The following is a 144,179-nucleotide window of genomic DNA, read 5'->3' on the forward strand; positions in this document are numbered from 1 at the left end:
GCAAGGGTCAAACGTCAACCCTTTTGGATGAGAGATTATGTGGATAATTAGCTGGTTAATAACTAGTAAATAGTAGTGATTGATCATTTCCATTTAGCTCTATTTGTCAACACGTGATTGGTTGTAAAGGCATATGTCAGCTGTAACAAACTGGTAGTGATTGGCTCTTATAAACAGGGCATACTACCAGAAGAGATCAACGAATGATATAATTCATTTCTTGTATCTCTCTCTCTCTATTTTCCCACCCAAAACTCTTCTTCTTCTTCTTTGTCTCTTGAATTTTCCCATCTCAGATCTATACTTCAGAGATTATCAGATCTCTAACAGACAACCATTGGTAGCCCCCAGGAGTAAATTTCTTCCACCACCTATGCATAAGATAAAGGATTAAAAAAACATTAATACTTTAGCTTTCCTTGGCAAACACAAAACGTGGCAGTAAAGTAGGCAAAAGTAGGGCCCGATATGTCTGGTTTGAGAATGTATGGAAATTAGGGCTGCAACAGGGTCGGGTAGGGTCGGGTTTTTCAAAACCCTAGCCCAACCCTGGATCCCATTATCTCGGCCCTGACCCTGAGTCAGGGCCGAAAAACCTCAACCCATGGCCCGCCCTGATTCGCCCTGATTGGGCCCTAGTGCAAATACCTGTTAAGAGTGCCAAAAATAAAGCAACCACTTATCATATAGAACAAAATGATCAATAAATAGAGAAAGGGAACAAAATAAGACAATATGAATTCAACAACATGACGGGCAACAGAGACAATTAATAACAATAATCTAAAGAAACACCAATCCAAGATAATAGAAAACATTAGCAAAAGAAACATGTATAGATGGTTCAATTCTATAATAGAAAACTTAGGGTCGGGCTGGGTCAGAGTACCTGAGGCATTAACCCAGAACCCGATCCGACCTGAGTCAGGGTCTAAAAAAATGAACCCTGACCCGCCCTCAGGGTTGGAAAATCCAGCCCTGGTCCTGTTCGGGCTCAGGGCGGGACAGGGCTGACAGGGCCAAACTTGCACCCCTAATGGAAATGCATAATTACAAGAAAGTCACTTTTATGCTCGTTAAATAATTTGAAAGACTACTGTTCGGCCATGTAAATGGCATTGAGACCATCTTGATTGGATGATTCTAGGCACTTGATCCATCAATCCTCATTCGATTCAACAAAGAAAAGCCGAGTTGTTGATATTTGAAATCCTTTTTCTTATGAAGTGAGCAGCTATTACTCCTTTTTTTGTGAATTGACGTCAAAAAGCGTTAAAGTCTGACACTTTTTTGACGTTTTTTTACCCCTTTCGATGTCAATTCACGTTCAAGTTCAAGGGGGTGCGAATCATCCTACAAGGGGTGCGAATTTATCATCTCCCTAAGTTAAAACTCTTGTTTTAGTACAATTCTCGGTAAATATATCAATTCCCAATACACCTTGTCTTTATTTCAAAATTTTTATATGTTGTCACATTCCCAATGGGCCACTAAGTTGGAGCCACCATAGCCATAGGAGTCTTAAATCAAGGGACCCACCTCTCGTACCTTACCCTAGCCCTAACCTTTTGAGGCTCCCCAAACACATGGCACATTGGTAATTATTGCCGGTGGTGGGCCAGAGTGAATGGAGATCCAAGTGCTTCATTGAATCATTATGCCTTACAACTGCCAATGGCCAACACGAAGAAAGTCACTTTTATCATCAATGGCAAAAGGATAATTTTTTAGACCTACATTGGCATAAGGTGCATGTATGGAAAATCTAGACCGTTGATCTTGATCTAGGACTTAAGATAATCTCATCACGGTGTAATCAACGACATGTAGCCAAAGTTATAGTTTTCGATTAAGATCAACGGATGTGATCAAAAGTCGTCAATTATGGTGGGCCCAAAATATCAAAAGATAAAGGCCGGGCTGCGCCTTCTGGAGTAAACCGTAAACTTGAGGCTTTGAAGTCAATGAGCAGGACGTTGCCAAGAAGAAAATCAAAAGAATTGGTCCCACCATTTAAAATTCGAAATTACTAAAATCTCCCCAATCTTCAATGAATTATCGAAAAGGGTCATGCCTCTTAATTTCTGTGCGTATTGACCAATTAATAAACTTCAGACTGTGTGTGACTGTTGACGAAGAGTTGAATGATTATCAGCACTACTGTATTATGATGAGGGCACTCTCACTTTATTAAAAGTACGGTATGACCTGCACCATAGGATGATCCAAACCGTCCATTAGATGGGCAGCCCTCAAAAATCATTTCCATAGGTTGATCCTAACCCTCCAATTTGAATGTTAGAGAATTGATCCTAACCCCCATAGATCGGACGGCTAGGATCAACCTATGGAAATGATTTTTGGGGCACAACCTATTTAGGCTGTGGCTCATCTAATGGACGGTTTGGATCATCCTATGGTGGGGGCCATACCTTACTTTTAATAAAGTGAGGAGTGCCCTCATCAAAATAAGGTAGTGCTGATAACATTTGCCTTGAATTATTGGGTAAGCATAAAAACAAAACAGGGTTATTAGACGAAAAACTAAGGGCAATACCGTCATTTTAAAATGCAATCGACGGATTTTCTATTTGACGTAGTCCTCATATCTAAAGTAAAGCTATCAGTCAAATCTCACTAAAAATGAAATGATGACTGAAAGTAGAAACCCTAAACCTAGTTTACTCTCTGCTTCAAGGCGCAAGATAGAAGAAAGGCAAAACAAAACCCTAACCCTAACCCTAACTCTCTCTCTCTCTCTATGGATCCACGGCCTCTCCGACTCCTTTCTCACCAGACCTTCTTCTCCGCCGTCCGATCAGGTGATCTCGCCGCTGTTAAGAGCATCCTTGAAGGATCTAAGGAAGAAAGCGAAGACCGATCTTCTCTCTCTTCTTTGATGTCTTTGCAGAACGATGCAGGAGAGACTGCGATCTATGTGGCTGCCGATAACAATTTGGAGGAGGTATTTAGCTACTTGATCAAGTTCTGTGATCTTGAGATTGTGGAAATCAAGTCGAATCTCGGAATCAATGCGTTACAGGCCGCCGCGAAGCGTGGGAATTCCGGTGAGATTTTTCAGCTCATCCGATGCACAAATCCTTAATTTCTTTGAAATTTCAATCCCTAACTTGTTTTCGCCTTTATTAGTTACTGGTTGATGATTTATGATGCAATAGATAAAATCTCCATTCATCTGAGATTTGATGTGTAAGATTTTGTTTGATTTATTGAAGTTTAGAGAATTAGGGTTATAGTTCAAAAAATTTCAGCTCCTCTGATGAGGAAATCCTTAATTTCTTTGAAATTTCAATCCCTAAGTTGTTTTCCCCTTTATCAGTTACTGGTTGATGATTTACGATGCAATAGATAAAATCTCCATTCCTCTGTGATTTGATTTGTAAGATTTGGTTTGATTTATTGAAGTTTAGAGAATTAGGGTTCTAGTTACCATTCAAAAAAAAAAAAAAAATTAGGGTTCTAGTTCAAAATTTTCAGCTTCTCTGATGAGGAAATCCTTGATTTCTTTGAAATTTTATCCAAAATTTGTTTCTGCTTTGAGAGTAGTATAGATTGGTTGCAGATTTACAATGCAATAGATAAAATCTCATAATGATAGAGATTGCATCCCTGATCTAAGGAATCGAAAATTCTTTCATTTTCGCTTTTATTAGTAATTTTTTTTTGAAATGGAACTTTTATTAGTAATTATTGGTTTTAGATTTACAATGCAGCAGCTAACATCTCCATTCCTGTGCTATTTGATGTGTGAATTTCAGTTTGGTTTGTTGAAGTTTAGAGAATTAGGGTTCTAGTTCAAATTTTATTAGAAAAGTCTGTTTGAGACGAGAACTGGAATAGTATCTATTATATAAGTATTGATTGATTTTTCAATATGATAAAGATTGCATCCCTAGTCTAAGGAATCGAAAAGTCTGTCTATATTTCTTTGTATTGTTTGTTTCAGAAATTTGATTTTGAAACTTGGGAATGATTTTTGTGTTTTGTAGCCTTCGACACTCATTGATTTCATCTCGCTACAAAAATTTCGGGATACTAGTCAATTTCCAACAGTAATGATGATAGACTTGTCAAATTTTCTAAGGTAATGAGTCTAAGTAGAAATTTGAAACATGTACAAGTTAGAGTAGAGCTACAGCCATAATCATGTTCAACTGTGCGATTGTAAGGAAATGTCAAGAAACATGCTACATGTATCATTAGCAAGAGCTCCTCTAATCGAGTGAACATGGTCTGCATGGAGTGCTCTATTTCTCTTACATTAGCTGATAGTTAGTCTGGACACCAGAGTCCTTGTCTTACAATTTGCTGGTGTATATATGCTTTTTTTTGGTTACATTCAGCATTGGTTCTTCTGTTGTTCTTTGAGAGAGCTTGGGCATTTTCTCTTTAGGACCATTTGAGGGGGCAGTCTGTCTGATTTCTTCTTTTGTTGTCTCAAACGTCAATAAAAGGGTTAAGCTTGGAGGTTTGAGTAGGAATATTTTTCTCGTACAAGGAAGAACATATCTAATTTTCCTCATTTTCTTCAGTTCTATCATGGTTCCACATGAACCTAAGATTTTTACAAGTGGACGGGGCAGCAAACCCAGCAACATTCTTCTAAGGTTCTCACATAGGCAACCGCCTATTTGTTTCTTCATTGACTCAAAACCTATATAGGGACCTTTTTTTTAATGGTAACCTTTATAGGGATCTTAAGCCATTCAGTCAAGCATTATTTGATTTCTCAGCTCTAATCTTGCTATATAGTCTTTTCATTGTTACCAAATGTTGAACAATATGCAAGTGGCTAATGGATTCTTTGACCCACCACCCAAAAGCTTGTTTAAGATAGATCAACCCTTGTGACAGAATGAAACCAAATTATCACGTATTTAGGCTGAAGCTCTTGCACCTGGGTGAGGGATCAAGTTGTGTTAGCCCAAGGTTTCTGCCTTGGTAACTTTCTCAAGTCACGTTTTGACGACTCCAAACTCAATATGATCTTTAATAATATTTATGATACTACTTGCAATGCATTTAAGAATGTTTGTTTTAGGTTAATTTCAAGCAAGCAAGGCACGGACCAAATTGGAAATCATTGGAGCCAAAAGTGACGCTTGGACAAAGGCACTGATTGATTTGAAGATCAAATGGGCCAAAGGAAGGAGATGAAGAGAAGATTTGAAGACTTGGAGAAGATCAAATTGAAGACTCGAGTGAAGATTTGAAGTGTCCAAGTCTTAGTTAGAGTTATGAACTAGTCCATCAATAGTATTTGTGGTTAATGATGCCATTAAAAAAAAAAAGTATTTGTGGTTAATGACACCAGGGCTTATCTAAAATAAGGATAATTGATTTTTGGAGGCTTCAAAACATTTTGAAATTATTTTTAACAGAAAGTAGACTCTCTTAGATTTCTGGAATGCACAAGAACGTCGAAATCCAATAAGAAACAAGGGAGATATGAATTTTTGAAGTTAACTAAGCAAAACAGAAAAATCCAGAATCCTTGCACGGAACTCTGTCCACAGAGCTCTGTCTGGCTGATCAGTCCAAAAAAGGACCTCTGCGGAAGCCTTCGTTCTAGTCATTGGAAGCCCATAACGGCCAAACCTCTATAAGAGGGGTTCTATGGTTCCCAAACTAATATGCAACACTCATTGGCTATCTTTGACCGTTATGCAATGTGTTTAACACCCTTGTGCCATTATTTGTTAGATCATTTGAGGGATTAGGCTAGGATTTCGGTTGTATATCATTTTGAGAGATTGTTTGAGCTTCAATTGTGTACCATCCTTGTGAGTGGATTGCTTTGGTTTTTCTTTTAATGTAATTGGTGGAGAGGCACTGTATTAACCTCTAGAAGACGAAGCTTGGGGATAAAGCTTCGGGACTTGGTGGAGAGGCACCGGATCAACCTCGGCAAACTTGTGGATAAAACTTGGATTGTAAACAGTTTGGTCTTCACCCGTACGAAGACCAGGATAGTGAAGCCATGGAAGGAGACATCTCGTGCGAGTGGATATAGGCCGGGATTTGGTCGAATCACTATAAATTTGGCGCACTTCTTCTTAGTCCATCTCTTTACTTTTATTTGTGTGCATTTAATTTTATCTTCATAGTACTCAAGTTCTAAATTTGTTTGAAGTTTTAATTGAATCATTTTTTTAATGGTTTAATTGAATTATTTCTAAGAGAACAAAAGTTTTTAAATCCCAATTCTCATCCCCTCTCTTGGGCTGCCTTACCTAGGGCCAACATTCTATCAAGTTGCTCGACATGGTTCATTTATTAAATATGTACTCCGTTTAGGGTATTTCACTCAACAAATATGTTGGTTGAGTAGGAACACCCTGCTTCTTTGCGGATGACGTCTAAATATCTAGATTTTAGAAGATGTAATGCATCTTAACAGAAATTTGGATTTTACTTAATAAAAGGAGTGAGTGGGGCAAATTTACAGTTGGTGGTTTGGAGGGGACTTGAGCACGAGTAGGTAGGGGGAGAAGGTTATTGGCCTGATTTGGGGACCCAGGGTATTAGGTCCCAAATCCTTAATTTTCTAAGATATAATGGAGGTGTCCTTGGATGTAAAATGCTAAAGCAAACTTCTTAAAAGCCAAAACCATTGTTAGAATCTATAAAGTTGCATTTTCAAAAAAGAAAAAAAGACAGAAAGAAAAAGAATCTATAAAGTTAAGTTAAGTTTTTTTTTTTACCATTCAAAAAAAAGAAGAAGGTAAGTTTTCATTTTTGGGTCATTTACCGGTTTGAAAGTGTCTAGCAAGTTTGGAATCATTCCCCCTTTCGTTTATTTTTTATTTTTCTTTTCTGTAAATCAAGTCTTTAATGTGTCTCAGATCACCTCTTACCTGTACTGAACCAAGTTGAATAATATTCATGTTCTTGTGTACATATTTTAAGTTGCTTTAGTCATAAGTCATAACATCCTACAGGAAATATGATAACAGGGCAGGGCTGAGCCATTGTCCTAGTGTGATGACCCCAAGTGTGCAATGTTAGTGTCCAGGATTCAATCCTTGCATTCATAAGAAAATATTTAAAATTAAAATAATTTCATAGCTAGATTCTTTCAGGACTGCCATTGGCCCGGAGAGGCATTTGCCAGCTCTTACAATGAATTTCTTAAAGCTTAATACAGCTACTTTAATTGCCGTGCTAATGTTTTCAAAATAACTTTATAGGATGCGTCATGTGAACTGCTGATCAATATTTACATGCAGGTATTGTGAAAGAACTTTTGAGGCTCTGGCCCACACTTTCTAAGTCGTGTGATGACAAATCAAACACTAGTGCCCTTTATTCAGCTGCTATCCAGGATCATTTGGATGTAGTTAATGCCATATTAGACGCAGATGAAAGTGCAGCAAGGATAGTAAGAAAAAATGGGAAAACCGCACTTCACGTAGTTGCTAGAAATGATAACCATCGAATGGTAAAAGCACTTTTAGACAGAGATCCTGAAATGGTTTCCATCAAAGATAAGAAGGGCCAGACAGCACTTCATATGGCTGTAAAAGGTAAGAATCCAGATGTAGTAGAGGAGTTATTACTTACTGATCTTTCCATACTCAATGCACGAGACAAGAAAGGAAACACAGCTTTGCATATGGCCACAAGAAAATGGCGTTCACAGGTATTTTTTTTCTATTGCTAGATGTCAAAGTTAGTTGACATTGCATGTTTCTACGGAAATTTCATTTATTTATTTGCATGCTCTTGTTTGTTCCCTTATTATTTCTTTTTAACTATCTCTATAACTAAACCTGTGGAGTGAAAATTGGAAGTGGGAAGCAATTTATCTCATTCATTTTCTGAGTTTTTTTGGGGGGTCTTTTACTTATCTAAATTCTAATATTTGAATGTTCCATGCAAATGGAATAATTGAATTCTAGATTGTGGTATCACAAGTCTGAAACACTTAAATATGGCTCATCTGCCATGACTAATAGGCATTGAATTTGAGATCTAAGACCGAGAGGTATTTATGTTTTTAACCAGCTAACTGATTAAGTGGCCATTTAGGCCATTTTTAGATTGCAAGAAAACCATTTCTAACGGAAACAGTTTTCCCATGATTTTTTTTTTCTTTCCACAATTTAGAGGTGAATAATATGATCATGGTTAATTTAGAGGGATATAATGAGAAATTGGAAGCCCCTCTAAATAAAAATTAAATAGGGTTGGTTCAAGTTAACTTTATTGGTGTGTAAAAAAAAGTTGGACATTTTTTATATTTTTTTCCTTTCGTTTCTTTTCCAAAAAATTCCTGCAATCCAAACCAGGCCTCAGTGTAAAGTTGGGACATGCATGCTTTATTCGCATCTTTTTTGAATGGCCATGCTTTATTCACTTATTAGTGTAGCAATACTCTCCTCTTTTCAACATTTTAGGCAACTTTGTAAGACCAGAGCTGTTTTATTTTTTAACCAGCTAACTGATTCAGTGGCCATTTAGTGTGGAGTTATGACATTCATGATTTATTCACATATTCGTGTAGCAATAGTCTTTCTTTTCAATATTTTCTTTGTAGTTTGTGAGAATTTTTACTTATTTACCCAAGGCCTAAAAAATCTCAAATCAACTTGATCAAATACTTGGTTGAGTATCAACTGGACATTTCGAGCACCAATTGAGTCAAGTTACAGCTTAGTTTTGAGTGTTAAACCTTGGTTTTCTTACATCCAATATCTTTTGTTTGTTGATCATTTACTTCATTAGTTACTTGTAAGAATAGCTGTTGTGGAAATAAATAGGGTTCATAATCTGCGTCTGTGCCGACTTTTATTTTGATTTTTTTTTTCGAATTTTTGTGATGCCATTTACTATTTTATTCTTATTGTATCAGAGGTTACTAAATCTATTCTTTTCTTTCAGATGGTAATACTTCTGTTAAGCTATAAATCTGTTGAAGTCAACGCTGTGAATAATCAGAATCAAACGGCAATGGATTTGGCAGAAAAAATCCCATATGGAGACTCTGCATTCGAAATTAAGGAAGCTCTAGAAGAAGCTGGTGCTATGAATGCCAGAAATGTGGGTCGAGCAGATGAATCAATGGAGCTAACAAGAACCGTGAGCGATATAAAGCACGAGGTCCGAACCCAAGTCCTACAGAACGAAAAGACCAACAAACGGGTAACAGGGATCGCCAAAGACCTACGGAAATTACACAGAGAAGCCGTTCAAAATACCACCAACTCAGTAACTGTTGTGGCCGTTTTGATCGCCTCGGTTGCTTTCATGGCTATATTCAATTTACCAGGTCAATATGTTCAAGATAAAAGAGATTCCGGCAAAGCCTATATAGCCGATAAGATGGGGTTTCGTGTGTTTTGCCTCTTGAATGCCACTGCATTGTTTATATCCCTTGCTGTTGTTGTGGTTCAGATCACTTTGGTTGCGTGGGACACCAATGCTCAGAAACAAGTGGTTTCAGTTGTGAATAAGCTCTTGTGGACCGCGTGTCTTTGTATTTGTGGGGCCTTTCTTTCATTGGCTTTTGTGGTTGTGGGACATCAGGCCTCATGGATGGCAATTACGATCACGGCCGTTGGTGGGCCCATCATGGTTGGGACCATGGCTTGCATGTGTTACTTTGTTTTTCGGCAATATTTCAAGCTAGGTGATGATTCTCAGAGACGTATTAGAAGGACGAATGGTAGCAAATCTTTTTCATGGGCATATTCTGGATTTTCAGATCCTGATGATTATAACTCTGACCATGAGAAGATATATGCTCTGTAATTATATAGTAACAAATATAAAGCATGCAAAAGGCTGGTTGTAGCTATTGTAAATATAATGAGTCTTTGGTTTGAGCCAGTAATAATAGGTGGGTTTGTTGTTCCTATTTGAGAGTTCTTAATCATTAGGACAATGGTTAAGAATTGGAATTCAATGTAGCTTTATGTATATGCAAGTAATGTGCAATAAAAAAAATGTAGTTTGAACTATTGCCTCTTTCAGACTTACTTTCCCTGATTCTAGGTCTCAAAGAACGTCAACTGCATTCATATTGGACCCTTTTTTTTTCTTTAGTTGCAGGGATATTGTGCCCAATGCTTCTATACTTGAATCTCTTATTTTTAGCAACCTATGATCTATATTTTTTTATTGGATTATGGATTGTGAATAGGGTAGACGAGCTTTAATTCGTTTTACAAAGGCTTTCTACAATTCAAGCTAGTCTAGCATTTCAGCAGCTATATTAGTTTCTGTTGCTCTAAACTGAACTGTTTAATCTCAGACTCGACGGATTCCATAGAAAAGATTTATTGCAGAACATATATGGAGGGTAATATTTTATGAAATTGTCGGTTTTTCCTCCAGAGATGGTAATAATCTGATTGTGTTGTAATCCATTTTCCATTTGAACTAAATGATCGGAGGATCAGGATGGATTTACAGAGTGAAGCATGGGATCAGCAAAGACCCAGTTGCACTTTCTTTTATGTGATCACAGGGATCATATTTCTAGATTTAGATTGCTTTTTATTTGCATTTTGGTCTTTGATTTTTTAAATAACCAATTTTTTCCGTCTTCCAAATTTGCAGACACTTTCAAATCCTTTTAATCGCCCCCCCGGGAGCTTCCAGCATGGAACTGGGATGGTTCTAGCACAGAACAAGCTGCAACAATGACTGAAATCTTCATCTCGGCCCTTTAAGTGAATTTTTATTACCTCTCAAAAAAAGAAAAAAAAAAATAACAATGATAGTGAAATCTTACTCTCTTAATCACACAGTTATCTTCTCTTGTTATCAAGGAACTCAGATAAGTATGTTTCCAATACTGCTGCTTTTGAATTTGTAGCAGCCCTCAAACTACTTTTACCAATCCATTCTGCCGGAGGAAAGAATATCCTTGTAAGGTAAATGCATCTTTACTTTTTCTCATAATGAGTTGCATTCAGTTCATTAGGAAACAATTCAGTTCTAACAACCAATATAATGTGACAGGTGATATCTGATCCATATTCTCCAAATGGAACTCCAATTCCAACATGAGAGCTGAGACAAGTAGAAAGAATGCCATGTATTTCTCTCAAGCAAGAATGCTTACTACACTTGAAGGTTTCAGAGATTTGGAGGTGCTTTGAAAATAGGAGGCCTCATGCTCTTGATTTTGTCATTTGAAAATCATCCAACAACCTAGGACCCTTCTAGAAGCTTCTAGGATCTCTATACATGTCTCTACTAAGATACTACAAGAATCTTTTATAAACTCCTACAGTCTCGATGAATATTTGGAATGTTGCCCACTCTTTAGGCATTTTCTTGAGCCTCTGTTAGGCCTATAATAGACGTTTGTGTGTGTGTGTGTGTGAAATGGAGACCTATACATGCAGCTGATAAGATCATCAGTAATCCCCGAGGTGTAGAAGGTTTTTTTATAGGTCCATTTCTTTTAACGTAAAAATGGATGTTAAATTAATTTTCAAAAAAAAATAAAAATAAGGGATGTTAAATTTGTTTTACATTGTAAAAATGAACATAAAACAAATTTTACATCGAAAGAAACGGAGCTTAATTAACATTTTTTACCAACTTCATAAAATATTAAGGTTTAAAAGTAGGAAATGAGAGTAAACAAAATCCTTTCTAAAGAATGTATTAAAAATAATACTTAAATCTTAACTTATTAGGCAGTATGTAATGTTTTTTAGCTAAGCTAGAATTGAACCTCAACCGCGTAGTTGAAGAACAAAGCCTTGACCAATTGAGCTGGGGACGAAATCCAATAATATGTAGCTCTTAATGACTAATTAGAAGATATTTTATGGATTATAGATTTATTGAAAAAAATCCCTTTGTTTAAAGGGATGCGGCATGCATTAGTCATGGGCGGTTGTGGGCTCTCTAAGGCCTGATGGGTCTTTTGGGCCGGCCTGAAGATAGACCCTCTGGTGGGATTCTTGGCCAGCGATGCGGCTTAATGGGTGAACGGCAAAATCATCAGTGCAATGGTGCCTATTTTTAATCTCTTCTTATTATAATCACATCAGTAGTAAATAATAGAGATTATTGATAACGTAAGCTGTTAATAATGTAAATTACATAAGCCCAAAATTTTCCATCTCGTCACCCTTCTTCTCTGTCTAGATATTACCAAGCGTCACCTCGATAAGATATTCCTTTCACTCTTTTACTATGTTGTTTATGGAATCTGGTTCTTTTCAAGTTATACTTGATGGTAAAACCTGGCATGAGAATTTCATCACTCAGAGTTTCATAAAAAGTTCTTAAAAATGTGAATGAAAGATCCCACTGAATCAAAACTTGGTCTATGAATCTTAGAAATAGTAAGAATTTTGATCTCAATAAGATTTGAATTGATTCCGTTTCATTGATTTGTTTCATTAACAAGAAAGCGCAATATCACCCTTTAACAGATATACCTTGGGCTACAAACAGCGCGGAAAGTTGGAAACAGTATGCAAAGAAAATTTCAAAGATTACAATATTACAATGTAAACCTTATCTGAATGCTTTAGTGAGATTGTAGGAACAGCTGAACAACAATACAACCAAACTGAATCCCCTCATCCAAATTCCCCTTTTGCCCATATGGTTTCCAGGAAAAAATACGAAAACCACATGAGCAGACCTTGATTGTGAAAGAAAAGAATAGCCCAGCAATTGCTCAAGCTTATCTAATTCAACTCCAATTCCCACGATCCTAAACCTCCAGAATTCAAAACCAACCAACCAATATGAAATACAATTTTACAGTCACTGAATCTCTTCCTTTGTGCACGAAAACATCATATTCGCACCCCCTTTGGAGATGCTGTGATCAGTGTGATTTGGGGCCCAACTAAGAGCCAAGAATATGCAAACAAGGTCAATGTCTTGATTGTCACGGGCTTCCCCGTGACGATGTTGAAGAGGAACAGCTAATGTCTGGCACAGTTGAAGGCCAACGGGGTCCTTCTGACCTTTGCGCCTCCTGCACATTAACATGTCAACCCCTCCACTTTCATTAAAGTCCCAAACAAGCATTTACGGCCATGAAGAAATTATTACATCAGAAATATCAGATGTTTAGACAAGCAAGTGAAGGAAACAACCAGGATTTAGATGGATGAATCTGTGAAAAAAAAGAGCCCATGGATCAATAAAAAGTGGAATTTGTGATTGTGGGGGTTATTGAGTAATTGGAGACATTGGCCGCAACACACAATGTTAATCATAAACTATGGAATTTGTGGTTGGGAATATTATAGAGTGATTGAAGATATTGGCAACACAAAAAACATTAAAACATAAACTATGAACATAAAATATGATTGGCTGGTGACTAACAGAGAAATTTAGTAAACCTGTGAGAAGTTTGATGATGTAGAGCTACGGGTCTGCAACAATGACTCTGATTTTGAATGCATTCGGTGTTGGCGCTGCATCTGCTCAAACTGTTGCAGTCTCAACGCAAAGTTGATGCCATTCTGCGCTTTCCCCCGAACCCGACTCCCGTCTCCATCCTCAGTGATGGGTACAATCTGTGAGTATGGGTTCTCTGAAGATGTTTGTCTTAATTGCTCACCGTTGAAAGTATACGAAGGTACGGTTTTCAAACGTGTTTGTAATATCATGAAGGCTTCACTTCGCTGCATAATGAACACATCAAATAAGAACATATGTAAAATAAGGGGCATAATGGAACAAATGTAAACAAGAATGACGACCAGTGTTTCAGGTAGTTCATCTTCCCTCTACTGTACAGTGATCGTAAGCATACATCAGTGGGACCCAATGTGGGAAGAGCCCCAGCCTTAAAAAGTCACACCAAATAGACAGCCCTAACTGTCCGATCAGTAGGGTGACGGTTCAAGCTAAAAATAGCCAAGGTTAAGAATCAAGTATTCTATTCAACGAGCAACAATCAATTGATCATACTTTTTCTGTTAGAAGTAGATGTATTAGCCTTAAGGGCATAGTAGTATTTTTGTATTTTCTCCTTTCATATAAATACATTAGTGAGGGGGAGCTCCCACTCACAACTCTTTTCCCCTATCTTCTTCTTCTCCACTCTTCAACATGGTATCAGAGCCATAGGGTTACCCTAGGGACCCATTGAGGACCACCATCCTCCTCCCCTCCCTTCAACCCCAAAATCCTAACCTAAACCTAAACCCCTCAAACCCTAACCTAACCTAACCTAAACCTTAAAATCCTAAACTCCCCTCTTCTACCTCCAGCCACCACCTCCCTCTTCTACTTCCAGCCACCATCTCCTTCTTCTTTTTTTGGAGATCACGTCCTTTGTCTCTGCCGATGTTACATTCCTCGAGTCAGAGTCTTATTTGGTCACTCCTCATGCGGATCGTCACGCCGTTCTTGATTTGGATATATCTCTTCCTCGTGTCGTCCTCCCATATCCTACTCCTTCATTGCAGGTCCCTGAGCTCACCCCTCTGTGTGAGCCCCCTTCATCCTTACAGGACCCTGTGATTAACCCTCCAGTTACTCGGAAGACCTATCAGTGCCGGCCGAAGTTTGGAGCCCATCCTCAGCCTGCGCCATCTCTCACTCAGCAGGAGATCACGTCCTCCTCCTCTCAGGTACATATTCTTCCCTCTCCTACAGTTACTCCTGATTCTCTCATTGCTTCTCGTACTCGCTCTCACAATACTGCTCATCACATTTCATCTGTTATTTCTTGTGACTCTCTCACCCCTATGTTTCAAGGTTTTGTGTCTTCCTTGTCGTTTGTTTCTTTGCCGTAGTCCTTGCCAGCTGCTCTTGATCATCAGGGTTGGCGTGCGGCTATGGATCTTGAGATGGAGGCCCATCAGGCCAATCATAAATGGAATTTGGTTCCCCTTCCTCCTGGGGCTCGGCCAGTGGGATGCCGCTGGGTTTATGTAGTGAAACACTTACCTGACAGCACGGCTGAGCGCCTTAAGGCGCGGTTGGTTGCCAAAGGTTATACACAGACTTTTGGAGTTGATTATAAAGAGACCTTCTCTCCTGTTGCCAAGATCCCCGCAGTTCGGGTTCTTATTTCTCTTGCCGTCAACCAAAGGTGGCATCTACACCAGTTAGATGTCAAGAATGTCTTTTACATGGTGAGCTTACTGATGAGGTGTATATGGAGCAACTTCCTAGGTATGTTGCTTAGGGGGAAATGTCATCCTCAGTATGTCGGTTGAGGAGATCTATATATGGCCTCAAGCAGTCCCCTAGAGCTTGGTTTGGACGGTTTAGTGATGTTATCATGCGCTTTGGCATGAAGCAATGTGCTGTGGATCACTCCGTCTTCAGTTATCACTCCGTCTTCAGTTATCACTCCGCTGCTGGTTGTGCGCTATTGATAGTATATGTTGATGACATTATCATTACAAGCAGTGATTCAGTGGGGATACAAAAGCTGAAGACCTTCTTGCAGAAAGAATTTTCAACCAAAGACCTGGGTCGTCTTAGGTATTTTCTTGGCATTGAGGTTGCCTATTCTACTAGAGGCATCTCCCTTTCACAGAGGAAATATGTGCTGGACCTTCTTGAGGAGACATGTCATCTTGGAGTGAAACCTGCTTCCTTTCCCATGGACCCAAATGGGAAACTTCTTCCAGAAGAAGGAGATTTATTAGAGGACCCTAGCAGATACAAGAGACTGGTGGGCAAGCTCATATATCTCACAGTCACTCGTCCAGATATATCATTTGTTGTTGTTGTTGTCAGCCAACATATGAGCTCTCCACGTATTTCACACTGGGCAGCGATGATTTAGATTCTTCGCTACTTGAAAGGAGCGCCAGGTAAAGGTCTCCTATTCAAGAAGCAAGGGCTTATCAAGGTGGAAGGCTTCTGTGATGCAGATTGGGTAGGATCCCCTCGAGATAGGAGATCCACCACTGGATATTGTACCTTTGTGGGAGACAATTAGTACCATGGAGGAGTAAGAAACAAGACATAGTTTCCAAGTCCAGTGTCGAAGCAGAGTATCGAGCCATGTCTTATACCATTGGTGAGCTTATTTGGTTACGTTCTCTACTATCAGAGATTGGTTTTCCTTCATCCTCTCCAGCTCGGCTTTATTGTGATAATAAAGCTGCGAGTTATATAGCCACCAATCCTGTCTTTCATGAGAGAACCAAGCACGTAGATGTTGACTGTCACTTCATTCGCCAGAGAATACATAGAGGCAAGATTCATGTTTCCTTCACTCGATCCATGGACCAGCTTGCAGATGTGTTCACTAAGCCCTTAAGTAATGCTAAATTGAATGACAATTGTAACAAGCTTGGAATGTATAATATATACATTCCAGCTTGAGGGGGAGTGTTAGAAGTAGGTGTATTAGCCTTATGGGCATAGTAGTGTTTTTTGTATTTTCTCCTTTCATATAAATACATTAGTGAGGGGGAGCTCCCACTCACAACTCTTTTCTCCTATCTTCTTCTCTTCACTCTTCAACATTTTCAATGGTAAAGAAGTCTATTAATAGATTCATTGATCAGATGGTTAACACTTATTGTTGTCCAATAGGTGGAAGTTCAGCCCATCTACTGTGGAGCCTACTCAATTGGGGCAGACACCTGATGTTATATATATATATATAGCAGACACCTAATGTTATATATATATATATATATATATATATATATATATATGAGGAAAGTGTTTCTACTCGGTCCCCTAGATAAGCTTATCTACTCCTCCCTTTAAAAAAATACAGTGGGCCCACGCTGTTTGGATGATCCAAAGCATTCATTTGATAGGTCTTAACATAGATAGGGTGTGCCCAAAAAATCAGCACCAAAGGGTCATCCTAGCCCTTCGTTTTGTTGGGCACACCGTGTCCCAAATAGACGCATATAAACGTGGACGTTTATATGTGTCCATTCTGGGCACCACAAGGCACTACAAAACGAAGGGCTAGGATGACCCTTTGGTGCTGATTTTTTGGGCACACCCTATCTATGTTAAGACCTATCAAATGAATGCTTTGGATCATCCAAACAGCGTGGGCCCACTGTATTTTTTTAAAGGGAGGAGTAGATAAGCTTATCTAGGGGACCGAGTAGAAACACTTTCCTCATATATATATATATATATATATATATATATATATATATATATATATATATATATAGAGGAAAGTGTTGGTGAGCTTAAGCTCACCAAACTTATGGTGAGCTAGCTTGCCCAATCACATGGGTCCCATATTTTGGGGAGTGATCCAAACCATTCATTTGCAAGGCCTTATCATAGATAGGGGGTGTACCAAAAATCAGCTCCATAGGATCATCCTAACCCCTCCATTTGTGATGCCTTTTGGCTTGACCTATATATATATATATATATATATGGGCGAGGGGGGAGTGAGTATGAGCGACCCCTCATATAAGCTTATATAAGGTGACGAGCTAGAAACACGGTGGGCCCACATTTTTGGGGTGATCGAAACCATTCATTTGATAGGCCCTGACATAGATAGGGTGTGCCCAAAAAATCAGCTCCATAGGACCATCCCAACCCTTCGAACTGTGGAGGATCATCACATTTATATTAGCCATGGTTTCCATGGACATGGTGGTCAAGTGAGCAACCAACACAGTCCTCAACAAGAATTGTGCTAACCAACACGATCCACTTAAATATAAAGAAACATTGTTAATACACACAATATATTAGATGTGGGTTACTAATATCTGCACTCCCTTATTTTCATAATAGCATTCACTTTATTTTACACTTCTAATTGGTTGCTCATAGGGAATTATAGCAGTCTCAATAACTAGTTAGAGAAGTGTAAAATAGAGTGAGGTATACACAAACATATACACAAAAGACAAACCATTGCAAGCTGGTCACTGACACAGTCATGCTGACTGAAGTAATTTCCCATGATACATGTGCTACACATTTTGGCTGTAAAGACTGTTGATCTGATGGGAATCCACCAGGCAACAGTGGGACCATGGTCCCACAGAACAAATCCCATTTGCTAGATCAGGGCCTATGGAATATGATCAAGGCCTACAGACAATCAACGGTTAAAATTTTCTTGGTACAACTCTAAAAAATGTTTCTTTATCATCAACCTTGATCGAGGAGCTAAGATTTCCAATCACAGTGGGACTGGCAGAAATATAGATGGAGATATACAAGCAACTTTCCAAACATACCTGGGGCAACAACATCAGAAGACCATACAATGACTTCAGCAACCATGTATACTTTCCCGGTTCAAGAAGCTACAATATCCACAACCACAAATTAGATAATCAAAACCAATTTTGTTTATAAAAATGGACAGGAGAGCGCAATTTTTCTTTCTAGCTCAACATACAGTGACAAAGTTATCTACTAAATACAGAGACGGAGTAATCTACTAACTGATTGGAACTTATAATGAAGTCTAACTTGTTAAAGCAAGTTCCCTAGATGGAAGCAAGTCCAAATCATGAGTTTTAAAAGTACATATGAACCAGCTTAGAATCATTCAAAAAAAAAGAAAAGAACCAGCTTAGCATATGCACCTGCAATCTTAGGTAAGCAAAGATAGGAGTCTCCAGCAAGTGGATCAACTTGTCCAGCTGGACGAAGAATTTCACATTCATGTCTTCCTCCTCCAGTGATTGAATCACATAACTTACATGTTGGTATTCCTTTCAGGAAAAATAGTAGAAATCATATAAATGAATTAAAATTAAATTCATGCAATATGCCATACATGGCAATGACAATACACCCACCTGAGCTAGTAAACAAAGACTTATCGTAGCAATTGGTGAATGGCACCAAGAAGCATACAGAGAAACAAATAAGTTTTCTCCAGTGGCATTCAACAATGATTTTTTTATAAGTAGTCGTAGCTCGGCTAATTCGGATGAAGTAAGTAAAATCAAATTAAGAACCTGGAACATAAAAAGAACATGTCAAAGGTCAATACGAAACATGTTTCCACTTCAATGGAGATGTATATATTATATTTTATACATCATATAAACAATAAAAACCTGAACCATCATGGATGCAAAATCAAGTTCTGCTTCTCCCTCTAGGATTGTGGACAGCTCCCGGTAAACCCTTTCAGCATCTAAAAGAACACATAGTCGACGAATAATCAAAACACCACGCCTAAACAAAACAAAAAGGAATCTGTCACTGAAAGTTCCAAGCAGCACATTTTTAATTTCTAAACTGGAAAGAAATATTGCTCAAGTTTTCAATAAAAAAACCCACTTCTCAAGAAGCGAGGGCTCAGTCCGGAAGTTGTGCACAAGAAAAACAACAAGATGGCGGAAGTTTGGTTCCTCTCTCGCTATGCATGCATGGAGATTTAGCACCAACACCACCACCTGCAAACACATCACAAGCGACAACATTTTTTGATCAGCATACAAATTTGGCCTCATGTATAAAATACTGAGTTTTTAAAAAGCTGGATCTGTTGTTAAAGCCACTAGAAGCAGGACATTTTTGTCACAAAGCCAACCAGAAAAATAAAAATAGATATGGAACATTTGATTTGATATAGTAAAAATTCATGGTAGCCCTATGAATAATGATAAGCAAGATGCAATACCAAAAGGATAGAGGGACAAAGAAGAGAGAACTATTCGTATCTGGCTCATCTCAAGCATTGACGCCGCACGCATACTAAAAGAAGAGATATGAAGGACTCATTTAACTATCTTTGAATTGGGCCAGCTGAACATTGCAGCCAACATAGTTCAGTTTAGGCAGTATAAGTTTATACCTCTTTGTTAGAAGTTGGTGTAAGTTGGTGTATTAGCCTTAAGGGCATAGTAGTCGTTTTGTATGTTTCTCATCTATAAATACAATAGTGAGGGGGAGCTCCCACTCGTAACTTCTTCTTCCATCTTCTTCTTCTTTCCACACTTCAACATGGTATCAGAGCCCTAGGGACCCTTGAGGACCACCACCTCTCACCTCCCTCCTTCCATTCAAACCCCCCTCACTAAAACCCTAACCCTAACTTCCTCCCACCCACGCCCCACCACTTCCACCCCCTACCTGCATCTTCCAGCCCCTCCCAGACCTCCCGTACGCTAGAGGACCACCTCCTCTCACCCTTCCAGTCCCTCCCAGACCTCCCGTACCAACCCCCCCCCCCCCCCCCCCCCCAACTCCCTGCACTATTTTTCCCCGTCCCAGCCCACCGTAAACCACCCCCACTCTCCCCGCACCTCCCAGCCCCACCGTACACCAGCCCCACCTCTCCCCGCACCTTCCAACCCCACCGTAAACCCACCCCACCTCTCCCCGCACCTCCTAACCCTCCCTCGCTTCCCGTAACCCATTTCCAGACCCCTCCCAGCCCCTTAGCAGCCTCCTCCTTCCTATTTCCTTCAGTTCCTAAGCTTCCCTTATGGGTTAAATCCATTCTTGGGTATTCATCTTCTTCTACGCGGCTCTGATTCTTCTTATGCGACTTTCCATGTCTTTGTCTTCTTCTTTATCTCATCGGTGCCGCATTCTCTCTCTTGGGCTCGTCGCGTAGTTCTCTATCTTTCTTGCCATAGTTGTTTGTGGGGTTCTCTTCTCGTCTCTATTTATGGATTCTCCCGTCATCGAGGATCCCTCTCTTGGACAGGCCTCTACTGGTCCTACTCTCCCCCCTCCTATGGCTTCTCCCTCTACTCATTCTTCCTCGAGGGATGGTTCATTCCCTCCGATGACTACTGCTCCGTTAGATGGGTCCAATTATGTCAATTGGAAAGTCGTTGTCGAAACCTACCTTATTGCTCGCCGCAGGATCTATGTCATCCATCGGCCTCCTCCTCCCTCCACTGATTCCTCCTATGAGAAGTGGGAGGAGGACGATGCTCTTGTCCGCACTCTCTTATGGAAGAGCATGACCTCTCAGATTTCTGGCACCATGATGCATCTTCCGACCGCCAAGCATATTTGGGATGAGACTGCAGTTGTCTTCTCTGGGGTTGGCGATCTTGCTCATATTTGTTCCACCTATTCCCAGTGGATGCATCTCAGGCATGGTGACGCCCCTCTTTCTGGGTACTACAGCCAGTTTGTCTCTCACTGTCAGCAGTTGGATGTTCTCATTCCTCTCACCACAGACTTAGCTATTGCAGCCCATCAGCGGGATCAGCTCCGTGTTGCTCACTTTCTTAAGACGTTGGATCCTGAGTTCCTCCCTCTCCGGCAGCAGATCTTTGGCTCTAGAACTATGCCCTCCCTCCAGGAGGTCTATTTACGAGCTCAGCAATGTCTCGTTGGTACTTCTTTGCCTCCTTCTTTTGATGGCTCCGCGATGGCAACTAATAGCGCTGGTGACCGTGGTTTCCGAGGAGTGGCACCCTCAGGCACGGTCGTGGACGTGAATTTGGCCGTGGTGGCCGTGGCTCTGGTCGAGAGTTCGCTGGTGGACGGGTCGTAGTGGTCGTCCTCGTCCTTACTGTTCTCACTGCAGTCTGGAGGGACACAGTCTCGAGACATGCTATGTTTGTTTGCCGTCTGCTCCGCATTTTGGCCGCTCAGCACATCTCTCTGCCACAGACCCATCTGACTCAATGCCTTCTTAATTGTCAGAGCAGGATCATGCCACGTCTCCTGATGGTTTCTTTCTTTCCAGGGCTGACTACGATGAGTTCCAGCGCCTCAGGCTGACCAGTCACCCTCCGAGTGCTGGCTTTGCTCAGCCAAGTAGCTCTCCTGCTTCTCTTCTCACTCATTCGAGCTCCTGGATCATTGATTCTGGAGCCCCGAATCATACTACAGGTATCTCATCATCCCTTCGCTCTTTCTGTCCTCTCTCCTCTCAGTTTATTACCCTTGCTGATGGGAGTATTACTCCCATCTCTGGTATTGGTACTACCTCTCCCTGTCCTGGTATTACCCTATCCTCTGTGCTATGTGTTCCTAAATCCCCTTTTAGCTTTCTTTCAGTTACTCAGATTACTAATTATTTCAATTGCTGTCTCATTTTATTCGTCTTATTGTTTATTTCAGGATCTTTCGACTGGGAAGATGATTGGCTTGGGTAGAGTGGTGGATGGACTCTATCATTTGAACCGTGGCCCTTCTCCCGCCCTTTTGGACAGTTCTGTCGACTCCTATCAGTGGCACTGCCGTCTTGGTCATCCCTGTCTTGACCGTCTACGCCGCACTCCTATTATGTCTTCTCTTGTTCAGTCTTTTACTTGCGAGGCCTGTGAACTTGGAAAACACCACCGTGCGTCATTTCCATCTAAGCTTGTTAGTAGGGCCTCGCACCCTTTTGATGTAGTGCACTCTGATGTATGGGGGGTCCCCTTGAGGACTACCTCTATTTTTGGCTTATAGATATTTTGTTGTCTTTATTGATGATTTTTCTCGCATGACTTGGGTTTACTTGCTTCGAGATCGATCTGAGGTTTTCTCTATTTTTTGCACTTTCCATGCCGAGGTTACAAATCAGTTCAGTTGTACTCTAAAATGCTTGCCCACAGATAACGCTAAGGAATATTTCTCCAAATCCAATAGTTTTCAGGATTTTCTTTCCACTCGTGGTATTGTCCACCAATCTTCCTATGCTCACACCTCCCAACAGAATGGTGTAGAGAAACAGAAGCTGCGATCTTTACTTGATGGGGCCCGTACACTTCTTATTCAGATGCGGGTTCCCAAATCTTATTGGGGTGATGCTATCCTCACTGCATGCCACCTCGCCAACATGCTTCCTTCTTCGGTCATGGATGGCTCTTCTCCCTTTGCTATATTGCATCCTCATCATGATCCTTTCCCTATCACCCCTAGGATTTTTGGTTGTGTGTTTTGTTCACAAACTTGGTCCAGGCTTAGATAAGCTGGATCCTCAGGCTGAGCGATGCCATCTTTCTTGGGTACTCTCGAACTCAGAAAGGTTATCACTGTTAGAGTCCTCACTTGCGTCGTTCTTTCGTCTCTGCTGATGTTACCTTCTTAGTCAGAATCTTACTTTCTCACTCCTCCTGTGGAACGCTCCACTGTTCTCGATTCAGCTATCCCTCTCCCTCGAGTCGTCCTTCCAAATCCTACTCCTCTTCCTCCTTTGCAGGTTGCTGAGCTAACCCCTGTGTCTGATCCTTGATCATCCTTACTGGCTCCTGCGGCTACCCGTCCTGTTACTCGCCAGATCCATCTGCGCCGTCCGAAGTCTGGAGCCCATCCTACTCTGCTTGCACCATTACTCTCTCAGTCGGAGATCCCGTCATCCTCCTCTCATGTACCTCTTCTTCCCTCTCCTGCTACTCCAGATTCTCCCATTGCTTCGCGTACTCGCTCTCACTGTACCGCTCATCCCATTTATTCTGTTATTTCCTATGATACTCTCACCCCTCTATTTCGAGGTTTTGTATCTTCTGTGTCTTCTGTTTCTTTGCCGCAGTCTTTGCCCGCTGATCTTGATCATCAGGATTGACGTGCCGCTATGGATCTTGAGATAGCGGCCCTTCAGGCCAATCATACATGGGATTTGGTTCCCCTTCCTCTTGGGGCTCGGCTAGTGGGTTGTCGCTGGGTTTATGCCGTGAAACACTTACCTGATAGCACTGTAGAGCGCCTTAAGGCACGGCTCGTTGCCAAAGGTTATACACAGAGTTTTGGCGTTGATTATAACGAGACCTTCTCTTCTGTTGCCAAGATACCTTCTGTTCGGGTTCTTATCTCAGTTGTCGTGAACCGCGGGTGGCATCTGCATCAGTTAGATGTCAAGAATGCCTTTCTAAATGGTGAGCTTACTGAGGAAGTGTATATGGAGCAACCTCCTGGGTATGTTGCTCAGGGGGAGATGTCGTCCTCAGTATGTCGGTTGAAGAGATCTATATATGGCCTCAAGCAGTCCCCTAGAGCTTGGTTTGGCCGATTTAGTAATGTTATCATGCGCTTTGGCATGAAACAATGTGTTGTGGATCACTCCGTCTTCAGTTACCACTCTGCTGCAGGTTGTGTGCTATTGATAGTATATGTTGATGACATTATTCTTACAGGCAGTGATTCGGTGGGGATACAAAAGATGAAGACCTTCTTGCAGAAAGAATTTTCAAACAAAGACCTAGGTCGTCTTAGGTATTTTCTTGATATTGAGGTTGCCTACTCTACTAGATGCATCTCCCTCTCCCAGAGGAAATATGTGCTGGACCTTCTTGAGGAGACAGGCCATCTCGGAGTGAAACCTGCTTCCTTTCCCATGAACCCAAATGGGAAACTTCTTCCAGAAGAAGGAGATTTATTAGAAGACCCTGGTAGATACATGAGGCTAGTTGGCAAGCTCATATATCCTATAGTCACTCGTCCAGATATATCATTTGTTGTTGGTGTTGTCAGCCAACATATGAGCTCTCCTCGTACTTCACACTGGGCAACAGTGATTCAGATTCTTCGCTACTTGAAAGGAGCGCCAGGTAAATGCCTCCTATTGAAGAAGCAAAGGCATACCAGGGTGGAAGGTTTCTGTGATGCAAACTACAGGATCTTCAGTGGACAGGCGATCCACCACTGGACATTGTACCTTTGTGGGAGGCAATTTAGTGTCATGGATGAGTAAGAAACAAGACATCGTTTCCAACTCCAGTACCGAATCAAAATACAGAGCCATGTCACATACTAGTGGAGAGCTTCTTTGGTTGCGTTCTCTCCTATCAGAGATTGGTTTACCTTCATCCTCTCCAGCTCAACTTTATTGTGATAATAAAGCTGCAATTTATATAGCCACCAATCCTGTCTTTCATGAGAGAACCAAGCACATAGAGGTTGAATGTCATTTCATTCGCAAGAGAATACATAGAGGCGAGATTCATGTTTCCTTCACTCAATCTCTGGACCAGCTTGCAAATGTTTTCACTAAGCCCTTAGTAATGCTAAATTGAATGACAATTGTAACAAGCTTGGAATGTATAATATATACATTCCAGCTTGAGGGGGAGTATTAGAAGTTGGTGTATTAGCCTTAAGGGCATAGTAGTCATTTTGTATGTTTCTCATCTATAAATACAATAGTGAGGGGGAGCTCCCACTCACAACTTCTTCTTCCATCTTCTTTCCACACTGCAACACTCTTAAACTCATCAGAGGGTCTCTCTTATAGATTCATGATGCTCTCAGAAATTCCAATGCTTAACTTCATAGTAAGGTCAGCCCTCGAAGACGAGGTTAGTAATTAGATCAAGACAAATAAGCCACTTTGGACAATCATGGCTCTATTCAACTACAGAAAATTTAAAAAAAAATGGATGTGAACAAGTTAAATTAAATAATGATGATTACCATTATAAATGCTTCATAGAGACCTAAGATCCGGTGGTAACAGCATGCATATGAACTTTGCACTTTTCATCTCCCAGCACAGCAGAATTCATTTAAATAATGAAAAAACATACACCATCAAGAATGTGTTTGAGAGTGAAAACCACTCTCACACGCACTTCCTTTCATTTGGAAGAAAAAACTATGAGAACCTATGGTCTATAAACTCTCTAAAACATCACTACACTCCGGTGTCGGTTATCTAATTATAACATTTCTTGTTAACATTTTTATAATTCTTCAAAATATTAGTTTTTCCTAATTCACCTCTTTTTTCATGACTTATTTAGATTCATAAGGAAAATTGTAAATGCTTACGGTGAAACTGACTCACTACACTCCGGTGTCGGTTATATAATTATAACATTTCTTGTTAACATTTTTATAATCCTTCAAAATATTAGTTTTTCCTAATTCACCTCTTTTTTCATGACTTATTTAGATTCATAGGGAAAATTGTAAATGCTTACGGTGAAACTGACACATACTGGTTTTAGCCCCAATTGAATAGACCACTTGGTTTGGACCAGTGACTCGTTTGGATCATTCAACGTCAAATCCTTTTACGGCAACCTTGTTCTGAGATCTCCTATCTTGCCTGTGCATAGAGTGTGCGGCATTCCTGCTCTACCTCAAGTTTGTGCTTTTGGTTGGACTGCATTTCAGGATAAGATCTTAACGATCAACCATTTGAGAAACCATAAAGTTCTCATTGTGTCCTTTGCATCGAAACGGAGTTGGTAGATCATTTGTTCCTCCATTGAAACGTCACTGGAGATATTTGTCACATCGTGGAGAGATTTAGGATGATTTGTGTTTTTCCATCTCGGATCTCCTAGCTATTTGTTTGTCGGTTCTTTTGTGCTTTGGACCAGGAGAGGAAAATTTCTATGGAACTTGGGATTACTAGCTACACTGTGGGCACTATGGATGTAATGACCCGGTCCCACCAAGGGCCTAAAAAGATACAATTCCTAATTAAATCTAGGCCGTAGATCTTTCGATCAAAGATTAACAACTAGATCTGCCATTTTGAATTTCCTGACCATAGGATATGTAAATTAGATATTGAATCGATCCCCAATCTGTAAGATTCTTGTGTATTTCCTATCCCGCATTAGATTAAACAATCTTAAAAGTCGACGGTCATAGTGTATTTTCGTCACTTTAAGTATAACCTATTTTTGGGGCACCAAATCTTATCCGTTCGACATGATTTTGGTCTCAGGAGTTGGGTATTTCGAATACCTATCCAACGGACCCAAGATTTAGCGATTCGAATGTGATTTGAGCAAGTTATGACCTTTTTCTATTAGGCTTAGGCATAGTTACGCGTTTTGTCTTATAAGGCAACTTTTAGGTTGTTTTATTTAAAAAAATAAAATGCAAAAGTAACCTAATATAACCTAAATACTAATAATATATTAGAATAAACTAGGAAACCCAATATTGATCTTTTCACCCTTCTTAAATTAGTATTGGATTATAATTAAGAATCTAATAATTAGAATCCTTCTTGAAATAAAACTCTAGGCTAAGTTTATAAATAAACCCATCTAGGGTTATTTTTAATCACCTAAAAATTTAAGGAAAAGGAAAGAAAGAGGGGAGAAGAAAGGAGAAAAGAAGAAGAAAAGCTACGATTGGTTTTTCGTCTTCGAGTAAGTGCCCGAAAACTTATTTTTTGTACCTTTTGGTGTAAAATTGATGTGTTTTTTACTTTATGGTGTAAAATTGATGTGTTTTTTGTTGTTCAAATTAGGATTTTAAATGTATTTCACATGGATCTTGATTTCTTTTGAATCAAGAAATGAGTTTTTTATTTTCTTTTTAGGGTTTTTACTGTAGAATTCCTAATTTTCTTATGTGAAACTATTTCTAAATCTATTTTAAAGTGTTGGAGGGTTTGTTTATATATGTTTTAACCTACACGTGTGATTTAAAGAAAGTTTTATCACCTCTCTTTACATGCTGATTTTACAGAGTTTTGTGCCATAAAAATTGCTGAATTTTACAGTTTTATGTCCCTAATTAGTTGTTGATTTTGGTACTTTTATACCCTAATTAGTTGCTGATTTTTACTGTTTTATATCCCTAAGTTGGTGCTGATTTTGAGTATTTAAGCGCATAAATAGGTGTTGATTTTTCAGTATTTGGGGCATAATAAGTGCAGATTTCCATGGCTTTTAATGCATGATTAAGTGCTGATTTTCGTAGCTTTATTTCGTGATTAGTCACAGATTTTTATAGTTATTAGGGCTGATTTAGTTGCAGATTTTCAGATTATTTTGATAAAAATATATATATTTTAGGGAATGGAAAATATGATTTTTGGGACCATAGAGAGTAGTTGAACAAATAAATAAAAATACAGATCATAGGACAATAATAGGCATATGTTAAAGAACTTTAACATAAGACCGAAATAAGAAATTGACACTGAGCAAATTATTAAATTTGGACCTCAGGATCCTCTTCAGATCAGTGTGTCAGGACTCTGTGTGATCACCTAGACTTCTATCAAGGCAAGTAATGATTGACTTTTATAATATTAGTCACAATTATGATTTCTGTGATTATATTTCTGTTTCCTATGATTATTCGCATTCTTTTTGCACCTATGTCATTGAATTAATTGATTATCCCCGTAGAAATTCCTGTGGTAGGACTTCAATATCCACGGTGCTTTTGTTTACGCCTCGTACTATAGTATACTATAGTACGGGAAGGCCATAGAGCTACATGCCACTTACCGACGGATTTGTGATGATTTCCATCTTGTATATACTTATGAGGAGATAGATATGACCCATATACCTCGTCAAGATGACACGATACTTCTCGTAGTTTACCTACCTCTATATGTACTCTGTACGATTGACTCTCTCTTATATGATTCCATGATTTGCCATCTTTAGTATATTCCCTTGACATTCTCACATGCGTATTGATATTCTTTATCTTTAGCAATAAATCTTATAATTCATATTGCTTTTCCTTTTCACATGTGAATGCCATGAGAAACATCTTTATAACGCAGATTTTTATTCTTGTCACTTTTATTATCCAAGCCAGTCACATGAGCTTGTTGCTTGACTTAGATTATTGTTCAGACTTTGTAGGTGAGGAAAGTGATGCAGCCTTTGCCGATGAACAAGTCTTGGTGGCACTTTGGATGGGAGAGATCACTCATAGGATTTCTCTTAGGGTTGAGATAAATCATGTAATAGACATTCTGTTAATGGAATAGAATTGTTTAGTTGTTGCTTCCCTCTTTTGGGGTAGCGACTCGGATTTTGGGATTTTGAAAAAAAAAATCATGTCTAAAAATTTGCCCCAAATTCGGGTCGTTACAATGGAAGGAGACAAAAGCACACACCTTCAATAATGTCGTCAAAAGCTTGCTTTCCCTGTATTAGAAGATTATCTCTGTTGTGATATTTTGAGCCAAGGCGTTGTCGTGTTTCAAGTCCATCTCTTCCATGGATCTCTGGAGGTGATGGAGAGAATTGCAGTAGTGCCGAGAGAAGGAGGACCCCCGCCCCACTGGCCCTGTTATGATGAAGCTCAATCTTGATGGCTCTGAGTCTTGGGAATCCAGGTCCGGCCGGTATAGGGGTCCTCATTAGAGACAAGTTTGGCAATACTAAGCGGTCCTTCTCTGTCCTCATTAGAAACAAGGACTCTAATGAAGCTGAGGTCAGAGCGGTGCTGCAAGGGATCAGGCTTGTAGAGTGGCTTGTAGAGTGGTGACTTGTTCCTGTTGATAGTGGAAGGGGGCTCCCTGAATGCCATTAGGTGGCTTCAGGAGAGAAGTCCCAATCCTTGGAGGTTCGCAAATTTTATAGAGATCCATGACAGGATTAATGGATCCTTGGTTCTTTTTGCTATGTCAGAAGGTCAGCTACCAACGACGCTAACCGTTTAGACGATCTTCGCATCTTTTTGTGGATCTTCGCATCTTCAAGGAATCCCTATTAGACGATCTAATTGTCGAACGTGATTCCAACATCGGGCTACAAGACATTACCCAGGCCCATGGATAGTAGCTATGTGGTTATTAGAATTATATGATATGTGCAAAAATTTTCCAACAATAGTCAGTGAAGGACTCTCCACACCTCCCTCAAAGACCTAGATACTGGTGCAGGGCACATTAGCACAATAGCACATAGGTGATGTACAAAGTTCAAACAAAGCATCAGACCAGATGGGGCAGTTTGCACAGGTGTGTCTGTGCCTGGATTTGCAAATGAACTTGCCCAAGTGGCAGTGCACTAGACTATCTAAAAATTTCAAGAAATAAAAGCTGCTCACATGAACAGTGGTAGGCCTCACAGACATTTAACTACTACTACTAGAAATTGCAAATGATAGAACAATGAAACAAGACAAATATATATTCTGAGCATTCTAGGTAATGCAACAACCAATTTTGTATCAATGAAGTCGATATCAAATATCATGCTCCCAAGTCCTAAGAAAATACAATAAATGAAAACTAACTGAGAAGGTTTTGTGGTGAACTACTATCTGAAAAGAAGAGAGCTTAGGAAAAGGAATTACATCATCAGAAGGATCAGATAGTGCCTTAAGAAGGGTGACAAAGATCTTATCCAGAAAAGATATGACCTGTTCCAAACACAAATATGAACGTTAAAACCTTCCTCTTGAAAAAGTAACACTTGAAGATACAGAAAGGAATAAATGCAACAATAAGATAAAGAACAGTTATGGATCACCATGAAAGACACTATTTAAAAACCAATGGCTATATATCCATCTGAAGTCGAGTGCTGACCGAAGGAGTCCATTTAGGAAATTTTTTAGCAACAATTTTGTGAAAAATGTACTTTTTCAGTGGAATAATATAGCTTATATCAACATAATTTGGCCCAAGTCAAACTTACTAATGAAATACAAATTCAAAATGGCAAAGCTCAACCAAGCAACATTTAGCCAAATACCTCCAGAGGTCCACCTCATGCAGCTTATAACATTTAAGAGATATATATGTAAGCCATTTGGCCAAGGAAATTAGGCAAACAATCATGTGTGCATACCCTGGCTGATATTCACAGCCTGTGCTCATACTCTACCTAGAGGGATTGCCTGACATGGGACCCAACCTGAGTGCCCGACCAATTATATACAATTTATCGAAAATGTTTTGCTTGCTGCACGGAGGTGAATAGCAACAATAGTTGAATTACTAGACGTCGATGAGGCCTGAGTGGTGATGGGTTACCCTGTGGCAGATGTCAGAGGTTCGAGAACACTTATCTCAAGATCGTGACCTTAGAATAGCACCCAATTTTCTAATTCAGAAGAATTCTATCAATAGATCTTTGATAGAATCCAATCAAAACTACAGGTTTGTACACTCCTTTGCCCCAACACCTACTTTGTCAGGTTTGTACACTCCTTAATCAAGCAAACCTGATCCCTTTTCCTCATTGTATACTTTCCAGACCATCACTCATATGGCCGTCATGCATCAACTTGGTATCGGAGCTTGCATGTATAATGCCCTTTCCATACCCATCCTGCATTAACAAGTTTTTTCAACCGGCCAAATTCAAGTTGTTTATGTCTAGAATTGGAAGGGGATATGAATTGACTGAGCTTTGTTCATTTGGAGCTCAATTATTGTAACAATGGATACAAAAAGATTTATAGTTGATTTCAAATGTTCCCATACTCAAAAAATGAGAACATTTTCCTAGAACACAATCATGTTTGGGCATAAATAAGGGTTGAACTTATAGCTCAAATGGTTAAGACTTCGGTTTTCAAGCTTGAGGTGAGGGGTTCAATCCTAGCTTATCTCAACTCAACTCAACTCAACTAAGCCTTTGTCCCAAACTAGTTGGGGTCAGCTAATGAATCCTTTAGAAAAATTTCATGAAGATGGTGAAAGGATCTACCCGGCTCAAATTGACCACGTCTAATCCTGACACTAGTTGGGTTCGTCTACATGGATCAATTTTTCTTCCATTCTATCCTCTCCAAGGTCATGTTCTCTATTATATTTCTAGCACTTAAGTCTTTCCTCACTGTTCTTACCCAAGTTGTTTTTGGTCTACCCCTACCTCTTTTTACTCCATCAACCTGGCACGAGTCACTTCTTCTCATTGGAGCATCCAAAGGCCTACGTTGGATATGCCCAAACCATCTTAAGCGGTGCTCTCTCATCTTCTTCTCACTTGGTGCCACCCCCACCTTTTTACGGATGTCTTCATTTTTAATTCAATCTAACCTTGTGTGACCGCACATCCATCTAAGCATTCGCATCTTCACTACACTCATCTTATGCACATGCTGCTTCTTGGTGGCCCAACATTCTGAGCCGTACAGCATGGCTGGCCTCACAACTGCCTTATAAAAACGTTCCCTTCAGCTTGGTAGGTATTTTACGATCGCACAGAACTCCTGAAGCATGCTTCCATTGTTAGAAAGGTTGAAAAACTCCGAGCAAAATCGCTACACGTAGCGGAAGAATAAACCGTGTAGAACAAAAAGTTTGCTCTAACCCAGGATTCCTAGGGACTAAATGATTTAATAAATACAAATATAAATACCTTTAAGTTGCTGTAGAGAAGAACTCGTCCGCTTAATCTACTCCTCGAAAATTCGCCGACGATCTAATCGACGCGAAACCGCAAGTTGAATCAATGGATTCCTTTTGTTGCACAAAGGATCTTGTAAACAACTATTTGTTTACCTTATAATATGATCTTAATCAGATTATAATATGGGAATTATTGTTTAGAACAATGAAGATTAGTTGGATGAATGCCTTTGAGTTCAAAAACCCAAAACTAGTTGATGAATAGAGAGAGAGAACAAAGGGGAGGAATTTTCTTGTGTGTCAATTTCAATTTCCAGCACATGGATTATGAAAGAGCTGTAGAAAACTCTATTCATTTGTCTTGTATTTATAGAGATTTGAATTGCCTTTGATACAATCCAAAGTTTCTAGAGAATTCTTAAAAAAATAAGGAAACTAGTCAAAATTAGAGCTTCCAATTTGGAAACAAGCTAGTTTGTTTTTTTTCAAAATAGAAACCAAACAATGTGGGGAATGTTTTTAGAAATTCTTGGACGTTTAGAAAACTCTAAATTGGGTGTTTTTCCAAGTAGGAAACGTGGGTTTCTTTATTGGATAAAAACAATCCCTAAAATATCTCCTACACTCTTCTTTTTCTACTTTCCCACTATGATGCTGTAGGACAAATTTCGACTTCATTTTTGGACAAGTAAATGGCCGAATTAGAAAAAAGCCATAAACTACAAAGTTGTAGATCTTTCAAAGTTCTTCGAAACGAGTACCTAAACATTAATTTTGGCCAAGAGGTGAGTAAGTTATGACTGTTTAGTAAAACGAGTCTATAAGCTAAACTTACAATTGTTTATTTAATTTTTAATTAAATAAACATGTTTCCTCACATCCAATGGGATAAAAGCTCCATCCATATTTTCTATAATTCCCAAAATACCTTTGTGGTTAAATACTTAACCATTTTGGTATTCCCAATGTATCCCATAGTGCAAATACACTATAAACATTGTGTATATCCTTTCAATGCATACAATGCCACAAAACTAGTTTGTGTAAGCAACCAAATAAATGTGGGACCTCTATCAAATAGATTATAATAGGTCAATCGAGTAGTGAGTGGGATCATAGCAGGGATTTAACGGTAGATCCTGCAGAACCCACAAGTGGGCCCCACTGCGATTATTGCTCCGTAGCTAATGCTACAATCGCATTGAGTCATTGGCCTCCATCGAGACATAACCCTAAAGATAACGGTCAAATCAGCATACCCTTAATCACATCAAATGTGCAAGTCCTTTCTCCAAGTCCGCATCTACCGAGTTGAGTCCTACGGGGGCTAGACATCAACTACCCTCTGGGCTCACTCATGGTATACCTTTTAGTCAAGCAGTGTTGGCCCGCAAATGCATTTGCTAAAACCATTTCAAAACTTATTTTGTGAAATCCTTTTGATAAACACTTTATCAAATCCACCTGGCCAAGTATTTTCTAAGCCTACTGCTCTGACCAAAACCGTAGATATTATCCTATTAAAATAGGTGGAGAATTCCATGTCGGGTATCACTATTGACCTCAAAGGTTTGTCCAACACTCAAGTACTACCCTCTGGTGACTCCAAGAAAATCACGGTTAGAGAGACAAAAAATGAGAGACTCGCCAACAGGCCAATATGACCCCTCAGGTCAAAGGACATGTAAATGGTCATGTCTGGTAGAATAGCTCAACTATCTCCTGTCCACAAGCTATTCTAATGTGATCCTGTTCAGTACGCAATCTCATTGTTGTACCCATTCTATCTTGCTTAGGGTCCACTACCTGAGTGATTGAGATAAGTCACTCCTCATCTCGTGCATGTTGGAAAGATAGATGCTAGTTGTATACAGGAGGAGGTGTCCAACCTCAACACCAACTAGGAACTACTAAGGTCTGCAAAGAACCGGAATCCCATATTTCCTTGCTCCCTAGGATCTATGAATCCATGAGCATGAGTTCCTACTTTGCTACCTAAGGACAAATACGTGTCAGTGATAAGTAATATATCACACATATTTAACTTTTAGTACCCATAAATTGTCATGAAAAGAAACTTTTATTGATTAACATGCGAAATATACTAGGTTTTAGGGCACCAACTCTAACATCCACTTCAACCAACCTGCTCTTATTATGTGGTTAACATCCTCTTCAATCTCTCCTTCCTTATGTAGGATTGAACCAAGATAGTGAAAGATATCTCTCTTAGATACCTCCTGTCCAGTCATAGCTTATCGATAAAAAAAAAGTTTGGACATAAATAAGATTGTTCACAATTAAAGAAATATTGACAAATGGTGTCATGTTTGTGGTTTTAAATTTTCACCGAAACCAAGACAAAATGACCAAGATGTATCCATTTCCATCCCCACCGAAACACATGAAAACTAAGATGCATAATGAAAGCAAATCTGTAATTGTATTAGTGGTATGCTACATCAGTATGTGTTATATAATTATATTTATGTAAATTGCATGAGAAACTTGGAGTATAAATTGTGTATAAATATTTACATGAATTACTTGTGAAATGTAGTATGTATTGAGTTATCAGACATGTGCTGCATGTCACTAGGTGTCCAATTTTGTTAGACCACTATGGCTGGCTGTCTTGCTTATGTGATTGTCTCTTAGTGTGTATTTGTGCTCATTCTAGCATTTTTGGAAGTTTCCTCTTAAAATACTATCGTTTGCATACTTCCGTTATTTTAAGAAATTTCCAACCGAAACCGAAAAGCTTATGTTTCCATGGGGAGCAAAACCGAAATTTAAAACCTTCATCATGTTTCAATGACCTATCAGTATTTAAAACGGAACAGTTTTTCTACAAGTGAAAAGGAAATTCATGAATTAGCATAGTGACTTACAGATCAACAGACCAACCAAAGAAAAGGCATGTGTCCTAGAAAGGGAAAGATAGCGCACACAGACACATCTTCCCAGACCCCTCTTCTCCCAAATACCAACCTTATCAGCATCAACATTTTTCTTACCTACCAGAATATTTACTTCTGTTTCATTCTAAACTCTAAAATCCCAAATATGATATTAGCAGCAGAACAGCAGCAGTGCACACAATACTAAAGACTAATTCTGCAAACTAATAAGCAAGATCAATATGTATGCAACCAAGGATTGAAAATTCGGTTTCACTTTCGATTTCAGCCTTAGCCGAAAACGAAATTTTGGAGGCAATTTCGGTTTCGGTAGAAATTTCGGTTTCGGTTTTAAATTTTGGTCACAGCCAAAATCCAAAAATTCGATATTTCGGCCGAAATTTAAAACCATGTATGCAACTACATATGCCTGAATTAACATGATATAGAAAGAAAAAATAGTAAATGATTACCTCTGTACGATGTCTCGTCAAAAGTGTATCAATCCAATGCAATGCCTCAATTCGAGTAGCTTCCAACTCATTAGATAATTGTCTGATAGGAAAAAAAAAGTACTACACAATCACCATCTAATCATATCATACGTGTTGCTCATTCATCCGGGATCACAGCACCTAATTATAACATGAAACATAGGGACCTCTTATGTGCAGTTTCCTACTGTCGCTCTTTTAGAAGCACACAAGAGGTATAATAAATTCTAGGGACATCAGTAACCTTTAAACCTAGTAGTTTTCCCAGGTGAAAAAAACTACACCTCGTTGCAATAGAGAGGATGGCTTTCACATCAAATCCCTCAGCTGGATCAGCCCTAATTGCACGAAGCTCTTCATTGGTTTCACGAGCAACCTGCGAAAGAACAACAATACAGTTCACAGGATGATCAATAAATATTATATTCTTGCGCAATACTATGAGCAGTTGAGCACACATGAGCTCTGATCATGATTTGAGATAAACAATTAGAGAATCAATTTACCAACTCTCTTTTTTTATTTCCTTTTGGTTGATTGGTTGTGTTCATGTGTTGAGGTGGTGGTGGGGTGTGTGTGTGGGGGGGGGAGGGGGGGGGAGGGGGCAACTTACAACTCTTATTTTCTCCTCTTTGTCAGATATGCAAGGCAAAATGGCTCCCAAAATGTCAGCATAATAAGTAACAAGCTGGTCTCCACCAAGTTTTACAAATTCATTAATCTGCAAAATAAAGCAAATGTATTGTACTTGGTTACTTGAACTGAAATATAAGCTTCGATTGATATTTGTAATTTTCTAGAATAACTAGCAGTTTAACCTTAAAAAAAACTAGCAGTAGAACCAAGAAAACATCCACCCTATTCCAAGAGAAACGAAGACTGATAAGCTTGGAGAATGGATATGACAGAAATATCTTCATGGCTCCCACGTTACAATGAGCTTATCTACTTACCCAATTGATAGCTGTCAGCCGAGTAAATTCATTAGAAGAAGCTGCATTTTGTACCAATATTCCAGCCATGCGACCATAATCTATAGACTTCATAGAAGCACTGTTTGGGTCAGAATTTTAAAAGACACGCGAACCATTATGAACTTTTTAAATGTGTTATTTTGAAAATATTTTGTCAAAAAAATATTGATTAATACCTGAAATTTCTTTTGTACTCTAAAATAAAACCATCATGAAAACTCCAAAGGGAAAAAATGAGAATGCTTCATAACAATCTTCCAAGAGAAAAAAATGACCAACAATATTGTCAAAAGATTACAAAAGTTTGCAGCAGCTAGAGAAGAGTCTTACTGGAGAGCTCTTTATCTCTTGGAGAAATTCATAAAGTGCAGAATCAGCTTGTTGCCGTATTTCATGGCTGGAGTCACTTAACATGTTGAATAAACCTAAAAAAGTGAGGCCCTGTCAGCTAGAATGTATTTCCTGTAAAACAAAAGAAAACAAGTAGCTCGATGGAGGTTTTATTTGTAATCGGGGCATATTTACCATCAAGAAAATCTGGGAGAAAACCAAGCATATCAATGTCAGGAACGCTATCCAATACGGTAATCCATCCCACCAAAAATTGCCGGACAAAAGGATTTAGAACATTCATGCGCTCCCTTAGAAGAGGTATAAATTCTTCAATGCTGAAAAAACAAGTCATATCACTCGTATTTTCCAATTTTAGATATTGTATACTAAATTTAGACATCTATACTCAAAACAAGAGAGAATGAGGCAAGACAGCGGACCTGAATTGATCGCTATCAGTTGCAATATCCTGGTATTAAATTTAAACACAATTAATACTCGCAAGTATCCTTTCATAAGATGACTGGCACAACCCAGCATCAGTGAACAAGAAGGTCCAGGTAACTGCGAACCTTTAAAAGTTTGTCTAGAATATGAGCAGCATTCTGAACATTAGAAGCTGAGTCTGCTGAAAGCTTACAAAGAGCATCGAATATCTGGTTAAAGAATACAATCAAATCTCCTCTTACAACCTGCTCAACAGCTAGGGAAGGTGTTAGGCCCCATATCACACTGTAAAGACATCCTTAGTAATATCCAGGAAAAATAGAAGGGATATAAAAAAATCCAGTTGATCCACTCTTACCTTTGCTATGTTATATAGTGCTTCGCAAGCATGATAGCGAACCATGCTATCTTGGTCAGAAAATGAATTAAGCACGGGTGGAATGATTTGCTGAGAGGTTACATCCAAAAGAAATAAATTATTCAAGGAATGTCTAGGAAAAGAAAGGAAGAAAATAATCATGGATAGTACTGTGGTTTTATCTATGCATAAACAGTTTTAGAATGCCTTCTAATGCTATGGACAGTATAAAACCTAAATGCTCGGATCATGATTCACTAAATCAAATCAACTCACCCGCATATGCAATCCCATTTATTATTGATGCCATTAAGAATCATATAAGACTTTGACCAACCTATCTGAGATTAATATGCCAAAGCAAAGGAATGGCAGTTTTATAGTTTACGCCGCCACCTTTTTTCTTTTAAGAAAAATCAGACCACTTAATAATCAGTTCAATTATTGACGCACAACCAGAAGATTTCCAGCTCTAATCAATCACATGAAATAGTCTCGTGGAAAAGAAGAAAATGAGAGAAATAAAAAAGACATGCATGTTTAATAAGGAATGACTTACAGTGAGATGTTTAGACCTACAAGAGAGGGAGGATTGGGTCCACACTTAAGGAGTTCAATAGGGCATATAGTCTCAGGAAGGTCAATAGGGAATGGAAAGAGAAGTGATAGTAGGATTTATTTTCTAAAAGCCAGTCCACATGGGGGTGTATTGTGATGTGTGACTCTTGATCGGGAACAGGCATGAACCCTCTCTTTTGGACAAAATATGCTCCATAGATGTCTAGTTAACTAGGTGGCTCCTAATTTGCTTGAGCCTGCAGCCAGTCACAAGGCTAGAGTTGCCAAGTAGCTTTGCGTGGAGCAAGCTTCCCTCCCTCCCCCCGGTTTGATTGCATAGGGTATCCCCACCCCAATTTTTAGGGCGGGACTATTCCCTATGGATGCGCGCAATCACCGGTAAACCATGCGTATCGGGTAAGCCCGAGGGGATTCGAACTCTCGTCATTGGGGAGATAGCCATAGCTGAGGCCAGCACTCTCTCTCTCTCTCTCTCTCTCTCTCTCTCTCTCTCTCTCTCTCTCTCTCTCTCTCTCTCTCTCTGTAGATACCTCTTGCATCATGACGACCAAGGCACGGAGCCCGGCAGACCACGCAAGTACGTATCCAATCACCTCTATTGTTTGCAACCCTTCCGATAATCTTTCCACAAGAAATATTTTACACCAACCTTTACACTTAATCATTCCCAACCCTTACCACAGTTTTACCTACGAGAGCCCAAGATTTTCCATAACTCCCTTACCCCATTAATATTGTTTGGGGCATATTTAGGTATTTTCTTTATAGATCTGATCTTCTATGACAGGCTGTGAAATACGGGTGTGACAACCTAAGAGGAGGGGTGAATTGGTCAATTAAAAATTCTTGGCTTAATTAGGTGGATTAGTTAAATTAATTTTCTAATTAAGCAACAATGCTGTAACCCTTGTTCAAATCTTCAATATGATGGAAGCTAGGGTTTAGATTTTACTTTAGCATACATTCACTAACTCTTGTTAAGTTAAAACATAAACACAAATAGGGTTAGAGATTACCAATCACCAATGTGCAAGAGAAGAGGGAGAAGAGAAGCAACATCAAGGAACACACGATTTATAGTGGTTCGGCTCTATCACAAGACCTACTCCACTCTTCCAAGTTGACCTCCTTGGGATTTCCACTAAAATGTAAGATTCTTCAACGGGCGAATCTCAAAGCCGTACACCAACTTCTCCTTCAAAGGGATCACACCCTTTCTGCACGAAGCCTTGCGAGGGCACACTCCCTCTTACAATGATTTACCTTTCTTAGCGGGCTGAATCGGAGACCCTCAAATACAAATGAAGAATTAAAAGATAAGAACTCTCAATGCCTCTAGAATAAGCGGATTACAACTTTGAAAGCTCACAAACTCTCCAAGGAATGGATAAAAATGTAAAGCCTATGGAGATCCTCTTGAAAGAATGTAAAAATACAAGTTCAAAGAGGTTTAACCTTTCATAAAAAAGTTTAGGTTTAAGAAGATAGGATTTGATCATGCAAAAGATTCAAAAGATTATTTAGAAAGGTTTTGATAGTGTATATATAGCCCACAAGAAATTATGACCGTTTGAGGGTAAAACTGTAAAATACAGGGTTGAAAAAGTCAACCTGCGCAAGCCCCAATGGCTCTATTTCCAGGTCGCGGCGGTCACCCGCCCTTATCGGGCTCTCTTTTTGAATTTCAAATTGCATACCGGCGCGGTCGACCGATCCTATGGCGTTCGCCCGGCGAGGGCAATCTGTTTGAATAAAAATCGGCATAAAAACACTATCGCGGTCGACCGGACCCATCGCAGTCGACCGCCAAGCCTAACCTGGATGTTTTCTGGATTTTCAGAAAACGAATCCGCGGTCGCCCGGATCACCCCAGTCGACCGGCTCGATAAATTTCAAGATGCCCTGGAATTCCAGGTAGCATCCCGCGGTCGCCCGGAATAGCCCGGTCGACCGGCCCTGAGTAAAATTTCATTTTTAACTTTAAATCCAGGGGCTTTGGGCTTGGTCTTTGGGCTTAAGTCCTAGGTTTTCAAACACATTTTTGGGTGTGTGTATAGTACACTCATGTGGAGCCACATTGCTCCATATGTGTGGTATTTGGGTCTTATCTTATCCTTTAAATTTGAGATCATCTCTCATCTTATGAAAAGTTCCCTCGGCCTAAAGCCTTAGTGCCATATCCTTTTAGGTCTTATACTTATCTTGGATAGACTTACATGTTTCTATCTCTGCCAATGATAAGTATCATATTCTAAAGTCTTAAAAATCTCTAGAACCCTTCTTTATTGGACAATGCTTGAGATGATTTCCAAAGATATCAAAATTTAAGTATGAAAACCATTTTGAAAACCTTTTGAAAGTGCATTTAAACATAAAATCAAGAGGACTCCAAACTACATTCTAAAGTGTATACCATTGAGTCTTCTTGGAATGTCTTTGCTCTTTGCACTTCCTTGGATTTCTTTGGCTTGAGTGAACATCTTAAACGTTGTCTTCGCTCTTGTGACTTCCTCCAATCTTCACTGCATGTTGAGAGGTGTATGAGGAGTCACCAATGGCTTGTTCAACTCCAAGCTTCTTCTTGACCCTTGTTGGAAACTTGTAGGATCTTCATGTTGAGCTTCATGACTTGAACATCTTCAGATGAGGATGCCTCCAATGTAGGTGCAAGCTCTTGGTTCCTTACTTTCTTGATCCATAAGCTATGTGTTGAGAAGAGTTATGTAATGGCGATTATGACATGAAATTCCTGTATGTGACACAACACCTCAGGGCAACACATTAGTCCATAAAAGCTAAGCAATTTAGTTTGCTAGCATCAAAACAAGAAGGTAAGGTGAATGATTAACCCATGGAATCCCTTGGGCTTACCGGCTGCGTACATCTAGCCCTCCCCAGACCCCACAATGGCAGGAGCGTCATGCACTGGGCCGCCCTTTTATCTGATTTTCTAAGACAGATATCACTAAAATCTGATTTTGATTCATTGGATAGCCATTTTCTCTTTTGAACTACTGTATGGAACGGTTGGATGATTTAATTTCTATTTGATGAAAGACTTTTAAACCCTATCGGTACGTTCGAAAATGGTTTTGAGTTAATGAATGAGGTCGATTGCAGTTCGGCTTTGGTTACTAGGTAAACTGACAGTCCGTTGGGTATTGCTCTCGATCAACTGGATTAAGGAAGTCTTCAGAATGTCCCATCGGGTCCACTGCTAACCAAATGTCCTATGAGAAAAGGTTCTTTTGGCCTGCTTTGCAGGATATAAGGGTGTAGTGGTTGACCCTTGGACCACGAGAGTCAACTCTGTCTCATCCTCATCCTCCTAGTAAAGGCGATCTATGCCCTCCTCTTCGCCTATGATTGCTGGCACCTTTTTGGATGAAGCACGATTTATCTTACAAGGCATGGGACCTATAGATTCATTGTCTGATGTGCAGAAGCCTCCTTCCTACAACAGCATGTGCGCTTCTCCAGAAGGAGGCAGCTATGAATTTCCCTAAGAACCTTAGCTCTCTTTGATTAATATGTGTTTTTTTACTGAATTGGGAATGCATGTTGCTGCCTTTATTGAATTAGAACCCCAATTATGCTCCTACATTTTTAAAAAAGCACCTGCTAACCATAGGTTTGCACCAGCATACCAAGTTGAATATTATCAAGCTGTCTTTGATGACAAAGAAGATTCTTTAAACTCGACAAGGTCCAGTATTCTAAAGTGAGGGAGGAATGACATTGACACCACCCTAAACCACAATCAAGCAAGATCACTCTCGGGCGCTTCCGAAAGCTCTAGGACCAACTAGAGACGACACGACACCTTCCACATGGAGGATTTTATACAACAATACAAGAGAAAGGATAGGGAGAAAGTTGTAATTTGACAACTAGAAATTTTGAATCTTGGTCAAATTGCCAAAATGGGTGTATTTTTCACTTTAGGTTTCCATAGGGGGGGGGGTACTTTTCATGCCGACAACTTTTGAAGAGGGGTTTTGAGAATCTAATAATGTATATGTAAAAGGGAATGTTGCACGCTAAGGTTGTGCCACGTGTCACCCCCTCTGTATCTGCGTTTACTTTCAAAAGTAATAAATATGTAAAAGGGAACGTTGCATGTTGAGGTTGTGCCATGTGTCACCCCCCTCTATCTGTGTTTACTTTCAAAAGTCGGAATACCAAACGTCAAATTCGTTTTTATGTTAAGTTGGCATTTGACAAGCCACACGTAAAGTCGGCATTCGAAAAAGTCGCTTCCTATATATATTCTATCCCTATACGGATGGAAGTAGGCTTCCTAAAATCTCTCTCTCTCTCTCTCTCTCTCTCTCTCTCTCACACACACACACACACACACAATAGTCTTTCTATTTTCCCTCTGTCCCCAACAAAAAAAGGTAATTTCTAATTTTCTTTATTTTGCCTCTTCGATGCAAAACTGATTTCTTTGTATATTTCTGTGTATCTTTCGTGTGTTCTCTTTTTTGTGTTGATCTATTGTGATCATTGCGGCTGCAAAGAACATTCTAACTTTCTCCAAATTCTAAGAAAACCCATACATTGAAAGAAGAATATGAAGATCAGTCAAAATAGAATCCAGTTATAGCAAAAGAAATATGCGATTACTATAAAAATATCACACGCTTTAGTATTTCATAAAACGAATTCTTTTTTGTATATAATAAAAAATCTCAAAAAAGTTCCTATTTAATCACTATCCCTGGACCGAATACTAGGCAAAAAATCAGCAGTTATTCTCTTTCTAAACGCAAAAAATACATATCACATCCTAAAAATTCTCAAAATTTACTTCTTCCTTTAGAAGCCTCCACCGTCCAACTCTTTCACCCCCATTGATTCATTTATAAGAGAGAAATCCCTGAAAATTAGCAACTACATACAAATCCAAATCTCCTAAGTAGTTTCCTTACTTTCTCTCTCTTTGACTAGGCTAAGAAACGTCTCCACCCTTTGGGTGAAGTTTCCTTCTTTCATGAAATTAGTTATTAGAGATTTTTCTCAATCCAAAAACACCCCATGATCAGCTTTCTTTATTTATTTGTTACCCAACATTTAGTATCTTAAGATACCTTCTCCTATATCCCTCTTTTCTCATTGGAAGAAATTTCAAGGAAGAAATCCCACCATGGAGCATAAAGAAAAGAAAGCTACTAATTCAAGCCTCATCTTACAAGGCCCCCAAAATGAGCACTTCCAATAGTGTTGCAGAGGTCCAATGAAGAAGAGCGCCGTTTTGGGTAAAGAAAACGAGTTATATCCTTTGAATTCACCTATTTTCTTTTTTGGGTTTTACCTATGTTCTTTCTTTAAGATGCTTGAATCGAAGATTAGTTCTACATGTTTGCCGCCTATATTCTTTTTTGTGTTTCCTTACACTGCCAAAGTTGAATATTTGTCCAATATTGTTCTCTACGGCCATGATGTTTAAAAACAATTAGCGTCCATTAGAACTGTAGGAAAACAAATGGTGTGGGGTGTATGATTGTTCCAACTTAAATTTTTTTAATGTGGGTATATATATATCGTTATTTTTCTTTGTTTTTGATACATGTCTATTTGTTTTTTGATAAATGATTGTTCCAATTTAATTTTTTTTTGGATGTAGGATATAAATATATATCTTTGTTTTTTCTTCTTTTTTCGTTCCGTGCAACGTAGGGATCTGCAACTAGTTTAATAAGTATTAGGAAATATAGGTTAAAGTAGATGTTTAGAGGGTGAGCCTTGGCGCAACGGTAAGGTTCCTCCATTGTGACCTAGTGGTCACAGGTTCGAGTAATGGAAACAGCCTCTATGCAAAGAAGGGGTAAGGCTGCGTGCATCTAGCCCTCCCCAGACCCCGCAATGGCGGGAGCCTCGTGCACTGGGCCGCCCTTTTTAGTAGATGTTTGGCTTTTGTTTCCCAATTGGGGTACGTTAATTTGTGAGTCCTGGTTGGAGTCATGGAGTTTCTATTCTAATGTTTTAGTAAGATTGAGATGGCTTCCTATTAAATACAAGCAAAGCCTTAAGTCTAGTAGTATTTCTATTTTCATCAGGATACTTGTTTAGAAACTAAGAGGAAGAGTAGGAAATTACATTTGTACGTGAGGAAGAATTTCTATTTAATGGAAGGGGGCTTCCTACACAAGGTGGGATGGCCCTAGGTTTCTCTAGGGTTGGAGTCTATATAGTGTAGGCATTGGCCACATTTTGAAGCAATGAATGAAATCTGAATTAATAAAAGATTTATGTTAATTTGTTGATGGTATGTGATTGCATCTCTAGTTTTGATGTGTTTGCCTAAATCTTTTAAGGTGTGGTTGACTGAGGAAACCAAAGTGTGATTGCCTTGGAGATTTATCTTTCTTCTTCTTCCCTATCTTTATTTTACACTGTCAAGCTTCAGTTTTATCTTTGATGCCAACCTCTTACTTGGTTGATTTCCAAGGCCTTTTAAACCAACGAGCTGCCCGTGCTGGAATTTTCTACTGTGTCTTCCCATTTTTTCCTGCAGTTTCTTTTTGTATTGTTCTAGTACGTTCTTACCATATCTGGACTGTTCAATTCATTAAATAGTTCTTGTCTGTTTCCAAGCTTCTATAAGTATCTTTAAAGAACCCCACCAGTCAATATTCAACCCAATTCAATATAATAACAAAATGAGCCTAGTTGTTCTTCAAATCCTTGCAAGGGACCAGTTTTCTTCGAGGTTCAGAAACTGTAATTCTCTCCCATAACCTTTTCCTTTCAAGCTGACAATATGAAACCTCTTATCAGAAAATGCCCATTAGACATACGCCCAATAGATCTCCAACAAAAGTCAGCCTCTCCCACTCCAATCCAAACATGTTGAACACAATACCAATAATCCCTACGCAGAGAGACAGTGCATTGGATCATTGTCACTCAACCGCCAAATACAATATGTATCAGCATCTCTAAGGAATTTGATTGCCTCTATGCAGAAGATGATCCGAAGCCAGAAATTTCTCAAGGCCTAAAATTCAACGAAATGCAAGAACCCTACGCTGCATACAACAAACCACAACCTACTCGTGGGTGCCATAGTACTCTTCCCTACACTAAAAAGAACTCTGTTGAAGAACCTAAATGAGAATTGGGTCCCATTTGCACACCCTAATATCCCTGTCCATTTTACAGTTGTACTGATATGAACACATTCTAGCCTAGGTAGCAACCTTCCACCAACCTTATTTCCTCATTGTTTATGTTCCACATGGTGGATGACCCAAAGCATTTAGAATATTCAGCTATAACCAACCTGCAAAAAATTCCATATATCTCGGAGAGTAACAATAGACAAAGTTATTTGCAATTGGATAGCTGTTAGCGTCAAGAAAATTTCAAAGCAACGAACGGTTCCAAAAGCTTCTTACAAGGCCAAAAATAACTGACATCAACATAGGGGCATTTTATATGCTATTTAAGGGTGAGTTTTGTTAGATGACTCGGTGTAATTACATACCGATTAGGGGTATTTTAGACATTGTACAGGAACCCTAGTAACATATATAATACATGTTATGAGAGGGAGAGCTATTCTCTTACTTTCTCCTAACCCTCACCCTAGCCGTCCCCCCTCCCCATCAAGTTGATGCCCCCCCTCCCGTCCCAGGAAACCCGAACTCCTAGCCGCACCGCTCCCTAATCCCCAGAAACCCCACCTAACTTAGCCGCATCCCTCCCCAAGTGTGTGATGCTCCATATTTAGGTCAGCTTTCTATTATGAACTTTCTCTATCTCCATCTCTTATGGTCTATCTTATTTTGTCTCCCATCAGCCCTTCATCTCTCTCCTTTCATATTTCATATCTCTATTTGCTTGCCATGTCCCTTCTCTATTCCCATCCCCTCTTACATTCTTTTCACCCCGCACCTCAACTGGGTTCATAAATCGCACCCTCTCGGTTGGGTTCATAAACTGCTCCTTCTCAGTTGGGTTCAAAAACCACTTCCCTTTCTACTCCTATCTTCCTTCATTCCTCATCTAGATTTTTTGGATCTTGATCTCCTTTTCTTTACTTGATCTTGATCCTTTTTTTTTTCTTAATCTTGACACCCTTCTTAATCGTGATCTTAATTATCTATTCTTTCGCTTGGCTGTCATGAATTTGCACCAATTTAGTATTGATTGACATCAATTTGATAACAGTGCTAGATTCACATCAACGTTGCTGTGTTGTATCAATTCTAAATTGCAAACCTAAGAGCAAATAATAATCTAAAAATGAAAAACTAAAAGACAGAACTCATGCAGGTCAGCGTCTTAAATTCCTTACCTCAAGATAAACACCAGCTCTTGATTGTGTCAAACCAACCGTCACCGCACTAAGTCCTGTCAATCCACCCTACCAGAGCAAAAAAACCAGAAAAAAACATTCTGTTTTCTTTACTTACCATTCGAATAGTAAGCCAAAAACATGCAATTAAATACATTACAAAAAAAGAAACAGACTTAAAAGAAAGGGATTCAACAACTGGTTCGATCATCTACGAACCTGCCGGTGATAAAGTTGTGGAGAGTACACGAAATCCATAGTCAACAGTTTGATTACTGCTGATATCTTGCCATGATCTTCGGCAGCCAATAGCTGCATCACAATCCCTTGAACCTGTAAAAAAAGTTAATCAAAAGTCCAAAAAGCAATTCAAAATTCCTAAGCCAATTTAAACCCTAGAGAAAAATAGGGTTTAAATTGGCTTCAAACCCTAGAGAAAACAGAACATCAAGAAAAGATAACATAGGCACAAAATTCGAAATTCCTAAGCCAATTTAAACCCTAGAAAAAACAGAACAACGAGAAAAGATAAGATCATACCTCAAGAGCCGCATGCTTGCGTTTATCGTAGATTTTATCGGCGAGATTCCGACTAACGGATGCCGGAATTATCACGTCGGCCATGCCGGAGTTCGAAAACCGATCAAAATTCAACCAAAGAACGTGCCCTAATTCTTGAAAGAGTTTTTAGGGTTTTTCTTTTCTTTACTTTTCTTTCTTCTTCTTCGTTTTGGGCTTTTCTTTTCTCTTTTTTTCTTTTTCTTCTCTGTTTTGTGCTCTCTGCGTTTTACTTTCGGTCGTGTAGACGGCTGGAGAGGAATTTCTTTATCTGAGCAGCTTAAAGGGAGACAATTGTTTTTTTTCGCACCTCTTGTAGGATAATGCACCCCACTGTTAAAGTGGATTGTGCGCAGACTTCAACGCTTTATGACGTGGAATCACGTTAAGAGCGGGGCCTATTATCCTATAGTTGGGGGCGAACAAATCATGGGTCAGTGTAAATTATAGACAGTGGGCTTTTTTGGCTTTTGGCTTTTTGACAAACTTTGAAAAAATGGCGGAGTGGGGCCCTTGGGATGAATATTTATAGAAACGGGTGGTAGTTATGTTAGTTGTACGCAACGAAGTCTCTTTTTTTTTTCTTAACCTAGAATGCTAATATCAGTCGAGCAAGACTCACTCACGCGCTTCAGCATCCCTTAGGTTGATGCCAACCAAGAATAAAATGAGAGAGTGACATTAGCATTTCTCAAAACTAAGATATATCTGCATCTATACTAGTGATTTTATATGCTAATTGTAAAAGTAAAACTTGAGTGTGTAACGACTCATGTCATTCAAAACCATATAAATGTAAATGTCTTATGGCTACCAAATACTTTATTAATGTGAATGTTTCTTTATAGCTATTGAATACTTTACATAAATATATAACTATTAAGTACCTTATAACAACCTTAGAGTGAGTGACATTAGCATTTCTCAAAGTTAATATTCTATACTTTAGGGGATTTGCTAGGGACTTTCGCAGAAAGGCATTTTGTGGCTGGTTGTTGCATGAGAGAGTAGCCACCTTAGATAAATTAAACGAATAAGACAAAATCTGCTGAAAAGTGAGCCTGGGTGCTGCTCTCTAATGCAACAGCCAGCCACGAAAATGTCTTTCTGCAATACTTTACATATATGCTAATATAAAATGGTAAAAGTTGAGTGAGCTTAACTACCCCATGCTGTTTAAAACCTTATAAATGTAAATTACTTAAAGCTATTAAATACATTTTATTAATGTGAATGTTTCTTTTAGCTATTGAATACCTTACATAATAAATATATAACGATTAAGTACCTTATAACAACCTCCAACTCAATTAACCTTATAAATGTAAATTCTTTGTAGTTATAAAATACCTTATAAATGTCAATGTTTCTTTGTAGTTGCAAAATGCCCTATGAGACTGTCTAGGCAATTTGTAGGGAATTTAAATGGGAAGAACTCACGCCTAAAAGCTAGCCGTTAGAGGGAGGGTGCCCGTTCCCTTATAATCCATCCACATCCACCCGTTTTTTCCGATGTGAGATGATTTGCTTTTGCATGGAACCCCAACAATCTCCCCCTCCACGTGGAAGCAACGTGGACAATCTCACCCCTCCACGGTGCTGCAATGTGGGAATCATGAGATACTACACCGGGGTTTCCGAGATCTTCCCCGAGAGACATTTCCGCCCTCAGAGGCAAACCGAGGTTGCCACGTCCTGAGCTCTGATACCATTTGTAGGGCATTTAATCGGGTAGAACTCACGGCTAAAAGCTAGCCATTAGAGGAAGCATGACCATTCCCTTATAACCCATCTACATCCACTTGTTTTTCCGATGTGGGGTGATTTGCTTTCGCGTGGAACCCTAACACAATTTCTCAAAAACACTTTTGAAGCTCGGCTTTTCCAGGAGAGAAGTGCCACCTCATAAATTAAATGAAATTGACAAATTCAAGAATGAGGTGGCTCTTCTCAAATTTCCTATACACACCCACAAAATATAGGATTTACTACGGACTTTAGCAGAAAGGCATTTTGCGGCTGGTTGTTGCATGAGAGAGCATACACATCAGATGAATCAAATTAAATGAATAAGACAAAATCTGCTGAAAAGGGATCTCTCATGCCACAGCCAACCGCAAAATGCCTTTATGCGAAATTTCCTAGCAAATCTCTCTCTCTCTCTCTCTCTCTCTCTCTCTCTCTCTCTCTCTCTCCCCCCCCCCCCCTACACACAGACACGCATAAATTTGTGTGTGTTGTATATAAACATGCACCTCTATTTATACTGCATAAAACAGTTAATTAAAGGGAGATGATATTTTCACCCCCTCTGCAGTAAGCATTCGCCCCCCTTTTAACGTGAATTAACGTTAAAAAGCATTAAAGTTGCCCGCTAAAGGGAGGCGAATGCGCACTGCAGGGGGTGAAAATACCATCGCCCTATTTAAAACCTTTTTTTTTTTTTTTGGTAGGCAAGCTGGGGTTAGGCGGACCCCTGCCAGAGGTAATTATAAAAGAACTGAACAATACAGAAGGGGGCCACGAGGGCAGCTACAAGGGAAATAAAGGAAAAATCATACAAGTTCCCAATACCACAATAACCTAAAGTCAAAAAACAGACTAGCCAAGGCACAAACAGCAGCTGGAGGGCGTTATGAACGAGTGTAAATTGTGCCGGAGAAGTCGGATCTGATGATGTTTATCAGATCAAGAGGGAGGGAATCAGATGGGATGTCTTCACCTTTTATGGGGCATTCGAATTTGGATAGGAAATCTGCTGCTCCATTTGCTTCTCGCCAAGAATGGGTGATTTTCCAAGCAGGGAGTTCCGATAACTTGGCGCTAATAGTTGCAAGGGTTGGAATTAGTTTCCAAAGACATCTGGCCTTTCCATTGATCACACTGACTGAGTACAGGGAGTCAGATTCCAGCCATAAATTACTGATATTGTGTCTCAATGCAGTGCAGATACCTTTCTGAATAGCCTCCATCTCTAATTCCGGAATTGTCTTCGGGCTTTTGTTGATGGAGAAGGAGCCGATGATGTTGCAGGATGCATCTCTAAGTAATCCTCCAATTGCTGCCTTGTCTTCTTTTAAGGAAGCATCTGTATTTAGTTTCCACCAGCCAGGATCAGGAGTAATCCAATTACAGGTTTTGGGGTCTTTTTTGAGGATAAAGTTTGGGAGGTTTAGAGTCTCGGCCAGATTGATTTCCTTAGAACTGGAGTTTCCATCAAGGTTCAGATGTAGGATTTTGGTTCTGATGGTGTATAGTATGTCAGTGAGAACAACTTGCTTGTGTCTTTTTTTGTTCTCAAAAACTCTGCAATTTCTTTCCTTCCAAATGAAGTAGATAGCTGCACAGAAGGCCATACGAAGGGCAGTCCCATATCTGGAGCAAGACTTCGAGTTGAGGCGAATCCATTCTTCATTCTTGTCTAGAGTTCGAGCTGGGGTTTTCCGGACGGAGAAGCGCCTTAGAAGAGTTTTCCAGATCCAAGCTGAATATGAACAATTGAAAAATAGATGATCTTTGTCTTCTCTACCAGTACTGCAAAGAGGACAGGAGATATCTCGGATGGATCCCAACATGAGAAGTCTAGCTTTGGTACTCAGTTTGCTGTGGAGGGCTTTCCAAGATACAATGCTATGTCTTGGGACATGGCCTTTGAACCAGATCGAGGGAGTCCATGGGGGTTTGGGGTTGTGGGTACGAATGCATTTCCAAGCACTGGACAGGGAGAAATCCCCAGATGGAGTGGGTTTCTAGATAGTTAAGTTTGAAGGGTTGGGAGAGATGAGAGCTGTATTGAGAATGGTATTAATGTTTGGGAGGGTAAACTGAATATTTGGATCCCAGTCACCATCATTCAACAGTTGGTCCACCGTAGCAGTGGGGGAGACAGTATTCGGCAAGGAACTTTCGGGGTATAGATGGGTTAGGAGGCCAGCAGGGTGCCATGGTTGTTTCCAGAAGTCAATGCCTTTACCATCTCCCAAGACGTAGCAAATATGGTATCCAGCTTCCTCTCTAACTCTGAAAATGCTTCGGGCTCCCCAGGAGGGAGAAGTCGGCATTTTCCTAGTCCAGAAATTTTTATTCTTCAGATATTTTCTTGTAAACCACTCAGTCCACAATGTACTTTTACCATTAACGATAGACCAAAGGTTTTTGAGCTGACAAGCAAGGTTAATGTCTCGGATTTTTCTAATTCCCAGGCCCCCTTCATCTTTGGGTCTACAAATAGTGTCCCAAGCAACTGGATGGAAAGACTTTCTCTCAGAGCACCCAGCCCAAATGAAATTTCTTATGATTTGGTCGATTTTGTCAAGGACACTAGCAGGGAGGTTAAAAGAAGCTGACCAGAACAGATGGAATGAATTGAGGACTGACTTGACTAATTCAATTCTCCCAGCTCTGGAGAGGAGCTTGTTGGCCCAGCTGGCAATGTGTTTTTGTATCTTACTGATCAAGGGGGAGCAGTCTGAACCTTTAAGTCTAGTGGAGATGAGAGGGAGGCCAAGGTATCTCACCGGGAATTGGCCTTCCGGGATATGAAGGATTGGATCAATTGTTGTTCTGAGAGACTTAGCAGATTCATAGTAAAAAATTTCGCTCTTGCTGATGTTCACTTCGAGACCAGAGCAATCATTGAATTGATGGATGCAATTTCTAATACTTTGAGCAGAGGCAGGGGAAGCTTTCGAGAAGACAAGCATGTCATCTGCGAAGAGGAGGTGTGAGACAATTAAGTCTCCACGACAGAAAGGAGAGGAAAAGGACTTAGAGTGGATAGCATTCTCAACGATGCAGGAAAACATCTCCATGCAAATACAGAAGAGGAGGGGAGAAATAGGGTCACCCTGCCTAATTCCATTTCTGGAGGTGAAGTAACCGACAGGGGATCCATTGATAAGGATGGAGAACGATGGTGTGTCTATACACTCGTGGATCCAATTGCACCAGATATCATTGAATCCAATTTTTTTCAAAAAGAGTAGGAGGGATTCTCTTCTGATCATGTCGAAAGCTTTCTTGAGATCAAGCTTAATACACAATGCAGCTACATTGGATTGGAGGTGAAAATTATGAACCAAATCATGGGCTAAAAGGATGTTGTCTTGGATGTTGCGGCCTTTGATAAATGCAGATTGATTTGGGCTGATAATCTTGTGCATTATTAAGCGGAGTCTGTTAGCCAGGATTTTGGTGATTAGCTTATATAGGAAGTTACAGAGCGAGATTGGCCGGAACATTTCCGGGGAGGAGGCATCAGAAGTCTTGGGAATTAGGGTGACATTTGTAGCATTAACTTCAGGGAGAAGCTTACCAGAGCGGAAGAAGTGAGAAATTGCTTTGGTTGTGTCTTTGCTGATGAGGTACCAGAAGGACTGGAAGAATTGTCCATTGAAACCATCCGGGCCAGGGGCTTTGCTTCCATCACAGTTCATCACAACTGAGTGGATTTCCTCTGCAGTAACTTCGCGGGTAAGGTAGTCAGCTTCTAGGCTATTAATTTTGAGGCTGGGCTCCGGGACCTGAGATGAGAGGAGAGGAGATCTTTCCTGGTTTAGCAGACTTTTGAAATAGTTTACAAGAGTAGAGGCTATCAGGTTGTGATCAAGAGTGAAATCTCCTTCGTCAGTTTTGAGGGCGGAAATGGAGTTGGTATTTCTTCTTGCGGCAATAGCAGAGTGAAAGAAAGCAGAGTTCGTGTCGCCTAGGTTTAGCCAGTCAATTCGGGATTTTTGCCGGAGACAACTTTCTTCAAGGTAGGAGATTTTATTCAGGTACTCTTTGGCTTCAATTTCTTCGATACGAAGAAGGAGATTGGTGGGATCTTGGGCAATTCGGGTTTGGACTTCATCAAGAGCAGCTCTAGCTTCAGGTTTTTTAATATCCACACGGCCAAAGATATTGGAGTTCCAGATCTTGATATATCTCTTTACTTCTTTTAGTTTAGAAACCAATCTAAACATAGGATTTCCTATGGGGTTAATTGTCCAGGCTCTCTCGACAACTTCAAAGAGGGAAGCTTCTTCAAGCCACATGTTATGGAAATGGAATGGCTTCGGATTATGGGGGGAAGGGTTGGGTAAGAATTGGATGGTGAAGGGGGAATGGTCAGATTGGCCGGGATTAAGATGGGTAGCAAATGCAGTTGGATAATTACATAGCCAATCTTCGTTTACCAGGGCCCTGTCTAATCGGCGAAGCTTGAGATTACCTGATTTTGAGCTGTTGGACCAGGAGAGGGTCTGACCCATGGATTTCAGATCAGCTAAGAAGCAGTCTTGAATACAGGAATTGAATTCATCCATATCCACTAAGTTAGGGCTGGCGCCACCAAATCTTTCATTATGGTATCTGACAATGTTGAAATCTCCCAGGGCAATCCATGGCAGGGTGATGGAGGAGCTAATGGTTCGAAAGTCGTTCCATAAAGCTCTTCTTCCAGTTCCAGCGTTATGGCCATAAACAGCGGTAATGTTATAGTGGAGGTTAGAATGGATGTAGACAATTTCCCCATGAATGTATTGGTAGGAATCAGAAATGGGAAAAAAGTGAAGGATTTGAGGGTTCCACAAGATCCACAATCGAGCTTTCGTTGTGTGGTTATAATTAGCGAAACAGGACCAGTTTGGGCAAATTTCAGAGGTATATTCAGAAAGAAGGTCACTTGTTGCTTTGGTTTCAGAGAGGCAAAGGAGGGGGAGTTGATGTTTACGAATGAAAAATTGGATATCATCGCGCCTTCGCTTAGAACAAAGGCCTCTAACATTCCAGTAGCCTAGATTAATCATTGGAGGAGGTGGGGAGGGAGATGTGGACACCTTCAGGTGCAAGGCCAGGAGGTGCTTTTTGGTTTGGGTCAGAGCATTGGGGAGGTTGTTGTGGGCAAGCCGAGGGATTTTTCAAGGGAGGGATATTGAGAGGGTCGGGGTTGGAGTAGAAGGACTAGGCATCAGGTTAGATGGGTCTTCAATCCCAGGGGACCAGTTTCTCCTACGATTTTCAAAACTGGGTGGGTTAACAAGATCTAATTCTTCATCAGATTTGTAGGTTTCAAGATTGTTTTCAGGATCTTCTGAAAGAAGGATATCAAAGGGGTTTTGGGTTGCGACAGATGGGAGATCATTTGAGGTGTGGATGGTGAGTAGGGGATGGTTCTTAGGGGGCTCAGAATCTGAGTCTGGGGGACAATCCATTGCCGACTGAGGGGCATCAGTTTCCACTTGGGGATAAGTCTTTGAGATCGGTCTCCATTCAGGGCGGGATATGGGAGGGGCTGGTTTTATATATCGGGGGCATTTCCCAGAGGAGTGGTTGAAAATCTTACAATGGATGCAAGCTTGGGGTTTCCATTCGTATTCAATTTGTTGTGTAAGTTCGCCAAGAGGGGAATTGACTTGGATTGTTTCTGGGAGGGGATCATCTGCCTCTATCTCAATGCATAACCTTGCATAGTTCAGTCTGGTTTCTTCAGCTGTTTTAGAGTCCATATAGAGAGGGTTTCCAATTGCACTTCCTATTTTGCTAATGGCTTCCTGGTTCCAGTATTGGAGTGGGAGTCCTGGAAGCCTTATCCAAATAGGGATGGAGGCTAGCTCAGGTTTTTCAAGGGGGACACCAGGGGTCCATCTGCGCAGTATGAGGGGTCTACCTGCATAGGTGTGGCCATCCATTTCGAGGATTTGGTTACAATCTTCTCCACAACTAAAGCGGAATAAGAAAAAACCATTTCTGAGTGTGGAGACACTGATATTGCCTTTGGGGTTCCATTTCTTCTGAAGATTCTCCTGTAGATTTTGAACGTAGGGTCTTTTCCCCATGAAGAAGCCTACAAGGCTATTGTCCCATTTATTACTTCCTCTGTCAACTTCTTCCATGGTGAATGAGATGATAGTCTTATCTGAACCTAATTCTTTGGGGGAAACTCTTTGTAGTTTGACAGGGACTAAAGGCTTTGCTTTGGAAAAGAGGTTTGTCCAGGGATTTGGGGATTGGAATGATGGTCCACTACTCACAGGAGGGAGGGGAAGGAGAGGAGGGGGAGGTGGGGAGGAGGAGCGTGGGTGGTTGATTTGGGGTGGGCAAGATTTGATTGTGATGGCTGCCCTTGTTCAACTGGTTTGGGGGGAAGATTTGCAAAATGATTTGAGTGGGTAGCGGCATTTCTGGTATTGCCAGAAATCAAGGAGGGAAAATTTTCGGTTTGAGTGTGGATCTGGCTACTGGTGGGATTCGAATTTGAAAGGGGCAGGGTTTTTTTTTGGAATGGGGATTCAGAATTAGAATTGGGCGGGCTTATTTGGCGGGATTTGAGCTTCTTTGAAATTTCAAGCAAACCCGATTCCGGCCGGCGGCTCTCCGGCAGCTTAAGGAACTGGTTTAGCTGGGGTTTAGGGGGGGGGGGGAGAAAGTCTTGGATAGTTTTAGGGTCGTATAGGGAAGGCTCCAAAGGTTTCGGTCCGGATGGTTTCTGGGTTTTTCTGATACAGATCTTGTACTGGGTTTTGTGACTGAAGGGTCTACAGTTTTAGCAGGTTTAGGGAAGATCTTATGAGTTCGAGTACATATAATATAACCGGGAAACTTGGGTGGCGCCTAAGATTATTTGAAGGGAAATGATATCAGCACAAGCATATTTTGATATTTTTACAAACTGTATTGTCAAAAGGTTATTACATTTCCCAAAAAACTCTCACAAGCCAATTGAAGAAGAAAAGACTGCTGGGTTTGTACAAATATCAAAATATGGTTGTGCTGATAATATTTCCCGAATTAAAACCTTATAGATGTAGATTCTCTTCCACTAATTATCGTACAAATGTAAGTTTCCTCATAAATGTAAACTTTATAGCTATCAAATACCATAACAAACAACCATATTTAAGAAAGGGAAGTGATAAATGCGCCCCTTTTCATCACTTGGGACACCCAGTTGCATTGTACGTGGCAATCAGGTCACTTCATTCCTTCAAATGTGAATTACATCAGCACCTTTTCAGTCATAGATACACTGTAGCTGGGTGTCCCTAGTAATGAAAAGGGGCGCATTTATCATTTCCCTTTAAGAAACCTATAAATACATATTGAGCAATGATAGATGCAAGGGAGCCCTTTGAGAATACTTTGATCAGATCATCCTAAATTTGTGTGGTTTAAATATATGGAAAAAATTCTAAAGATGGTAACAAAGTCTCTTCATTCAGCCCACGTAGCATGACCTTTTGCCCCCGACCAAACTACTTGAAAAAGGTGGATTGAAGTTTTACTTTTCTTAAATGTTAGGCATAAGGTAGTTTACAAAGAAAGCAATTGACGATTGAGGCCGCCTATGTGCAAAAGTCACTTTTACAATCAATGAGAAGGCAATTGTTGGGTCCTATTAGGGGTGGGCATATATGTGAAATCATAATAGAACATTATGAGACTTGTTCTTTGTTTCATCCTGAACCAACATCAGGTGTGCCTAACTTTTCCTTGCGGAACCCTGAACGGGGTCTGATGAATTGAGGTCCTAGGATGATCTGATCAAGGTATTCTTAATGGCACTTTTTTTTTATGGGTAAGCTGGGGTTTGGAAGGTACCCCTACCAGTTTATTTGATAGAGAGAAAGATGATACAATAATAGGCACAAAACCATCCCTAACACAAAATCATCCTTAACTCAGAACATGTGAGAGAGGGAGAAGAAAGGCTCAGCACATAAGAGTGACAAATACTAAGCCTAAGAGATATAAATGCTCATTACTTGTGGATTAATTCTCAACGGCATTTGGCAGGATTAATCCTTACCGTTAGGATCAACAGATCTGATCATGAAAATGAGGCAGAAGTAGGACCCAATAAGTACTTTCTTTTTAGCATTTTCTTTGTGGATTTGTGAACTTACAGTGATGGGGCTCTACCAGATGATAAAGATCTCACCTTCTTTGAACATGCAAGGGATGCTGCACTCACATGTTCAAACACTGTTGTTCTTGCCAAAGTAAATACTCTTCCAGACACCAATTTCATTCTCCTGTGTAAAAGAGTTGATGGATAATTTGTTTCGACAATAATGCCTCTGTTTGTTTTAGACGTTGAGAATGGATTTTGAGTCCAAAAGTGATTATTAAACTCAAATTCCCTGTTCGTTTAAGATTATGTCAACCGATTGTGAGTTCCAAATCGATTATTGTACTCAAAATTTCGTTTTAATTTGAGTCCAATAATCGGTGTAGCACACAGAATCGATTTTCATAGTCTTAATCAAACAGGGCCTAAGTTTTGGACTCAAATGCCTAAGAAATATAAGCAATTGCTATGGGAGAAGTTTTTCCGAGTTTTAAGAACTTTGCACAAGGGGTCATTGCCACACTAAAAGAACGCTCATTTTCACTGAAATTGAGGGGGGGTCCCGTGTAGACTGTTTGGGCACTTAGACTTCAAATGCATGGACTCGACTTACAGGGACTTTAGGGGGGACTATTTAGACATGCAGATAATGAATTGAACATTTGTCATCAACAACTACACGACTTTGTTCCTTTAATGAATCTGGTCGGGGTCTTGCCTAACCCCAGATTGCCCATAAAAAAAAAAAACTACACGACTTTGAATTCCTGGATGTTCAATATTCAGTCTTTTACTATTACTTTAGATGTTTGTAGGTCCCACTGCATTTGTGGGCCCACTAGTGCCTCCAACTTCTTGCATGGAGGTGATATTTTTACTTCTTTTTTTGTTTTTGGTATTGAAGCCAATGCCAATAAAATAAATTGCAAAGTTGGTTCTTGGTGGATTCATATTTTTTTTGGTATTCAAAGGAGCCGCCTCTAGCAGTAGAAAGGAAAGTATGGCAGATTCATATATCATTACAGACTCTCTACAGTTTTAAAGAAAGTCTCTCTATGGAAAGGCCTGGCTTTGGTGGCTTATTTTATTCTGGAGTTGCACTAGGTGTCTTAGTAGTGCTACTTATAATTTCACATACTAATCATAGGGTTTGGGCTCAATGAAGATATCATGGATAAATGAACATATCTTAAGAGACAGTGGAAGTGATACCATAGCATAGAGCAAACCCCGACTAAATCCTCATTAAAAGCCTAAGAGTATCATAGCATAGAGCAAAAGGCACCGCTTTCAACACTTTAAAATACTGCTTAAACAGTATTCATGGAAACTTACAGCTTCCAAATTCGTAATCAGGAAGTCGTGTATGGACAATGAATACAGGTAAAACAATTGCAATCAACTATAAACAAGGTGAAAGACATTAATATTTCAGAAATAGCAGTTAAACACATTGCAATATGCTACACTGCAATAGTGGTCATACGCATAGCGGTGTCATTATTTCCTCAAAGAATTGGAAAATGAGCACCACATCATTTACAGGATGCTACAATGACAAACCACATTGTGCTTTTCTTCATCAAAGGATGTGTGGGAGAGTTGGTTAATAAGTCCCTAAATATTTTTGAAGGGTTAAACCTCTAGCTCAATAGGTCAAGACAATGTTCTTCAACCCTGAGGTCGAAGGTTCAATCCTAGCTTACCTACCAAGAAAATGGTCTTTTTTCAACTGCAGACTCACTGAGTCAAAAAAGTATCTACTGACATATTGGTATCTAATATAAACTTGTTTTTTTTTAAGAAAAGGATAATTAGATTAAATAGAGGATTACAAGTGCACTTCAGGGTCTAAGTACGACCCCATGTATAAGGTATCTCTAAGCGCTCCCGATTTGGTGAGGCGATCGGCCAACTCGGTACTCGTTAGCACTTACATGAATAAGAGAAAAAGATTAAAAACCCATCTTTACACATCTCTCTAATTACCTCAATGAATTTGTCTAGCCTCCACGAACCATTACCTTTACTCTTAGCCCAAGAAAAAGTGTTACAAGGAGTTGCCTTTCAACCTCTAGATTCCCCTCCATTTGGTTGAAGAAGATGCTAAGGCCCTTTAAAGGAAAAATTCCTAACCAATTATCATTCCAGAACCCTACTCTCTTCTCATCTCCTATATTGAATCTAATCCCTTGTAAAAGGTTGTCGAGCAGTGGACTAATGGACTTCAACACCCCCGAGCCTCGACATCTATCTAGTCTACCTACCTCCGATCCATCCCTTGGTTCCACCTATACTTGCTTTTGACGAATTTTCTCCACAAGGCATCTTCCTCATTCCTAAATCGCCACAACGCCTTCCCCCCGAAGGTCTTTGTTTATACTAAATAGATTTCCAATCCCTAATTCTCTTCCATTTTTTGGTAAACAGAAATGCCAATTCACAAAATTATTTGTACCAACTTAAAACACGACATTATGTCAAATGAAAGGAAGGGTGCTATTTTCATTCACAAAATGGACAATCATAATACTTAATCTTCCATTAATAGAATTCATTACTTGTTTTCTCCCACTTTCATGCATGAGCATAATTATCAAATAAGCACATAAATTGATGTGGACATTTAAATTTCCATGTAAAGTCTATGCATCGATGTTTGGGTGATCTAAAGCATTCATTTGATTGGCCCTTACATAGATAGGGTGTCCACAAAGAATCAGCTCCATAGGGTCATCCCAACCCTACGATTTGTGGAGGTAAAATAGACGTGTATAAACCTTCACAATTCTGTCCATTTTTTGCCTCCACAGTTCGAAGGGTTAGGACGATCCTATGAACCTAATTTTTTGGGCACACCCTATCTATGTGAGGACCCATCAAATGAATGCTTTGGATCACCTAAACAATACGGGCCAAGCTAGTGTGTAGATAACTTATCTACACTTGTGTGTAGAAACCGTTTTCTCATATATATATATATATATATATATATATATATATATATATATATATATATATATATATATATATAGGAAAATGAGTGTGCGGTCGAGGGCCTAAATACATGGGTCCCACACTTTTTGTGGTGATCAAAACCATTCATTTGCAAGGCCCCATCATAGATAGGGTGTGTACAAAAAATCAGCTCCATAGGATCATCCTAATCCCTCCAAAAGTGGAGGGCAAAAATGGGTAGATTTGTGGCAAACGGTGTTTGTCCAATTTGCCCTCCACTTTTGGATGGGTTAGGATGATCCTATGGAGCTGATTTTTTGCACACACCCTATCTATGATGGGGTCTTGCAAATGAATGCTTTGGGCCATCCTAACAATGTGGGCCCACATGACTTTTAGGCCCTCGACCGCACCTAAGCTTGGTACGGTCGAGCACACAATCTTATTCCTCTATATATATATATATATATATATATATATATATATATATATATATATATATAAAGAGAGAGAGAGAGAGAAAACGGTTCCTACACATATGTGTAGAGAGTTCTCTACACACTAGCTTAAAATACAGTGGGGGCCCACATTGTTTGGGTGATCCAAGCCATCCATTTTAAAGGCCCTCACATAGATAGGGTGTCTACAAAAAATCAGATCCATAGGATCATCCCAACCCTACGATTTGTGGAGGTAAAATGGATGTCTTTAAACCTTCACAAATTAGTCCATTTTTTGCCTCCACAGTTCGAATGGTTAGGATGATCCTATGGATCTGATTTTTTGTGAACACCCTATCTATGTGAGGGCCTTTAAAATTGATGGCTTGGATCACCCAAACAATGTGGGGCCCCACTGTTTTTTAAGCTAGTGTGTAGAGAACTTATCTACACATATGTGTAGGAACCGTTTTCTCATATATATATATATATATATATATATATATATATATATATATATATATATATATATATATATATAGAGAGAGAGAGAGAGAGAGAGAACGGTTCCTACACATGTGTAGAGAGTTTTCTACACACTAGCTTAAAATACAGTGGGGGCCCACATTATTTGGGTGATCCAAGCCATCCATTTTAAAGGCCCTCACATAGATAGGGTGTCCACAAAAAATCAGATCCATAGGATCATCCCAACCCTACGATTTGTGGAGGTAAAATGGATGTCTTTAAACCTTCACAAATTAGTCCATTTTTTGCCTCCACAGTTCGAATGGTTAGGATGATCCTATGGATCTGATTTTTTTGTGGACACCCTATCTAAGTGAGGGCCTTACAAATGAATGGTTTGGATCACCCAAATAATGTGGCCCTCACTGTATTTTAAGCTAGTGTGTAGATAACTAATCTACACATATGTGTAGGAACCGTTTTCTCATATATATATATATATATATATATATATAGGACATAGATAGGGTGTTCCTAAGAAACCATCTCCATACAATAATCATAACCATTCGATCTATAAGAGCCTAATTTCTAGCCATCCATTTGAAAACCTCCACAAATCATAACCATAACCATAATCCTACCTATAACCTACATAATGAATGTGTTTGGATGAGTCAAACTACACGGAGATGGTGTTTTATAGTGGGTTGCTCAGACTGCGCAATGCCTCAGAAACCTCACCCCCTTTCCTATATATATATATATATATATATATATATATATATATATATATATATATATAAAAGGAAAATGATTGTACGCTCGAGTGTACCAAGCTTATGGTATGCTCGAGTGCCCCAGTCACATGGGTCCCACATTTTTTGTGGTGATCCAAAGCATTCATTTGCAAGGCTCTATCATAGATAGGGTGTGTACCAAAAATCAGGTTCATTGAATCATCCTAACCCCTCCAAAAGTGGAGGGCAAAAATGAGCAGATTTGCGGTCTGTCCATTTTACCCTCCACAAATGGATGGGTTAAGATGATCCTATGGAGCTGATTTTTGGTACACACTCTATCTATGATAGGGCCTTTCAAATGAATGCTTTGGATCATCCTAACAAAGTGGGCCCATATGTGATTGGGCACTCGAGCGTACCATAAGCTTGGTACACTTGAGCATACAATCCTTTTCCTCTATATATATATATATATATATATATGCAAAACATTTGCTTTTCATATTTATTGCACTTACTGAACGATTTTAGCAATATTTTCCATTAACGTATCAGTCAGTAAGACCTCAATATTGAAAGAGAGATACTTCGCTGGTTTTATGAAAAATTTGGCTGCAAAAGAGACCGGCCAATACGCTTTCTCCCAATACACGTAAAAATTATACCATTCGTCCTCGTAAACCGCAAGTCTCGACGTTGTGAACTGTCAGTATAGAATTTCTTTGAAGATTACTAAAGACATAACTAACAACTTTATTAGCTCATGCACGCAATAAACACTAGCTGAGCTAATTTACAAAAGATAATCTACACATGATACACAAGAGTGAGGGGCTGTCAAAAGGGCGAAAAGGAGTAGGGACTCAACAGTGTTTCCTCAAGTTCTCGAAATCCTCGGTAGACAGCCTCAGTCTGGCTTTGAGGAAGGGACAACCGCCGCACCTCAGTCATATACCTGACATTGTAAAATTCAACATGAAACTGGGCATGTTTATTAAATCAAGGAAAATAAGAACAAAAATATAAAAATGAAAATGGCGAAATAAAATGATATCAATAGCTTATCATTGTAATAACTAACAAGTACAGATTCTTCTCCAGAGTGTTGTAAGAATTCACTAATTTCATAAAAAATGACATTGGTGAAATAAAAAGATGTTAACAGCTTAGCCTTGTTATAACTAGTAAGTACATATTCTTCCCGAGAGTGTTGTAAGAATTCACTAATAATCACATCGGTGAAATAAAATGATATCAATAGCTTAGCATTGTAATAACTAGTAAATAGATATTCATCTCCAGAGTGTTGTAAGAAGTCACTAATTTCCATAGAACGAAGGGATACACGTGGCACGTGTAGGTGCTAAGGCACATCAATCTACATGAGTAAATTTTAACCTTGATATTTTTTTATCAAAGTGCAAAAAAGCATAACAAGGAAAGGTAATCCACATGTCCTGGTGTGATTGAAAAGGGCTCTACTAAGTATGATGAAGGCTAGGCGTGGAATCATTCAAACAGTGGCCTAAACTATACATAGTTTATCCTATCTAAAACTAAACTTTGTGCTAAACTTTCACAAAAGTTATTTCTCATTTAAGACAACATAAAAAAACGTTAGACTTTTACAATTTCGCAAGAATAAATGGACGCTACAGAAAAACAAAATGAAGACTTCCCTTGGATATCAAATGAACTCTGAAGGTTTGGAAATAAGAATAACCTGATCCTCCTTTAGAAAGTAGGCAAAATAAAGTATATTTATGGAAACAGATAAAAATAGGAATGACAATGACCTATTTGCTGCACTTGTGAGTTTGTCTCGAATCCCTTGACTCATGACAGCGGGTTGCTCCAGTCTCGATGTTCCACCAAGAATGAGGGAAGTTCCGGTGGCACTCGTACCCATATTTTGTGCAAGAACCGAGATGGCCCACTCACGAAGGACTACAAGGACTGACCGGAGAAGACGCAGCCTTAGATTTGGTGATGGCAAAATAGCTCCATTTGATAGCAATTGGTCACAAGCGCTTAATACAGGTTCTGCAGCGCCCTTGCAAGCTGCAAGAAGAGCCCTCGTAACATCCTCATCCCCAACAAGTTCAACCCCTGAAACTGATCGTTCCTGTAAAAAGTAGTCACTTTATCAAACACGTTTATAATAACAGGAATCCAAAAAAGTGAAAGCAGTAGTACTAGTAACCAAGAATTTAAATTTCAGTCTCAGTTTCGGTTTCTGACATAGCCGAGACTGAAATTTTGGCCGAAACACCGGAATTTGGTATAAAAAAAAAAAGCAAAATGTACCGAAATTTCGGTAATTTCGGCCGAAATATTGGAAAAAATTTAAAAAAATCACAATTTTCCAAAATTTCCGAAATTTCGGATTTTTATGATTTCAGTTTCAGTCCCAACCAAAATCCAAAATTTCGGCCGAAATTTAAAACCATGCTAGTAACAGCAATTGTAACAAGAAGTTACAATAACCAATCAATTTCCATGATGTAACAATTTCTTAACTATTACTTTTGAAAAAAAAAATAGCTACCTTTACTAAAAAGAAAAGCAGACTTTTTGAGAGGCAAAGATTCAAAAACTATCCCAAATAATAGTAAATATACTCTCAGAAAAAACAAACATTATGTTACCAGCGCTGCTTTCTCAAGATGAAGACATATTGTATCTAAAGGTAAGCATGATCCATCTCCGGGATAAAACTGGGAGCCAACCCTCTTCAGAACAGAACAAGCCTCGGCCACACCGCCTCTTGAAAGAGCCTGATCAAGAAGTCTGGCCCAGGTTTCTCGGACAATACTGCTATCAGTGTCCCCAGAATAGTTTGCAAAGTGGAGAATTTCCAAGCATACCTAGGCAGATTCGCAAGTGCGTGAAAAAACATTAATTAACAATAACAATTTAAACCATAACATTTTTTTGAAAGGCGACTAAAATTTTATTCGAAAGAAATGAATCCCTAGGATGGGATGACCCCACCGCAGAGCCTGAAATTATTAGACGAATGAGCTATTTAGGTAACGGGAAGTAACAATTCCGTAAGTGTTTGATTGAATGCACATTAAGTAGAAGCAGAAGGGAAGTAAATTGACATCATTTTCATTTTCAAAGTAAAAAAAACAGAAGCAAAAGTCCTATTTACTCTCCCTTTCCTCTTGAATTAGGAGGAAACTCAGAAGGCTATTATTTGGAAACTTCCTTGCACACAAGGAATGTAGAGTGAATACTGCATGGCAAACAATTGCCCCTTGGAAATGTAAAATGATGTTATTATACTTTCCTTTCCCAAGGAAACACTATTTCGGTGGCAACCAAACGGACACTAAGGATCCATTTGGATGCATGTTAAGTAGAAGTAGAAGAAAAGTAAAATGAAGTCCTTTAACAAGTAAAATCAAAGTAAAAATTGAATTTACTTTCCCTTTCCACTTGATTGGAGAGAAACTCAAAATGGCTATTATTTAGAAAATTAGCGGAAGACAAGGCAAGTAGAATGAACAGAGCATGGCAACAAAAATGACATCATTTTACTTTCTTTTCATAGTAAAACACTGTTATGGTGGCAACCAAATGGATCCTTGTGAAGAGTCAGAAAATCAACAAATGGAACATTATAACTCTTTAGTATTGTGTGCACTGCTGCTGTTCTGTTGCTAATATCATATTTGGGATTTTAGAGTTTACAATGAAACAGAAGTAAATATTCTGGTAGCTAAGAAAAATGTTGTTGCTGATAAGGTTGGTATTTGGGAGAAGAGGGGTCTGGGGAGATGTGTCTGTGCCCGCTAGCTTTCCCTTTCTAGGACACATCCCTTTTATTTGGTTGGTCTGTTAATCTGTAAGTCACTATGCTAATTCGTGAATTTCCTATTCAGTTATAGAAAAACTGTTCCATTTCATTTAAATAGTGATAGATCATTGAAACATGATGAAGGTTTTAAATTTCGGTTTCAGTCCCCATGGAAACAGAAGCTTTTCGGCTTCGGTTGGTAATTTCTTCAAATCATGGAAGTATGCAAATGATAGTATATTAAGAGGAAACTTCCGAAAATGGTAGAATAAGCACAAATACACACTAATAGACAACCACATAAGCAAGACAGCCAGCCATAGTGGTTTAACAAAATTGGACACCTAGTGATGCATCACCGTGAAGAAAAATTGAGGAAAGGGGAGAGAAATAGACGAAGGAGATAGAATTAGAATAGGGGAAGAAGAGACGAAAATAACCGAAAGAATAGACGAATTTAGGGAGAGGAGAAGAAATCAGTAGGGTGTTCATTACTCGGTTAAAACTGAATAACCGAACCGAACCGAATTGGTTCGGTCGGTTCGGTTCGGTTTTTTCCCTTTTCGGTTCGGTTTCGGGTTTTTTTTTTTGGCTTCGGTTATTCGGTTTCAGTTTCGGTTATCTCAAAAAAAAATTCGGTTAACCAAAATAACCGAAATTATGATAAAAACCATTATTTTTTCAAAAAAAAGTGTGATATGGGCACTCCAAAGGATGATCAAAACCGTCCATTTGATTGATCACAACTTAATTAGGTTGTGCTCAAAAAATCATTTCAATTGGATGATCCTAGCCCTCCGATCGAAACCAAGATTTTTCTTTTTTCCCTCTTTTTCTCTCACTATTCGGTTATAACCGAATAACCGAATTTTTAATTGGTTCGGTTTCGGTTCGGTTTCGGTTACCGAAATTTGATAACCGAAATTATTTCGGTTATCAAATTTCGATTATTTCGGTTCGGTTATAACCGACTAACCACCCCTAGAAATCAGAGGAGAGAAGAAGAAAACTAGAATTAGAGTGAGAAGAATATTTATTCAATATCAATAAACATCAAAAGTTTCCAATAAAGTTATAAAGAGACTTATATATAGGCAAATAAACAGCCCAAAAGATAAAACCTACTAAAATAAGAACTCCTAAAAGACTAAACATCCTAATTCTAAATAACATGAAAATAAAAGCCTAAACACTAAATAACATGGAAAATAAATGTCTAGAAATCTAAAGGGCAAATATGCCTCTTATTTAGGCCTAAAATCTGCATCATTCTCCCCCGATTGAAAAAGAACTCGCCCTCGAGTTCTAGTCCACCTGGGTCAAAGATGTAAGCAATCCACTGAAGTAGTAGAACGCGTAATCCGGCGGAAGCAATCATAATGTCTAACGCTCGAGACAATCGGGTGAAGCATCTGCAAGGTCGACGGAAGAAGAGGGAAGAAAGTGCCCATGTAGACTCATGCGAACAGAATCTGCGCTGGAGAAGTAAACTAGTTGGGAAGATCGTAGCGTACTCTTGGATCGGCAAAACAGCTATGGGCAGTATGGTCATCTGTGCACTGAAATCGGCGGGCTCGACCTCCATAATCATCTTGATCGGGGCATCTATTGGAGAAGCAATGCTATCAGTGTGCTCATGTAATGATATGGAATCGGCATCCTCAATGATCAGCTTGTACTGTGTATGCTCTGGTAATGCCTCAACGATTTGGTCACTCTGCTCGGACTCAGGCAATGGATCAGCCTCACGTGGATCTGCCACAATATCTGCCACAGAAGAGTGAAGCTCACTCTCTAGATGATTGGCAATCGGTACGGCAGAAATCTCAGAAGCATCATGCGCAATGATGTCGATGTCAGCAATCAACTGAGTCTGTAACTCTGGATCGTCCATCTCATAGTCTGAATCTGATGGAATCAAAGGCTCAACATCAATGATCTCATCAATACTAGCATCTGTACCCGTAAGAATATCAGCAACGGGTAAGACGGATGAAGTAGTGGAGTGGCTCTGCAAATCTGACTCACGCATGCGACGCTCTAAATTCTCAACTTCAATTTTAACTTCGCGTGCACAACGGGCTGCTGCTTCTTGTTCACGGCGAGCTGCTTCTTCTCGTCGAGCAGCTTCTTCACGCTTCAGTCTCCGTAGATAGTGGAGCGTATAAAGAATCATAAAAAAAATTCACGAGCATCCTTCCAATGACAGATTGGAGGCTCGCTTCTTCTACGACGATATGTTTCCATGTGGTCCCATGAACATCGGGCTTGTCGTCGCACAGTTTCTTTAGCCCAGTAGATAGTCGCTTGGTGATCATGGCCATTGTACTCATGATATGCGTTTAGAGCATCAATCCACTCTAAACATGCATCCTTATAATAGCTTAAGGGAGTGCGCTTCCATTCCAATAGCTTTCGTCGTACCCATCAAAATATGAAATAAATGGTGGAGGCATAGGGATCGATGTCAAAAACTGAAATCAACTGTCTGATCTATCTGGCATGTCGAAAGAAGCGCAATGTCTGTCGTGGATATGAATCGGATGAGTGAAAGCTGATGATCGAAAGAAGGGGAGCGATCAACGGCTGAGATGACTCCTGAAACTGTGCTGAAGACTGCTATCTGCTGCTAAAAATAGGCTGGAAGCACTCTAAAAGTTGTCATGAACAACTTTCGTGTTGATGGCAAAACCCAATTTTGAGCGGAAACGGCTCGGACGAGGAGAAAGAAAACGAGATGGGGTAGAGAGAAAGTAGAGAGACTTTTTTGTTCTTTTTCTTTTTCTGATTTTTTTCTTCTCTGTTCTTTTCTTTTCTGCGGGGGTGCCTGCGGTAAAAGGGGGGTCAAATTGGCCTTTCCTAATTGGGAAGGGGTGCGGGTGCGGGGTGCCCAGGGGAAAAGTAGGGGTTGATAAAAGTCTTTTCTTTTGTTCTTTTTCATACTCAACTCACGTGAATGACTTAATTGAATGGGGGTGTCCAGGGGAAACAAGGAGCTATAAGTTAATGGCTTTAAAGCTCTAAAAGTAATATGGAGGGGGTGTACTTAAGGTAAATTGAGGGGGGTGAATAAAGATAAGTAAATTACCTTTTATATATCTTTGAAAGACTCGTTACACCTTATGCTAAGAGGGCAACTTTCTTTATCTTTTGCTCTTGCCTTTTGCTGGTAACCGAATACCACTGTTGTGACTGGTGAGTGTAGGTCACCAATAAAAAGGTAACTTACTATAGAAGATGCCAAATCTCCTTTTATATCTTGGTTTCCTTCTCAGAGAAGGAACTTGGTTTACACGGCAGTTGTATTGATTTCTAGTTACCTTTTTTATCTTTTATAGCTGCTTGGATAAGGCCAACAAAGATTAGAAGAAAGTAAATTCCGAATCTGAGCTACGCAATCTCTGCCTAAACTTCGCCAACTGATATTTGGAAGGTGGAATCAGCAGGGAGGAGCAGCAGCAACTAATTTTCTCAGGCTTCTATTGGGAAAGGTGAAACAAAGAGAGGTTTTCGAAGGTGGAGGTGGGTCTTAATGTGAAACTAAGAGAGGTTTTTGAAGCTTCTGTTGGAATTTTGGGGTAGGGTTTCTGCTGGTTTTGAACAAAGGAATGGGTTTTGATTGACTAAAACCTAGAAAAGGGACTGATTTGTAGGTTTGATGAGACGCCTAGAAACTAAGGTTTGGCTGGGTTGGATCGGTAAACCAAAAATCAAAAATCTGGTTTTCTAGGGTTAGCTGATTTTAGATGGTGAAAGAGGGTATTAGAGGTGGTGATTGGATCGGTAAACCAAAAATCAAAAATCTGGTTTTCTAGGTTTAGCTGATTTTAGATGGTGAAAGAGGGTATTAGAGGTGGTGGTGGGCTGTTAGGGCGGATGTTAGGGTCTTGAAGATGATGAATGAACTGAATTTCAGGGCGATTCGCTGATCAATCGGGGACTCGAGTCGTTCAACGGTGCTTGGATCTTTGGCTCTGATACCAAATCTTAGGCCTAAATAAGAGGCATATTTGCCCTTTAGATTTCTAGGCATTTATTTTCCATGTTATTTAGTGTTTAGGCTTTTATTTTCCATGTTATTTAGAATTAGGGTGTTTAGTATTTTAGGAAGTCTTATTTTAGTAGGTTTCTATCTTTTAGGTTGTTTATTGGCCTATATCTAGGCCTCTTTACAGCTTTATTGGAAACTTTTGATGATTATTGATATTGAATAAAGATTCTTCTCCCTCTAATTCTGGTTTTCTTCTTCTCTCTTCTGATTTCTTCTCTTCTCTCCCTAAATTCGTCTATTCTTCATGTTATTTTCGTCTTTCTTCAGGTTATTTTTGTCTCTTCTTCCCCTATTCTTCTAATTCTATCCCCTTTTCGTCTATTTCTCTCCTCTTTCCTCATTTTTTCTTCACGGTGCTGCGTCACCTAGTGACAAGTGTTGTTGCACATGTCTGATAATTCAATACATACTACATTTCACAAGTAATTCATGTAAATATTTAAACCCAATTCATACTCCATGTTTCTCATGCAGTTTACATAAATATAATTATATAACCCATACTTATATAGTATACCACTAATACAATTATATATTTGCTTTCATTATGAGTCTTTGTTTTCATGTATTTCGGTGGGGATGGAAATGGATACATTTTGGTCATTTTGCTTCGGTTTCGGTGAAAATTTAAAACCACGAACATGGCACCATTTGTCAATATTTCTTGAATTGTGAACAATATTATTTATGTCCAAACTCTTTTTTTTTCGGTAAACTAGGATTGAACCCCATACCTCAAGCATGAAAACCTTTTTTTCATGTATTTCGGTGGGGATGGAAATGGATACATTTTGGTCATTTTGTCTCGGTTTCGGTGAAAATTTAAAACCACGAACATGGCACCATTTGTCAATATTTCTTGAATTGTGAACAATATTATTTATGTCCAAACTTTTTTTTTATCGGTAAACTAGGATTGAACCCCATACCTCAAGCATGAAAACCTAAGTCTTGACCATTTGAGCTATAGGCTCAACCCCTATTTATGCCCAAAAATGATTGTGTTGTAGGAAAAAGTTCTCATTTTTTTAGTATGGGAACATTTGAAATCATATGTAAATCTTGTTGTATCAATTGTTACAATAATTGAGCTCCAAATGAACAAAGCTCAGTCAATTCATATCCCCTTCCAATTCTAGACATGAACAACTTGAATTTGGCCGGTTGACAAAACTTGCTAATGCAGGATGGGTATGGAAAGATCATTATACATGAAAGCTCCGATACCAAGTTGATGCAGGACGGCCATATAAGTGATGCTCTGGAAAGTATACAATGGGGAAAGGGATCAGGTTTGCTAGATTAAGGAGTGTACAAACCTGACGAAGTAGGTGTTGGGGCAAAGGAGTGTACAAACCTGTATTTTCGATTGGATTCTATCAAAGATCTATTGATAGAATTCTTCTGAATTAGAAAATTGGGTGCTATTCTAAGGTCACGATCTTGAGATAAGTGTTCTCGAACTGCTGACATCTGCCTCAAGATAAACCATCACCACTCATGCCTCCTCGACATCTTGTAATTCAACTATTGTCGCTATTCACCTCCCGCAGCAAGCAAGACATTTTCGATAAATTGTATATAATTGGTTGGGCACTCAGATTTGGTCCCACGTCAGGCAATCCCTCTAGGTAGAGTATGAGCACAGGTGTGAATATCAGCCAAGGGTATACACATATGATTGTTTGCCTAATTATTTTGACCAAATGGCTTACATATATATCACATAAATGTTATAAGCTGCATGAGGTGGACCTCTAGAGGTATTTGGCTAACTGTTGCTTGGTTTGAGCTTTGCCATTTTGAATTTGTATTTCATTAGTAAGTTTGACTTGGACCAAATTATGTTGATATAAGCTATATTATTCCACTGAAAAAGGAACATTTTTCACAAAATTGTTGCTCAAAAATTTCCTAAATGCAATCCTTCTGTCAGCACTCAACTTCAGATGGATATATAGCCATAGGTTTTTAAATAGTCTTTCATAGTGATCCATAACTGTTCTTTATCTTATTGTTGCAATTATTCCTTTCTATATCTTCAAGTGTTGATTTTTCATGAGGAAGGTTTTAACGTTCATGTTTGTGTTTGGAGCAGGTCATATATTTTCTGGATAAGATCTTTGTCACCCTTCTTAAGGCACTATCTGATCCTTCTGATGATGTAATTCCTTATCCTAAGCTCTCTTCTCTTCAGATAGTAGTTCACCACAAAACCTTCTCAGTTTGTTTTCATTCATTGTATTTTCTTAGGACTTAGGACCATGATATTTGATATCGACTTCATTGATACAAAATTGGGTGTTGCATTACCTAGAATGCTCAGAATATATATTTGTCGTGTTTCATTGTTCTACCATTTGCAATTTCTAGTAGTAGTAGTAGTTAAATGTCTGTGAAGCCTGACATTGTTCATGTGAGCAGCTTTTATTTCTTGAAGTTTTAGGATAGTCTACTGCACTGCCACTTGGGCAAGTTCATTTGCAAATCCAGGCACAGACAAAACTACCCCAACTGCCCCATCTGGTCTGATGCTTTGTTTGAACTTTGTACATCACCTATGTGCTATTGTGCTAATGTGCGCCTGCACGAGAATCTAGGTCTTTGAGGGAGGTGTGGAGAATCCTTCATTGACTATTGTTGGAACAATTCTGCACATATCATATAACTCTAATAACCACATAGCTAATATCCAGGGGCCCGGGTAATGTCTTGTAGCCCGGTGTTGGAATCACGTTTGACAATTATATAGCCTGATAAGGATTCATTAAAGATGCCCCACAGATAGTGCTTATAGTTCTGCTTCTTTTGTTTTTGACCTAAGGTAAATTAATATTAATATTGAGAATGAAAGATGAGAGAACAAAATCGAGGCGGAAGAAAGTCAGAGCTCCAAGAGATCACAGTCCACTCTTGAGAGGGCTAAACGGCTAGCGTCATTGGTATCTGACATTTTGACATAGAGAATTCCTTTGGAGAGACCCCATATGCATCTGGTTCATCCACCCACCCCTATGATAAAGGAAAGATTCCTCGGGTAGGTCAAAGAGAGCTGGGGAAGGATCATCCCATAGGCTTGTTCTCTCAGGGTCAGCGATACAAAAGACGACTTTCGAGAGTCACTTAGCCCCTTGACCTCTTCTCTCAAAAAACACGTTGTGGAGGCAAGTCGATCAAAGTAAGAGCGGGGAGGGAATGTCTACAGTTGGATTTGAATGTCTCACCATTTGGCCTGTTGTAAACTGAAGTGGACGGAGAGATAGAGTTGCCTGTGGATAGCGGCCCTTTATACTTTCAACATTACTTTTAAAGTTCATGATATCGAGCCAGCCTACAACACGCTCATTGGAAGGCCCTGGATTCATGTGGCAGGCGCAGTGCCATCCACACTCCACCAGAGGCTCAAGTCCCACATGGACAATCGCTTAGTAACTAAGCTGTCTTGGGGTAAGAAAGCCAAGCAATCTACAAGTCAACTGCCATTCCCTTCATCGACGTGGATTCTAAGGCACCCGAGGAGAAAACAAACGGTCAAGCCAAGCCCTTACCAGCCTGTCTTGAACTACTGCACCTGCGAATACCTTTTCTTGCCCTTTCTCTAGAAGATAGCTTGAACTGGTGCCCATTCATAAACAAGCTTGTTACCACTACACTGCCCTTCCTCCTTATATCTCTCTTGGTTGGCCTGTTCCTTTCCTGTGCTATGAGTCACAAGCGCTCGGGAGCCAAAACGAACACGCCTGTTACCTATTGTATTGGACCTTCGACCAGGCATTCTACCCTTGTCGGAAGAGGGCCATGATATCTAAACATATATTGCACTTATTCAGTGACAAGGATAGGATCCATTAATCCTGTGATGGATCTCTATAAAATTTGCGAACCTCCAAGGATAGGGACTTCTCTCCTGAAGCCACCTAATGGCATTCAGGGAGTCCCCTTCCACTATCAACAGGAACAGGTCACCACTCTACAAACCTGATCCCTTGCAGCACCGCTCTGACCTCAGCTTCATTAAAGTCTGTTGAAGAGTAAAAAGAAGAAGAAGAAGAAGGAAAGAGTGTAGCGAGTTGGGTGCTCCCCCTCACTAATGTATTCATATATAAAGGAGAGACCATACAAAAAGACAACGGTGCCCTTAAGGCTAATACACTAACTTCTAACACTCCCCCTCAAGCTGGAATGAATATATTATACATTCCAAGATTGTTACAATTGTCATTTAATTTAGCATTACTTAAGGGCTTAGTGAAAACATCTGCAAGCTGGTCCAGAGATCGAGTGAAGGAAACGTTGAATCTCGCCTCTATGTATTCTCTGGCGAATGAAGCCACAGTCAACCTCTATGTGCTTGGTTCTCTCATGAAAGACAGGATTGGTGGCTATATAAATCGCAGCTTTATTATCACAATAAAGCCGAGCTGAAGAGGATGAAGGAAAACCAATCTCTGATAGAAGAGAACGCAACCAAAGAAGCTCTCCACTAGTATGGGACATGGCTCTGTACTCTGATTCGGCACTGGACATGGAAACTATGTCTTGTTTCTTGCTCCTCCATGACACTAAATTGTCTCCCACAAAGGTACAATATCCAGTGGTGGATCGCCTGTCTGCAGGAGAACCTGCCTAATCTGCATCACAGAAGCCTTCTACTCTGATATGCCCATCTTCTTGAATAGGAGGCCTTTACCTGGCACTCCTTTCAAGTAGCGAAGAATCTGAATCACTGCTGCCCAGTGTGAAGTACGAGGAGACCCCATATGTAGGCTGACAACACCAACAACAAATGATATACATGGACGAGTGATTGTAAGGTATATGAGCTTGCCAACTAGCCTCCTGTATCTGCCAGGGTCTTCTAATAAATCTCCTTCTTATGGAAGAAGTTTTCCATTTGGGTCCATGGGAACAGAAGCAAGTTTCACTCCGATTGATGGCCTGTCTCCTCAAGAAGGTACATAACATATTTCCTCTGGGAGAGGGAGATGCCTCAAGTAGAATAGGCAACCTCAATACCAAGAAAATACCTAAGACGACCCAGGTCTTTGGTTGAAAATTCCTTCTGCAAGGTCTTCAGCTTTTGTATCCCTACTGCATCACTGCCTGTAAGAATAATGTCATCAACATATACTATCAATAGCACACAACCTGCAGCGGAGTGGTAACTAAAGAAATGGGATGATAGCATCACTAAATATACACTTCCTATCAATAGCATCACTATCAACATATACTATCAATAGCACATTGCTTCATGCCAAAGCGCATGATAGCATCACTAAATCGGCCAAACCAAGCTCTAGGGACTGCTTGAGGCCATATATAGATCTCCTTAACCAACATACTAAGGACGACATCTCCCCTTGAGCAACATACCCAGGAGGTTGCTCCATATACACTTCCTCAGTAAGCTCACCATGTAGAAAGGCATTCTTGACATTTAACCGATGCAGATACCACCCTTGGTTCACGGCAAGTGGGATAAGAACCCGAACGGAAGGTATCTTGGCAACAGGAGAGAAGGTCTTGTTGTAGTCAACGCCAAAAGTCTGTGTATAACCTTTGGCAACCAGCCGCGCCTTAAGGCGCTCGACGGTACCGTCAGGTAAGTGTTTCACAGCATAAACCCAGCGACAACCCACTGGCCGTGCCCCAAGAAGAAGGGGAAACAAATCCCATGTATGATTGGCATGCAGGGCCTCCATCTCAAGATCCATAGCGGCACACCAACCCTGATGATCAAGAGCAGCTGGCAAAGAAACAGAAGACAAGGAAGATTCAAAACCTCGAAATAGAGGGGTGAGAGTATCATAGGAAAAAACAGAAGAAATGGGATGATCACTACAATGAGAGCGAGTACGCGAAGCAATGGGAGAATTTGAAGTAGCAGTATGAGAGGGAAGAAGAGGTACCTGAGAGGAGGACGACGGGATCTCCGGTTGAGAGAGTAATGGCGCGGGTTGAGGAGGATGGGCTCCAGACTTCGAACGGCGCTGATAGATCTGGTAGATCTGGCGAGTAACAGGACGGCTAGCCGGAGGAGCCTATAAGGATGATGAAGGATCAGACAAAGGGTTCGACTCAAGAACCTGCGAAAAAAGAAGAGGAGTAGGATCTGGAAGGACGACCCGAGGGAGAGGGATATCCGAATCGAGAACAGTGGAATGTTCCGCAGGAGGAGTGAGAAAGTAAGACTCTGACTCGAAGAAGGTAACACCAGCACAAACAAATGATCGACGTAAATGAGGGTTGTAACAACGGTAACCTTTCTGAGTCTGAAGTACCCAAGAAAGATGCATCGCTCAGCCCGAGGATCCAGCTTATCTAAGTCGGGGCCAAGGTTGTGAACAAAACACACACAACCAAAAATCCTAGGGGTGAGAGGGAAAGGATCATGATGAGGATGCAATATGGCAAAAGGAGAAGAACCATCCAGGACTGAAGGAAGCCTGTTGGTGAGGTGGCATGCAGTGAGGATAGCATCACCCCAGAAAGATCCTGAAATAAACAATAAGACGGATAAAATAAGACAGAGCAATTGAGATATTTAGTAATATGACTAACGGAAAATATGCTAAAAGGGGATTTAGGAACACACAGCACAGAAGATAAGGTAATACCAGGACAGGGAGAGGTAGTATCAATACCAGAGATGAGAGTAGTACTCCCATCAGCAAGGGAAATAAACTGAGGGGAGAGAGGCCGAAAAAAGCGAAGGGATGATGAGATACCTGTAGTATGATTCGAGGCTCCAGAATCAATGATCCAGGAGCTCGAACGAGTGTAAAGAGAAACAGGAGAGCTACCTGGCTGAGCAAAGCCGGCACCCGGAGAGTGGCTAGTTAGCCGGAGGTGCTGAAACTCATCGTAGTCAGCGCGGGAAAGAAAGAAACCATCAGATGACACTGTATGGCTCGACTCTGAAGAGGAAGAGGGCACTGACTCGGATGGGTTCGTGGCAGAGAGATGTGCTGATCGACCAAAATGCGGAGCAGAGGGCGGACGATGCTCAGGGTGAAGAACATAGCATGTCTCGAGGGTGTGTCCCTCCCGCCGGCAGTAAGAGTAGTAAGGACGAGGACGACCACTCGTACCCCGTCCACCAAGGAAAATCACGGCCAGAGCCGCTGCCACCACGGCCAAAGTCAAGTCCAGGACAGCGTCCGAAGGTGCCACCCCCTCGGAAAGCACGATCACCAGTGCTATAGGCCGTCGTCGCAGAGCCATCAAACGATGGAGTGGGCAGAGAAGTACCAATGATACACTGTTGAGCTCGTAAATAGACCTCCTGTAGGGAGGGCATAGTCCCAGAACGAAAGATCTGCTGGCATAGAGGGAGGAACTCGGGAGCCAGCGTCTCAAGAAAGTGTACGACACGGAGCTGGTCCCGCTAATGGGTAGCAACAACTAAGTCTGTCGCGAGAGGTATAAGAACATCCAACTGCTGACACTGAGAGACAAACCTGCTGTAGTACCCAGAAAGAGGGGCATCACCACGCCTGAGATGCATCCACTGGGAATAGGTGGAACAAATGTGAGCAAGATCGCCAACCCCAAAGAAGACAACTGCAGTCTCATCCCAAATATGCTTGGCAGTCGGAAGATGCATCATGGTGCAAGAAAACTGAGAGGTCATGCTCTGCCATAAGAGAGTGCAGACAAGAGCATCGTCGTCCTCCTACTTCTCATAGGAGGAATCGGTGGAAGGACGAGGAGGCCGCCGGATAACATAGATCCTGCGTCGAGCAATGAGGTAAGTTTCTACAGCGACCTTCCAATTGACATAATTGGACCCATCTAATGGAATAGTAGTCATCGGAGGGAATGAACCATCCCCCGAAGAAGAAGGACTAGACGATGAAGCCATAGCTGTGGGGAGAGTAGAACTAGTAGTAGCCTACCCAAGAGAGGGATCCTCGATGACGGGAGAATCCATAGACACAAACAGAAAGAAAACCCCACAAAGCAGAGACTACGCGACGGGTCCACGAGAAAGAATGCAGCTTCGATGAAGGAGAGGAGAAAACCAAGCCATGGAAGGTTAGAAAAGAAGATAAAGAAGAATCAGAGCCGCGGAGAAGAGCATAAACTCCTACGAAGGGATTTAGACCATAATGAAGGGAAAAAGAGAGGTTTGGATGTTAAACAAGGAGAGGTTTAAAGCAAAGCTAGGGGCGAGAAATAGTTGTTTACGGAGGTTGGAGGCGTGGAATAGCTGGAGGTGGATGGTATTTAGCAGAGATGGGGTGAGGGTGGGGCTGGAGACGCGTACGGAGGAGGGTTAGGGTTAGTAGGAGGGTTACGGAGGGGAATGGGGCCTAGAGGTGGCTTACGAAGGGGATGGTGGGGGGCTAGAGGTGGGATGGAGGGGGACTGGGGTCGGTAGGAGGTTACGGAACGGGGGTTGGGATTCAGAGAGGGGCGCGGGTTCAGGTAGGACGATACGGAAGGGGGGTTGGGTTCAGGGAGGGGTGCGGCTTCAGGTAGGGGTTACGAAGGGGGGAAATGGAGGAGGAAGGTGGCGGGAGTGGTGGTAGTGGTGGGGGTTAGTCGTGGTAGTGGTGGGGTTAGGTTAGATGAGAGAAATGACCGTGGTGGTGGTAGGGAGGGTTAGGGTTTTGGAATGAAGAGGGTGATGAAGAAGAAGAGAGAAGTCATGGTTAGGGTTTTGGGTTGTGAAGGGAGAGGTGGAGCATGATGATCCTCAATGAGTCCCTAGGGTAACCCTAGGGCTCTGATACCATGTTGAAGAGTGAAAAGAAGAAGAAGAAGAACAAGAAGAAAAGAGTGTAGTGAGTTGGGTGCTCCCCCTCACTAATGTATTCGTATATAAGGGAGAGACCATACAAAAAGACAATTATGCCCTTAAGACTAATATATTAACTTCTAACAGAGTCCTTGTTTCTAATGAGGGCAGAGAATGATCGCTTAGTATTGCCAAACTTGTCTCTAATGAGGACCCCTATACCGGACGGACCTAGATTCCCAACACTCGAGCCATCAAAATTGAGCTTCATCATAACAGGCAGTGGGGCAAGGGTCCCCCTTCTCTCGGCACTACTGCAAATCTCTCCAGCACCTCCTAAGATCCATGGAAGAGATGGACTTGAAACACGACAACGTCTTGGCTCAAAAGATCACAAGATAGATGATCTTCTAATACAGGGAAAGCAAGCTTTTGACTACATTATTGAAGGTATGTGCTTTTGTCTCCTTCCATAATGCCCATAGTGTAGCTAGTAACCCCAGGTTCCACAGAATATTTCCTCTCTTGGGCCAAAGCGCAAAAGAACCAACAATCAAATAGCTCAGAGATTCGAGATGGAAAAACACAAATCATTCTAAATCTCTCCACGACGTGAAAAATATCTCTAGTGACCTTTCAATGGAGGAACAAATGATCTACCGACTCTGTTTCGATGCAAAGGGCACAATGAGAACTTGATGGTTTCTCAAATGGTCGATCATTAAGATCTTATCCTGAAACACAGTCCAATCAAAAGCATAAACTCGAGACAGAGCGGAAATGCCCTGGACTCTATGCACAGGCAAGATAGGAGAGCTCAGAACAAGGTTGCGGTAAAAGGATTTGTGGTTGAATGATCCAGACGAGTCGCTGGTCCAAACCAAGTGGTCTATTCAATGGAGGCTAAAACCGGTATGTGTCAGTTTCACCATAAGCATTTACAATTTTCCATATGAATCTAAATAAGTCATGAAAAAAGAGGTAAATTAGGAAAAACTAATATTTTGGTGAATTATAAAAATGTTAACAGGAGATGTTACAATTAGATAACCGACACCGGAGTGCAGTGATGTTTTAGAGATTTTATAGGTTCCCATAGTTTTTTATTCCAAATGAAAGGAAGTGCGTGTGAGAGTGGTTCACTCTCAAACACATTTTTGATGGCGTATGTTTTTTCATTATTTAAATGAATTCTGCTGTGGTGGCAGATGAAAAGTGCAAAGTCCATATGCATGTTTGTTACCATTGGATCTTAAATCTCTATGAAGCATTTATAGTGGTAATCATCATAAAAAAAAGTCATCAGCATTTCGAAGTTAACAAAGACACCCCCCTAAACTATCAGTGGGTTTTCTTTAAAGTGACGGAGAGGAGGAAATGACTATAATGCCCTCGTCTTCCCCAACTAAAAATTAGGGTTTTCATACCTGAAAACTAAAAATTAGGGTTTGATTCAAACCCTTGTTTATTTATCAGCACAAACCCTCAGTGTAGGGGTTTTATTTGTCTTCATTCACATCATTGTCATGCTTTGCACAGAAACCCTAATATTTTAGATCTTTTTTTTGTTTTTACCAGTTTTTTTTCTTGAAATGTGGGGTTTGAGGTAGCCATGGAGTGGGGTTTCATTGTCTGTGATGGAGGTGACGGCAGCGGTGTCCGGAGGTGGCGACGGCGGCCGTGGGAAACGTGGAAGCAATTAATCTTGGCAGCGTGGGCCTAGGCAGCTTACGCAATATTGCCTCTATCCACCCCTTAGCCTACCCCTGCATACCCTTTCATGCATGTAAAGGACTTATAGTTGGGAAGCCACCCTACTTTAAGACACTCACAGTAGAAAATATCTATCATACATAGTAAAATATTTTACTATTTGATTTTGTCGGAGGCAATTGAAAAACGATGGACGAGACTGTCGATCAAGAATTTCAAGGCCATGGAGGTCTACATGATGACATAGTGTTTGAAGGGGACTTAGAATACCACTACTGTAAAGACCCGGCCCCACCAAGGGTCGGGAAAATTAATTTCTTTGATTAAATCTAGGTCATAGATCTTTCGATCAAAAATTAACGGCTAGATCTTCTATTTTGAATTTTCAGACAGTAGGATATGTAAATTAGATATTGGATCGATCCCCAATCTTTAAGATTCTTATGTATTTCCTATCCCGTAATAGATTAAACGATCTAAAAAAATCGACGGTCATAGTGTATTTTCGTCACTTTTAGAATAACCTATTTTCTGGGGCATCAAATCTTGTCCGTTCGACATGATTTTGGTTCCAGTAGATGGGTATTTCGAATACCTATCCAACAAACCCGGGATTTAGTGATTAAGACGTGATTTGAGCAAGTTATGACTCTTTTTCTGTTAGGGTTAGGCATAGTTACGAGTTTTGTCTTAATAGTCAATTTTTAGGAGTTCAAATATTAAAATTTAGTATTTTCCTTTTTAGTTAACTTAAGTAATAAGATAAGAATAAAAGAGACCTAATAGAGTGAGGAAACTCACCTTGTAATTGATATTGTTGAATAATGTATTAGGTTAGTTTAGACACTACTTGTATTAGTTAGGGATATTGTAGTCATTGTATGTTGTTGCCCTAGTTTGGGCCTATATATACATCATATTCATGAGGAGCTCCCAAGTGGAGACTCTCCATCCTTCACTCCTCTTCTTCTTCTTCTCTTCTAACCCTAATCTCATTTCTAGCATGGTATCAAAGCCAATGGGCTGATCCTTCTAAAAGGAAAGAAGAAGAGTATCTCCCTCCATGCCATCATCCCTTTCTCTCGTATCTCTCTCGTATCTCGTTTTCCTCTCCTTATCTCTCTATAGTTTCTCCCTCAATTCTTCTCCTTGCTCGTGTCCTTCCCTCCTTCTCCTCCTCCCACTGCCCCTCTTCCCTTTCCCCTGCTACAGTAAGCCACTACAGTAACTGCTACAGTAACCCGCTACAGTAAATCGCTACAGTAACCTACTACAATACCCAAATAAAAAAATAAAAATAAAAATAAAAAACCATTTCTATACCCTAGAAATCTCACTCTTTCTCTTTCATTTCGTCAAACCCATTTCGTTTTTAACCCATTTTCCCTCTATCGTATATCTCAAAACAAAACAAAAATCATGTTTGTATTACTTGTGTAAACCCATTTTGGGTTCTCCTCCACTACAAAGCTCTCTTTATTTTCTCTTCTCTATAGCATTTTTGGCCTATGGCCTTTGTCTTTCTCATCTCATCTTCAAGGTGCACCTCAAGTGTTTGATGAAATGTCTCAAAAGGGATTTTATGCCTTGAAAGTGTTCTTTTTGTTTCAAGTTGAAGGCCTTTGGCCTCAACTTGAGGGGGAGTGTTGTCTTGTATTGTTTCTTGTTGTTCTCTCGTGCTTGTCTTGTTGTTGTCTTCTTATCATCTCTTTCTTTCTATTACCTTCTATGTCTTTTATGTAGTTCTTCAAGGCGCGCACCAAGTATTTGATAAAATGTCTAAAAGATGTGTGGTGCCTTGTTTGTCATCTTTCCTTTGTCTTCTTCTCTACGGCGCACACCAAGTGTTTGATCAAATGTCCGAAAGCGGTGCAGTGCCTTGTTTGTCCTCTTTTCGTTGCAAGTTGAAGGTATTTGACCCTCAACTTGAGGGGGAGTGTTTTCATGTATTTCTTTGTGTCTTTTCTTAGGAGTGTTGTCCACTTTGTTGTTTTTTTCTTGAGGGGGAGTGTTGTTAGTGTTGTCTTTGTCTTCTTGAGGGAGTGTTGTCTTGTTTTCATGTCTTGTTTTTCATGTCTCTTCGTGTTGTTCGGCTTTATGCCTTATCCCTTCAAGTTATCTTCTTCCTCCTTTTCCGGGCGATGGCTTCCATATCCATCGTTGGTTGACTCTCTTACAGACGACTGTCTTTTCCCGTCGATCTCTCCTTTCCGGGCGATGGTTTCCCCATCGTTGGTCGACTCTTTTCAGGCGACGATGTTCATGCCGTCGACCTTGTCTCCAAGCGATGATGTCCCCATCGTTGGTTGGTTATCTTCCTCTTCTTATCTTCAGGCGACGATGTTCATGCCGTCGACGTTGTCACCAGACAATGGTTTCCCCATCGCTGGTTGGTTATCCTCTTCCTATCTTCTTATCTTTTCAGGTGACGATGTTCATGCCGTCGACCTAGTCTCCAGACGATGGTTTCCCCATCGTTGGTTGGTTATCCTCTTTCTCTCTATCCCTTCTCTCCAGGCAACGGTTTCTCCGTTGACCTTGTCTTCGATGGTTTCCCCATCAGTTGTTATCCTCTTCACTTGGCGTTGTGGTGCTTCGCCAATGTTCGTTGTGCGCACCTTTGGTGTGCCCCTTTTGCTTGCTAAATTGTAGATGTTCTTGCCATGGCGCCTCCATTGCCCTCGATATGCGGATATGTTCGCCGTGCTCTCATTCAGGGAGAGGCCCTATTTGATCGCTCTCGTTGTTGTGCTACTTCAGGAGAGCTACTCTTTTGATGGACATTGATTTCGATGCTGTTCATGGTGGCCTTTGTTTTTCTGTTTATGTTTTGCATTATGTATGTACCGCAAGTGTTATACCAAGCTGGATGTGCATGAGCTTCTTGTACATTTTTAGTTGTTGACGTAGTTCTTTGTAGCAAGCTTGAGCTTCATAGTATATACACTCCAGCTTGAGGGGGAGTGTTGAATAATGTATTAGGTTAGTTTAGACACTACTTGTATTAGTTAGGGGTATTGTAGTCATTGTATTTTGTTGCTCTAGTTTGGGCCTATATATACATCATATTCCCAAGTGGAGACTCTCCATCCTTCACTCTTCTTCTTCTTCCTCTCTTCTAACCCTAATCTCATTTCTAACAGATATAAATTAGAAAAGTGACTAAACTTATCAAGATTTAGTAGCAAACATAAAAAATATGACTTTTCTTATAAAACCCCAAAAAGTGGGTTTATCCCCACTCTTTGTACTCACGCCCAAATCGTGGAGGGAGAGTAGAAAGAAAAAAAAGAAGAAAAAAAGAGAGAGAAGAAGCCTAGATATCTTCAAGTTTCGATCTTCTTTTAAGTAAGTGGCCTAACCTATAAAATTTTGTCTTATATGGATTAATGTGTTGATTTGATTAGGTTTTGTTAGTCTTTTTGTCTCTTAAGATTAAATCAATAGTTTAGAATTCATTCTTTGCAATTTTGTGCCATCATAGATCGGTATATATTAAATCAAAGATGTAAAGGAACCTTTTTAGAATCTTTCTAGGGGTTTAAGAATAGTTTTTGAAAAAATCCAACTAATTTAAATCAAATTTACGGCATATATGGCTGTTTTTGTAAGTAAAAATAGTAAAACTCTGTTTTTGATAACCGCACTAAGTCTTCATCTTATTTAAATTTTTAAAGAACTAAACGCTAATTTTCAGCAATGAATTATTTTAATAAATTCACTAATCTTTTTCGGATTTTTCTGAGAATTTAATGCTGATCTTCAACGATGATCCGTTTTGATTAAAACACTACACAATTTCGTCTTATTCGGATTTTCTAAGGATTAAACATTGATTTTCAGCAACAAACCGTTTTAATAAATGCACAACATTGATTTGTCTTATTCTGATTTTTTTTAGATTTTAACGCTGATTTTCAGCGAGAATCAGTTTTAATTATCGCACAAAACACATCTGTCTTATTTGAAAATTTCAAAATTTTAACTTGTTTTTCAGCCAAAATCAGATTTCATATATAAGTTATGTTGGTTAATCGTGTTTGAAATTTTGTGGATTTTAACGCCGATTTTCAGCAATTTTATGTTCTTAATAATCGCACATAATGGTGTCATCTTATCTGAAATTTCTGAGAATTTGACCGTCAAAAGTTGTAGGTATGTTGATATGATTAAAAGGCTTATGTCTTTAAGTTATTACCTTAGGATAGAAGTTTTATTGTTGAAAGGTTGAATAAAAGATGTGATAACTATGTATGAATTTAATGAGTATGTTACTAATAAATATGTGGTTTAAGTATATATATGTGTGTGTGCGTGCGTATAGGTAAGTAATAACCTTTAGGATTTCCAAAAAAGAAGATATAGACTTTAAGAATTTAGTAACGAGTGTGATTATGAGGAAAGTACCAAATCATATAAAGGAACTTAGAGTGTTATGTTACTCTTTTCAGGGATATCACCACCGTTCAATCTTCAGGATCGTTTAGCTTCGATAGTTCGATCGGCACCGAATATCAAGGCAAGTGATAGTGACTTTCATATTAATGGTTTCCAAGAATGAAATCGTTGTTATAATTATGTTTTTTTGTGATTCTTGTTGCCTCTTACATACGATATTACATTGTTCGCTGACCTTGCGTTCGGACTCAACACTACGTCGTCATCATAAGCTTCTTCTACATATTCTTCTTCATCGTAGTGGTATTCTAAGTCCCCTTCAAAAACTATGTCATCACCTACACTTCCATGGCCTTGAAATTCTTGGTCGACAGTCTCGTCCATCGTTTTTCAATTGCGTCTGACAAAATCAAATAGTAAAATATTTTGCTAAGTAAGATAGATATTTTCTATTGTGAGTGTCTTAAAGTAGGGTTGCTTCCCTACTATAAGTCCTTTACATGCATACAAGGGTATGCAGGGGTACGCTCAGGGTTGGGTATCCCATGCGCAGTGTCGATCTATTGGTTTATCGTGGGAAATGCTGAGCATCATGCAAATATCTTTATGAGTCGGACAAAGCTCTTGCATTCCAAAATGAAACACATGCATGTCAGGATCCCAAAATCTGAGTGCAGCCCGAATCAAACCCCAATCAACACGGACAGAGGCAATATTGCGTAAGCTGCCTAGGCCCACGCTGCCAAGATTAATGGCTTCCACGTTTTCCACCCCATTGATCAATGCCAACAAACCATTGTTCGAGACTTGAGCCATCCCACTCGCCATCACTCGTATATGCCCCATGTAGTATTATCGAATGTTAAATGGCATACGATATCTTATTAGCTCAAATGATATCAGCATTCCCTTTTAGAAAAAAACACTTACGAATGTAAACTTTCCAACCAATTTTGACAAAGAAAAAGGCTTAAGAACCAAAATCAGCAGTTACGACTTACGAACTTATGATAATGAAGGAATTTTTCTCCTATAGCACCAAACAAAATTAACAAATAAAGGGTATACATATTTTACTTGAGAGACTTAACTAAAAAGCAGTTACAAACTTATGATAATGAAGGAATTTTTCTCCTCTCAAAATATTAACAATAGCACCACCAAACATAAAGGGTAATTTTCATTTAAATCAGCTAATGATACTTAACTAAATTCAGAGTAGCAAGCAGACAATATAACATGGAATCTATGTATCACAGAAGAATGTGATACTCTATGAATCACATAAGAAATATTCCATTATTGACTGCAAGAGAGAGAAGAACACGAACTGAAGGGATCTTGGCAACTGGGCTGAAGGTCTCATTGTAATCGACCCCAAAGGTTTGAGTATATCCTTTAGCAACTAGGAGTGCCTTCAACTTCTCAACAGTTCCATCTGGCAAATACCTGATGGAGAACACCCAACGACAACCAACCAACCTAGCACCGGATGGAAGAGGAACCAGATCCCAGGTATGGTTACAATGTAGTGCACTCATCTCAATGTCCATGGCAGCACGCCATCCTGGGTGAAAGAGAGGACTGTGGTAACAGAAGACAAGGAGGAAACAAAGCTTTTGAAAGTAGAAGTCAGACGGTCATAAGAGACAAAGTTAGAAATAGGATGTGCAGTGTAGTAAGACCGAGTACGAGAGGCAATAGGCGAGTCAGAAGGAACTACAGAGGAGGGTAGAGAAGTTACCTGGGTAGATGTGATTGGGATCTCGACCTGCGAAGACGATGTCTCTAGTGGAATAGGAGGAGGCAAGTCTTTGCGCTAACGCCTTTGGTAGTGCTTCTTAGTAGGTGGTGGAGCAGATGGTGCGACGGAAGGATCACCTGGAACATGAGCAGGTTGAGAAGGAGGTTCAGTGGTTGGAGGTTCCTGAACCGGGACCGAGTGAGGAATCAAAGGAAGGGATGTAGAAACCTCAGGATCCAAACGACCGGAACTAGGTACAGAAGGACTAAAGAAGGATTCAGACTAAAAGAAGGTAACATCGGCTGACACAAACCACCGATGAAGACGGGGACTATAACAACAGTAGCCTTTTTTAGTACAAGAGTAACCCAGAAAGACACTACGTTCCGACTGAGGATCGAGTTTGTCCCTATCACGACCCAAATGATGAACAAAGCTGACACACTCAAAGACACGAGGCGTGAGAGGCAAAGGATTCTGCTGAGGGTACAGAAATGGAGAGGAACCACGAAGGACATATGACGGTAGGCAATTGGCCAGAAAGCAGAAAGCAGAAAGTCAAAATTGCCTCACCCCAAAAAGACTTAGGGACTCTCATCTGAAACATTATGGTGCGACTAACCTCGAGTAAATAACGCAGTTTCCTCTCGGCCACACCATTCTGCTAAGAAGTGTAGGCACAAGATGATTGGTGAAGTATGCCATGAGAAGAAAGATAATTCTGAAACCCATGGGTAGCCGGGAAAAACTCCCTAGCATTATCAGTGCGAAAACATTTGATATTGCAATTAAATTGATTCTTTATTTCAGCATGAAAGATTTGAAAAGCAGAGAAGATCTGAGAACGGTCTTTCAGCAAATACACCGAAGTCATACGTGAATAATCATCTATAAATACTATAAAATACTTGAGTCCATTATTTGACGCGACCCTGGAAGGTCCCCATACATCTGAATGAACTAAAAGAAAAGGACTATCAACTCGACTAACGACTCAGGCAGAAAATGGCACCCGGTGATGCTTCCTGAGTTCACAAGACTCGCACTGGAATGAAGAAATAGACGTAGGAACTAATGACGTCTGCTGGAGCCGCTGAAGAGAGGGGTGGCCTAGACGACAGTGCCACTGAAAGGCGTCCACAGAGCTATCCAGCACAGTAGGAGGTCTACAATCAAGACGGTAAACACCATCCTCCTCACGTCCCGATCTAATCGTCTTCCCAGTCGAAAGATCATGAAACAAACAATAAGTGGGATAAAATGAGATGGAGCACTGGAGATTTTTCGTGAGTTGACTAACAGAAAGTAAATTGAAAGGTGATTTAGGAACACATAATACAGAAGATAACGAAATGCTAGGGGAGGGACACACCGTACCAATACCAGTGATGGGAGTAGTGGACCCATCAGCTAGAGTAATGGTATGATTGTCAGAGGAAAATGAGCGAAACGAAGAAAGCTGAGGCGTTACCAATCATATGACTGGAGGCCCCCGAGTCAATAATCCAGGACCCGGAACTAGAGAGTAAGGTCGTGGGTGAACTACCTGGCTGAGCAAAGCCTGTGGTGGCTGAGCAAAGCCTGTGGTGGGATGGTGAGCACTCTGACGGAAGCGTTGTAACTCCTCATAGTCTGCCCTAGTAAAGCTTAAAGAATCATCAACAGGTACAGATACAGAGCTGTAAGCAAGGGTGTCGGACGGGCTAGCTGTCGTGAGATGTACTAAGCGAGGGGGACGAAGCTTGAGGTGAAGCGTGTAGCAAGTCTCAATCTGGTGACCATTGAGCTGACAGTGGGTACAATAAAGACGACCATGTCCACCACTAACACGCCCACCACCACGTCCATGGCCACGAGCTCGTGGAAAGGAACCACCGCCCCTGACATGGAGACTACCACCATCATACGCAGCTAGAGCAGAGCTGTCAACAGGGGGCCGTGATGGAGTCTCGCCTAGACACTGTTGTGCACGTGAGTAGGCCTCTTTGAGCGAGAGAATGTTGCCTGAACCAAGAATCTAATAACGCAAATGAGTGAACTCAGGGCCTAGGCTCTCAAGATAGTGAACCACTCGAATATGTTCCCGCTGCAGGCGGAGAACAGAAACATCAGAGGTAAGAGGCATGAATATGTCAAGCTGCTGACACAAAGACACAAACTGGCCATAGTGAGCCTTAAGAGACATGTCACCACGGGGCAGGCTATCAAGATAGTGCACCACTATCTCAGGGCCCAGGCTCTCAAGATAGTGCACCACTCGAATATGTTCTCGCTGCAGGCAGAGAACGGTAACATCAGAGGTAAGAGGCATGAATATGTCAAGCTGCTGACACAAAGACACAAACTGGCCATAGTGAGCCTTAAGAGACATGTCACCACGACGCAGACACATCCACTCATAATACGTGGCACAGATTCGTGTGAGGTTCTCAACGCCAGAATACGTCAAGGCAGTGTGATCTCAAATCTCCTTCGCATTCGGGAGGAGAATCATAGTAGAGGAAGTAGCAGGGGTCATGCTCTGCCAAAGGAGAGTTTAAATCAATGCGTCCTCCTGGTCCCAGCGAGTATATGTAGGATCCTTGGGCGGGCGGGGGATCCTGACAAAGGAAACTGACTTTGCCCCGTCCAAGAAGATATGTTTCAACCGCAACTTTCCAGGAGAGGTAGTTGGTCCCATCAAGCTTGGCAGTGGCCAGCTGTGGGTAATAACCCTCCATAGGTGCCAAGTTAGGAGAAGAAGGAGAGCTAGCCGAAGTGGTGGGCTGGGTGCGGACTTCAGTGGTCATGCCTAGAGAGGGATCCACAATGACGAGTGGCTCCATGATGACAACAAATGATTAGAAAACAGAAATACCCACAGCAAAATGAAACAATCAGTCATATCGTGGCTCCCCAGACGAAGAACAAGAGATAATGAAGCCATGACGAAGATGAGGCGAAGCCGGGAAGGAAGAATCAAATAACAACGGAAATAGCTCGGTACATTGGAAAGACGAGGGTTAGGGTTCAAGAAGATAAAGGATATTTGGAACAGAAGAGGGCGATGAAGATGGAAGGGGTGGAGGGAAGCCTACTGTGGCAGTGAAAGGAGTGGGGATAGGTTAGGGTCGCAGAGAATAAAAGATTCTTAGAACAGAAGTGGGTGGGGGAAGGTGGAGGGGGTAGAGGCGTAGGTACATACGGAGGGGATGGTTAAGGAAGTGGAAGTGGGGTTACAGAATAAGAGGAGGTCTGCGTATTACGGAAGTGGGGTGGGGTGTCATGGGTATTACGGGAGGTGGAGGGCGTAGTTACGTACGGTGGGTGGGGGTAGTTACGTACGGGAGGGGAGGGGAGGGCGTATTGACGTACGGGTTGGGAGGGGACGTGGTAGTTACATACGGAAATGGGGGGGAATGGTTACGGGGAAAAAATGGGGATGGGTTGCCGTAGGTTGGTACGAGAGGGGATGTGGTAAGGGGATGGTGACGTAAGTGGATGTTGATGCGTTTTTGGGTTACGTGTTGGGGATGGGTTGCCGTGGGGAGAAGATGGGTTGGGGTGGTAAATGGATTTGGCTTTTGGTGGAGAATGATGAGGAGGGCGACGATGGTGTCCCCAGGGATCAAAACCCTAGGGCTCTGATACGATGTTGGAAAGGAGATGAATTGAAGAAAAGTGAATTAGGGCTACACTCCCCCTCATTGAAGTATTTATATAATAAAAGAAGCCTACAATGACAAGAATGCCCCTACTAGGCTTATTCTAACACAAAAAAAAGTAAAGAGTATAACCTAGTGAGTAAACTACAATCCTACACCCCGTGTGCAAGAGAAAGAGATGGAGGAATCAATAGCTTCGATAAGCCCTGTCCATAAAATGATCAAAGTACCCTTCTCACCCTTCAAAAAGATTAAAATGCCCCCTTGTTTTCCAACAGTGCTCATCCCTTCTCCCTCCCAAAACCCTCCTCCATCGTATTAAATTACTTGAAAAATACGATACAGTGAGGGTCGATACAGTTGATGATGGAAAAGGATGATTTCTATGTGGATGGCCGTAAAGGATAATCTGATGTGGGCATCAGAGAGAACACCATCGGAGGCAGAGAAAAGAAGATGTAAAGGGAGGTGAAGGTGTGAACTAGAGAAGTTTATTGGAAGAAAAAGAAACTATGAGAGACTACAATAGTTGTGAGACAAAGAGATACAAGATGACATATTTGGTCTATTTCCCAATTTGAAATTCATCCAAGAGAACATATTCCCTGTTTCTTCAAACCATGTGGCAAGCAGAGGTGACCTAGCCACAATTAACAAAGTTGCTGCAGCAATGGATCCATATCTGACATGCCAGGGTATTAGGAAAGGTTAGCATCTACACCATCAACGAAAGCACATCAAAATGCCTACATTTATGGGTGTCAACACCAATTCTTGGGGTGTGGGGTTGATGGATGAGGAAAGATGCCCACACCTAACCCACACTAAACAACTCACTTATTTGTTGTGATCCTATTTGATTTCAAATGATAAATTATCGCCCCCAGGGTATTAGGAAAGGTTAGCATCTACACCATCAACGAAAGCACATCAAAATGCCTACATTTATGGGTGTCAACACCAATTCTTGGGGCGTGGGGTTGATGGATGAGGAAAGATGACCACACCTAACCCACACTAAACAACTCACTTATTTGCTGTGATCCTATTTGATTTCAAATGATAAATTATCGCCCCCCCCTCCCCCCCTCTCAAAAAAAAAAAATAGGAAAAAAAAAACACACACACACACACCTCTCTTTCCTCCTCACCAACTGCCTCCAACCCATCTCAAAAGGATGTGAATCCATCTCGGACATCTCAGGGTATTAGGAAAGGTTAGCATCAATACAAACAATGGAAGCACGTCAAAATGCCTACGTTTATGGGTGTCAACAGCAATTCGTGGGCTGTCGGGTGCATGGAGGAGGAGAGAAGCCCACACTTAACAACTCATTTATTTGTTGTGATCCTATTTTATATCAAATGATATATTATCCCCTTCCTCCTCTTCAGCCACCATCATCTCTCTTTCCTCCTCGTCAACTACCCCCGAGTCCCAACCCATCCCAAGGATGTGAAAAACATCAAGTTGAAGGATGGTTGATGAAGCATGGTCCAACAAGGAGAAAACCGTCGCATTGGGTTCCTTCATAGCCATCTCCAAAAGAATAGGGTATTCTCAAGTGAGAACCCCAGTAAAGAAATGTGGTGAAAGGCAGGAATGCAATAACTCGGTAAACCACCCCTAACATTTTCTCAAGTCAATTGTGTCTATGTCAACAATGTTCCCATTTCAAAATCTATTGGAGCATGTAGAAAGATACTTCTAGCATATGGAGCCCTCCAAAATGAGGGACAAAAAAATGAGAAGAGACCCAAACAGCTGTTGAACTGGGATGAATGCCAAATTTGTCCGCTACAGGTCTCTCCGACGTGGGAAATATGAGATGGGGAAGATTGGTGGCATTTAGTAATTTGCCATGCTTTGCCACCACTCATTGAAATCATGTGATAGCTACCTTTACATCAAGGATAACGTCTACTTATAAGGTAAGTGACAAATGTTATCCCTGATAATTAACCGGATTGGGTTTCTATTGAGATAATTAAATTGCTAGCTTAAAATTTAAAAATAATAACAAAAAACATTTTCAAATTTTTAAGATTTTTTTAAATAATCAAAATTTCATTAGAAAATATCACAAATATATCAGCATTATCGGGACATTTTCACAAGAAAAATAAACTATAAAATATATATATATATATATATATATATATATATATATATAGAGGAAAAGGATTGTACGCTCGAGTGTACCTAACCTTAGGTACGCTCGAGTGCCAAATCACATGGGTCCCACATTTTTTTTGGTCATCTAAACCATTCTTTTGCAAGGCCCCATCATAGATAGGGTGTGTACCAAAAATCAGCACCATTGAATCATCCTAACCCCTCCAAAACTGGAGGGCAAAATGGGCAGATTTGTGGACAAACAGTGTCTGTCCATTTTGACCTCCACAAATGGATGGGTTAGGATGATCCTATGGAGCTGATTTTTGGTATGCACCCTATCTATGATGGGGCCTTGCAAATGAATGGTTTAGATGACCAAAAAAAATGTGGGACCCATGTGATTTGGCACTCGAGCGTACCTAAGGTTAGGTACACTCGAGCGTACAATCCTTTTCCTCATATATATATATATATATATATATATATATAGAGAGAGAGAGAGAGAGGAAAGTGTTGGTGAGCTTAAGCTCACCAAACTTATGGTGCGCTTAAGCTCCCCAATCACATGGGTCCCACATTTTCTGTGGTGATCCAAACCATTCATTTGCAAGGCCTTATCATAGATAGGGTGTGTACCAAAAACCAGCTCCATAGGATCATCCTAACCCCTCCATTTATGGAGGACAAAAATGGGCAGATTTGTGGACAAACAATGTCTGTGAGGAATAAGAGTGTGCGCTCGACCGCACCAAGCTTAGGTGCGGTCGAGGGCCAAAAACTCATGTGGGCCCACATTGTTAGGATGACCCAAAGCATTCATTTGCAACACCCCATCATAGATAGGGTGTGTACAAAAAATCAGCTCCATAGGATCATCCTAACCCATCCAAAAGTAAAGGGCAAAATGGACAGACACCGTTTGCCACAAATCTGCCCATTTTTGCCCTCCACTTTTGGAGGGGTTAGGATGATCCAATGGAGCTGATTTTTTGTACACACCCTATCTATGATGGGGCCTTGCAAATGAATGGTTTTGATCACTACAAAAAGTGTGGGACCCATGTGTTTAGGCCCTCGACCGCACCTAAGCTTAGGTGCGGTCGACCGCACACTCTTATTCCTCTCTCTCTCTCTCTCTCTCTCTCTCTCTCTCTCTCTCTCTCTCTCTCTCTCTATATATATATATATATATATATATATATATATATATATATATATCTCAGAAAAAATGAATCCTTTGAGATATTATCATTTTGGATAACTATTGCAATGAAAAGAATTTTAACAAAGATAATTTTCAAATAGGTTGTAAACAACAAATATTAATAATTGGTGTAAAGTCAAAATGCAATTCTTCCATGTAAATAATCATATCAATGCTTATCTGGACACTCCATTGTAAAAAGCATACCTCCCAAAGCTCAAATGGAACTGCATAGTCATTGTATAATTGAGTAATACTCTTCAAATCGAGTGATATCTCTTTCGCTTTGTCTCTGGCAGCTTTTGCAAGATTTCCATCGGACACTGGATCCCTTTGCGGAGATGGGTCATTTGGAAGTGATTCACTTGTGCCAGAAGACTCTTCTAACCTCAATGCTATTGCCTCCAACTGTTCTTTAATTTTCATTTGAAATTGAAGAACAGAGAGCTTCCCTTCCACCAAATCCAACAATCCACTATCAAAAGTACCCCCTGTTGAACTTACTGGAGCACCACTGTTGGTTGCAGTTTTCGCCTGCAAAACTGCACTACTGAGGTACAGACGCCTGGTTTTGCCAAGACATCACATATGCCACAAGTCATAACAGTGTTCCCCCAAATTCAAATTTACAAAATAAGTCAAATAAACCACTAACATAAAAAAATATTAAAAATTGTTTTCTTCCCCGACATACCTTTGTTCTAGGGTAGGGCCATCCCCTGCATTAGCATAGCGCCTTTCTGCTAATCTTAACAGGAGATGAGCGGCGAGGATATGTTGTCTTTTCACGATATAATATCGTGCTAGAAGTTCAAGATACTTCGCACGATTTCCAGTATATTCCTGCAAACGACCTACCGTAGAACCCGCTGAAGTAATCGCAGAAACAGGCTGAACCTACAGAAGAAAGATCAATATTGATAAAACATTGGGAAGGTAGAGAGACAACATTAGATATTATTCACCTATGCCACAAATATCTTCGATATTTTCAAAATATATTGATCTTATCCCGATATTTTGATAAAACGACAAAATCCAGATACAACCTCGAGAATTTAAAAAATATAGCAATATTTTCATTTATTGCGATAATATCACGATATTTTTACAATATTTTTGATATTTTGTATTTTTATTTTTTTTTAATACATATATTTTAAAATAGTTTTATTTTATCATTTTTTCTCGATATAAACCCGAAAAAATATAAAAAAAATATTTTATATATCTCGAGATTTTCCCCTGCCGAGAAATTCCTGAGAACGATATTTTTGACAATTATTCACAAAGCTTCCACACTCAAACATTGCAATCTCGACAGTTGTTTCAGATGTATTAGTTAATAAGAGTGTTGAGAAATGTTAAGGGAACCAAAATAAATTTATTCTGATAAACAATCTCGAAGCTTAAAGCAGAAGTTCAAGCACCCACACCTCTTGTATTGGCTCTCGGCCAGCACTCTGTAGAAAAGGAACCAGATCAGATCCTCCATACTCCAATAATTCGTTTTCAAGGCCAAGGTCAATCATTGTTCTGTACAAATGTTCATGAAAGGCTCTGTCGGGCGACTGAACACTGAGCTGAACAATCTGGCATATGTACCTGTCCCGAGAAGCCTGGTCAAGGACAGGTCGTGCACCGGTAAATCTAACAGAAATGCCAGACTCCCTTTGTGCATCCCGATTTCCAATTTCACCTTCAAGAGAACGAAGGGCATTGGTGATTATCTCATAGAATTGCTTGCGTTGAGCAAGTGCATTTTCTCTGCGGCTCACATCAATTTTTTCATTGAGAGCATCACCCGTGGGATCAAGAGCCTGAGCCTTTTGCAGTGGTAAGCGGACCACAGCTTCATAAAATCTACAATAATTAAAACAATTCAGGATTATAAGAGAGGAAAAACAAGCTAAAAATAGGGGAAACAAAAAAGGGGGTGATAACACAAATAAAGCTTTTATTTTAGTGAACAAAGCCAACCTTAAGTCTTCAAATCGTTTGCATACAGTGCTCAAATCAGCAGATTCTGGAACTTTAGTTAAGAAATTGAAAGCATCTCTGGCAAGTTTTTCCTTCTCCTCAGTGTCGGCGGTGACAGCAGCTCTCTCAAGACACTCTACCGCTAGGAAAAATTTGTAGTCAGACTCATTGTAATAGCTTGGACTACCCTCCCGTAATTTCCCACTGACATCATCTACTGTCCCCCTGCCATCCGGACCAACGTAGTACTGGAAAAAAATGAGCACCGTAAGATTTATACTTTGAAAATTAGAAACAACTTTAGAACGAAAATTAAAACACATTCATGAAGTGAAATGGCTGATGAATCAGATATTATATGCACATCTCAGGTGATCTCTATGAGGTTTCCTCCACGGTTTGAAATTTCGGTTTCGGTTTCGGACTTTCGGCCGAGATTCAGTAGAAAAAGAAAAAGGAAAAATTTCAGATTTATGTGATTTCAGTGTCGATCCCAAAAATCCAAAATTTCGGTATTTCGGCCGAAATTTAAAACCATGATTTCCTCCTAAACCTACCAGACTTACACAACAGAAGCTCAATAGAATTTATCTAGCTGATCAGAATTACCTCCATAAGTCCAGCTATAAGTTGTGTAGCAAGCTGGTCGCCCTCCTCAGAACAAACGAGTTGATGGAATGTCAATTGAACTAGTTGTTGGCGTAGACTAGTATCAAATGCTTGAACCAAGCGAGTAACATTATGTTGTGAAAGAAGTTGAAGTAAAAAAAGTGCTTCACCGGATCTTCGAAGCAGTCGCCTAATACATTCCATTGCCCTCACCTATACGACAAACATGAGAAGTCAAGAGAAAAGACGGAATGGCCCTTCACAGGTTATGTCACAAAAAATCGTTCTCGAGATTTCACGGCAAGGTAAAATCTCGGGGGAATGATAAAATAAAATTGTTTAAAAATATATAAATTAAGAAAAAAAAAAATTAAATAGCATAAATGTAACGTCAACATATTGTGATATTACCGCGGAAAATGAAAACATCACTATAGTTTTAAATGCTCGGGATTGTGTCGTTTTATCAAAATATCGCGATAAATTCGCTATATTTTGAAAATATAGGAGATATTTGTGCCATAGTTCAGAGGAAATGGGACCAAGCAACGATTGATTTACCTCCATGGCAGCCAGTTCCGCGGGACTATATGGAAGTCGTTGCCTTTTATTAGATGGCACCCCATTACCTGATTCAATGTTCCGTGAATGAGTGCCGAACAAATCCCTCCCCATGCTTAGGTCACCAGTTCCTAAATTTGAACCAGTTCCATACAGAATTGAACCAGTCATATCTCCTAGTCCAGCAACGCAACCATAGAGCCCCCTTCTCTGATTTCTTCTATGCCGTAGAAACTGTTCTAATGAGCGAATTTTGCTCTCAGCGATTTGCATCGCACCAACAGAGAGTCTACAAATAATAAGCTCTCTTTCAAACCCATCATGAGAACTAACTTTGCCACTGACAACCATCACGGGAAGTTCCCACATTGGGAGAAGCAACCTGGATGAGCACAAGCAAAGCCCTTCATGGGCCCCAGAAAATACAGGCTCCGCCTCCTGAACAACCTGCCCCATGCTGAACCCTCCAGGAGGAGTTCTAGTGTTTGACAATGCACTGGTACCTCCAAGCTGTGGCATTCCAACAACTCTCGGATCCTCAAATGCCTCAGCTGCTTTTTCAGCAACTGTGTTGCTTATTAGGTTGTCTTCAACATAGATTAGCTTTGCCGCCAACATTAAACACATTGCCGCAGCCTCTCCAGCTCCAAACCGATTGAAGAAGTCCTCCAATATTGATCTGGGCACATTGGACTCTAATAAACTTCGCAGAATGTCCACCGGCCTGTTCAAAACTAGTTCCAACATGCCCATACTACTAAAGACAACAATCCTCCTTCTAGGTAAGATGTGTTGAGTTGCTAGGTCTCCTCTAGCCCAAAGTTTCGCAGATGCCTTTTCATATAATTGCCCTAAGACATCAAACCCACAAGTTTCGGCATCTGAATACAATGATAGGACTGTAGCGGCAGTATCTGGGAGAGGTAAAATATCGGCCACAAAAAGCATTCGACCTTCAATGGCTATGGATGATACTGACTCACATAGTGCCCTAGAACTTCTTGCACTCACTCCAAAGTTAGCAGAGAGTGCCGGTTGTGTACTTGAATCCCGATTCATTATCAGAAGAGATGACATGGTTGGAAGAGATGAAACAGAAAGGACGAGAGTGCCAGCAGAGTAATAAGCGCCTTCTACCTTCAATACACGATCCTCTGAGTGGGGTCTACCAGCAACAGACATGGTTCCAAAAGTTAGCCCACCACCACCACTCAAAGGAGGTGAAGGCCTAGTTGTCACAACTTTTAAGCAGGATGGCCTTTGATAAGCATTGCTTAATCCAGCTAAACGTCCAACAGAACCATTATTTCCACCAGATGGAGAAGTGGAGAGGTACATCCGTTTACCATCTGACAAAACAGCAACAAGGTGTAGCCATTTTGATTCCACGGTAGATAAAGGAGCCATGGAAACTATAGATGGTTTTGCAGGGTGCTCTACTCTTGGTCCTACAGACCGACGACCTCCAAACTGTGCATCCCTATGATCGATCAAGTTCCTCTCTTCTGCAATTCTCTTAAGTGGGCCATCACCATTTATCCCTAGATCAAACACCTGAAGTTTCATCTCTTCTGTTCGTGTGTACAGAATATGCCTTTCATTATCAACAACCATATCGACAATTGGATCAATGGCTCCAAATTTAAGAACATTTGGTACAACCCACCTGAAGGACAAAATGGCAATTTAAGCTGAGAAACATAACAGCAAGAATAACTGTAGCCTTCTGATACTGTCAAATAGACACAAAAGCATCTGATGCTATAAAATATGTTGAAGTGCACGTTATGTGCTTTTTATTTTCCTCTAACAGCTGAAATAAAAAAAATTTATTAAAATCCATTCAAAAATAAAACTAAGAATAGAGTCCATGACAATCCAAATGGCCAGCAACACCACAACAGCAAATAAAGGAAATGTAAGAGCGCCCAGAATCAAAAACTACTAAAGAAGCTCCTAAAAATATGCCCAAGAGGAAAAGACAAGTAATCATTCAAAAAAAAAAAAGAGGAAAAGACATATTATATACCTTGAAATAAGACTACCCACACCTGTTGTGAGGCACACTTTACGACAACGCTTATGCCAACCTAAGCCAGTTGTGTAATGCATCTCATAAATGTGACCATCATGGCCTGCCAAAAAAATACGACCCTTATCCGTGCATGTAATGCAAGTCATAGTGACTCCATCAGACGATATTGTATACTCAGGTAAAGGCTGTAAGGACAGATCTGCATATGGATCTCCTCCATCACCGCTTGCGGAGCAGCATACTCCTACAAGAATCAACTAACAACATAAAGGGTGCATGAGTATTAAATAAATACCAGATTTATTACAAAAGAAATTGAAAAAATTACAAGGCCAATTCGTGTCATGATGCAGATATAGCTCGCGATGATAAGCACAATATCAGTTTCGAATATCCTACAAAACGAAATTATGTTAAAGAGTTCAGATCGTTTAATATTCATTTACATTACAGTGTCTATATGTTATTTACATTACTAGGATAAGGCCCGTCATATATGGGCCTAGTGGCATATTTTGTAATTATTATGAAGTAGAAATTTTATATAAAGCAAATAAATCATGGGATTGGATTTTAAGTTTTTAACCTCTACAAGATCATTCCCCTGCCTAGTCTTTTTTCCTTCTCTCCACTTTCTCCCTTCTTACTCCAGTTTTTCCTTCCATGTGAATTGGATGCAGGTGGATTATCAAAAGCTTAACACGGTATCAGAGATCATAAACTATGATTTGTGGACACGGACACGAGTCGCGTGTCAACACAGTGTCAGACACGGCAAACCACCAAAACTTAGAAACCAGGGCACGACTAAAATAGAAAGCCTATATAATTATGATTTGTGGATACGGATTTGTCTATCGAGTTGCAACACAGATACGGGTTGTCTGGCATGGCAACATTTAAAATTCTAGGAAAGGTGACACTTACGTTCATATAAAATTACTAATTACTATCATAATTTGTATCAATAATAATATGGTATTCATTTGATAAACTAATAAATCTTAAAATTAATAAACAATAATCTCAAACAAGCATGAGATAATCAAATAACAACGCATTCATCAATTTAATCTAGTTCTCATCCTTCTCCAATATGCAATGAGAAAGAGAGACAATTATGATACAATGAATATAGTATTGGAATAAGAGTTTGTTTAGGGTTTTAGGTTTAGGGGAAGGCAGGCGAGGGGATATAACAACAAATATTAGTCAAAGAAGAGCTAAATGAATAGTGTCTGATAAGTAAACACAATATTCAATAATAAAACAGAATATCACACTTGACATGGTACAAAAATGTGTCCACGCACCCACATTAAGTAACACTTCTAGCAGTACATTTAAAGTGTCGAAAGGAGTGTCGACACGTGTGTTGGCAATAAATTCGAAGTGTCGGCTAAATCATGGATCATAAACAAGATTCATGAGAAATGTTCAGCAATTCGAAACCCTAATTCTCCATTCCTCTCTTTTCTTTTACCTGTTGGGTCTCTCTTACCGCTTCCAGATATGATAGCTCAAACTTATTGCCTTCTCCAAGATTGGAGTCCTTGCACCTTGGGCACATTGTCAAATCCAAAACACTAGCTTCATACCTCAACCATTAGAGTACCTAACCCTAGCCATAGCCATCTTTGAATCCTTAAACCAAGCCATAAATCTATTCGAACACTTATCCCTCCAAAACCCTTGCCTTAATCCCATTCAAAATCCCATCCCTAATTCTATTTGAAACCCTAGTCCAAACTCCAAATTATATTCAAAACCCTAGTCCTGGTCCTATTTGAAACCCTAATCCTACCATCTCCTTTATTATTGAAACTCTAGGGACTTCTCTTCCATTTGTGCACAAGCATCCCCTGGAGTGCCCTGTATTTCTTGTGCCCTAGAGTACTCCAGACAATTTATTACTCTTTGGTGCTAAATCAAAGAGGATGCAGTGTAATGAAGTTGTTTTCCTGAAGTTGTGGTTCTGTTTTGCTTAAGATGTATTGTGAATTCTATTCTTAAGATGTATTGTGAACTGCTATGCTTATGTTTAAAACATGCCATGTATTTGTGTAGCAGCCGTGAGTTTGTGTGAAGACTATTGTGTCTTTGTGTGACTGTTGTGCTCTCGTCTGTCGACTTATAAACATCTATGAGGCTGCCGTCCCCTTTTTCATGGACTGTTGTGCATGAGTGCATCTTTGTGGACTGTTGTCAACCCGTGACTCGACACGTGACTTGATTTCTTAATTTTACGACTCGTGACTCGACTTGACTGGTGACTCGTAAGAGTTTTTGACAAGAACAGAAATTTAATTGAAAAAAATATAATTATATATCAAAAGATGAAGCGTGTAAAAAATATAACCCAATAGCACATAGATAAAGCACTCAGCCAAAAATATCTATCTATAATCTATAACTAGCAAAAACCCCGTGCGATGCACGAGCCGACAAAGAATTGTACATACCACATCATAGGTTGATCTAAACCATCCATGTGATGGAACACAACATAAATAGGTTGCGCCCGTAAAATAATTTCCATAGGCCAATCCTAGCCCTCCAATCTATAGAGGTTTCGATAATTGTTGTTCCTCATAAGGTGCCCAGAATTCGTCAATATTTTTGCAGGTGTTCTGCATTCGTAATATCAAACTTTCCGTAATTTGACCCGCACATAGTGAATAATGAAAAGTAGTTCCCGATTTCCAACCCGACTGGGTTCAACCCGACCCAACCCGATTTACAATTTCCTCAACCCGACCCAACCTGATTTCCAATTCGGGTCGGGTTGGGTCGGGTTGACCCGATTTGATATGGTACGAATTGTTGACCACCTCAACTCAAGCCGGGTTGTTTTGGATTTTGACAACCAATAGTGAGTCACCAATAATCAGTTTTTTTAACTCACAATCGGTTCTCAAAATCCAAACCAAACAGGGACTAACAATTAACAAAGGGAAATGATATCCGCACTACTATATTTTGATGATTACACTCCTCACTTTATTAAAGTACGGTATGGCCCGCACCATAGGATTATCCAAACCGTCCATTTTGGCCTGTGGAGAGTATTTCAGTGTTGAAAAAGAAAAACACATATACAGAACTTCTTCAGATGGAACCCAAGTTCAGGTTTCGGGTAGGGTCGGGTTGCCCGACAACCCAACCCGACCAGACCCGATCCGATTTCCAATTCGGATTATTTTTCCCAACCCAACCCGATTTGCGAAAAAGCTTAACCCGACCAGACCCAAATTTGGGTTGAACCCGACCCGCGTGGGAACATCCAAGTAACAACTATGGTTTCAAATTATATATAGTGCTAATGTCCTCACTACCTATTTTATAATGGCACTACTCACCGTATTTTGATGATCGCACTCCTCACTTTATTAAAATGTACGGTATGGCCCTTACCATAGGATGATCCAAACCGTCCATTAGATGGGCCACTGCCTACATAAGTTGTGCCCCAAAAATAATTTTCATAGGTTGATCCAAACCCTCCAATCTATAGCGGGTTATATGTTGATCCATGTGATGGAACACAACATCAATCGGTTGTGCCCATAAAATCATGTCCATAGGTTGATCCTAGCCCTCCAATCAATATAGGCTGATCCTAGCCCTCCAATCGATAGAGGTTTCCATAATTGTTGTTCCTCTTCAGGTGCCCGGAATCCGTCAATATTTTGCAAGTGTCCTGCATGCGTAATATAAAGTAGTTCTTTCGTCATTGTCATATGTCTTTACCTCTTCTTCGTAGTTTTTTTTCGTAATTGTCATAGACAGGTACCCCGGGTCGGTACTTTTCGTATGTAGATTACGATTTTACCCTCAAATAATTTCTCATAGAGATAGATGTTAGATATCAGCAACGGGGTTAATGGTAAAAGAGTATTGCTGATGTGTAAATCTCACAGAAAAAGAAAAGAAATTCATTTTTTCTCTAGCTGTATAGTAGTAGATATATACTAAGCACGTAACAGAATTTGTGATTGTGCTACCTTCATGTGGATTAGCTACTGTGCTTCCCTAATCTACAATTGTGCCTGACTGTGGATCCCGCCTAGAAGGGTGGCCCACGAGGGTGCGTGTTATGATGATGATAGCATCTTTGTTCATTGATTTCGTAAATGATTGCTTTTCTCGTAAATTAAGGATGAAAATCCTAATATACGAGAGAAGCCATGACCAGAGTCGCCACCTAGATTAGGGATCTAGGACCCATGATTAACTTTGTATATTTGGTCTACGATTTAAACTCTGGGTAAGTTACCTGGTTACGAGATCGGAAGGTGTACCGCACAAAGTGTACACCATCGATCTTGCCTGACGAAAGTCAAACTTCCACTTTTAAAAGCTTCAATTGTTTAGGTTTAACTAAGAGGGGTAAATGTGAATTTTATTAACCTAAATGCATTCTAATTGTTTAGCCGTTCATAGCTTAGACACATGCAGGCCAGGAGTTCCAGTCCATATGCATAGCTAAGATGCTTAATAGTTGACTGAGACTGAGAATTGAATGCTGTTGGATGTTTAGAAGCTTATGAAAGATGAGTTCTACATGCCTGGAATGCAAGTTCTATATGATCCTAGAACTAATGCAGGGAATTCTAAAAGCCTAAGCTAAGGCTTGGGTTTGAGGTACGGGATTGGTTATCCTTGGATAAGGTATCCTAGAATTTTAAGCGTCCGGATAAAGTATTCTTGAATTGGGTATCCTAGGATTGGATGGATATCCTAAGATTGGGTATCCTGAAGATAAGATATTCTTGGATAAGATGTAACAGGATTGGGATGAGGTTTTCCTAAGGTTATAGAATTCCTAAGATTTTTGTCTTCTAAAGAATTGGAATTTCCAAGGATTTGGAATTCCCAAACACTTTAGTTTCCTGAAGGATTAGAATTTCTAAGGCTGGAATTGATCCTAATGAGAGTTTAATTCAGATGGACTCTAAGGTACTCTAGTTATGAAATTGGATCACTCTCAGGGAGTTCTGATGTCTTCTGGTTCACTGCAGGAGACTATTTAGTATATTTCAGAAGCATTCTGGAGTACTCTGTGTCATTCCAGAGGAACTCTGGGTTGACACTGTGAACTTCAGATGAACTCTAGTTGATTTTAACTCTTAGGATGTATCTTTAGACTAATCACTTGAGTTCAAGGCTGAGTGGACCTTTAGGTTTTGGGGAAATAGTTAGTCAGAGTGGCTGCAGGGTTAAGCTCAGGTTAGGTCGGGGCTGAACCGGTTTGGGTTGGGTTAGCTTGGTTTGGGTTGGGTTGTACTGGCTTGGGTTGCACTGGCTTGGGTTGGGTTGAACCGGTTTGGGTTGGGTCGGGAATGAACCGGTTTGGGTTGGGTCGAGGATGAACCGGTTTGGGTTGGGTTGGCTCGGGTTGAGTCGTTGGATTGGATTAGGGTCTAACTTGGGTTGACTCGGGTTGCAGTTCGGGACCGGGTTGGATTCGGGTTGCAGTTTGGGTCCGAGTTAGACTCGGGATCTAGGTCTTCTTTGTTAAAAGCTTACTCAGAATTGGCTTCTTTGGAATAGATGAACCAGAAGACATCAGAACTCCTTGAGAGTGATCCAATTTCATAACCAAAATACCCTAGAGTCCATCTGAATTAAACTCTCATTAGGATCAATTCCGGCCTTAGAAATTCTAATCCTTCAGGAAACTAAAGTATTTGGGAATTCCAAATCCTTAGAAATTCCAAAAAAAAAGAGAAGTCAAAAATCAATCAATAGAAGAAAAAAAAAAAGAGAAGAAAGTTCCAAAAAAGAATCAATCAATAATTAAAACAAAAGGTCATTTTACCTTTATACTAGGGGCATCTGCCCTGAATTACATGTGACCCCATACATAGGCAACCTGCTTGTTCAAGTTCGGTCGAAATTTGCAAACCTTAAGCCTTTCCTTCGTTAAACCCCACCCTACCTATAAGTCCTTTCGGTGCACGGTGCTTAAGGTTCTAGATCTGAAAAAAAAAAAGAAAAAGAAAGAAGATAAATGAAAAGGAGTTTGAAGACCTGCTAGGCTGAAAACCCGAAAGGGCGGCTTAGGCAAAAATTAAAGTACAAGCCCGCTAAATCGAAAATCCAAAAGAGCGATTCAAGCAAAAGTTAAAGCAAACGGTCCGCCAAGTTGAAAACCTGAAAAGGCACCTTGGTCATGGTAAGAAATCATCCACAAGGGCAATATCCAATATCAGACTCAGAAATCCAAGAAATTCAAGCAGTCATATTTTGCATCCTCGAAGCTAAGGGCATGAAACCGAGCAATCCAAAAAGCGTTAGTAACAATCCATGAAGTACTGCTGATCTAAGGAAGAAAGTACAAATATTAACAAACTGATAAAGTACTCTTTGAGAGGTTGGACCTACCAATCAAAAAAATGCAAATTAGTCATGATCAGAAGCGTCAGTATCGTTATTCATGTGTCTTTATATTCCCATTAAACCTTCAAAAATTTGTTTGAGTCTTCTCAGTTAGTCGTTGTCTCAGAAAAATTGTCTCCTTTGTGTAAACATTGTTCGTAATTCCATCTCCTCAAGCTGCAACTCTCTTGGTGAAAAGGTGAAGGCTATTCTTCTTCGGCTGCGCGACAAATCATGAAAAAGAGTAAATACAAGTAAGACAATCACAGAGGGATAGCTTCAAATCTAAAAAATCGCATAGGCAAATGAATTGATCAGCCAAAAGGTTGTTCCAAAATGGCAAGGGACCTATGAGAAAGTTGTTTCCATCTTCAGAAGAGAAAACAGTTGAACAACACCTTAAGGCAATGGAAGAACCTCAGATGTGGTTTTGTTGAGATCTTTTGTCCCAGTCCTCGTGAAAGAAAGATATTCAATCCTTGAACTCCCCTCATCTCACTAAGGTTCACCATCGTTGTTCATTCCTTGCGGGTAATGTTCATCCAAATCCTCAGCAGAAGAAATACTTGTTTAGCTCAATCATCCCCAGCAGATTCATTAAACCCCATGTCACTCATTTATGTCAAGAAATTCAAGTTAGGACTAGATTCGTCTAGGGCTTTTGAGTGGATCCGACCAAATCTTTCTTGGACTAGAGGTTGACCCATCTAGGGCCTTTGAGTGGACTAGCCATTCACCCATACCATATCTTTGCTTCCGAGTGGACCATTCGTTCACGAAAGACCGTATCATTGCTTCTGAGTAGACCATTCGTTCACGAAGGCTGTTTCATTGCTTCCGAGTGAACTATTCGTTCACGAGGACCGTATCATTGCCATCTAGGCCAATCCTCTTTGATTCCCGTCTCGCTGACCCCAAGTCTCACTGGCCCCCGTCTCATTAACAGACAGGCATTTTCCGCAGAAAGGTCAATTTCGCAGACAAATCAAATTCCCTTTGGCTCCCGTTGCGCTTACCCCCAGTCCCGCTGGCTCCCCGTCTCTTTAACAAACAGGCCTTTTCCGCAGACAGGTCAATTTCGCAGACAGTCTATTTTTATCCGGTCATCTAGGCCAATCCTCTTTGATTCCCGTCTCGCTGACCCCCAGTCCCGCTGGCCCTTGTCTTTTAAACAGACAGAAGCCTTTTCCGCAGACAGGTCAATTTCGCAGACAAATCAAATTTTCTTTAGCTCCCATCTCACTAATTCATTTTGACTCCTCACCCATTTCCACCTCTAAATCTAACCTGAGTTGCACCCGCACCCATCTGCACCTCAAAATCTGACCTGAGTTGCACCCGCACCCATCCGCACCTCAAAATCTGACCTGAGTTGCACCCGCACCCATCCGCACCTCAAAATCTGACCTGAGTTGCACCCGCACCCATCCGCACCTCAAAATCTGACCTGAGTTGCACCCGCACCCACCTGCACCTCAAAATCTGACCTGAGATGCACCCACACCCACCCGCATCTCAAAATCTGACCTGAGTTGCACCCGCACCCACCTGCACCTCAAAATCTGACTTGAGTTGCACCCACACCTACCTGCACCTCAAAATCTGACCTGAGTTGCACCCGCACCTACTTGCACCTCAAAATCTGACCTGAGTTGCACCCACACCCACCTGCACCTCAAAATCGGACCTGAGTTGCACCCGCACCCACCCACACCTCAAAATCTGACCTGAGTTGCACCTACACCCACTCGCACCTCAAAATCTGACCCGAGTTGCACCCAATCGCGAGTCCAAGTCCCTTTTGACTCTCGTCTCGCTGACCCCGGTCCCGCTGGCCACGTCTCATTCGCAGACAGGTCAATTTCGCAGACAAATCAAATTCTCTTTAGCTCCCGTCTCGCTGACCCCCAGTCCCGCTGACCCTCGTCTCATTCGTAGACAAGTCAATTTTGCAGACATGCTATTTTCATCCGGCCATCTAGGCCACAATCCCTTTTGATTCCCGTCTCGCTGACCCCCAACCCCGCTGGCCGCGTCTCGTTCGCAGACAGGTCAATTTCGCAGATAAGCTATTTTCACCAAGCTCGTTCGAGCAACGGCGTCTCAATTTCTTTGAGTCCCTTCGAAAATGATACCTCCTTCTCTCCGAGCCCATTTCTACACGGCATCTAAGCCCGTTTCTACACGGCATCTAAGACCGTTCCTACACTGCGTCTTATCCCTTTCGAAGCCCGCTTCTACACGGCATCGGCCTGCTACAACACCCCTAAGCTCGTTCGTACACGGCACCCCCTCTTCTTCACATTCAAGCCCATTGTCGCATGGTATCTCGCCTTCCACAGCACCATCAGACATTTTACTTCCACCCACAGCATTCTGCCATTTTCAACTCTCGTATTTTACATTCAACCTACCTTAGCATGCATTAGGTTGCATTAGGACGCATTAGTTAGCATTAAAATTGCATTGCATTAGGAAGTATCCATCCGCATTGAGAGAGGTTCCATGATTCCAAAGGTTCAAGAGAGCATATTGTAGGCTGAAACTAAGCAAAATGAGATTGTCTCCTTGGCTTTGGCATACGGTCACTGTGTGACCTCCGCCAAAGAGGGGCATCTGTAGACACCCTCATTTTGCTCCGTTACAAAGAAAACAGGATTCTCGTGCTGAAATTCACTAAAAGCGAAGACTACCCAAGCTATTCCAAGTCGCAGCGGATCATTTCCTAAATTTTAGGAAGAACCCTAAATTGTAGGAGAGCTCTATATTCTAGGGTAGTTCCTATATTTCAGGAGGAAAACCCGAACCCGGGGAATGTATCCAGTATTGTGAGTCATTCGGGACCATTTCCTAAATTTTAAGAAATGTCCTAAAATTGTAAAAGAGTCCTACATTTTAGGGTATCTCTTAAGGTTTAGGACACCCTTCGTGTCTCGAGGGAGCATCACACGAAGGGTGTCCTATATCTCGAGTAATTGTGAAGTGATTTAGAAAAGCCCCTAAAATGTAGGAATCCCTACATCTTAGGACATGGTCGGTATGAAAGGTTCCTACCCTACATAGAAACACCTCGTTCTTAAGACGACCTTGGTGTTCTAGCTCCCCCACCCTGAGTCATCCTCGTACCTTGGTTCACTCATCTCCTATCTTCCCTCTCTTATTGTGGCCCCACCTCCTTGTTTTTCTCTCGCCCGAACCCTATTTGAGGAAGGATTGTTGTCGATCGCAAGATCAAGAGCCGAGAACGGGTTTTGAACGATAATCGTCAAATTGAGATCACTTTGGACCGTAGTTCTACGAATTAACGGTCGAGATCATCTTATTTCAACTCAGTGATCATGGTGTGAGTGTTTGGATCGCTAATCACTTAAAAGTACGGGAGCTTAGATCACCTGCGAAATCGATGGCCCTCATTAAAGATGGACCATTTGTGATCAAGATGGTATTTTTCATGGAATTCTTATTCCAGAAAAACATTTCCCTCATCACTTTACTTTCCTTGGATTTGTTTGTCCAAGAAATTATTGTTTAGGAAAAGTGTTTTCCCATCTTTAAGGGCACATGGCGTAATCTCATGGAAAATACGATCTTGACCGACGAATTAATACAATCGACCGTCAAATGGATGCCTTGGATCGTTCTTTGGAAATTAAGAGGTAAGGTGAATATGTTTGTTCTCATTACACTAGAGGGGTAGATTAGCCATTTGGGAAAATATGTAGCATGGTTGTAATTCAGTCGAAGAGTAGGGACTACATGGCCGTTTTACAAAACAACCAAGAGAAAAAATAGGAAAATTTGCAACGAACTATCTCTCCCCTTATTTCATCTCCCCTTTTTGGCCAACAATTAGATGGTTTGGATCACCCCAATTCCTCCAAACAGACCCTCCCTCTCTCCCCCACGTTTAGGATTTTTCCCCCACCCTAATTCCACTCTCTCTCTCTCTCTCTCTCTCTCTCTCTCTCTCTCTCTCTCTCTCTCTCTCTCTCTCTCTCTATATATATATATATATATATATATATATATATGTATATATATATATATAAGAATGTGCAACAATTCGGAGAGACAAGCTTAAATCTCTTTTTGATCTTATCAACCCAAAAAACCCAATCTTCTACATCAAATCCTAACTAATCGTTCCACCTTTCCCATATCGGTAGGAACCATCCGATCACATCTTCTTCTATATAAACAATTCCTTCTCATTCACCTAAAAAGAAAGAACTCCCTCTCCCTCATAGCAGCCCACAATTTTCATTCTCCACCGCCCATCATCCTCTCCCTTCTATCCACATTCACAAGGTTCAACTAGGGCCCTCTCTTCGGTCAAGTTATTCGGCATCTATTCCAAAGAGGTAAGTTGAGATTCCTTTATTATTTTTCTTGTGATCTAGTCTTTACTTTGGTGCGAAGTTAGTTGTATGGGTTTTGTTTGGGTCAATAGCATCGGTTGCTTTGATTTTGTTTATTAGATGAATTGATCATACTCATTATTTATGAACAAATCAGAAGCATGGATTTATCCAAATCAGCAGTAATGGTTTCATCTATACTTTTGTTCAAACCGGTAGTCATCTTACCCTTTATTATAGTCTGCAATAATGGTTTCATCCATGCTTTTTTGGCGAGTCAGTAATATTGCTTTTGTACGTGATCTTCGAACCAACAAGTAATGTTGATTGTGCACGCCCTCTTGAAATAAATCAGTACCGTTGATTGCATTCCTCCTTGTTGAATAAATCAATAGCATGGGTTTCATTGCTCATATTTGAATGAATCAGTAGTATTAGTTTCGTTCATTTTATTTAGAATAAGCTATTATTGTTATTGGATGAATTAAAAAAAAATCAATTGGACAAAAGCCTAACAGGAAGTCATTAAGTTGTGATAAATCAAAATGAAATAGAGAAGTAAGGGGATGTGGCCAAAAAAAAAAAAATCACAAGTAAACTAAACTGAACCCCTCACCCCAACCGAACCCAACCCAATCTAAACCCGATCCAATCCAACCGAGCCGAACCCAACCCAACTCAACCTCTACCCCACCTAACCTGACCCAACCCACACCCCAACCCAAGTTAATCCAATCCCACCTGGACCCACCAAACTCAACCCAGCCACACACCCATGCTCTTATCCAAACCCCAACTGAACCGAACCTAAACCCAACCCAATCTAACCCAACCCAATCCCAAACCCAAACCTGACCCTAACCCAATTCAACTTGACCCACGCCCAACCTGACCCAACCTACCCCATGCTAAACCCAACTCAAATCTAACCCAACCCCCAACTGAAATCCAACCTAACCCAACCCCCAATCCTTGACCCTACTACACCCCATGCTCAACCCAAACCCAAGCTACAGCCACACACCCCACTCGAAACAGACCCACCCACGCCCCAACCTCAACCCCTGCTACACCCCATACCAAACCCAACCACACACCCCAATCCCACGCAACTTAGCCCAACCCAACCCATCCCACACCCAATCCAACTTGACCCAACCCCACACCCCAATCAAACCCAACCTGAGCTGCTCCCCAACCCAAGTTGCGCCCCATCCAAACCCCAAGCTCAACCAAAGCCGCACCCCAACCCCAAGTCCGACCCAAGCCGTGCCCCATCCAAACCCCAAGCCCAACCCAACCCGCACCTCAACCCCAAGTCTAACCCAAGCTGTGCCCCTAGCCGCACCCCACTCTACCCCAAGCTACACCCCACCCAATCCGTACCCCAAACCCACGGCCAACTTGGCCTTGACCCGAACCCTCGGCTAATTTGGCCTTGACCCCACCCGACTCGACCCAAATCCATGGCCAATGTGGCCTTAACCCAAAAGCTCAGATTCTCGGCGAACTTGGCCTTGACCCAACCCGACTCAACCCAAATCCATGGCCAACGTGGCCTCAACCCAAAAGCCCCGCGGCCTATTCAGCCTCAACCCAAATCCTCGGCTAACTTGGCCTTGACTCAACCCGAACCCGAACTCGAACCCACCCAAACCCCTTACTTACCCTTATCCCTAGGCCGCACATGCAGTTCCTAAGACGCAGGCACTCAGTGCCTAAACCGTAGGCACTTAGTGCCTAGGACGTTCATCTAGTGCCTAAATCGCAGGCACTTAGTGCCTAAATTGCAGGCACCTAGTGCCTGAGACGCACACCCAGTGCCTAAATCACAAGCACTCAGTGCCTAAGATGCGCGTCCAGTGCCTAAGACATGCACCCAGCGCCTAAATCTCATGCACCCAGTGCCTAAGATGTTCACCGAAAGCCAAAATCTTATGCACCCAACGCCCAAGACGAGCACCCCGTGCTTAATAGGGTATGCACCCAATAGGCACTTGGCTCAAATTCGATGACTTAGATGACATATTTCAGACCCCAACCCGAGTTCAACCTGAACCCTAACCCAAACCAACCTAACCTACCCCCACGCATACACAAGCCTAACCTGAGTCTAACTCTGACCCAAACTGCAACCCGAATCCAACCCGGTCCCGAACTGCAACCCGAGTCAACCCAAGTTGGACCCTAATCCAATCCAACGACTCAACCCGAGCCATCCCAACCCAAACCGGTTCAACCCAACCTAAACCAGTTCATCCCCGACCCAACCCAAACCGGTTCAACCCAACCCAAGCCAGTGCAACCCAACCCAAACCGGTTCAGCCCCGACCTAACCCGAGCTTAACCCCGCAGCCACTTAGACTAACCATTTCCCCAAAACCTAAAGGTCGACTCAGCCTTGAACTCAAGTGATTAGTCTAAAGACATCCTAAGAGTTAAAATCAACTAGAGTTCACCTGAAGTTCACAGTGTCAACCCAGAGTTCCTCTGGAATGACACAGAGTACTCCAGAATGCTTCTGTAATACACTAAATAGTCCCCTGGAGTGAACCAGAAGACATCAGAACTCCCTGAGAGTGATCCAATTTCATAACCAGAGTACCCTAGAGTCCATCTGAATTAAACTCTCATTAGGATCAATTCCAGCCTTAGAAATTATAATCCTTCAGGAAACTAAAGTGTTTGGGAATTCCAAATCCTTGGAAATTCAAATTCTTTAGAAGACTAAAATGTTAGGAATGCTAAAACCTTAGGAAAACCTCATCCCAATCCTGTGACATCTTATCTTCAGGATACCCAATCTTAGGATATCCATCTAGTCCTAGGATACCCAATTCAAGAATACCTTATCCGGACGCTTAAAACTCTAGGATACCTTATCCAAGGATAGCCAATCCCGTACCTCAAACCCAAGCCTTAGCTTAGGCTCTTAGGATTCCCTGCATTAGTTCCAGGATCATATAGAACCTGCATTCCAGGCATGTAGAACTCAGATTTCATAAGCTTCTAAACATCCAGCAACATTCAATTCTCGGCCTCAGTCAACTACATAGGACCCATGCTAGGCATTAGGCATCTTAGCTAGGCATTTAGGGCTGGAACTCCTGGCCCGCATGAGTCTAAACTGTAAACGGCTAAACAATTAGAATGCATTTAGGTTAATAAAATTCACATTTGCCCCCCTTAGTTAAACCTAAACAATTGAAGCTTTTAAAAGTGGAAGTCTGACTTTCGTTAGGTAAGATCGATGGTGTACACTTTGTGTGGTACACCTTCCGATCTTGTAACCAGGTAACTTACCCAGAATTTAAATCGTAGACCAAATATACAGAGTTAATCATGGGTCCTAGATCCCTAATCTAGGTGGCGACTCTGGTCATGGCTTCTCTCGTATATTAGGATTTTCATCCCTAATTTACGAGAAAATAAATCATTTACAAAATCAATAAACAAAGACGCTATCATCATCATAACACGCACCCTCGTGGGCCACCCTTCCAGGCGGGATCCACAGACTGGCAACTCTGCTGGGGTTATTCGGCAGAGTCACACACCCCACCTCTTCTTCTTTTTTTAGGACTAGATTCGTCTAGGGCTTTTCAGAATGATGAGAATGATGAGCCAGGTTAGGTTGGTTTGGGTTAGGGTCCAGGTTGAACTCTGGTTGGGGTCTGAAATATGTCATCTAAGGTATCGAATTTGAGCCAAGTGCCTATCGGGTGGATACCCTATTAAGCACGGGGTTAACATCTTGGGCGTTGGGTGCATAAGATTTTGGCACTAAGTGAAAATCTTAGGCACTAGGTGCATGTTTTAGGCACTGGACGCGCATCTTAAGCACTGAGTGCTTGCGAATTAGGCACTGGGTGTGCGTCTCAGGCACTAGGTGCCTGCAATTTAGGCACTAAGTGCCTGCGATTTAGGCACTAGATGAACGTCCTAGGCACTAAGTGCCTACGGTTTAGGCACTGAGTGCCTGCGTCTTAGGAACTGCATGTGCGGCCTAGGGATAAGGGTAAGTAAGGGGTTTGGGTGGGTTCGAGTTCGGGTTCGGGTTGAGTCAAGGCCAAGTTAGCCGAGGATTTGGGTTGAGGCTGAATAGGCCGCGAGGCTTTTGGGGGCCATGGATTTGGGTCGAGTCGGGTTGGGTCATGGCCAAGTTGGCCGAGGATTTGGGTTGAGGTCGAATAGGCCGCGAGGCTTTTGGGTTAAGGCCACGTTGGCCATGGATTTGGGGTAAGTCGGGTTGGGTCAAGGCCAAATTAGCCAAGGGTTCGGATCAAGGTCGAGTTGGCGATGGGTTTGGGGTACGGATTGGGTGGGGTGTAGCTTTGGGTCGAGTGGGGTGCGGCTAGGGGCACAGCTTGGGTTAGACTTGGGGTTCGGGGTGCGGGTTGGGTTGCGCTTGGGGTTTGGATGGGGCGCGGCTTGGGTCGGACTTGGGGTTGGGGTGCGGCTTTGGTTGAGCTTGGGGTTTGGATGGGGCGCAGCTTGGGTTGGGGAGCAGCTCAGGTTGGGGTTGATTGGGGTGTGGGGTTGGGTCAAGTTGGATTGGGTGTGGGATGGGTTGGCTTAGGTTGGGCTGGGCTAAGTTGCGTGGGATTGGGGTGTGGGGTTGGGTCTAGCATGGGGTGTAGCATGGGTTGAGGTTGGGGCGTGGGTGGGTCTGTTTCGGGTCGGGTGTGTGGCTGTTGCTTGGGTTTGGGTTGAGCATGGGGTGTAGTAGGGTCAAGGATTAGGGGTTGCGTTAGGTTTGATTTCAGGTGGGGGTTGGGTTAGATTTGAGTTGGGTTTAGCGTGGGGTAGGTTGGGTCAGGTTGGGCGTGGGTAAATTTGAATTGGGTTAGGGTCAGGTTTTGGTTTGGGTTTGGGATTGGGTTGGGTTGGGTTGGGTTGGGTTGGATTGGGCTAGATTGGGATGGGTTTAGGTTCGGTTCAGTTGGGGTTTGGATAAGAGCATGGGTGGGTGGCTGGGTTGAGTTTGGTGGGTCCAGATGGGATTGGATTAACTTGGGTTGGGGTGTGGGTTGGGTCAGGTTAGGTGGGGTAGAGGTTGAGTTGGGTTGGGTTCGGCTCGGTTGGATTGGAACGAGTTTAGATTGGGTTGGTTTGGTTGGATTAGGTTGGGTTGGGTTGGCTTGAGTTGGGGTGAGGGGTTAAGTTTAGTTTACTTTTGATTTTTTATTTTTTATTTTTGCCACATCCGTTGACTTCTCTATTTCATTTTGATTTATCACAACTTAATGGCTTCATGTTAGGCTTTTGTCCAATTGTTTTTTTTTTTAATTCATCAGATAACAACAATAGCTTATTCTAAATAAAATGAACAAAACTAATACTACTGATTCATAGCAATGAAGCCCATGCTATTGATTTATTCAACAAGTAGGAATGCAATCAACGGTACTGATTTATTTCAAGAGAGCGTGCACAATCAACATTACTTGTTGGTTCGAAGATCACGTACAAAAGCAATATTACTGACTCGCCAAAAAAGCATGGATGAAACCATTATTGCAGACTATAATAAAGGGTAAGATGACTACCGGTTTGAACAAAAGTATAGGTGAAACCATTACTGCTGATTTGGATAAATCCATGCTTCTGATTTGTTCATAAATAATGAGTATGATCAATTCATCTAATAAACAAAATCAAAGCAACCGATGCTATTGACCCAAACAAAACCCATACAACTAACTTCGCACAAAAGGAAAGACTAGATCACAAAAAAATAATAAAGGAATCTCAACTTACCTCTTTGGAATAGATGCCGAATAACTTGACCGAAGAGAGGGCCCTAGTTGAACCTTGTGAATGTGGATAGAAGGGAGAGGATGATGGGCGGTGGAGAATGGAAATGGTGGGCTGCTATGAGGGGGAGGGAGTTCTTTTTCTCTTTTTTTTTGGATGAATGAGAAGGAATTGTTTATATAGAAAAAGATGAAATCGGATGGTTCCTACCGATGAGGGAAAGGTGGAACGATTAGTTAGGATTTGATGTAGAAGATTGGGTTTGTTGGGCTGATAAGATCAAAAAGAGATTTAAGCTTGTCTCTCCTAATTGTTGCACGTTCAGATATATATATATATATATATATATATATATATATATATATATATATATATAGAGAGAGAGAGAGAGAGAGAGAGAGAGAGACGAATTAGGGTGGGGGGGAATCCCAAACGTGGGGGAGAGAGGGAGGGTCGGTTGGGAGGAATTGGGGTGATCCAAAACATCCAATTGTTGGCCAAAAAAGGGAGACGAAATAGGGGAAGAGCTAGTTCGTTGCAAATTTCCCTATTTTTTCTCTTGGTTGTTTTGTGAAACGACCAAGTAGTCCCCACTATTCGAATGAATTACAACCATGCCACATATTTTCCCAAATGGCTAATCTACCCCTCTAGTGTAATGAGAACAAACATATTCACCTTACCTCTTAATTTCCAAAGAACAATCCAAGCAATCCATTTGACGGTCGATTGTATTAATTCGTCGATCAAGATAAAATTTTCCATGAGATTACGCCATGTAGCCCTTAAAAATGGGAAAACACTTTTCCTAAATAATAATTTCTTGGACAAACAAATCCAAGGAAAGTAAAGTGATGAGGGAAATGTTTTCCTGGAATAAGAATTCCATGGAAAATACCATCTTGATCACAAATGGTCCATCTTTAATGAGAGCCATCGATTTCGCAGGTGATCTAAGCTCCTGTACTCTTAAGTGATTAGCGATCCAAACACTCACCATGATCACTGAGTTGAGATTAGAAGATCTCGACCGTTAATTCGTAGAACCACGATCCAAAGTGATCTCAATTTGACGGTTATCGTTCAAAACCCGATCTCAGCTCTTGATCTTGCGATCAACAGCAACCCTTCATCAAATAGATTTCGGGCGAGAGAAAAACAAGGAGGTGGGGCCACAATAAAAGAGGAAAAATAGGAGATGAGAAAACCAAGGTGCGAGGATTACTCGGGGGGCGCTAGAACATCAAGGTCGTCATAAGAACGAGGTGTCTCTATGTAGGGTAGGAACCTTTCATACCGACCATGTCCTAAGATGTAGGGACTCCTACATTTTAGGGGCTTTTCTAAATCACTTCACAATTACTCGAGATATAGGAAGCTCCCTCGAGACACGAAGGGTGTCGTAACCTTAAGAGATACCCTAAAATGTAGGACTCTTTTACAATTTTAGGACATTTCCTAAAATTTAGGAAAGGGTCCCGAATGACTCAGAATACTCAGAATACTGGATACATTCCCCGTGTTCGGGTTTTCCTCCTGAAATATAGGAACTACCCTAGAATATAGAGTTCTCCTACAATTTAGGGTTCTTCCTAAAATTTAGGAAATGATCCGCCGCGACTTGGAATAGCTTGGGTAGTCTTCTCTTTTAGTGAATTTCAGCACGAGAATCCTGTTTTCTTTGAAACGGAGCAAAATGAGGGTGTCTACACTAACCCAATTTTTGTGTGTGTATTGGGCAATTGTGTTGCCTTGTGTAGACTGTGTAGCTGCTTTGTGTGGAATGTTGTGTAGCCTTTGTGTAAACTTATATGCAATCTTTTTGCGGATTGTAATGCAACCTTGGTCCGTACTAATGTCTTGGACTGTTGCTTTGTGTGATCTACTATTGCAAGAGAGCTGTGATGAGCTGTGGTGCAGTCTTCGATTGGACTGTAGTGTCAACTTGTGGGTTGCAGAGCCTCCCTCTGGACTACTATGCTTTCTTTGGGTGGGCTACTATCCTTTCGTGAGGACTGATGTGCCTTTGTAAGCGCTACAGTGCCTGCATGCAGACCGTGCCGCTGCTGCCTTCCTGAGTATGGAATCGATTTTTTTCCTACTATTTCTGTTGAGATGCCATATTAGATATAATGAATTGTATAACCATGAAGGACATAGTTGGTATTATTGTTAAGTTTTATATAAATAAGATTCGGGGTAATTGAACCCTAACTTTTCCCTAAATGTATAATTTTTGGTGAACAGCCAACCTCATGGTTGCCACACAAAAGACCTTCCAAAAGAGATACGGATCACTCCCTAATTGTATCTTCTTCCTTCCATCTTCTTCTTCTTCTCTTATACTCCATTCTAACCTTCTTCTCCTTGAACTAGCAATAAGTGTTGGCCTAGTAGAAACAGAACAATAACTTTATGCTCTTTGTGATAGTAGCCATCAAATTCAAATTCAGGATGAGCTTGTGGCCCAACGAGTTTGGTCAGTTTAAGAAGGCTATAAATTAGCCCTTAAAATCGAAAAAAAATACTCTGACTTGCAAATCAACGTATCAGATCAATCATCACTAAGAGAGGAAGGATTTTTGGGCCTCTTGAAGCAATAAAACTGATTGCTCATCGACGAATTCAGCCTGAGCGGTTTCCAAGCCAAATGCTCAAGTAGGGAATTGAAGTTAATGCAAGGAGTATTATTCTTTTCTCTGTTGCTTTCTCTTTGAGGCTTCTGCTTTCTTCTTGGTCGTCGAGGGTCGTTTTCTCTTTCCTCTTTCCAATAAATTTACAGTCTTTCATGAAAAAAAATTTGCACTCTTGTTTTTATGGAGGTATGTGCTTGGTTTGATCTTGGGTTTGAATTTTAGTTTTGAAAGTTATGGTCGTAATGCTATTTCTGCGGCATGATTCTATGATTCCATAGAACGACAATAAGGGGAAAAGATGGATAACCAAACTAACACAAATATCAATCAAGCATAGGACTAGCGATTTGACTACGTTTAGATATTCTGGAATTATGGTAGAAAGTTAAAAATGTAAACATCTAGAGATCTACCTAACTAAGGAATCAGACGAGAATACATGTCTTCACAATAATCAAGAAGAAAAGTAAAGAAAATAAACTGTACTACCTCAACAGGAGTGGCTAACACTAATAGATATTTGATGGCTTCCACAAAAATATTGGGCTTGCATTTGACAAGTCCAACAGCGCAAATTGCTTGTTCCTCACCACTATACTCAGGGCACTGACCATCCCTAACCAAAAGAAAACATTAGAAACAAAGAATACCTAAGTAACTTACCATATAAAATCCCCAATCAATCCAATAAGCATTCATTTAGAAATGTGGTACCCATAACTAAATGCCCAATTTTTTGGACATTCACCAATTGTTGTAAATGGGGGGTTGTTAGGGATTGATTCTGAGGGGTTTATTTTCAGTTTTGAAAATTCAAGATGTTTGGAGACTTGATGAAAGAGGTGAACCACATCGGGTTTCTTTTCCCTTTTTCTTTGCTTTGCTACTTGTCTTGGCTGACTTCATTTAACAAACAGATCCATTCACTTTCTGGTTATTATTTTTTTTTTCTCCTAGACTGCATCAGTTTGGGTCTCAAAAGGAAACGATTTTTTATTCACAGAGTCACAGCACCGATTTTACTCCATGAGAAGCAGAGAAACCATCTTCATCGCACCATCAACAAAAAGTAAAAATAAAATATAAACATTAAAAACATAATAAATTGAAATTTTCTTCCTATTCTTTTTTCTATAAAGAAGTCTCACCACTTGTCAAAGCGCCAAAGAAACAATGAATTGTCCACTGATGCCCAAGCTCGGCGTATCTCTGGAAAAACTCCACATAAAGCGGTTCCTTCTCTTCCAGTTTCATTATATCTTTCAACCAGTACAGGAGGCAGATCCTGAGTATCCACAACTTCAGCCAAAGGAGGCCACTGCAACACAGTAGCTCATCAATTGTAACATCCAATATATCCATCAAAGGTTTTATTCTAATTTCTAAACAATTATAACAAGAAACAAAATGCACGCACCAGAGCAGATGAATGTGTACACGTATAAAAAATTAAAAAAATATTGATTAAAACGTAATCGGGATGTACACACAAAGCCTATCCATGTGTGTATATTCTAACATCAATCCACACTTAAATCAGTTCCAAACTGCGTAAATGCTACAATAAAGCAAGTTTCCTTTTTTCCAACTGTTATTGGCGGCGGCCCAAGATCAAACCTGTGAGCTCAGCATTTGGATTCAAATGCCTCAATGTTACGAACCCGAATGGTTCGTAATCGTAATGTGATTGATAAGCCTCTTGATCCACTTAGAGGGAAGGATCAGTCCTCCTTTGTGCAAAAAGACACAATTCTAAGATAATTTATTCATTGATTTCCATTAAATGTAATATGTGCTAATATAAAGCACTTACAGATAAGCATAGAAAGATCTTGAAAGATCTTATGATAATAAGAGAAATAACTAAATAAAGATTATCTTAATCTAAATTAGTATCCTAATATATCCTACCTACTAAATATATAACATCCTAAAATATCCTAACTACTAAATATATCAGATGCGGTAAGATCTAATCTTATTCTCTAAAATACCAAAGTAATTTATTCCACCCCAAGTGGGACCCGTCTAGGCACCTAACACTCAACTGCTAAAAATCATAAATATTTCGTTAAATTTTTCAACACCCCATTTTCATCTACATCATATCGAATGGGCAGTCGAGTTTATTAGAAAGAGCATACAGATATAATAAAAAAAATACATCAAGAAGCAGAAAAAATAGAGAGGGGACATCACAATACTATGCATCCAATGCACAGAATTCACCAAATTTCATTACCTAGGCGTTTCAATTGCAAGAAAAATAATTAAATATTATGATTATGGTTAATTTAGAGGGATATCAATATCATAAAAAATTGAAGCTCCAGAAAATTGATAGAATGCCTAAGTTTTTTTTCATAGATAAAGAATACCTCTTTAGGATGAGAGGAATAGGGATGAGTAGAGTATCTAGAAGCTTCTAGAGACTCTTCCAAATCAAGCTGCTCAGCGACATCTCGGCTTATTCGATCGCTGATCAGACGTCCTGCTGTGGCCACGTCTGGGCCAATAGTCTCGTCTTCCCACGACATTTAGGGCATGGAGAGAGAGAGAGAGAGAGAGAGAGAGAGACTCAAAACCCTAAGAAATAAACTCAAAACCCTAGAATTTAGGGCATGAAATGCTGTAAATCAGCAGAGAGTGAGGAGGTAGCCGTAGAAGAGGTGAAATCCGCAGAGGGGATTGGGAGAGTGGGTGAGAAGAGAAAAGAAAGCAAACAAGGGTTTTGCGAGGGTTTTTGTTGTAGTGGCGGGTGTGGGGTTTTTCAAAAAACAATGAAAAAGGGGTTCTCTACTGGTATCTATGTGAAGAGATAAATATTAGGGCACGAAATGATAACGCGCGGGGCCTAAATTGTAAACGTGTCAGGTTGCGGTATCATCATCATAAGAGGCATTCAAAAAGTATTGTATGGACCAACCTATTTGATCATCCAAACCGTCCATGATGGGCCACAGCGTAAGTACTTCTATATATGGTAAGAGATAAAAATTCATTTATATAGGATGCTCCCAACACTCCGATCTACTGAGGAACTGCATATTGCGGGAGGACTAGGATCACCCTATGGAAATGATCTTTCGGGAACAACCTATTTACGCTGTGTTCCATAACACGAACAGTTTGGATCATTCTATGATGTGGTCCGCACGGTCCTTTTTGAAAAAGTACAGGACTATAAGGGCTTACACCAAATTAAAATCTCGAGCCATCATAGCTGGTATCATGGTCCTTTTTGAAAAAGTACAGGACTATAAGGGCTTACACCAAATAAAATCTCGAGCCATCATAGCTAGTATATGGGACATCTTTAACCAGCATTCAAAAGGCGGGATTTTTTATTTTGTAAGCCCGTGTGGTACAGTATTTTTTAAGAAATACACCGTAGTATGATCCAAACTGTCCATATGATGGACCATAACGTAAATAGATTGTGGCTCCAAAATCATATTCATAGGATGATCCGAACCCCCAATTTAAAGAGGTTTTCATAATATACAATTCCATATGGATCAGATGGCTAGGATCTTCTTATGGAGAAGATTTTACCGGTAAATTCAATTTCGTTAGAAAAACTTTTTCCAAAATTTTTTCAAGAGAAAAACGAATGACATTTTAGAATCCTAAAGGCTTAGTATATACTAGCAAAAAACCATGTGCGATGCACGGGCCAACAAATAATTGTACAGACCACATCATAGGTTAATCTAAACCGTCCATGTGATGGAACACAACATAAATAGGTTGTGCCCGTAAAATAATTTCCATAGGCTGATCCTAGCCCTCCATTCTATAGAGGTTTTCATAATTGTTATTCCTCTTAACGTGCCCAGAATTCGTCAATATTTTTACAGGTGTCCTGCATTCGTAATATCAAACTTTTCGTAATTTGACCCGCACATAGTGAATAAGGAAAAGTAGTTCCCAATTTCCAACCCGACTAGGTTCAACCCCACCCAACCCGATTTACAATTTCCTCAACCCGACCCAACCTGATTTCCAATTCGGGTTGGTTGACCCGATTTGATATGGTACCAATTGTTGACCACCTCAACTCAAGCCGGGTTGTTTTGGATTTTGAGAACCAATAGTGAGTCACCAATAATCAGTTTTTAACTCACAATCGGTTCTCAAAATCCAAACCAAACAGGGACTAACAATTAACAAAGGGGAATGTTATCCACACTACTCTATTTTGATGGTCACACTCCTCACTTTATTAAAGTACGGTATGGCCCGCACCATAGGATTTTATCCAAACCGTCAATTGTGGACTGTGGAGACTATTTCAATGTTGAAAAAGAAAAACACATATACAAAACTTCTTTAGATAGAACCCAAATTCGGGTTTTGGGTCGGGTCGCGTTGCTCGACAACCCAACCCGAGCCGACTCGACCCGATTTCCAATCCGGGTTGATTTTTCCCAACCCAACCCAACCCGATTTGCGAAAAAGCTTAACCCGACCCCCGTGGGAACATCCAAGTAACAACGATGGCTTCAAATTATATATAGTACTAATATCCTCACTACCATATTTTATAATGGCACTACTCATCGTATTTTGGTGATCGCACTCCTCACTTTATTAAAATGTACGGTATGGCCCATATCATAGGATGATCCAAACCGTCTAGGGGTGTCCATTCGGTTTTAACCGAACCGAATACACCGAACCGAAATAACCGAACCCAATTCGGTTAGTAAAGAATGGGAACCGAAACCGAAACCGAATCGCTTCCAACCGAAATAACCGAAACCGAATAAATATTTCGGTTTTTCCGGTTAGTTCGGTAAAAACCGAAAAGTGACTTTGGGTTATGAGATTAGGTGGGACCCTCAATTAGGTTTAAAATAGACGAAAACAAAGACCACTGATGAATGCAATCTAAGAGCTTCTACTCTAAGCAAAGCTTCCAAAGTACACGATGCAATCTAAAACCAATACCTTATATAATGTCTCATTCCTAATCGTGGTGGAAAAATGTTTACTTGAACACAAAAAAATTTTAAATTTTCATTTTACAAAAGAATCACAATTAGATGCTTAAGTGCACGACCCAAGCTAGCCGTTCATGGTGCTCACATCGTAATCATAACTCATAAGAGGTCATAGGAATATACATGGTATAGAGTTTGAGACAGAAATAATAAAGGATATTGACGAATCCCACTAGCATTTTTTTTTTTGAATGGCGAATCCCACTAGCATTTATTCTTGACATTATGCCAGTACGAGTCTAATTTCTTCATAAAAGATTAATTGAGACATTACAAAGATTAATTGCTAATTAATCTCATTTTATTCCTATATTAATCATGATATACAGAATGTAGTATATACTATATAAATACGAGAATTTATATCATGGGTGGCCGTAAAAACACGTGAAGTCTCAAAAAGTGGGTACGGCCCACTTTTTTTCATGATCCAAACCGTTCATCTGTTTGGGCACAACGTAGATAGGTTGTGCCCCAAAAATCATTTCCATTGGATAATCCTAACCCTCCAATCTGAACTGATCTGAATATGGAGATTTTCAAAAACCATTTATGGAATCTTCTACAGATCGGAGGGTTAGGATCATCCTATGGAAATGATTTTTGGGGCACAACCTATCTACGTTGTGCCCAAACAGATGAACGGTTTGGATCATAAAAAAAAGTGGGCCGTACCTGTTTTCCAAGACTTCACTTGTTTTCACGGCCACCCATCATATAAATTCTCATATAAATACATGATAAATACAAGATTGGTTATTATAAAAATGATCATTTCAATTCGTTGAAATCACATCTGGAATCCTGGTTAAGCGGATTTGGAATCCATTCACTAGTTGAGCTGAAGGAAAGAAGGACATCCGATCCTCCTTGAGTTGCTCCCACCTGATCAATGCATCCATAGTAGTATATATAACACGATTATGAAGGAATAGAAAAAACACAAAATGCCCTAGATTGTAACATCTTCACAAGAATTATAGCAGTGGCTGGCTGTTCCCTAGATTATAACATCTTCATGAGAACATGGGTGGCTGTTCTCCTATCATCACGCATTGACCCACAACTCATCGAATGCTTCACTGTGCATAATTTCTAAGAGATCAATTAACAGAAATTATTAGATTAAATTTGCCAAGAAACAAGCATTTATCTTCAGCATTAAAGAAAATAAAAGTAGAATGTATTATTATCTCCAGAAATCAGACAGCAGAGATTTAAAAGAAGCTGGTTTCTGAAATGAAAAGTCTCCTTTCCTTTTCTTCCATTTTTGTCAATGGCACATAAGAATAATGCATTGTAGAGAAATATGATGGGTTAACTTCCAAGACATTCCAAAACACTTCATCAAAGTAAATTTTCTTCAAATATTAGCCTCCTGAAAAAAGAATAATTAGCTACCAATAGAATTATAGAAATATGATGCCTGCACTATCTTGGAAAATTTCACTAATAACTAGAAGAATGGAGACAAGCATAACCGGGTAGTACCAAATGTACTGTTCCAGAATCCTTAAAAGCTGGGAACAACAATCTTACAATCATGAGCAGCCATATTCCTCAAATAACAATTTCTTAAAGTATAACAATTTACAAACAGTGCCCTGTGTCACGCCGAGAGCCCGAGAGTATATTTTTTGGAGGGTTTTGCAAAATAAGTCCTCTCCTTCTTTATTTGCAAAAACAGTCACCTAGTTAAACTTGAGGCACTTCCTCAGTTTATTAAAAAGTACCGTACGGCCCATACCATAGGATGATCCAAGCCGACCATTAGATGGGCCAGAACCTAAATAGGTTGTGCCCCAAGAATTATTTCCATAGGTTGATCCTAACCCTCTGATCTATAGAGGGTTAGGATCAACCCTCTACATTTAGATCGGAGGATTAGGATTAACCTATGGGAATGATTTTTGGGGCACAACCTATTTAGGCTGTGACCCATCTAATGGACGGCTTGGATGATCCCATGGACAATCATCCAACTCCATCATTAGTAATGGCCTCATCAAAAGACAGTAGTGCTGATAAGTGATAACATATTAACATTTCCCTAGATAAATTTTCTACACAAAGACAGTAGTGCTGATAAATGTGAAATAGCATCCCAAAAGATGGTGACACAATTTGTGCATCATATACACAAATGGCTAACATTTCTATACCTGTGCCAAGACTCAAGAGCATCACATTCAATGATAAATAGTTAAGTAAAATCAGGTAGGTAAACGTAGTAATGGAGTGGTTGACATTTCAAGTTTTAAGGCTGAAAATGCAACCTCTGCTTGTGTGGTCCGAGTAAAGCTATCTTTTAAAATCTAAGTGGTGCAGATAAATCGCCAGACCCCCACCAGATGCATTAAAGGAAAAAAGGATTACAAGAACTAAGGGGGCTCAAAGGCCAAAAAAATGGGAACATGCTCCAAAAAATACGCAAAGACATCAAGGCATGGGTTCCGAAGTTCAACTCGGATTTTCAAACACTTACATTCTGATATATACTGTTAGATAGTAACCAGTAAGTCTAAGAAAGTAAGTAACACAATCAATGCTATTAGAGATTTAGAAGGTGGCCATTCCACCACTAAATCCTCTAAGTCAGATCCAACCTCTGAGAGTTTGAGTTACATTGGATATGATGCAAAAAGTAACAAACAGAATATAAGATCAAACCTGAAAGTCAGAAGCCTCAGGCTTCAAAGATCTTTAGTTGAAGAAACATCCCCAAGGACCCCAACGACCCCAATGTTTGAAAATTCTGCAAATAAGAAAACAAATATAAAAAAAAACAAGTTCCAAGTCAAAAAATAAAATAAATAGAACACAGTGAAAAATTTAAAAATAAAGAAAACAAATTTACCATTTTCAATTGTTTCAAGATCCTCTAAAGCTTCTTCAACGTTAACCGAAGATGATCGGAGCCAATCTTGACAACATATAAGAGCTTGTACAATCTTAGGAGTCAAAGAACTCCTAAATGTATCAAGAACACGTCCTCCCGTGCTAAATGCAGACTCCGAGGCAACAGTAGAGATGGGAACCGCCAACACACTTCGAGCCACTTGTGATAAAATAGGAAATCTAGGACTATGAACCTTCCACCACCCTAAAATATCAAAATCATCACTATGTTCTTCGGTGTCTTCACTTAAATATCTATCCAACTCTGATTTGTTATCTCCAACACCCGATTCGATCTTGTGCTTCTTATACATTTCTTGCAACATCATCTTCACACATTGTTTTGGTTGCTGAGATTGTGAGTTTTGAAAATTCTCACTTGAACTTGATTGCCCCAAGTGAACTTGAGGTGTATTGACGGTGTTGATATTGCCCTTGTTGAAGTCATTAAACAATTCATATATGGCATCAAACACTTCCCCCCCAACTCTTTTCCTTTTTCATCTCCATACATTGAGATAAGTCCAAACTTCACAAATTCCAATTTATGTCGGGGGTCAAGAACAACCGCTATATAAATTATCTTATTCATCTTATCAACGTCTCCCCAATACTTATCATACTTTTCTTTCATTCTTATGGCCATCATTACCAACTCAAAGTCGTCACTCTCTCTCCATTGTTTTAAAAGGCATTCAACCTCGCTAATTTCATGAAAAAAAGTATTAGATGTAACATACAAGGAACCTGAAACCCGTATGGTGAGCTCATAAAAGTTTTCAAGTAAGGTCGTCATTCTTCTCACGTTTTTCCAATCTTCACAATCGGGCTTCCTAATCCCATTCTCATTCCCTGAATCAAGTTCACTACTAAAGAAAGGATCTTGGTCATCAAACTTATCAAATGCCTTTTCAAATTTTTCCGCTGTACTCAACATCAAGTAAGTTGAATTCCATCTAGTAGCAACATCTAAACACAAGAAGCTCTTGCTTTGGATTCTTTCGGTCTCAACACACTCTTTGAAGACTTTCAACCTAGCTGGAGAACTCCTCACATATTTAACCGCCGCTCGAACCCGTTCAACTGAAATTTCCACCTCTTTCAAGCCATCACTCACAACTAGATTAATGATGTGTGCAATACATCTCATATGGAGGTATTTTCCTTGTAGAACACTAGACCCCCAATTAACAATTCTTCTCCTCAGGTAAGCAACTGCAACATCATTAGAACTTGCATTATCTACGGTAATGGTGAACACTTTATCAATCGCTCATTCAAGTAAACACTTCTCAACCGCCTTTCCAATGGCCTCACCTTTGTGACTAGAAATTGGACAAAAGTTTATTATCTTTTTGTGCAATTTCCGATCATTATCTATAAAATGAGCTGTGAGACACATATAGTTGATTCTCTGCAAAGAGGACCACGAGTCTGTGGTGAGACAAACTCTTTGACTCGAGTGTTTGAAGAAAATTTTCAACTTCGTCCTCTCATCTAAGAACAATTGGTAGCAATCCCTCGTAATTGTCGAACGTGATGGGATATGAAACCGAGGACACGCAACCGACATCAAATGTCTAAACCCTTCCTTCTCTACAAATTTGAAAGGAAGCTCATCTACAATGATCATATAGGCCAAGGCATTTCTAATAGCCTCTTGATCAAACCTCCAAGTAGTAAGGGTACCAATACCATCCCCCTCTTGACCCTTGATCTTAGTAAGGGTACCAATACCATCCCCCTCTTGACCCTTGATCTGTTGATAATTCAACTGTGCTTGTTTTGTGTTGATATTGGCGGGAAACTTTTTACATGAAGGTAGGTGATTCCTAAGTGAGGTAGTTCCATTTCTTTTTGGATCACAAAATAACTCATTCTCACAGTAGTTACACTTAGCCTTATGATCACCCTTCTCATTAACAAATTTGGTAAAGTGGTCCCACACATCTGACCTTGGCTTCATCCCCCTTCTCTTACGTGAGGTTGAAATTGTTTGGTTTGAGTCAATGGGGTTTGAAGATTCCTCGCTCAAAATAACATTAGGAGCCTCTCCTTCGTGCGACATCTAAGGAGAAAAAGAAATGTACGTCATAAATGCATATCAGAATATCAAACCACTACTCAAATTGCAAGTAAATGGTCACTTCAAACTCAAAAATTGCAACTACATCTCTATGAATAGATTAAAGAAGAAAAATATGGCTCCAAAATGAGAGCAATGACTAGTACATGCAACTAATTTATAAGAAGAATATGGAGATTTTGAAAGAGACTGCAATCCTTTATCTATAAAGACTGAAAATAAAAAAAACTACATGATATTTTTACTGTTTATCTCGTCTCCTTCTTCTTTTTCTTGTTCAGTTGTTCCTATATAACTTCCCCACAATTGCAGAGTGAAGTTGAGAGAACCCAATCCCACCACTGTATCCAATCCAATAACAAAAATTACACAGATGCCACAGTCAAGCTAATTTGGAAATATGTTATTTTCTAGGAGAACTAATTTTGGAACATGCATGTAATAGCTACTGTAGGAATTTAAGAATTTAAGGCCCTGTATGATTAGGATTTTGATAACGAATTGAGAATCCAAAACTGATTATTGGACTCAAAATTAAATAAGGACCCGTTTGGATACCTCCCATTTTGTATTTGGATTTGGAATTGAGTTTTGACTTTTGAGTACAAAATGAATAGATTCGACAGCAAAGGGACTAAGGGAGAGGTTGAGGAGCAAAGAGGGTGAAAGAAACTACAAGATCTGTGGATTTCCAATTTCTTATTTCGACAACATATTTAGAAATCTCATTTTTTCATTGTCAGCTGCTGAATTAGGGATCCAAGATTTTGATCCGATCCAAATTACAATGCAAAAAGGGCTGCAAATGTGAGAAATCCAAATCAAAAGCTTCTCAGCATCCAAACGGGCAAACGAGCCCTAATCAAGTAATCAGATTTGGACTCACAATCATGTTGTCAATATCCAAAACGGCAAAACATAGAAAATCAATTTCTCAAAATCCAAAACATACAACAATCATGTTCTCAAAATCCAAAACAAACAGGGCCTAAAATGGGAAAAAACAAATATTAGTTTCAAACATTTTCCCCCTTTCAACTTTCAAGCATGAAAAATCAGAAACCCTCAAACCCATATCATAAATTTCCCCCTTTCAAGCATGAAAATGGGAAACCCATATCATAAATTTTTCCCTATTTCAAGCATGAAAATCAGAAACCCATATCATAAATTTCCCCCAAAGTTAAAATAAATAAAGGTACATGTTCGAGGTTGAGGACTTGAGCCGTGGAGGTGGAAGAAACGAAGAAGAAAACCCTAGGTTAGGGTCGTCGGATGGTGGAGCCGTGGTAAGAGTTGAGCCGTGGAGCCGGAGTAGGGTTGAAACTTGAAAGTGAAACGAAGAAGAAGAAATCAAGAAAAGAAAACCCGGGCCGTGGTGGAGGCGTGGAGGACTTGAGCCGTGGAGCCGTCACCCGTAGAGCCGTGGTGGAGGCGGTGGCCAGTGGAGGCTTTGTAAGATGAGAAGAAAAGAGAAGGGTAGAAGACTAGAAACCCTAACTCTATTACTCTAACTCTCTACTGTCACGATTTTTTTTCTTCTTTTAAGTTTTAATTATAATATTCACCCCCTTTTTATACTCGGGACACACCCCATTGGCCATTGCTAATTTGCTACTTCACTACTGGCTGTCCCAAGTAAAAAAGGAGGTGATACATCATTTTTACTTTTGTTTTCTCATTATTCATTTATTCGGTTTTTAACCTTAAACCGAAACCGAAAACCGAAATGCAAGTTTACTATAAATAATTTGGTTTTTTCGGTCAAATCGAAGCTTTTCCACTCAAAACCGAAACCGAAACCGAAAACCGAACTTAGGCATCTATGAAAACCGAAACCGAACCGATTTATATTCCTACCGAACCGAAATAACCGAACGCATTCGGTTCGGTCGGTTATTTCGGTTGTAACCGAATAATGCACAGCCCTAAAACCGTCCATTACATGGGCCACTGCCTACATAGGTTGTGCCCCAAAAATAATTTTCATAGGTTGATCCGAACCCTCCGATCTATAGCGGGTTATAGGTTGATCTAAACCGTCCATGTGATGGAACACAACATCAATTGGTTGTGCCCGTAAAATCATTTCCATAGGTTGATCCTAGCCCTTCAATTGATCTAGACTGATCCTAGCCCTCCAATCGATAGAGGTTTCCATAATTGTTGTTCCTCTTCAGGTGCCCGGAATCTGTCAATATTTTGCAAGTGTCCTGTATGAGTAATATAAAGTAGTTCTTTCGTCATTGTCATATGTCTTTACCTCTTCTTGGTAATTTTTTTTTTGTAATTGTCATTGATATTTCTCATAGGATAGATGTTAGATATCAGCAAAGGGGTTAATGGTAAAAGAGTAATGCTGATGTGTAAATCTCACCGTCAAGTGGATATGAAGCCCCACCGTCAAGTCCCATGTTTAATCCAACAGTAGCCTTTTAAACATCAAGGGTACCGTACCACCCTCATGAGACTTGACAGCCGGGCACAGTATAAAAACTCCTCAAAAGCCTATTACAATTTCCAATAAAGCTCTTAGCAGCCACTTAAAGAGAAAAGACAAAGCCAGCCTCATTATCAAAACATGGTAGTACCTCAACCTAGTTATATTGTGTGTGGCCGTACAGTCCAGTATTTTTCAACCTAGTTAAACCCACTAGTAATCTGGCCCCAACCCCTCTCTCTCTCTCTCTCTAAACCGGTCCGTACAACATGCCTTTCCCACGCTTCTTCAGCTCCATTCGAAATCACGTCTCCCACTCCAAAATCTCATGGAAATCTGTAAATATCACCCTCTGCATCTCCCCATATTTTATTCCTTTTTTTTTTCCGTCCAACTGCAGAGAAAATCAAAAGACTGAAAAGATTCAGCTTTTGTAATGATATTTCCACCCATTTTTTTAATTTTATTTCGATTGCAGACCGGGACGGTCCAGAAAACCCTAGCAGCCGAGATTTCAAGATCGGGAACGGCACTACATTCCGGTGCTCGGACGACCGCAAAACTTTTTCCGGCAATGGCGGGAGATGGCCGATTCTTCGTCTCCGGGGATTGCCGGACGAGGATTCTGGCTACGGTGGATTTCGTAACGGAATCGGCTCTTTGTACTACGCTTTCTAGAGATGGAGCTAGGGTTCGGACTGTGGAGCATTTGCTTTCAGCTCTTGAGGCAATTGGCGTCGATAATTGTGGAATCGAGATTGTTGGTGGAGATGAGGTTAGGGTTTCTGCATTTTTTTTTCATTTATAGGATTTGATTATGTTTGCTGAAATGGGTAAAATTTTACTGTTTTTTTTTTAAAATTTCCTGTGCTATTTTGCACAAATATGTTGTGTTTGAATAGCCATAGGGCATCTACATTAGATTTCATTAAAAAAAAAACAGAGACCGAGGGGATCAATACAAAGAGAGGAACATAAAAGAAATACAATAGGCTTCCCTGTAGGGGTAGGGGAAAGAGCTAATTAGGGGGAGGAAATCATACAGCACCACTCCCTCCCAGGAGACAACCTCTCTAGCTAATCTGTTCGCCACTCCATTGGTTGAATGCCTAACATGAAGGAAGGAAATGTAAGAGGGCCCACCCTATCATGTATCCCGTCAAAATAAGTAACAAACCTCCATGGATAGGAGTGGAAGCCTCTGAGCTAGATGATCACATTAAGTGAGTCCCCCTCCACCACCACTTCATTCAAGTCTTCATGCTTGAGAAGCTTTATACCTCGGTGGATTGCATGCACCTCCGCTTCATTTGCGTCTCCATGCTCTATGGAACCTGCAAATGCCTATCTCACCGCTCCATGCTTGTCCTTCAACACTCCCCCTATGCTAGATGGTGCTGGGTTCCCCATATTGGACCCATCAAAGTTCAATTTCAAGAAGCCGGTAGCAGTAAGCAACAAATATTGTACAACGTTAGGTAATCATGACATATTTCCTTTCACCCACACCATAAATCATGGTCAGTACAAATATTTTTTTTTCACTAGAAATCATGGTCACTACAAATCTAAAACATGGAAGAATCCTCACCCAGGATATTATGATGGCTATCACTTTATTTGGAGAGGAAAAGTGATCTCTTTGTGAATCATTTAAAGACCCGCGCATTACACTCTTTCCACAACACCCATGTACTAACTAGTCTCTGGCTCAGTTTGAGAGTTGTTCAAAGTGTCATTGATATTCCAAGATAGTTGTCATTTGCCGTATTTTTGCTAGCTTGCCATGAACATCTTCATACCCAGAGGGCTGAAACGATTCCAAGTAGGAACTCCATGGCAGGTTGCTTCAATCCAATCATACCATTGGGTAGCATCACCCTTGAGATTGATGAAAGCGATTGTTATCCTAGGATCCTCCGTCGTTTGATGGAATAGGAAATATTGTTCCGCTCGGGATACCCAGCCGAATCGGATCACTACCATCCCATCGCGGAAATTCTATTTTAATGTGAGGTAAATTTGATCTCGATCAATATAAGTTATGCCTCCTCGATTATCTCATTCATTGATTCGACGATCATGGAAGTTTGTAGTGTTCAGACCGATCCCTGAGTACAACGGTAGATTCAGACACAAGATCAGATCTCTCTCAGGTGGCCATCGCTTGGGGAGGATTGGGATTTTGAGAGCGTAAAGTCCATAAATTACAAAATCTACACTAATTTATTCCATCCCAAGCAAGACCCAGTGTTAGGGATAAAACCGGGAAGTTCCCCCGTGTGGTCTTAAGACTCTTAACACATGACAATGGCATGCGGGCTAGCCCTCGTGTCCCTATCCATCGCTTCACTGATACACGCCATGGGTAAAGGCAAAAAGAGACTTTCCATATAGTGTAATGCAATCGTCACCCCTCCACCAGCAAGACCATGGCACGTGGCACTCACACCGAACCATGATATGCGAGCTCCTTTCCTTATAAAAGCCCCCACGCCCGAAGGCACAAGGATCCCTTTTTTTTGGACCACTACTTCATCTTCAACCTTGAGAACTCTCAAATAACCTCTCGCTTATTCTTTCTGTCATTTAGCTTTAACTGTGGTATCGATATCTGACTTAAGCGTCGGAGTGGCTTCGGGGACAAAGCTCCGGGACCCCTAACACTTTCTCTGTGGGTGCATATCACATATTGGAGCTCTACCAACCCTTGGATCAGAGAAACAGATTTCGGCACCATCACCCATCTAGGCACGTAACATTATACTGCTATCTTGGCTCGATTAGAGCCTCAATTCATTGTGGCTTGGGGCCTATTCCTGTCTCTGCCCTGTGTAACTGATCGATCTTGTGGGCCACCATGCTGATGGGCCATTGCCCTGAAATGATGGAGATAGGCGAGCCTAGCCATCCAATTATTATAGTGGAAATGGGTGGCTAACATGGTGCAGTGAAAAATGAGTAATGATTCACATTCAAAAGGTGAAAATTGCACTAATTGTAAGCCCAAGGGTTCCCATGGGTTAATCATTCACCTTACCTTCTTGTTTTGATGCTAGCAAACCAAATTGATTAGCATTTATGGACTGATGTGTTACTTTGAGGTGTTGTGTTGTATACAGGAATTTCATGTCATAATCGCCATTACACAACTCTTCACAACACATGACTTGTGGATCAAGGATCAAAGGAACCAAGAGCTTGCACCTACATTGGAGTCATCTTCATTTGAAGATGCTCAAGTCAAGAAGCTCAACATGAAGGTCTCACATGTTCCTAAGCAAGTGTTAAGAAGGAGCTTGGAGTTGAACATGCCATGGTGACACCTCATGTATCTTGTTAAATGTACTGACGCCCAAGCAAGGGCATCTTGGTCTTTTCCATATACATATTAATATAATATGTGTATTGGGGAGAGAGAGCTTTTGAGAACGTACTCTCTCTCTCTCTCTCTCTTTCATTGACGTCTCTTTTTTCTCCCTCCATAATTTCTCTCTCTCTGTCTCTTACTCTCTCTCTCTCTCTCATACTTCTTCTCCCCTCTTTCAATCTCTCAACCATCATCATGTAGATCTCTAACATGGTATCAGAGCGATTGGTATGAGAGATCCAAATCAACAATAAAGATCCTTATTCTTCTTTGTGCCTCCTTTTTTTTTTTCAATTTTTCATTGGGTTTTTTTATTTCAGCCCTAACCGTTTGGAGTTTCCACCAAACTTTAACCAAAAATCCCATACCCCATCATCTTCATTTCGCCCAATCATTTCCCCAAGTTTTTTTTATTCTTTTATCTTATTCACAAAACCCTAGTTTTTGTCCTATTAAAAAATCAGCACCTTCGGTTCTTTTTCTCCAAACCCTACACTAATTCCTTCTTGTCTTTCTTTCTCGTTGGTGATTCCGATCCTTACATCCCCTTTATGCATGATCTAAATCATATCTTATCTCTTTATTATGAAACTTGTGGTTTGTGGTATTTGTGGCTTGCTCCGTTATCCATGATCTAAATCAGCACCATAGTTATTGTTGGTGGTGGTTTGATGAGGTTAGATGGTTCATCTGTTGCTTGTATTGTCGGTGGTTGTGTTGGCACAATCGTGGTGATTTACTTGTGGATGGTTGGCCACGTGTGTTGTAGCCTCTCTTTGGTCGTTTCGTCGTGGGGGTGCTGTGGTGGTTATTGTAGGTGATCGCCTTCTTGTGTTTGTTGGCTGAAGTATTGTTACCTCGTTGTGTCTGTTGTTAGGGCTACTGTGGCATTGCAATAGGTTGTTGAGTGCCTTGTGGAGGTTTTCGATTTATTTATTTTTCGGTGGTGATTGGAGTATACTTGTTGGTTGTTCTGTTTGTCGGCTGTTGTTATGGATCCTGTGGAGCCCTCCGCTCAGCAACTTACGACTCTCAAGGTTGCTGAGGGTCGTTCTTCGTCGTATACTGCTCAGTCTAGCTATTCTCATGTTGAGCCTCCCCTTCAGATGACTTCAATAAAACTGGATGGGACAAATTACCCCCCGTGGATGATGGCAGTCTACACTCATCTACTTGGCCGTAGAAAAATCAGTTTTTTGGAGCGCTCTCATCCGATTCGTACTGACTCAACATATGATCAGTGGCGTGAGGATGATGCCGTGGTTCGCTCTTTTTTATGGGGTTGTATGGAACCCCATATTGCTTCGTCTATGATGTATCTGCAGTCTTCAAAGGAAATCTGGGAGCATGTGGCTATAATGTATTCAGGAGTGGATAATCTGACTCGTAGTTGTGTTCGTTTTTCAGATTGGTTTAGACTTGAGCGAGAAGACAAACCTGTAGGATCCCACTACAGTGATTACCTTGCACTCTGTCCGGAGCTTGACTTATTGTTGCCCTTTACTGTTGATCATGAGGTTCTCAAAAAGCGTCAGGAAGAGATGCGGGTAGTTCGATTTCTTGATTCTTTGGGCCCTGACTATCTCCAGATCCGTCAGCAACTTGTTAGTTCTGGTTCGCCTCCCACACTCGCAGATGCCTTCTCCCGTGTCCAACGTATGCGGGTACCTCATTCTGATGAACCTCTAGTAGATGGATCTGCTCATGTTTCATATGGTAGGGGTGATCGTAGCAGTGGTGGTGGTCGCTTTGGGCGCGGCCATGATGGTGGTTGGCGTGGTCGTGGCCGTAGCCGTGGTGGTGGTCGTGAGTCAGGGGGGGGCAGAGATGGTGGCGGCCGTGGTCGTGGGGGTCGACATTGCACTCACTGTCTGTTGGATGGCCATACTGTTGATTATTGTTACGATTTACATCCTGAGCTTTGTCCATACAGGCCTGCGAATGCCTCTGCTGCTGCTTCTGATGGTATTTTTTCTTTTGTGGCTCCATCTACATCTGGGTCCCTTGTGATCCCTCGTGCGAAATATGAGGAGCTTCTTCATCTTCAGGATAAAGGAAAAGAGCCAGTAGCCACGTTTGCCCATAAAGGTAGTCCCTCCTGTTTTCTATCTGGTTCTTCTTCTGGTACATGGCTCATTGATTCAGGAGCATCCCACCATATGGCTGGTAATCCTACAATTCTTTCTTCTCTCCAACCTCTCATTTCTATGGGTCCTCGTACTGTTACATTGGTAGATGGGACTACATCCCCTGTTTCTAGGATGGGTGCAGTCTCTATCTCGACAAGTCTTCAATTGTCTTCCGTTCTTTATGTTCCGTCCTTTCCTGTTAATTTGTTATCTGTTCACCAATTAACAAAATCAATGAATTGTACTGTTTATTTTTTTTATTCTTATTGCATTTTTCAGGACATGAAGACTGGAACGAGGATTGGGGTGGGCCATGAGATTGACGGTCTTTACTACCTTGACCAGGCCGGTGCTGGTGTAGCTCTTTGTTCCTCTGTGGATGCCTATCAATGGGATTGTCGTCTGGGACACCCTCCTGCGGATACGCTTATGAAATCTTCTTTTTGTTTCGGAGCCTGTTCCATCTTTTCATTGCGAGTCGTGTGAGTTAGGGAAACACCATCGTGTGTCCTTCCCTTATCGCCTTAGTAGTAGAGTGTCTCGTCCATTTGAACTTATTCATTCTGATGTTTGGGGTCCAGCTAGAACTACGTCATTAAATGGACACAAATATTTTATTATCTTTGTTGATGATTATTCGAGAGCCACATGGTTGTTTTTACTTAAAGATAGTTCTCAAGTGTTTAATGCATTTCGTCACTTTTATTTGAAGTAATCAACCAGTTTAAATGTTCTATTAATTGTTTACGTACTGATAATACTAGGAATATTTCTCTGTATCTAATGACTTTCATGATTTTCTTTCCTCCCGTGGTATTATTCATCAGTCATCCTGTGCTCACACATCACAACAAAATGGTGTGGCTGAAAGAAAACTTCGTAATTTATTGGATATGACTCGTACACTTATGTTTCAGATGAAAGTCCCTAAAATTCATTGGGGTGATGCAGTCTTCACGGCATGCTTCCTAGGTAATCGTCTTCCTTCTTCAACTTTATCTGGGAACACGCCTTTTTCAGTCTTGTATCCTCTCGGTGACCCATTTCCATTAGTGCCCTGTGTCTTTGGATGTACATGCTTTGTTCATAATCTGTCTCCAGGGCTTGACAAGTTGGAACCCAAAGCTGAAAAGTGCCTCTTCTTAGGTTACTCTCATACCCAAAAAGGCTATAATGTTATAGTCCTAGCCTTAGGAAGACATATGCTGCGGATGACACATTCTTTGAGGACCAGCGTTATTTGTCTTCCACAGGCTCTCCATTACCTGCTGACATCACTAACCTGCATGTTCCTATTTTGATGGGTCCTCCCCTACCAGCCCCTGTGGCTGTTCCTGATATGCCAACGGGTCCTCTGTGGCTTCTAAGGGTTCTGAACTGCAAACTTATAGTCAGGGACCTCGCCAGGTTGTTCATTCTACGATTGAAGAAGCGCCATCTCCGCCTACTGATCCTCTTCCGCAGTCGGATTGTCAGCCTTCAGGTACTTGTTCTCCACCATCAGATTCACCAATTGCGTCCCGTACTAGATCTCGTAGTGTTGCTCATCCTATATCTAATTTTGTTTCTTATGCTCATCTCTCACATTCGTTTCAGTCCTTTGTTTCTAGCATGTCTTCGATTAGTTTGCCTAAGTCTGTCACAGATGCCTTGAATCATTCGGGATGGAGGGCTGCTATGGATGCTGAGATATGGGGGCCCTTCACTCAAATAAAACTTGGCGGCTAGTTCCCTTCCTCCTGGTGCACAGACTGTTGGGTGTCGCTGGGTATTTGCCATTAAGTACCTTCCAGATGGGTCTATTGAGCGTCTCAAAGCCCGCCTTGTCGCTAAAGGATACACTCAAACGTTCGGTGTCGATTATCAGGAGACGTTTTCCCCAGTGGCTAAGATTCCATCGGTTCGTGTATTGATCTCTCTGGCAGTAAATCATGGTTGGCCTCTGTATCAATTTGATGTAAAAAATGCATTTCTTCACGGCGATCTGTCTGAAGAAGTTTATATGGAGCAACCTCCTGGGTATGTTGCTAAGAGGGAGATGCTCTCATCAGTATGCCGTTTTCAGAAGACGATTTATGGACTCATGCAGTCTCCCAGGGCTTGGTTTGGACGATTTAGTGGTGCGGTTTTGCGTTTTGGGTTGAAGCAGTTTGCTGTTGATCATTCTGTGTTCAGTTACAAATCTAGTTCTGGATATATTCTCCTAATAGTCTATGTTGATGACATTGTAATTACAGGAGATGACAAGTCTGGCATACACAATCTGAAGTCCTTCCTCCAGGGTGAATTTTCTACTAAAGATTTGGGTCAGCTCAGATATTTTCTTGGTATTGAGGTTGGTCTCTCATTGTCACAAAGGAAATATGTATTGGACCTTTTAGAGGAGACAGGCTTAATGAGGGTGAAACCTGCGGCTATCCCTATGGATCCAAATGTTAAACTTCTTCCTGATCAAGGAGAGTTGCTGAATGACCCTGGTCGATATAGGAGATTGGTTGGGAAACTAATCTATTTGACTGTCACCCGCCCAGACATATAATTTGCAGTTGGTATGGTTAGTCGCTTTATGAGTGCTCCACGTACCTCCCACTGGGCCGCTATCATTCAGATCATCAAATATTTAAAGGGTACCCCTATGGATCCAAATGTTAAACTTCTTCCTGATCAAGGAGAGTTGCTGAATGACCCTGGTCGATATAGGAGATGGGTTGGGAAACTAATCTATTTGACTGTCACCCGCCCAGACATATAATTTGCAGTTGGTATGGTTAGTCGCTTTATGAGTGCTCCACGTACCTCCCACTGGGCCGCTATCATTCAAATCATCAAATATTTAAAGGGTACACCAGACAAGGGTCTATGCTTCAGAAAATATGGACATGAAAAGGTAGAAGGATTCAGTGATGCAGATTGGGCAGGATCTCATGCTGATAGGAGATCAACGACATGATATTGCACATTTGTCGGAGGTAATCTGGTGTCGTGGAGAAGTAAAAAACAAGAAGTTGTATCCAAGTCAAGTGCAGAAGCTGAGTATAGACCTATGTCATATACGAGTGGGGAGCTAATATGGCTTCGCTCATTCTTATCAGAGATTGGGTTCGCATCGACATCTCTAGCGAAGTTGTATTGTGACAATAGAGCGGCAATTCATATTGCAACGAATCCAGTGTTTCATGAACGAACCAAGCATATTGAAGTTGATTGTCACTTCATTCGTCATTGAATTCAGAGTGGTGAGATTTGCACAACGTTTACCTGATTCGAAGATCAACTTGCAGATATGTTTACCAAACCATTGGGATGTGCCAAATTGAAAGATTTTTGTAACAAGCTTGGAATGTATGATATATACATTCCAGCTTGAGGGGGAGTGTTAAATGTACTGACGCCCAAGCAAGGGCATCTTGGTCTTTTCCATATACATATTAATATAATATATGTATTGGGGAGAGAGAGCTTTTGAGAACGTACTCTCTCTCTCTCTCATTGACGTTTCTTTTTTCTCCCTCCATAATTTCTCTCTATGTCTCTTACTCTCTTTCTCTCTCATACTTCTTCTCCCCTTTTTCTATCTCTCAACCATCATCATGTAGATCTCTAACATACATCAACATGCATTGAAGATTGGAGGACAAGTCACAAGAGCCAAGACAAGGACAAGATGTTCGCCCAAGCTGAAGAAGTCCAAGAAAGTGCAAAGGAGCCATGACATTCCAAGAAGACTCAAGGTTCTTATTTTTAGAATGTATTTGGAGTCCTCTTGATTTTATGTTTAAATGCACTTTCAAAAGGTTTTCAAATGGTTTTTATACTTAACATTTTACATATTTGAAAACCATCAACACACCCAAAAATGTGTTTGAAAACTTTGGACTTAAGCCCAAAGACTATAGCCCAAAAGCCCTAGGATTTTAAAGTTAAAAATGGAATTTCACTCAGGGCCGGTCGACCTGGCTACTCCGGGCGACCGCATGATGGAACCTGGAAATCCAGCCCATCACGAATTTTATCGGGCCGATCAATCGGGATGATCCGGGCGACCGCGGATGCGCTTCTGTTTCTACAGAAGCAATCCAATTTGGTCTAGGGCGGGCGACCGTCGTGGGTCGGTCGATCAGGATAGGTTTTATGAGCCAAATTTTTGAGCAAACAGTTAGCCCTCGCCGGGCGACCGCCATGTGGCCGGTCGACCGCGACGGTAAGAAATTTGAAAATAGAATAGGGCTCTCGATAGGGGCGGACGACCGCCGCGGTCGAGCAAACTAGCCGTTGGGGCGTTTTCTGCTTGACTTTTTCAAGCCAATAATTTATAGTTTTACCCCAAACGGTCATATTTTCAAATACACTATATATACATGATTAAAACCTATCTCTACAAGCTTTTGAACATTAGAGAAAGATCAAATCCCATTTCTCTTTGAGCTTCAACATTTTTATTTCAAAAGCTAAAAACCTCTTTGATCTTCCATTTCTACATGTTATCAAGAGGCACTCCATAGGGCTTTTCTTTTGCTATTTCTTGGGAGTGATTGTGAGCTTACAAAGTTGTAATCCGCCTATTAAGAGGCATTGAGTGTTTTACATTTTATTTGTTCTTCATGTGAGGGTCTTCTCTTCGGCCCGGAAAGAATTGTGAAGAAGAGGGTCTTCTCTTCGGCCCGTGAACAAAGGTGAAGACGAGGGTCTCTTCTTCGGTCAAAGAAAGGTGAAGACGGCATATGAGGGTTTGTCCCCTCGCCGAAGGCTTCGTGCAGACGGGCTTCGCTTTGGTCCTTGAGAATGGAAAAGCTTATTGTAAGAGCTTCGAGATTAGGCTTGAAATCTCACCATAGTGGAGTACCCAAGGAGCCAAACTTGGAAGAGTGGAGTAGGTCAAGTTGTGACCGAACCACTATAAATCTTGGTGTCCTCATTGTGGTGTGCCTTGTCTCCTCTATCTCTTTCCTTCTCTTTCTTGCACGTGTGGTGATTGGTAATCTCTAACCTTACTTATGCTTATGTTTTAATTGAAGAAGGGTTAGTAAATGCACTTGAGTTAAATGTTATAAACCCTAATTGCATTATGATATCCATTTGAGGCAGGGTTAGTAAATGTGCATGATTAGAATATGTAAACCTTAGCTTCTATTGATAAATCATTTTTGAACAAGGGTTAGATTAATTAGTGCTTAATTAGAAGATTAATTTTTAATCTTTCATTAATTAAGCCTAAAATTTCTAATTAGCCAATTCACCCCCCCTCTGGGATTGTCATACCTGTATTTCACTAATTTTATGATGAATATTGTCTGATCGTTCCATTTTTCTCCCGTCGCATTCCCATTTGGTGGTTCACCATATATATCGGTCAGTCCGTTCATAAGCATACATGATGAAGAGATGGGGCCATGGCACCTTATGATCCACCAGACACAATGCTGTACTAGTAGCAATCACTAGCTCAACATATAGCTGATCACTATAATGTGTCACATCCAGATGGGAAAACAGCAACAGGGCCACAAATTTCGTATGATTATTCGATGATTATTATTTTTGTTTCCTTTTTTCCTTTTAAATTGTTTATTTAAAGTGCTTTAATTTTGTTCTTGTTTTGAAATACTCTGAAAGTGGTTTGCTGCCTCTTCTCTCCACGGTGGTTGGAGTTATGTAAGTGATCCATTCTGTTAGTCAGTTCGATGTTCTCTTCTTTGTTACTGTTTTTTTTTTTTTGGTAGAATCATTACTATCTTTTTCCTTGTAATGCAAGTTGATCACATGTTTATGTTGAAAACTTCTTCGTTCTTGTTTTTCCATGTAGATGATAACATCAGGGATGATGTTCATCATTCAAAAAAAAATATCCGGGATAATGTTTAAATGTGCAATAGTTAATTGAGAATTGTGATCATGGTTTTAAATTTCGGTTTCGGCTAAAATTTTGGAGTTATCCGAAACCGAAATTTCAGCCGAAATCCTGAAATTTCGGATGAAATTTGGTATTGACACATAGAATCCCGGATTTCAGGAATGAAATTTCAAGCGAAATTTCGGTAATTTCGTTCGAAATTAGTTTACGCAATAAAAAAATTATTATTTTAATAGAAATTTCGGTTTCGGTACCTTTTCGTTTCGGTCCTCACCGAAATTTCAAATTTCGGTCGAAATTTAAAACCATGATTGTGATACAGGTTCCTTTGTTAGATGGATCGGCAAGCGAATGGGTGGAGGTAATAAAAGAGGTTGGTTTGTGCGACGCGAAGGATTGTAGTGGCAATAACATGGATAAATTGGCACCTTTTCTTCATGAACATGTGCATGTTTGGAGGAAGGATTCTTTCATAGCCGCCTTCCCCTCTTCAAAAGTTCACATCACTTATGGAATAAACTTTCCAAAGGTAAACTAATGTTCTTTTTCTGTTATTTTGTTATAAGTTTTTTAAGTATTTAACTCCACAGTGCATTATATAGGAATTTGAAAATTAATGTGCCTCAACATTTATATTACTTGGCAACTGTAACTCCACAATAATCTCTTTAGTAAACTTGCCCCATGATCTTGCTTTTGAAAATTAATGTGCTTTGTCATCTATTCCTTGTATGCCAGGCAGTAGTTCCTTTCTGTCTCTGTCCTAACATGAGATAAATCCTGTAAAGTATTAAAGGAAAATTAGTGATAATGTTTAGTCTTATTTGTCTAAACAGAATGAATGAGGAAAGGGGAAATTTTTTGTAGAAACAAATTGTTGGATCGGTGTATGATTCCTAGCAGAAGTGAGGTGTCTGCAAACTGTCCAAATGTAGTCATCTCTATGAACACTTCTCATACAGTCTAAATGTACATAACTCCACGTGCCCAAAACATGTTGGGCATGGACATTTGATGTAGGCCAATATCGTAACAACTAGAATGCCTGATGCTTCCTTGGCAAATGTCAAAGGTCAAAGAAATGTTATTTTATTGTAGTAGGAGATATGTTTTGGTTATCATATTTTCCAAAAGAATTGAATTCTTAAGTGCTCTACATGAGTCGATGTATTGATATGTTGATTTGTTACTCTTGCGAGTTTCTATTCAATGTTTTACCTCTATGCCTTTCCTTGTACTGGAACATGGTGCCAAATTTTTTTCATAATTTTGGGTTTATTGGTTTGAAAAGAGTATTAGATTGACACAACCCCCCATCCTTACATTTGAGATAATAATGGAAAGGATGAATTTAGGAAGTATGGATAACATGTGGCGTACGGTTACCTGGTCATATACTGATAGATTATTTGTTGCAGGTGCCTGCAATTGGTTGCCAGTGGTTCTCTTGTTTCGCTATGGATGCCTCCGTCTATGTGAAGGAAATTGCTTCTTCTAGAACATTTTGCATTTATGAGGAGGTTCACTTCAACTTGATGACATATTACTGGATTGCTATTCGTAATTGCTGTTTTTCACGTATAACTATATCTACTTGCAAATTTATGAAGCTCTTGTAATGGGTAGTTCATACTTTCAGGCTGACAAATTGCTCAAGGCTGGACTCATTCAAGGAGGATCAATGGAAAATGCCATAGTTTGCAGGTTAGTGGCTGATTCCTGGTATAGGACAATGGATGGATACTTCTCTTTTCCATTTTCTGGTCTTTTACACCCTACTTGAATCAGACCATTTTGAGGAAGAAGAGTATGAGCACGAAAGACAAGCTGTCAAGCTCAGTGTTTCTCTTCAATATACGTCTTCTTTTAAAGGGAGCAAGTCCTATTTCAATGTCCAATGACATAATAAAATCAGTATCTTGATGGATAAATAAATCATTGTGATATCCTGGTACCAAGGCAGGTCTTGGTTGCCTCATGACCCATTGTTAGTTCTCTCAATGGACGAGTTTCTCCCATGAGAGTCTTGGGCCCATATGGCAAGAAACGGATTCTGTTTGGTTGATGTGTTCTGCCTTCTAATTTCCCGGGAGTTAGAAGTATATCTAAACCCCCTAAACGTTCTTTAGGATTTTTTGGCACAAGGCAGTAGTATCCCCATGCTGTGATTCAGTGTGCTTTTCCTGTGGCAATTCTCGATGGTATTCTTTTTTTCTTTGTTACGGGGCTCAGGAAGTAGTATGGTTTCTTTCTTCAACGATCAAAAATTGAGAAAGAAGTAAAAACATGAAACATCAAAGAAAAGCTAAACATAATTTAGTGCATTGCTTTGATACTGTTTGTGTTTCTCACACACACATACACACGTGCAATTGTTCTAATCTAAGAAGCACGGGGTGCGGGTACGACACGGGTACGCGATTTTCCAAAAAACCTGGGTGCGGGTACGTTCGGGTACGCTGAATATAATAATATATTTTAATATTTAATTATATATAATAGGAGAGCAATCAATAATCAGTTCTGGGCTCTCAATTGGTAGCTACAATCTCAAACAATGAAAATACAAACAAACAAGTACCTAACAAGGGAACAAAATTACATAAAGCCATTTTGTAGCTCACTTTTTCACAAGAGAACAACCAACTAGCCGCATATTTTTTCCTATTCATTTAATTTATCTGATGTGTATGTTCTCTCCTGAGAAAATGAGCCGCGACATGGTTTTTTGCAAAATTGCCTAGCAAATCCCATATACAGCAGTAAAATTTATTAAGGGACTAGCAAATCCCAAAATTGCCTAGCAAATCCCATGTAAAATAGTAAAGATCTAGGGTTTAAGGCCCTGTTCGTTTCAGATTTTGACAACTGATTGTTCTCCCAAAACCTATTTATAGATTATGACAACTGATTGTTATCCCTAAACAGGTTTGAGGCTGATGATTAGTTGCCAAAATCTCAAACGAGCAGGGCCTAAGTTTGGAGATTATGAGTCTATGATAACTGATTGTTAACCCTAAACCTATTATTGGACAAAATAGGTTTGGGGAACACAATCAGTTGGCATAATCTCAGGAAAAAAGAAAAAAAAATGGGAGAAAGAGAAAGCAGTAGAGAGAGAGTTGTAGAGAGGGAGGGTGAGAGAGAGATAAATACCTTTGTGAGAGAGAGGGAGGGAGAGCCGGAGGTAAATACCTTTGAACAAAATAGGTTTGGGGAACACAACCCACCCATTACATTGTATGTCTTATTTAACCCCCCACAGCCCCCTGTAACTTAAGTAAAAAAAAAACAAGTGAAACGAGTCGGGTGCGTCGGGGTGTGCACCCCAAACGCACCTGACATGCACCCAAGTCCCAAAATTGGAATTTTTAAAAAACCCACATTTGGGTGCGTACCAGGAACGTACCCTAGTGT

The 144,179-nt window shown here is 40.5% G+C and overlaps 4 protein-coding genes across 7 annotated transcripts in view; 2 read left to right on the forward strand and 2 right to left on the reverse strand.

Annotated features, from left to right (window-relative positions):
• The first annotated feature begins 2,630 nt into the window (after nucleotides 1-2,630).
• On the forward strand, nucleotides 2,631-9,983 carry LOC143863573 (Ankyrin repeat family protein). Its single transcript, XM_077374283.1, has 3 exons — nucleotides 2,631-3,068; nucleotides 7,251-7,663; nucleotides 8,905-9,983. Exons 1-3 carry the CDS (start codon nucleotides 2,762-2,764, stop codon nucleotides 9,772-9,774), a joined length of 1,590 nt encoding a protein of 529 aa, XP_077230398.1. The 5' UTR covers nucleotides 2,631-2,761; the 3' UTR covers nucleotides 9,775-9,983.
• Nucleotides 9,984-12,321: 2,338 nt separating this feature from the next.
• On the reverse strand, nucleotides 12,322-47,065 carry LOC143863590 (protein VAC14 homolog). Of its 2 annotated transcripts, XM_077374303.1 has the most exons (20): nucleotides 46,786-47,065; nucleotides 46,465-46,578; nucleotides 46,246-46,314; nucleotides 37,362-37,451; nucleotides 37,129-37,248; nucleotides 36,997-37,025; nucleotides 36,749-36,891; nucleotides 36,554-36,648; nucleotides 36,203-36,289; nucleotides 35,863-35,970; nucleotides 35,534-35,625; nucleotides 35,229-35,310; nucleotides 29,851-29,916; nucleotides 19,222-19,337; nucleotides 18,996-19,116; nucleotides 18,732-18,893; nucleotides 18,516-18,644; nucleotides 18,162-18,230; nucleotides 13,353-13,637; nucleotides 12,322-12,979 (listed from the first exon to the last, which is right to left on the reverse strand). In XM_077374303.1, exons 1-20 carry the CDS (start codon nucleotides 46,867-46,869, stop codon nucleotides 12,890-12,892), a joined length of 2,151 nt encoding a protein of 716 aa, XP_077230418.1. In that variant the 5' UTR covers nucleotides 46,870-47,065; the 3' UTR covers nucleotides 12,322-12,889. The 2 variants fall into 2 exon arrangements, with proteins under 2 accessions (XP_077230418.1, XP_077230419.1); XM_077374304.1 differs by lacking the exon at nucleotides 36,203-36,289.
• A 14,701-nt stretch (nucleotides 47,066-61,766) lies between these two features.
• Nucleotides 61,767-119,803, reverse strand: LOC143863637 (nuclear pore complex protein NUP155-like). 2 transcript variants are annotated; one of them, XM_077374361.1, is made up of 13 exons: nucleotides 119,361-119,803; nucleotides 118,131-118,300; nucleotides 117,472-117,598; nucleotides 97,845-98,107; nucleotides 95,816-97,481; nucleotides 95,255-95,467; nucleotides 94,646-94,893; nucleotides 94,102-94,528; nucleotides 93,360-93,556; nucleotides 92,873-93,230; nucleotides 63,890-64,108; nucleotides 63,038-63,366; nucleotides 61,767-62,196 (listed from the first exon to the last, which is right to left on the reverse strand). In XM_077374361.1, exons 1-13 carry the CDS (start codon nucleotides 119,517-119,519, stop codon nucleotides 62,079-62,081), a joined length of 4,494 nt encoding a protein of 1,497 aa, XP_077230476.1. In that variant the 5' UTR covers nucleotides 119,520-119,803; the 3' UTR covers nucleotides 61,767-62,078. The 2 variants fall into 2 exon arrangements, with proteins under 2 accessions (XP_077230476.1, XP_077230475.1); XM_077374360.1 differs by having other exon boundaries at nucleotides 93,360-93,562; nucleotides 119,361-119,802.
• A 9,793-nt stretch (nucleotides 119,804-129,596) lies between these two features.
• Nucleotides 129,597-144,179, forward strand: part of LOC143863950 (putative UDP-3-O-acyl-N-acetylglucosamine deacetylase 1, mitochondrial) — a 15,849-nt gene continuing 1,266 nt past the window's right edge. For both annotated transcript variants that reach the window (XR_013241043.1, XM_077374751.1), the window contains exons 1-5: nucleotides 129,597-129,750; nucleotides 129,891-130,187; nucleotides 141,085-141,291; nucleotides 142,181-142,282; nucleotides 142,402-142,466. Coding sequence is in view for 1 of the 2 variants with exons in the window: in XM_077374751.1 (XP_077230866.1) it covers nucleotides 129,682-129,750; nucleotides 129,891-130,187; nucleotides 141,085-141,291; nucleotides 142,181-142,282; nucleotides 142,402-142,466 (740 nt within the window). In the remaining variant the exon portion in view is untranslated. The remainder of the gene's footprint in view (nucleotides 129,751-129,890; nucleotides 130,188-141,084; nucleotides 141,292-142,180; nucleotides 142,283-142,401; nucleotides 142,467-144,179) is intronic.

Source organism: Tasmannia lanceolata, unplaced genomic scaffold, assembly GCF_043159265.1.
Source record: "Tasmannia lanceolata isolate RefF3 unplaced genomic scaffold, GAP_Taslan_0.1 ptg000044l, whole genome shotgun sequence".
Lineage (NCBI taxonomy): Eukaryota > Viridiplantae > Streptophyta > Magnoliopsida > Canellales > Winteraceae > Tasmannia > Tasmannia lanceolata.

What these genes read in the sequence shown, in the direction of transcription:
- LOC143863573 (XM_077374283.1), top strand. Translation starts at nt 2,762, where the DNA reads ATGGATCCACGGCCTCTCCGACTCCTTTCTCACCAGACCTTCTTCTCC. An exon ending in CGCGAAGCGTGGGAATTCCG is followed by an intron (nt 3,069 to 7,250) that starts GTGAGATTTTTC and finishes ATTTACATGCAG; the next exon opens with GTATTGTGAAAGAACTTTTG. An exon ending in CAAGAAAATGGCGTTCACAG is followed by an intron (nt 7,664 to 8,904) that starts GTATTTTTTTTC and finishes CTTTTCTTTCAG; the next exon opens with ATGGTAATACTTCTGTTAAG.
- LOC143863590 (XM_077374303.1), bottom strand. Translation starts at nt 46,869, where the DNA reads ATGGCCGACGTGATAATTCCGGCATCCGTTAGTCGGAATCTCGCCGAT. An exon ending in TCTCCCAGATTTTCTTGATG is followed by an intron (nt 36,649 to 36,748) that starts GTAAATATGCCC and finishes TCACTTTTTTAG; the next exon opens with GTTTATTCAACATGTTAAGT. An exon ending in ATCCTCTCTATTGCAACGAG is followed by an intron (nt 35,311 to 35,533) that starts GTGTAGTTTTTT and finishes TTTTCCTATCAG; the next exon opens with ACAATTATCTAATGAGTTGG.
- LOC143863637 (XM_077374360.1), bottom strand. Translation starts at nt 119,519, where the DNA reads ATGTCGTGGGAAGACGAGACTATTGGCCCAGACGTGGCCACAGCAGGA. An exon ending in CGGAACTGGCTGCCATGGAG is followed by an intron (nt 95,468 to 95,815) that starts GTAAATCAATCG and finishes TTTGTCGTATAG; the next exon opens with GTGAGGGCAATGGAATGTAT. An exon ending in TTCCATTTGAGCTTTGGGAG is followed by an intron (nt 64,109 to 92,872) that starts GTATGCTTTTTA and finishes GAATCTGCCTAG; the next exon opens with GTATGCTTGGAAATTCTCCA.